Here is a 144,179-nt window from a genome sequence, read left to right on the forward strand (position 1 = left end):
TGAAAAAAATTGGAGATTTTTTGAGTGACTCTATTAAAAAAAAAGCATGAAAAGGGCAACAAACTCAAATCAGTATAGAGCAAGAAATTGAGGGTTTAAGAGATAAATATATATGTGCATGCATAAGTATTTAGGTAGGATGAATAATAATAATAGTTGAGGTTTGCCTTAACAAGCAGACAAATAAGATAAGTTAACTACTTGATACCAATTCGAATATTCCGAACAATTGATTTAAAATAAATTGGTAATTTATGAAAACCGAAAAGTAAAATTAGCACTGTCTTTAAATACACAGACAAATATTAAATAATTTAAAAAGTAACAAAATATACGTGCATGTTAATAAATCTGGGTTTTTGAAAAATTTATTAATTGAATTCGAAAACAACTCTTAAATGGACTGAACTAAAAGCTTTCGATAGACTTAGTAAATTTTATACAATATTTTATCTGGTTTATTTTTTATTGAATTACAGTAAATTTTCTCTTTGCGTTTGACACAAACATTCATCCCACATGCATACGTAGGCATACATTCACGTGGCTTCTGTTTCATATCAGCAATCATCAATATGAATAGATACCTTATTACATCCAGTGGCTTTAAATTTACACCTTTTTACAAAACGATTTCATATGACTTTAACAAGATTTTCATTTATAATAGAGTAGAATTTCAAAGATGTTGGTCTCTACTTACTGAAATCCATGCCAATTGGAAGCACTCAAATACAAACGTGTTGCCTCAACTAATTCTCACTCGTCTCTTTTATCTGCATCAGCAAATAAAACTCAGCCCAACTCATATTTGGAGAGTGCTTTCTGCTTTTAGTAGATATTTTCACGCTATTAACCAGAAATAAAGTATCCATAGAACACTTAGTAAACAAATAAAGAAACTGCTACAAAGCTACTAAAATGTCTACCTCACTGAGAGAAATTTACAAATCGCGCGAGCTCATCTGAATCCAATCTCAGAGAGCACACTTTTCAATACACCAAAACAACTACTCAAAGATTCGGAAAAAGCATCAAAAAGCAAAGCATGCCTGCGATTCTACTCAAAAACAGGAAACTGAAGAGGCAGTCACATACACAATCATTCACTGCGAGAGTATTTATACTTGCACACAAGCCGGGAAGCAGCAGCCATTGAAAGGTGCGGCGCGGTGGTGAAAGCGAAATAGCACTGCATGGGTAGCGCAACTGACATACGTAAGAAATATGGAAGAGTGAATGTGTCGGCGAGTGTCATACGAGCTAGCAAAGCTTAAAGCAGAGACGAGCAGCGCAGCAAAACAATGCGTCGCGTACAATGCCTGCTACCGAACCGTCGCTGTGGCTGCTGAGTGTGAAATTGCGGTTTGTTTGTTTTGGTTTTCTTATTGTCAATAAGGCATCTGGTCGATTGGGTGCTGCTGCCCAGAAGAGAGTGAGCAAGGCTGAAGAGTTATTGGAATAATGTGAGCAATTAAGTGGATGAATAAAGACTAAAAGCAACTGCAAAACACATCAGATATAAAAAATTATAATGCGCATATTTAAAAATTATACCCCAAATCTACATATCCAAGAAAAAATACATGCATGTCTCGTTGCTTAATAACCAGTAAACATCAATACTAGTACTAAATCTTATTATGACTATAAAAGCGCATTTTAAGTGGCTCGTACATTGAGCTCTGGAATCCAATCCACTCAAAACATTCCGCTCTCACACCTTTTAACCTGACAGTTTTACCCTCACCAACTCGGTTCTCTTCCCACTTAGAAAAACAAAGAAAACAAAACCAGAAAACTGCAAATATTTCCAATTAGACTTGCAGCGCAAACCCTCTTATCGTTTACGTCCCTAACAATTGTAACGTAAGCACAGTTCCAATCAGTTACTGAGCAACTCGACGAATAATCACTCGACTCATTTACGCATCGTTTTGCTTCGTATCAATGGGCCGCCTTCTACGTCTGGGCCCACCACGGCACCGCTGATTTGTGGCGTGAGTATGCGCCCGGTCAGGCGAAGCACAAGCGTAGTAGAGTCGCTGCACTTGAGCGATTTAGTGTCGCAGTAGCGTCACCGCACTTCTGCCCTGTATAGCTGCTGATTCTGTCGCTGTGTTGGAGCGCCGCTGCTGCCGCATACGTGTGCATAGTCATAGCGCGTACAAAGGCGCAGATATTACCAATTACACGAATTTTTATACTCTTTTAAAAATTTCGTTTTATTATAATATTTATTATCGTAGAGCGCAGTAGTGTCTGCGGAGCGTTTAGTGTTTTGTGTTTGCGCTGACTGTGTGTACCCGACGAACAACAGAAGCGTAGCCAAGCGTATACAAAAATACCAGCGAACCAACGACTCCAAGTCGATTTCAAAGTGTACGAGCGAGTGCCGTGAAAGCAAATTTTCGCGTCTTATTGTCTTTTAACTGTTTGTGATTATTACTACAATACGAGCGACAATCGTCAAACGCCATACGCCATCGCCATACACCATAATATATCGTACGTTGAACGCGCTACGTCGTGCATACTAGTTCTTTTTTGCAATATTATTACTATTATTATTATTGTTATTTTTTACGTTATTTTCATTGTTATATGGGCTATGTGCCTTAGAGCCGTGTATTGTACGTTTTGGTTTTTCTGCTGATTGTGTTAACGGAGAAGTTGACAATTTTCGCTTGGAGCAGCTACAAGCTAGCAAACCTACAACCGACCAACTCGACACTGCAAGCCTTCCTGTCAGCCGAATCGCGGATGATACGCGCGCCAAATAGTTTAAAAATCGTAAAAACCGCTCTCCAAAGTGGCAATGGCAACATAATAGATAGTAAAATAGGAAATAAAAATATATTTGAAAGTGAAGTAAAGCCAAGCCCGAGCAAAAAGGCGGATTGAAAATGCAAATTAAAAAAAATTGTGATAAGTCTTAATAAAAACAGAAGAATACAACGACGCTGATGAACACATACGTATGTATGCATATGTGTGGGAGTATACGACAAAAAATTATGCAGTAGGCAACAGCATTGCGAGAGTCAAACTGAATGCCCTCACTAGAAAAGAAACTCAGGCTTTGCCTTCCCAATATGGAACGACTCGTAAATTAACTGTTTGCAATGCCATAAAACATAAACGACAGTTTTAAGTAAAAGTAAACATACAAATGTAAAGCAAAATAAAAACACGCAAGCGACGTACCATCAAACAGAAACAACAACAAGCGGGAAACCAAAAATCAAACCGCCGATCGAGCACTTGGAAAAACATAAAAATTAAATAGTCATAAAAGTAACGCACTTGTAATTACATGCCATAAAAACAAAAACCACACAAGAAACACAACAACACTAACAATGGTACAGCGTTTGCAAATGCAACAAGAACGGAAGAAGCTGCAGATACCTGCGAATGGAAGTCCAAGAAGGCAGCTGGATATTTACTCAGTAAGTCCATCAGTTAAGAAGACACTTGCGCTACACAAAATATTTGTCAAAATATGGTTTGCTGACAAATTTCTGGCAAATTCAGAAAGCAATTTCTTTTCCTACAAATAATCAAAGAAATATGTCTGACAATCTGACTACATGCACACGTGCATGTGTATATGGGTTGAACCAAAGTACATGCCTGGCAATTTAATTAATTTAATAAAATATACGCTGCGTAGACTCCAAAGAAAACTTAAAAGAGAACAGGAACAATTAAAAATAAAAAAAAAACATAGCAAAAACACCTTCTGTATGTGCCCGTCAAGTACGTAGCCACCTTTAGATATGTACATACATATATGAATGCATGCAAGTATATATTAAGTATACACACGTACATACACATATATAAATGTGGCCAGTTGTCGCAAAAGCATTTTGGCTGATTTAAATGTAATAGTTTTTTAAACACCGTACTTAAATGCCAGCATAGATAGTTAATAAAAACGACAAACATGTAAGTATGTAATGCAAATAGAAGATGCAGACGGAAACATGGACTTCGTTCGTGCCCAAGTGTACGCATTTGTTATTGGTGAATGCGAACTTTGTAAAAGTTTCACGGTGTCGTAAGTTGGTTGGTTGTTATTTACGAACACTAAAAACACACAACAGCAGCAGCAGCATCTACAATAATGCAGTTTCAAAGCCAAAACCAGATTATTGAAAATACCGTTAGTAACAAATAATAATAATAATAATAGTAATAACCAATGTATGGTAAACAAAAAGTGAAAAAGTGTTGATTCCGCCGCATTTATTTAAAGGTGGCAAATGTGCCGACGGCACTTGAGCTGTGATGGTGCGATAGTGTTTTGTGTTTTACTTTATTTTGTTTGAGAATGAAAAAATTATGTATTCAATTTTCAATTAATTTTTTGATTTTTTATACCCAGTGTTTCCACGACACGGCCAATAGGCAACACTGTCATTCCATTAAATACGCAAACACTAATAATTGTGCATAAAAAAAAAAACAAAAAAAAAAAACAAAAACAGAAACAAAAACAAAAATAACCGCACGAAAAAATTAACCAGTTTTATTCCAAATCAAAAGGATACAAAAATTTATAATTTCACCAACTTTGAAGATAAAAAAATGTTATAAAATAATTATATGCGTGGTCGAAAGGCATACATATAATCTCAATTAAAAAGGTAAACACATTTTAAGATTATGCTCAGTTATCCACATTCTTGTAGTTGAATCCCGATCAGAGAAATATCACTTCTTTTCTGTTCCTTTTTTGTCTCTCTTCTTCCAATTGAATGTAGTTGTATTGGTTGCTTTCAATCCCATCCCTAAATAATGCCTGTAGCCCTGGATGTCATTTTACACTAACAACTATTCTCGAATCGGTGCCAGTACCTGTGCGCACTGCTTCGACATGAAGCATCCATATTTATTTTCCACTAACACATTTACTTTCAAGCGGCTGACACTAACCGGTGGCCATATCTCTTTTCCATGTTCTTTTTTGGATTCCCATCCGTGCGAATGTGGTTTACTATCTATACAAATTTGTCCGTCGACTGCATATTGCCTGAGAGATATTGAAATTCAAAATAGCATATAATTTATTAAATCTTTTAGATAAAATACTAAAACGAACTAAGGAACTAAGAAAGTAAAATCTGTTTGTTTAGCTGTCTGTGTCACATGAGAGTGCTTTTTGAATGCAGCAATCGGAAAAAGTAAAGACAGATGAAATTTCCGACGGCTTTGAAATTAGAAATGCATTGGCTGCTGACCAGAATTTTTTGTTTGGAAATAAATTGAACATAAATTATTTACGTTTTGGATCAGCATACCTATATATTTATATATTGACTGCAAATTAACTTATTATTAACGTAAATTCAATGGAAACTATCGAGTGAATACTGAATAAGAATAGATCTTTAAAATCATCCCTTTTTTTGTTTTTGAAGAACGTATGTGTATTACAAAAACTACAACAGTTAGGAGAAAAATATAATCTCAACTAAACAAAATTACATTTATCGCACGGCATCTATGAAAAACAATTTAAATACCTTGTATTTGAATTTCCTCATATTTGCGTGAAATATATCGGCTTAAAAATATATCTTTGCCATATTAGGCATTTAGGCTAAAAGAATTCCCCTTCAAACCTCTAATTAAGTTACATTTTGCATTGAAAAAAATATTTTACTTAAAGTAGATGTAATTGAAAGTATAAAAGTTCTTTTTTTCACTTCAATACCTATATTAATCAGCATAGATATACAAATATATCTCTTTCCTACATTTTTTATTTCCAATTTGAATATAATGTAGTTTTAAACGAGAAAAATATTTAGAGTTTTGGTAGTTTTCTTGTAGTTTTAACCTTTTGAGCAGATCTGCATTGATAAAGTAAAGAAAATCATAGAAAAAGTGTTGTACTAACAAGGGCACTCTGTACTTCAACGCCAATTATTATTTACGCTGGAGCATTGAACTCTAAGAATATAAAAGCCTCATACCTTTAGTCATTTGAATTTAGTCATTTGACTTTGTAGAGCATCAACAACTCATAATTTAGTTTCCTTTATCAGTTATTTTTTCCAAGGCAATAATCATAGTAATATTAATTTAAACCCCAGCTGATAGAGGTAAATCAATTTTTATTAATTAGCCATAGAAAGATGTTTTCTAAAAGGTCTTCATAATCAATTTCTTTTACTCTGGTAGGTACATAAGTATTCGTATTTATTTCGCAGTACGTATAGCAAGAGTTTGTTATACACTTTTACTTATTTGTATATAAATATTAGCTGGTATGTAATATTGGCTGGTTTAGGCAAATAGCAAAAAAAAAAAAGGTTTAGGCACAATATTGATCATATTTTAGCTAAAAATCCCAAATACAACCTTGAACTTTACTTTGACCGATTCGCATCTCCTGAAATCTGAATTTTTCGAAAGTTTTATCTTTCCTATTTTTGCGATATTGTCAAAAATCTGTTGCTCACAGTTCGTAGCCGCAGTTGAATGCACTCACGTCAACAAAATTTGTAATTCCACACACACCAATTTTATTTTTTGTTATTTCGATTACTTATATTTTAATTTATGGGAATTTCAAATTCGGTAAACTCAATTTCAAGTCAGAAGTAGCAAGTTCGTGTAAATCGCAACAAATTCGCAAATCAACAAACTTTCCATAATTTTTAAAAGAGCTCAAAACGAGTAACGACATTCGATAGCAGACGAAAGCGTTTGCCTTAAACGATCTGTAAAAATATACAAATTTTGAGAAGAGAGGCTCGAGGCTCCAAAAGAATGTGCAATGTCAAAATTTGTTTTCGATAGTATGCTACCGAAGTACCCACAGTTTCAGCCATTTATCAGTTCACATTTAACTTCAACATCACAAAATTCGTCATCAGCAGCTGTTGCCGCCGCTTTAGCCGCCGCCGCAGCCTCCTCATCATCGTCCGTCAATAGCCTCAGCAGCGGCCTCAGCCACAATAACGGTATTAGTACTAGCAATCACATCAACGGCAATCACATCTCTTCTGTAGCCGTCCATTCATCGTCGCTGTCGCCTTCATCGTCCAGCGTGAATATCAACAGCAGCCATTTAAATCAGTCGTCCAATTCGCCGGTGTCCTCGTCCTCCCCATCGTCCACCACTTTTGGAGCGCTTACACCACAACAACAACAACATCAATTGCAACAACACCATCACCACCACCAGCAACAGCAGCAACAACAGCATCATAGTCAATACTCACTGTCGGCCGCATTACAATTGCAGCAACAACAGCAACAGTTGCATATTAATAAATTAGCCGCCGCTGCTGCAGCGGTCAGCTCTCAAAGCGGAAACGGTCTGGGACATAGCCATAGTATTCAACAGCAACAACAATTGACACAACAACAACTCTTGCTCACACCACCTTCAGCTACTAATTCGCAGACCGGCGACAGCAGTTGCTCGCCCACACCGTCGGCCGCATCGTCCTCGCTGCATCGCAGCGTCAACGACCACTCACCCACCTCTGCATCCGCCGCCGCCGCTGCCGCGTCCGCAGCAGCCGCCAGCACAGTAGCTGCCGCAGCAGCCGCCGCCGCTGCTGCTTCCTCGTTTGCCATACCAACCAGCAAAATGTATCCCTACGTGTCAAACCATCCCACATCACACGGCATTTCCGGCATGCCGGGCTTTTCTGGACTAGAGGACAAATCATGCAGGTGAGTCTTCATAGCAGATAACAATCAGGTCTCCGGCAAGCAAAAATGCAAAAAATTAACATTAGCACTGGGAAAATTCTGTAAAAATAATTAGGCTCCAATTAAGAGAAGAGTTTCGTCTTCAGACATTAATCCAGACTGAGACTGGATGGATTCAAAAAAAGTACAAAGAGTAGCTTTCGCTTTAAATTTGAGACTATTTCACGAGTGGAGTGGAATATTTTATTGCTGATGTGGAACTAAGCGATGTATACGGAAACGGTTTCTTCTTAAAACTATTGAATCTCTTATACATATATTTTATTTTATTGAAAAAAGTTACTGCTAAAAGTGGATTTTTTTATTTTTTCAAATAATATCGTTTATTTCTTCAGTCAAATAATAGCTGTTGGAAAATTACTTAATTTTTCCGAAAAAATATAATAAATATGGTAACGAAAAGGCAACAATCAACTCAACTTGGCTTCTAAATTTAAATAATATATAATTTATTGGTATTCAAACAGCGAGTCATGAAAGGAGTTGGAATGATAGTAACTCTTCTGCCAATATATACAGTAACTTGATTTTGACTGTTGCTGGCTTTAAAATTTTGCGTCTTACAGAGCAACTTAGTTCTTGTGAAATTTCTTTCAAAATTATCACGAGAACAGAAGTGTTCATTACAGCAAGACTGCTGTTAAATAAATAGGCTAATGCGATACAGATTTAATAATTTGATTATTGAAAATTATTGAATTATTTTATTTATTGAAAACTCGTTTAACCCAACGTATTGATATGTGCAATACGCAACTCAATCGGAGCAAAATAAAAACTTTTTTACCCAAAAACGTCCTATTAAACAGTCCATTTTGATGAGAAAATATATTACTGAGCCTTAAAAGCGCACATTTTTTTCCGTTGTAATCGGGCAGATTACAGCGAAAGCCCGTTAAAAAAGATCCAATGCTGAGAAAGCTCGTTCAAATTTTACCTCCGTCCAGGTACTGAATGGACAGCAAAAGCAAGTTTTCGGAACTATATGAACTAGTATTTTTTGGTGTACCAATACTCAATTAAATTCGCACCAATATCGATTTGCTTTCTTGAAGGAGAATAATCCCGTAAAAGACGTTTTGGAATTCATAAGACAGAGTCCTCATTGGATTATGAATTCGCCAAATTAAATTCGAGTAAATCGGAATCCTGATTAAATGTAGTGGAAAAAGAATTGCTAAGAATATTTAAATATCAATAGATGGTTTGAAAATCATTTGAAACTTTCTTTTTTAAGTACTGCATGCTACGAACTTGTCCTTTGAAATGATTTTTGGCGGTTTCCGTCTTCTCCTTCTGAATAACTCGTTTTAATCTTAGATACAAAAACAACGTCGTATTCATAATTTCATTCTTAAGCAGCGGGCTAAAACTTTTAATTAATCACGCTTTCCGGGTTTGTGAGCTTAAGTGTAATCTCCAGCCAATTTTTATCAAAGTCACCCAAAAGCAATTGACCCCCTTGTAATTTTAAAGTCAACGAGAGAATTAATGCCAACACTGCCACAACGTTTTCTACTAAATTCTCAGATAATTTTAACTACATTGATTTTTTTACCAAAAGTACGTGAAAGAGAATCACACTGTAGCTAGTTTTTGTCTCGCTTGTTTAGTCGGGTAGACGCATTGCCAACAAATTACATATTTTTTAAATCGAAAAGTCAAGATTGCCAAATTATTCTGAAGGATTTGTTAGATTGACTACTTTTATTTTTAAAAATTATAGTTTCATTTTGACCGTGATTTTGTGCCTCAAAAAATAAAAGTCTACCTTTAACAGTTTATATTGGACGTTTTGAAAAAAGTTAAAAAAAAATGTAGAATTCTTATATTGCATCGAAAAGTTTTGTCTACAACATTTTTGTCCTTGATTTTTTTGAATAATATGCTAACTGCTACTTTTCTTAATTCATATTTCTTGTTAGTTATTGCAAAACCAATTTTTACTGTTTTTTTTTTATTTTCACCATAAGCGACTTTCTTTTCTAGAAGATAGTCTATGACTAGATAAAAGGGGATGGTGATTTTAAGTTTGTAATGCTCATCTGTAAATAGATTATTTTTGATTAAGAAATGCTTGCTGATTTCTCTTAATCTGAACTGAAAAAGAAAATATAAATATACTTATTACAAATGCCAATCAATCATTTGAATTCAAATTTTACCGGCTCAATAAGCATGTGTGGGTGTAGTAATTTAATTAGTTAATACTCATATTTGAATAATTTTATATTGTAATGTAAAAACAATAGCTAATTGGCATTTTCACCTTTCATAGTGGCACCGTTCCGTATCCGTTTAAAGCCGACCAACACCACTGAGCAATTGCTCGCTTACACCTCATGGAAGGGCAGATAGATATTTGAAAGCAATTTCTTCAACAGAATATATGGGTTTTGGTACCTGCATTAAAAACATATTACAAAAACTAAAAGTTTCTACAATGTTTGAACAAACAAAATTTATGAAATATTTGGCCAAAGCTCGGTTTTTTTTCGAAGCCGAACAGAACTGAGTTTCCGTGGCCGAAACCGTAGGCGAAGTAAGGTCGTTCTCCCATATTGAGTCTAGAAAGTGCACCTATTTTGCTTTACCTGAGGCAAATGCAAATCTGAAGTTATCGCTCTTGCCACTAAAACACTAAATTAAAGTTCGCTGTTTATAAATGAATGTGCTTGTATGAAATTAGCAAAGTAACGCAGGTATTTGGTAACAGTGTATCTAAATACATATTTTGTAGTGACGGCCTTGAATAGATCAAAAGACAACACATACTCGTATACACATTTAAAAACATATACATTTTTAAAAACAGCCACAAAAAGTTTATGACATGGTTAAATTCTTTGACTTCAGCAAACTTGTTTCTAACTCTCAGATTATCGATTTCAAAAATTAAGCTTCCTCCTTTAGAGTTCAAAAACTTGATCTCGTTGCTTCTCGTGACTGACTGGTAATACTGACCAGGTATCCATCAGACCTTCTGCAACTAATATAAATTATTTTTAAATATCACATCACTGGTTACGTCCAAGCCGTAGATGAGCTAAAATACTTCAAGATTATTGGCTTCAATATCCGTTCTGGTATTTGTTATTTTTCAAACCAAAACTTACGAAAACAATTGTTGTAAGAAGAAATGATAACATATCGCCGATTTTCATAAATAGCGTTTAGATTTTTAACTTCTTCGATGACATTATTAATTTTGATAGACTTCTGGCACAAGGTTTGTTAAAAATGATCCTGCTAAAGTATGTTCAAACTGATAATCTATAAAACAAATTAGTACATTAGTCTTTAAAATTACACAAAACAACATATTTCTGTTGAATTTTTTCGCATAATTTTTAAATTAGTCCGAAAAGTTAACGTTATACGATAGCACTCAACAAATTCCAACTAAGTTAAGTGTGGTTATTCAGATAGCCCGAAAATCTCATATAAAACTTATCGTAGACTTCATCCCTTCTTATCCTCGTACTCCTCACTCGTACCTTCTACTCAAATATGAACGAGACGTTATCAATAAAACGATCCGCGGATAACATACGGCAAAAATAAATTTTTTGTTTTTTGGTAGGACTGTTATAAGCTTACATGGCAAATTTCAGCGTGATATGTCACATAGTTTGTTTTCTGTGCTACTGTAAACAAGTCAAGCTCGATAAGTAAGTTCGTCCATAGCATTCCGCCAAGGGTCATATAAAACGTTTCCATAGTCTCATAAATTAAAACAGCAATCGCTTTGTCTGTAAGAGGTGACAAAAAAAAAAAAAACACATTTGTATACCAACTAATGCTCAACTTGTGTTGCTAAGCCTGAATAAACATAGTAAAATCTTAGAAATATAAAAATATTAAATAAAATTATTTTGATAATTTCTCTATCTCTACCGAGCTGAGAAAGAACGTTTTTAGTCTTCTCATTTGGGGCATAGTCGAACCATTTGAGTATGGTGGCCGCCGCAGCCAAATGCGTTGGTGCTTGAATACTATTCGGAAGAGAGCAAGTCCGAAACCACGGGTACGAAACCCCAAATGTTATAAAAAGTTGTTTCTAATAGCCGTCCCAGCAAAAATATTTTAAGTTCAATCCAACCTTATTTAAAGATTGTTCTTTGGATTTCATTTTTTGTCGGTCGACATCGTTGGAGCACGGCGATTCGGAACACTTCCTCCTTCGTAAAGAGCTTAGAACACACATGATTGTGCTATGTAGAGTGGTAATTCTGTGTTTTGCTGCTCAACATTTTTAAGTAAAAGAAATAAAGAAACTTGTTTGTTTTTTCTTCGAAATCCATTGAATTAATCGTTGGTTACTGCAAATTAAGGCCTAAATGTGGTGATGCAATCCCCAAAAACCTTCACTGCTAATTATCTTCAAACCGACCGTTTTTTTAGCTGTTTTTTGACTAAATAATATTTTTATTTTCCAAGCATATTTTTAAAGTCAAGAAGGAAACGAAAAATATAGTCTGTTTTTATCTTTCTTTTACTTCAAATGAGTCAAATTCGATATTCAGAAGTACTAGAACACGGAGAGAATAGCACGACAACGAACTATTGGTTTATGTGCACCTGAAGAAATAATCGAGGAAATGATGATTGGCAAAGAAATATGGAATACCGTCGCAAATTTTGTTGAGAAAAACGAAAACATAGGCGTGAAATGCAAACTTATGCTAAAGCACTAAGCGTGTGTTTTTCAAACACTCAAGCGACTTCAAACAAGCGACCCTGAAGACCAACTAAATTTCTTTATTTTTATAATCACTTTAGACCTGACAATTTATATTTTTAATATTTAAAAATTTACTGATAATATCCTTAAAAATATCTAGAAATAAGCACACATTTTATGAAACTTAAATTTATTTTTGAAAAATGTAAAATCTACGGAACGAAAAAAGTATAAGACCAATGCAATTATATACTGAAAATAAACAAATAAATTTCCTGTGGTTAGTTTGTAATTTGAAGCTAAGTAATTTGTGTCGATCCTTCTTGTGGAAGTCGTCGAGGCATCGATTTTGATTAAGTTTTTTATAATATTCTGATACATTTTTGACCATCCTACAATAATCGCACTTCTAAGAGGTTTAGCGCTATCAAACTGTCTTGCGTTTTTGGCAACCGATTGGAAAAGTGTTGCCAATACATTTTCGATTGGGTTAAGGTCAAGTCTGCAGTCAGGCCATTCTAAAATTGATAATTTTTTCGCTTCCAAAAACTCTTTTCTTTGTTTCGAAAGCATGAACAGCTGCGTTGCCCCCAAGTTTGCCTGCTCATCGAAATTATTATCAAAATATTTAATAAGTACTTCGTCTAGTTTATATTCGTGCCACCATTAATTTTGGTGGGTATGAAATATAATATATAGACCTTTTGCTTTTGTCACTAATGGCTGTCCTAACCATCACAGAACCTCTCCGAATTTAAGTGACATTCTCTCCTCCGTTTTCTTCCGTTAATCATCCCAATACATTTGACAACCATCTCATCCATCTAACATAGATTAAAAATTTCATCAGATCAAATTACTTTTTCCACAAATCTTCTCAAAATAGGTACTTTTCTGCCAATATCAATTTGTGTTAAAGGCAGTTTGTGTCGTGTGGTTAACTGAAGTTTGAATATTTGTTTTACATATTATAGATTAGAATCCGCTTGCAAAATTTGTTGCACACGCGGTAGTAACTTCCAAATTAAGGATGTGTTTAATTTCCGTAGGGCTATTTGATTTATTTATAGCTAAACGTTTGATGCCCTGAACATCTCGACGGTAATATCTAACAGGTGGCGCAAAATTAATCAATTATGGAAAGATTAATTTTGTGCCACCCTTTATCATAATGAATACAGTGTAAAGTGTGATTGCTGCAGTGTAACTTAAATTGGCCGTCGGCACGTGTTCTTTTTGTTTAAATCCGAAAAGCTAAATTTTCCCCTTAGTTTCTCATCAAAAGAAAGGATTTTTTCAGGCGCCGCAAATATTTTAATTTTTAACGACCACCCTAATGTATTTATCATAATCAACTTGGTTATATAATTTTTTCGGTGTATACTATGTGCGCATTTAATACAAATCGTGAATGCTTCATAAGATAACAGCTAACAAAGTAAAGCCTCCTTTACGCTGCACTAGCAACTCCTCATGTTAATAGATTCCGACCATATCAGTAGAAAAGTTTTCCCATAGTTTCAGCATAACCTCCAAGTCACATAGATTTTGTGCGTTTTAACACTATTCACAAGATCGTTGGAGACCTCATCTATGGACTTATAAATGTATATGCAAGACACAAAGACTGATATTAAGTTACATAATTTCCAATTAAAACAGTTGCAATCACTGTAACGACCACCTAAATTATGCGATTTCACGCACAATACAAAGCAAAATGGTCACGTTTCATCCACACGCTAGACTTACATCCAACAACACCAGAAACTAACAACAAATTAGAGCACACATGCTGAACACTTAGTTGCTTGCCCACTACCAATCTCACATTCTTGCATATCACCACCATTTCAGTCAACAGTGAGTAGCCCATAAGAATCATAACAATGTGCAATGGTATGATTAGCAATTGAAGCTAATTTGCAGGCACACCACTGCCTCACCTCGAAAGTGTGGGTACAATGCGGTGGTCAGTTGCCAATAGCCACGGCGGGTAACACTTAGTTGACCATAACCAAATGCTCAACCACTGCTACCTTTTTAAAGAATAAATGAGGCTGAAAAGAAAATTTCGTACATTGACCTTCGCACATTTGCATACGCATACGTCCAAACATTCAATAACATAAAACTCTCGACTTAAGACCCTTCGACCAACTGTGCCCTAATAAAGAGAAATATTCCTCAAATTGGTGTGTAATTGGCTTACAAACGTTTAGTTTGACTGAAATGACTTCCGAAAATGTCGCAAGACTATAGGTAGAAAGTCATTAGCAGCACTTAAAATCACAGTGCCGAGTTTTTGCATTTTTGTGAATTGCCTGGAGGTAAATCCATTAAAATATTGTTCAGTTTTGCAAATTTTCGAACTTTTTCTTCTCAGCAGGTACACAGACAGCATCATGAATAGTTATCAGTCAATGAGTGCGCCGGCCTCGGCGTCCAGTTTTGCGCAATTCTATCAACATGCCGCTGCTGCAACGGCCGCCTCTGCAGGTGCCGTTGGCGTTGACTCGCTCGGCAATGCATGTACGCAGCCATCATCGGGCGTTTTGTCCACTGGAGGAGCCGGTCAAAGTATTGCCGATTTGCCAAGATACCCTTGGATGACATTAACGGGTGAGTTTTGTGGTTTCAAATACGTATTCTACATAATTAAATAACATTTTTAAAAGATACTGGTAACTATAAACAATATTGAAAGCATGTTAGGTTACTAATATAAAGCAAATTACGAAGATTCTCGACGGTTCACGGGTTGAAGAAAAAACTCTAAAGTAGTTTGAACCTTATTAAAAAATTAAAATTTTCAAAATATTTGCATGGCATTTGGATAAACAATTTCCATGGAAAATATTAAGATAAATGGGAATTTGAATTAAAATATTGAAATAATAAATAATAGACAAAACTTTCATATATAAACACAATTAAGTATCTAAGAAAGTAGGTATGTATGTGAGTACGTATAGGTACATGAATATTTTATGCATGGAAGTTTATTTCTCTAAACAACGAAATAAACAAAATGACAATGAACTACTGCTCCATTCCGCCTACGAGGTATATTTAATAAATCTAAGCCAATTGGATCATAGATGCACTATCGCTAAGCGAAGTTAAATAAAAAATTAGATTCAACACAGTTTCCAGTTCCAAAATATTTGTATTTTACTTTTTATCAAAATGTATAAAACATATACGAATGTATAAAAAACTGCCAGAGAGCAATCGTATCTTAATCGCTCGTGTTTTTATTTACAACAAATCGTTGGTCAGAAAACTGATTGCTCTTACTGCTATGCCGATACCAGTTAAGCAGCTATCGCAATGCCTCTCCAAACAGGTCCACTCTTCATCAAATTCGACTTTATTTGGACTTGAGTTTGTAGCAATTAGCGCTCAGTAGATCGCTTGTTCGCATTTTTTTTTTGCCCCGGCTTGTCAAATCCAATTCGTTATTTGTTGACGAGTATATTCTTCATTCGGCTCTCCCTACGCGTGTTCATTCTTCGCACTGCTCAACTGCCCATCCAGGCTCATTTCAGCAGCAATTGCCTCAATTTAAATTACACCTTTATGGCCGTGTAGTATATAAACAATAGATGAATGGCATCGTTATTGCCAATTTGCGTACAAATCATAGTGGCCTCTTCTGAGCATTTCTCTGCTTCTGCTTAATATTTCCCCGCACTCACCCCTATCGGTGCTCAACCATACTCTCCCACTACGGCTGTTGTTGTTTACCCAACTGGGCGAGTATTGTTAAATGGTAGATAATCATAAAAAAACCAATTCTTCTAATAGTTTATTCAGAAATTGTATTGCTGCCTAGTGGCTGTAGAAATTTCATGCTATTGCGGCTATGTTGTATTTTAGTACTCGTATTGTTATTGGAACACTACTCGTATTGCCTCTGCTTCGTGTATCAGCATCTGCCCTGGTGATTTATTATTTAAATAGCGTCAAGGTTAACTCTTTGCGCTCGTCGTTTGGGCGAGCTAACAAATGGGAAATGTCTCGCTCTTCAGCTACCTTAAGAGCTAAATGACTACGACAACGTTTTGTGAATGATGTGTGTTAATTAAGAGGTCTTTTGATTGTTTCATAGACGCTTGGAATTTTGAATATGAAGCGTGTGAGTGAACACAATATATGCCCGCCTGCTAATTTATTTCATTTTGTATTTTGTTGCCAGCAAATGCGTGAGATTTCTTTCTTAATTGGGTAGATAACCAATTTACTGCTGAATAAACCAAACGTGTATTTTTCCAATATTTTCATAGAATTGTAGTATTGGCCTAAATGTAATTTAGAGACTAGTATTGCAGTCAATGTATTAATATAAAATGAACTATGTAGTGGGGACTAAAAATAAAACATTTTTTTGAATATCAAGTTTTAGATGAATTCACAATAACTTACTACTTTACATAAAAGGAAGTTATGATTACTTATACAATCATTTGACTTTTTCTTAATAAATGAGTTTAATATTATGAAAATTTGAAGAATTTGTGGCAAATATAATATGTTAAAATTTTTCTAAAAGAAGGATTACCCGTATACATATATACATACGCATAAACATGTTTTTTAAATAAACTCTCATGCAACAAAAATGTACCAATTTGGAATTTGGTGTTTGAGGGAGAGTTGGTGCCAATTGTGGGGGTAGAAATTAGAAGTTAATATCTTATGTATTTGCTTTGTTATACAAAGTTTTTATTAAAAAGAAGGTATCTGAGTTTGATAGCACGGGCAGGTATCTAGGGCAAGAAACAACTAGTCTATGATTGGGAAGGCAATCAGGCTACCACAGTTATTGCTTGCCAGGCAGAATTTAGAGATTGGTCTCTATAGCTTAAAAGCTCACATGTAGTCAATTATTTATTTCAGATACCTCCTAAAGTCAGGAGTGGTTAAAGAAAAAATAAGCGGTGCGATTCAACGATTATGAGGTTGTATTAAAGAGAATCTATGGATGCTATTGGTAAGATGCGCTTTATAAGGTGCATGCAATGTGCGCTTTTGGTTCATTTATTTCAGTTTCACCTGAAATAGAGAAAGTTAGAAATCTCCACTATATTAGTGAGTCATGACAAGTGTGGAACTATCAATATATCAGATATTGCAAATTATATGGCTATTATTAACATTTATAGTTCAAAAACCATGTTGGTTCAGATTTGGAAATTCCTGGTAAATTAATATTTATACTTCACTCGGTGAAACAGCAACATTTTTTAATAGCGGGCGCCCCCCGGAAGGCAATAGCAAACCTCCGAGTGTATTTCTGTCAGGAAAAAGCTCTTCATTTGTGGAACCACATCAAGACGCCCGCCATAAATAGGAGGAGGAGCTCGGTCAAACACTCCAAAAGGGTGTACGCGCCAATTATATATATTAGGCCGGGTCGATTTGTGGGGAGGCAAAAACATCGCCCATTGCTCTGTGAAAATCATATTCTAGAGTGATTGCCGAAAAACCAATGCACCCACTAAGAGTGACTGTTTGGTGCGGTTTATGGGCCGGCGGCATCATTGGGCCGTATTTTTTCCAAAATGAGGCCGGTCAGGCAGTTACTGTGAATCGTGTTCGCTATCGTGAGATGATAATGAACTTTTTATGGCGCAAATGGGAAGATATGGATGTGGACGATATGTGGTTTCAACAGGACGGTGCCACTTGCCACACAGTTAACGAAACAATGGCTCTTTTGCGCGAAAAATTTGATGGCCGAATAATCTCACGTCGTGGCGATGTCAATTGGCCGCCAAGATCATTTGATTTGGCACCGTTGGACTTCTTTCTTTGGAGTTATTTGAAAGAAAATGTGTACGTCGATAAGCCGGCAACAATTCAAGAGCTAAAGGATGAGATAATTCGGCACATTAACGGCATAGAACCTCAATTATGCCTCAGCGTCATCGAAAATTTGTACCATCGAATGGAGGTGTGCCGCCGAGGCCACGGCGGCTATTTGGCCGATATTTTGCTCCATACGTAATTGAGCCATAGTCATAATTAAGAGAAATTACAATAATTTCTTAAAAAAAATTTATCTTGTTCAAAATCCGCACCGGCCCTTGGAACTTAACCACCGTTTACATGTTAAAATTGTAATCATTTTTGAACAATTTTGTCTTTGAAATCAATAAAAACTAATTTCACAAAAAAAAAGTTATGGTGTTTTGAATAGTTAACACTTCATATCGTTCACCCTGTGTATAATAAGTGTACTTTGGTACTTCAGCCAGTACTGCACCGCTTTAATAAAGCTTTTTAAATTTTATTTTAATTGGACACATAAATAATATTCAAGGGTGTATGGGTCAAACTGCATCGATATAATATCAAATATGCAATTCCAATGTAACACTTATTGCTTTAAAAGTAAAGTTTACAACTGAATATTAGTTTAAAATTATTCTTTTAGCTGACTACGATAAAGAATGATTGGCATGCCCTTTCTTTTCTCTCCTTTTAGAGGTGTGGGAAGAAATTTGCAAAATTAAAATTTAACACCCCCTGCGATCGCTCTCTTACAGTAGTAGTATTTTGCGTAAACGAAGCACATTGTCTCCTGGGTTCAACCATTTACTGCATTTCAATATGACAGTTAAGTGTTCATACTTTTATACTTCTGTGCTATAGCTCAGTTATTCTGTGGAAATGGAGTAACAGGCATTCTTTACTGCTTCCCTAAATTCATCCTCGTTTTTGAGCTTTTTTGGTTCAAAGCAACCCTTTACAATATTCCACAAAATCTCTATAGGATTTAAGTCTGCGGATTGTGTAGGGGTCACGTTTAATTGAACTCTGTTGTCCAAAACTATTTTTTCGCCAAAGCTGAGCTTTCCTTTGGGTAGTTGTCCTATTAGTTTATTCATTTTAAAGGTATTTGAAGGTAAAAATGTTTGCCCAAGCTTTTCGTAATCCAAAACAAGGCCAAATGCTGTGCCGTTAAGAACATCCACAAACCATGATAAAGGGTCTTTCAAAAGTGACGTCTAGGTGTCAGTTGTGAATAATTCCTAGACGCTACCTTTTTTATGTCGTCTTTGACATTTCTCAAGTAGACAGATGTACAATTTTACACAATAGAACAACGAATAAGAACAAGAATTATTGAAACTTATTATGAATATGGTGAACCTTTAAGATCAACATGTCCAAATATTCGGGTTTTTTTTTTGGTGGAAATAATCGCCCGAATGAGTCGAGTTCGGTCGACTATAGATAAGGACTGAGGATAAGACACACCAAAAACGGAACGTTCTGTTGAGAATATTGCTGCTGTAGCGTAAATTGTTGAACAACCTTCAATATAGCTATCTCAAGGTTCTCAATAATTACGCATTCATGAATTGACTGTATGGTGGATTTATCTTTAGACATTTAAATGATGTAATTTTTCACTTATACTGAAAGAGTAAAAATTTGTATGTGTTTTATTTTAAAACAACATATAGGCGTGTCTTTTGAAATACCCTTTGCAATTAACTTTTACACTTTTTTTTAACAAGTATGCTCTTAACAGTAGGAGATACCACTTAGAAATTCAACTCAGTTGCTATTGCCTCACGGTTCGATAAATTATTACGTACGGGTGCCTTTTATATGTCGCGATTAGAGAACAAAAACAAAATTTAATCATCGAAAATCACTTTATTCTTTTTCAAAATATTCTCAATGAAGATCTATACACTTTTGCATGCGTTTGAACCAATTGTCGAAGCACTTTTGCCACTCTGAATGAGGTACCTCTAAAACATGCATTCTGAATGCCGCAACCGCTTCTTCAGGTGTCGAAAAACGTTGACCTCTCAGTTTGTTTTTTACGTACGGGAATAAAAGGAAGTCATTCGGTGCCAAGTCAGGACTATATGGCGGATGACCCATTAATTCGATGTTTTGGGTGCTCAAAAATGCAGTTGTTTGAGCCGATGTGTGAGAGCTCGCATTGTCCTGGTGAAGAGTGATCCGTATTTGGCGATTGGTTTTCCTAATTTCTTGGAAGACAACTGGCAAACAAATGGTTTGTACCACTTAGAATTTACTGTTCTGCGTTGTTCTAGTGGTACGGTTGGGACATGTCCAGTTTTTCCGAAAAAACAGGCGACCATTTGCTTGGAAGTGCTTCATGCGCGAACAACTTTTGTTGGATTTGGCTCATCTTGAAATACCCATACAGTCGACTGCTGTTTACTTTCGGGCTCATACGCGTAAATCCATGATTTATCACCTGTCACGACGATGTCATGGACGTGTTTCGAAGCCCCGCGATCGTATTTTTAGAGCATTTCCTTCGACCAATCGACACGAGCCGTTTTTTGAGCGATTGACAAATTGTGTGGGATCCAACGCGAACAAATTTTTTTGACAGTCAAATGTTTATGCAATATTGAATGTATGCTGGTCCCACTAATGCCTAAGATTGTCTCAATCTCACGATAGGTCACATGACGATCTTGCAATATCAGTTCGCGCACAGCATCAATGGTTTTCGGAACAACAACTGATTTTGGACGACCTGCACGAAATTCGTCTTGGAGTGAACTACGACCACGATTGAATTCACCATACCATCGATAAACACTGGTCCTTGATGGAGCTTCATCGCCAAAAAATGAATTAAGTTCATCCATGTAATGTTGCTGAGTTAATCCACGTCGAAAGTTGTATAAAATAATCGATCGAAAATGTTCACGATTTGATTCCATTTTTGGACCGAGACGAATCTTTTAAGTTACTGTAAACAACACAAATAGCGCTGGTATTTCAAAACGTTCTGAGTACGTAAAAGCCAAAAAATGTCAAACATTGCGATACAGCTGTCAGTTGCCAGATTGCAACACCAGGGTTGCCAAATCCCGAAATATAAAAGGCTATATATAAGGTATTGAGGTTAGATTGATCAGATCGTTATCCTTTTCTCGCGTTTTACGGTGTCTACCTATTTTAAATTGCGTTTGTATTGGCTATAAAGCTTCATAAAGAAAGTCTTGAAAACGTTCAATTGTTCTAGCTATTTTCCGTGGGATCTTTCCTTAATTTCGTAATCTGTGAATGATTGCACGACTTCTACAAATACTTCAATTTCAAGACCAATCAGCTGGTTCATCTCCTTCAAGATTTTTTTTTATGTAGCCAATGCATACCATATTCTGATTAAGAGCAAATCGCAATACAGCAGCATTTTTGGAATGCATATACTGGAAACACACACAGCCCCACACTTTGTTCATTTTAAATATATTTTTTGTAATTTACTATTTTTGTAAGTTATATAATTAATAAAAATAAACTTCTATCTATCTGTATTATATACTATATATCGCATATATCCAAAGCAAAGAGATAACCAACAGATTTTTGCTTGCATTGGAAATTCATTTAGCGCTTTCCTATGTTAAAATCCGATTAGGAATGGCCAACGATGTGAAAATGAAATTCCTTTCAATGTGCAGTGACTCGTCTGAAACTCGCACGGCTTGAGCGTAAAATATTAAAATTCATTAGCTTAATTGCATTTAACGCAAAGTCACAGACATTTCCTTTTCTTCGTCTAACCACTGCTGCAGGCGGTTGTTTATATGTATGTATGTGTGTGAATGCACGTATGTATGTCGATATATGCCATGCGCCCGGCAGACACCGTTTATATCGCTGTGTATCTGAGAATCGCTGCTACTGGGCTTGAAGTTAACAGCAATACGAGTATATGAAATGGTTGGGAGGTGCAGCTGCCTAACGGGTTGGCAAACTACGTACATATGTAGACACAAAAGAATGAAATGCTGTTAATATATACATAAATATGTTCCAGCTTGTTGTATATTTACGTCGAACGATACGGCCTTGATGACAATTTCATGTTGCGGAATTATAATTTACTACATAGCTTTAAGACGACGTAATTTTTAAGTGAAGTAGATAGCAAATGTTGGTCAGAAAAAGGTGAGATGCAGGTATGAGGAGCAAATGTATGTGGGAAGTTCACTTTGTCATTTGATTTCTATTCCCAGTAGTATTGCAATTTGTTATTGTAAATAATTTTTCAGTGAAAACTGTGCAGGCTTTTGAAAAATTGTATATATGAACACATACATCTACAAGTATTCTCATAATTGTGCCGCAGATGCATTTTAGAACGCATCAAGCTCGCAAATGCAGGAAATTGTTAATTTTTAATTAAAACTAAAACTCTAGCTTTCCCTCCAATAGATATTTCATTTTTCTTTCGACAAGAACAAATACTTTGCAGAAAACATTTGAAATATCCAGCACAATCGTGCAGCCATCCACTTGTCGCTTGCATCGACTCATTTGGTCTTTCCCTGCGTTACATTGCTCGAATAGCAAATTTTAATGCAAGATGCGTGCACATTTCTTCGCGGAACGTGTGGAGTGATGTGCATACATTCGTTCCGCCTGTATTTTCTGATGGACAGTAGCAAAGCACACAGTGAGTGATATTGTCTTGTTTGAGTGATGCAGGAATGTCTGAATAAATTCGTTCTTTGTTCCTCTTCGCTAATTTTTAATATTCATTAAAATAAATAACTTACAAACAACGCAATTGTGCGCGATTCCACTTCAATGAGGTTCGGGCGCACGCAAAAGCGAATGCCTTGTTTCAAGAATATTGTACCCCATCTTCATCTTCGCCATTTCATCTTCACCCAATAAAGACGGCTATTGTTGCTAGTGAAAATTCACAGAACTGATAAGATAATTTTCAATAAAATTTTCAATTAATACCTAAGGAATTTCTTATTGATTTATTAATGGATTTATGACTTGTGGTTTGTGCTGTATGTACAAGTATAAGTACACACATATATTACGTACATATAGGCAAACGTGTATAAATTTTAAGTTAGACATGTTTTAGTTTAAAATTATTCATTTTTAAAATAATAGAGTTCTGCAATTAACACTTGGGCTGAAAAGTCCCGGACCTATTGCTCAAAATTTACTTTATTTATCAACGTAATTTTCATCAAGAATAAAGCAATCATTCCAGCGCCACTTTCACATTTCTTTCTTTCTACGAAAGTGGGACTGATCTTTTGTCTCAAAATACAATCAATCGTTTTTTGCCTCAGTTTCAGCGATACCTCTTCATTCGAGCAAAATTCCTTACTTGCGAGCATTTTTAAGTCTGCGAACACCAGTAGTCGCTGGGAGCCAAATCTGGCAATTACGATGGATGTGCGAGCAATTCACCGTTCATTTCATGTAGTTTTGCCAATGTTTTGATTACCTTGTGGCTCGGTGCATTGTCTTGATGAAACAAAAATATTTTATTTGCCACTTGCGCACGTTTCTTTGCAATTTCGTCCTTCAAACAGCCCAATAACGCTATATAATATTCACTATTTGTGGTATTTCCCTCCTCCAGGTAGTTGATGAATATTAACCCACGCACATCCCAAAATACCGAAGCTATAACCTTTCGGGCGCTTTGGACAAGGATCACCAGTTGCTGCCCACTCAGATGACGATCGTTTTTATTCCGAAGTGAAGTGATTTCTTGTCACATCGACACAAAAACTCCGGCTTTTTGCGTTTAAACATGGCCAAACACTCCTCAAAATCATCAATACGTTCTTGTTTTTGGTCAACAGTGAGCCAACGCGGCACCCTCTTTGAACAACGCTTTCTCATAGTTAAATGCTCATGCAATATTAAGCCATTACGTTCTTTTGATATTTTTATGATGTTAGCCAACTCTTCCAACCTCACTTTTCGATCCTTCAAAACGAATTTGATATTTTCTGGTGTTGCCGCCTCATTTGGACGTTCATCAACGGTGTCTCTACGACCACATTTGAGGTCAGCAAACCATCGTTTTATTGTTGTTTCTGATAGAGCCGTGTCCTTTTAACATTTTGAAAGCCATTGATTTGCTTGAATGGCATTTTCTCCCATTAAGAAGTAGTGTATAATTAAAACACAAAATTATTTTTGATCCACTGTTTTGAAAATAACAATTCAGCGTCACAATAACTCACGAAATAATGAATAGAATATTATAAATTTTTAACAGCTGTCTTTTTAAGGTTAGTGCTAACTAAAAACTGAAAAGGAGGTGAATGCAATGAAACGAGTGTTAGACCCGGGACTTTTCAGTCCATGCGTTATAAGAAAGATATTATATTTTCATTCAAAATTTAATATGAATATAGGAAAATTGCTATCGCCGCCGGGTTGGTGCGTGACTACCTTTCAGAAAAATATCAAAACACACGGCACAAGTGAGAGGAGGGGTTCGGCCAAACACCCAATAAAGGGTGTAAGTGCCAATTACAAATGTATATGAGAAAAATGGTGATGTTTTAAAACAAAAAAAATTAAAAAAAAAATTTAGTATACGATTTTCTAATTAGCAATTTCTAAAAACTGGTTTTTGATTCCTGAATTAAAGTCAAAAATTACATTTATTAAGATATGCCATTATAAAGACAATAAACAAATCAGCAGCTGAGCTTACCTTATTTTTACAGTTCAATAAGACATTATTTCTTTCGCGTTTTTACAATATAAAATATTTTTTTTACTGTTTTTGGTTCTGTTTTCGAAGCACATGCACATAAATTTTTTTAAATTAGTACTGGTTAAGATACCTACAATTGTTTTAAATAACAGCTGGAAAAAGGCAGACATTATTGAACCCAGTTTGTAATATTTATTACAAGTTCCGTATTCTGTATAACTCGATTACTAGCTAGAAGTTCAATTATTTGCAACAAACCTTAACTTAGTCGCCATATAAACCAATTTGAATTTAATGCATTCTTATTAAAAATTCCATAGTGGGCTCTAGTTTTAGGAGCTACACTATTCCACGAAATCTAATACCCGACCAATTTTTTTGAAGACGATCTTATATCGGTTCAATGCTGTTTATTTGTGCAATAACAGTTAAATAAGAAATCCATAATAGAATAAATTTAAATAGGAATATTGAAAAGTATGTATACTACAATCATCTGGAAAGCTATTTGAAAATTTCTAAATACTTACGGATTTACTGTTATACTTACTGTTCTACTTACACAAAAATATCGTTGTCACAAAGTTTAGTTAAATTACAAAATACAGTTTAATTGAGCAGAAAAGCATAGTATAGATAATGTGAAATCAAGCCCCATAGAATTAAAGAACTCGTTAAATTGATGAATATAGCAAGCAATAAGAGCATTGTTTGCATAATATATTAGCATACTGTTCTGCAAAAATTCGAAGTGAGATTTTCATGTATAGAAATGAATCATGGAAAAAGAAACTAAGCTCGATCGAAAAAAGAAGCCCGCCTTTTAGAATATTTGCAAATTATTACGAAAAAAGCATGCACAAATACCACCATTCCAAGACGATGATAAAGTCGTTTTCCTCGAAGATGAAAAAGCAAATCTTCTTGCTTATAAATTCCTCGATTATCATAAAGCATCTGTTCACCTAGGTACGTCACAGATAGAAAATTTGGTAGCCCAATCAATCGATAAAATTGATTCGCAGTTTTTAGACACCCCTGAGTCCGAATACGTAACAGATGAATATGATCTTATATACGAGACACAATTACGGAAATCAGCCGGGCACGATGATATCAAAAATATTATGATAAGATATCTGCCTTGTGAAGCAGTGTTGTATTTCACCTACATTATAAATTCTTGTATTAAATTGCAATATTTTCCTAAAGCCTGGAAAACAGCAAAAATTGTACCAATTCGGAAGCCAGGTAAAACTAACAATATTGCTGAGAGTTATAGGCCTATTAGCCTCTTAAGTTCCCTAAGCAAAATTTTTGAAAAAGTCATAAAACACAAATTATTTCAATTTATTAACGCAAACCAATTAATACCAAATGAGCAATTCGGATTTAGGCAGTTTCACAGTATTATGCATCAGATAAAATGCATAGCAAACTATGTGAAAATTAGTTTTGAAAACAGGAAGTCTGCTGGTCCGATATTACTGGACCTTGAAAAGGCCTTTGACTCAATTTGGCATGATGGACTGATTCATAAATTAAACAGCTTTAACTTTCCGCCGTATCTCGTAAAGCTTATCAAAAGTTTTTTGACAAATCGTTATTACAGTGTATGCTTGAACAATGAATACTCCGATTTAATTGAATTACCCGCTGGAGTTCCTCAGGGATCAGTGATTGGTCCTCTGTTATATATATAATATATTTCAGATTTTCCAAAAGTTGAAAATTGCCAATATGCTGAGTCCGAATACGTAACAGATGAATATGATCTTATATACGAGACACAATTACGGAAATCAGCCGGGCACGATGATATCAAAAATATTATGATAAGATATCTGCCTTGTGAAGCAGTGTTGTATTTCACCTACATTATAAATTCTTGTATTAAATTGCAATATTTTCCTAAAGCCTGGAAAACAGCAAAAATTGTACCAATTCGGAAGCCAGGTAAAACTAACAATATTGCTGAGAGTTATAGGCCTATTAGCCTCTTAAGTTCCCTAAGCAAAATTTTTGAAAAAGTCATAAAACACAAATTATTTCAATTTATTAACGCAAACCAATTAATACCAAATGAGCAATTCGGATTTAGGCAGTTTCACAGTATTATGCATCAGATAAAATGCATAGCAAACTATGTGAAAATTAGTTTTGAAAACAGGAAGTCTGCTGGTCCGATATTACTGGACCTTGAAAAGGCCTTTGACTCAATTTGGCATGATGGACTGATTCATAAATTAAACAGCTTTAACTTTCCGCCGTATCTCGTAAAGCTTATCAAAAGTTTTTTGACAAATCGTTATTACAGTGTATGCTTGAACAATGAATACTCCGATTTAATTGAATTACCCGCTGGAGTTCCTCAGGGATCAGTGATTGGTCCTCTGTTATATATATAATATATTTCAGATTTTCCAAAAGTTGAAAATTGCCAATATGCTATGTACGCTGACGATATTGGTATACTCTACTCGCATGAAATCGGCGATGAAATTGTAGCAAAACTGGAGCGTGCGTTACGTAGTATTTCTGACTACATGCAGAATTGGAAAATTAAACTGAATGCTGGAAAAACACAAGCCAACTTTTTCACCAGGAAAAGAAGTCCTTGTTATTTACCAAGCACCAGATTAAGACTAGACACTCATCAAATATCATTGGAGAAATCTGTTAAGTACCTCGGGGAAATTTTTGAAGAAAAACTCACTTACAGTGATCATGTTAAATATACAATATAACAGAAAACGTTAATATAGCTATTAAAATGCTATACCCGCTGATTTACAGAAACTCCACATTGAGCAAAGAAAATAAATTGGTAATTTACAATTCTATTTTCTTAACCATAATATTATATGCTTGCCCAGCATGGAGTACAACTGCAAAATATCATATTAAAAAGTTTCAAATATAATATGTCAAAACAAAGTTCTCAAAATTATGCTAGGGCTACCCTGGGATTTTTCCACTAGAAGGCTCCATATCGAGGCAAACGTAAACATTGTAAATGAATAAATTGAAAAATTTACCGAACGGTTTAAAATTCGTTGTAGTATAACAGACAATACATTGATCTCAAATCTTTTTAATTTATGTAATTTACTCATATAAAAAGGAAGAAAAATAGCTTGTTTATTCTTAGTGGAGGTTTTTTAAATAGTAGTTCTTTTCCTCCGAAATTTACCTGTAAAATGACGAAAATCTGTGATAACAAAAATATGTTGTAGAATTAAGGTTTAGTTGCCATATTCTGTAAGCTCTGCTATAATTATTGATGTAACATCTTTTGTCTACTTAAATAAAAATCTATCTATCTATATATTCAAATAGAACGGAAATTTATTACATAAAGACTTGGTATACACCAAAAGGTTAATCCTTTCTAAAAAAAAGAAAAGAGCCAATTTCACAGTTGATAATATTAAACAAAAAAGACAGCTGTTCTCTCCTGTTTTCTAGTTCTTTATGATTATTTAAAAATAGTCGGGATTCATATGACGTGACAGGATCAGAGAAATTCAGGGAAGAGAGACATACATAGAACAACTTTTTGCACTCGTTAAATTTTGTCCAATAAAATTGATGGTAAGGTTGCCAAGTAAACACTGCGTATTCTACTTTACATAGAACGAACAAAAGCAGCTTTAGCAACTGAACAGTATAAGGGTCTGCAAAGTTCGAGCAATTTCTTTTTACAAAGCCAAGGACAGAATACGTTTTAGACAGAAAAAAGTCTACTTGATTTAAAAATGTAAAACGCGCATCAGCAACAACACTTGACTCTTTTTTCAGGAGTTATTTTTGTCTACGTGATTTAAAAAAATTTTTTTTAATATTAAGTGGTAGTCAAGAGACACTACACCAAATAAATATTAAGATATTAACATCGGCTTGTATTTTACTTAAGTTCGAAATAACAGCATATGTTTTAAATCATCAATAAACAGAAGAAGTTTAGCAAAAGAAAAACAGCAAGGGCCCCAAAATACTTCTCTGAGATCCACCAGAGGACGGACGTAGAGAAAGGTACAGGCAGAACGGTAGAAAGCCACCATCAACAAGGTTTGTTACTTAGGTAAGGTTGCAGTCAATATAGAAAAACTGTATGAAAACTGCAAACCAGGTTTACCACTTCAGAAGCGGTGGCAACTAATTTATTATTTATAAAGACAGCAAATGGGACACCAGAATTGGAATTCCCAAAATTTGGTATTGCCCAAAAACTTAGAGCTAGATTTTATATTCTTTTTCACACTTAGATACATTTTTATATAGTTATTTTTATTATAAAATTAAATTTTTTGTACTATTTTGTTAATTAAAAGGAAATCTATGCGAGTGATCGCAACCACTTGAGACTAAAAATAGAATAAAATTTGCACAATGTCAGAATATGTCAAATCAATTAATTTCAAGTATTGAATTATCAACGCGTGAAAACTTACAGTTATTACAGGTCAATACTGATTTTTCCTCCTAAGCACTAGATTTATTCGTGTCCTCTAGATTATTTTAGCAAGACATTTATGAATTAATTTTTGGCAATAAAAGGTTCATTGGGGTTAGTTGTTCCAATAGTATCGCTTTTTAAGGTCACTACCAGCCATTAAATATCGTAAAGGGTAGTTGTGCAATATATAGAATCTTTATTGCAAACCGAAGACAACGGCGTACAGTACTACAGCAAGTGAAATAGACTAACTGAGACCTACAGCTGAGTTTTCTCCATTTCGAAGCGTTTAATAAGCATTTACTTTCAAAATCGAGTAGTGTTTTTCTATAAAAAAAAAGTCATCTCATTATATGGCAACATTACGAAACTGTTTCCCTATGCGCTGAGAAAATATTGCATATTTTATATGAGAAAAGACCAAGAAAAATTCGACCTTTTCACAAATTGCATTTCAATTGAATATAAGAGAGTGACTTAAGTCCATTTTTTTCATAATTAAATTTTTCGAACAACTATTTCGTTGAGCTTAGATAAATTAAAATTAGTTGCGCAACGCTTACTCTCACTTTTTGTATAGGGCAGAAAATGTGTCATTTATGTCCGGTTCATAGCCATGGCGCGGGGCAATGTAAATAAAATATTATAACGAGAAAAGGAAAGGTTAGACTTATGAAAAGGTTAGACTATGAAGGTCAACATATTGATCAAATTTTAATAACTACCATAAAAATATTAATTATATTTTATATTCTCAAAGGCTTGCTGCGCATATGTTTCTAAAAAAATATACATACATACATACATACATACATACATACACACATTGCCTGCATGCGTAATATTTTGTCAAGGTTGTTTGGAAATTTTTAACTTAATGCGTAGAACGACTAAAAGGTTAATGTGCATTTTTTTCGTTTTAGATTGGATGGGAAGCCCTTTTGAACGAGTCGTCTGTGCAGACTTCAATGGTAAGTACTCAAATGAATCCTACGAATTTCGCCTCGAAATACTAAATGCAATAAGCCAAACATTTTTTAGTTGATGTGGTGATTAGCAGGCGTGAATTTTTTTTCTAGGAAGCTACTCTGCGTTTGTATTGTTCTTTCCCTCTATTCACAAAAATTATGAGGACCGCGTGAGCGCATCCTTTTTTAAAAGCAATGTGCATGAAACGAAGATACCTGCGAGCCATGCCGATGCAAAGTATACACAGGCATTTGAGTAAATATAATATTTTTAACTGCAGTCGAAAATAATAAACCCTTCTTGACACACACAGCGTAGAAAATTTTAAAACTATTGCATTTGTTTATATTTAACGTGAGCTGATTTTTAAGAAACTTCTATAAATAAGGTACAAAAGAAGATGCAAAAGAAAAAAATTAAAGTAATATTGATATTACTTTTCGCATTTTTAATTATATATAAAAATCTGCAACTTTGTTTCGACTATTTTGCATTTAAATACAAAATAAAAAAAATTAAAACAATCGCCGCAATCAGTAGCAACACTACCGCCCTGCCACATGGCTCATTTGCAGCAATCGCAACAACCGTGCAACTGTGAAATAAGCCTGCCACATTGGCATTTTCGCAATTGAGTCGCCGTTGTCGAACAGTAGCTTTTGATGGCTATGCGGTGATGTAGTAGATGTGCCGGCTGCGTTGTTGTTGATTGCAGCAATTACAATTGTTGCAGCACTTTTACGAGCTCACCAACCTTTGTTTTTGTTTTGTTGTGACAACAGTGCCTTTTAAGTTTTTGTGCTCCCCACTTGTCGTTCTTTCGTGCGGGCGCAATAAAATACAGCCAAACAACAAATAAAATCCGCACTTAAAAATCTACACAGTTAGTGAATTCATCTTCTACCCACCGTCGCCTGCCATCTCTATGGTCTCCACCGACGTACACCGCTTCCCCGATGGGCCGCATCATCAGTCTACCGTATTGTTGTCGTTTTCTTTTTCGATTTGAAGTGCTGTGGAAGTTTTGTGTTTGTGTAATTCGAATCCTGGCTACAGGCGCAATGAGGCGCAACATTGGGCTACGTTAATGGAAAGTGGATACCATCCGATTTTGTTGGGAATGATTTTCAAGGGAGGCCATACACTGAAAACGGGAAAAAAATATTTCCTACAGTGGGAGCCAACGATTACCAATTGCATTCGTCTTTTTTCACCATTTCTGCTTTTTGTTTGTTTATGCCACTATACGAGATTAAATCTCAATACAAGCAATACGAGAACGTGATTTCATGCCGCTTCTGCTCTGATATGGCGTTGAGGTGGCTAGTGGGCGAGAAGTTTGTAAACGGTATTCTTGCATCACTGTTGCTGATTGAATGGTCGGATCGTGTGCTCGACCAGTTCCAGTTCGTTTGAAATTTCAGCTGTTACAACGTTTCACGTCAGTAAATCATTCCTGATGATCATCAGGCGTCAAATGCTGCCTCTGCATTAAATACATTTAATGTATGTATACATACGCAGATATATGTATATACCGGGTGTTTTTTAGAGCTTGAGAATTGAAAATGATAATACAAAACAGAAATACTGTTGGAATGAATCTAGCAGATAGTACTATGGCATTTATTTTTTGGATATAATATCCGGCACACCATCCACCGCGGCTACGAGGTTCATTCGATCAGCCCAATTTTCCAATATGTTTGCCCTAATGGTTTGAATAATGCAATAAATCGATTGGTATTGTACCGTCTTGTTGAAACAGAACATCGTCGAAACAAAAATTCCGTCAGCATGGCTCGCTAGCGATCACCATTCATAGTAACGACAGCTCGCTTCTCATAAGGACTGATAATGCCGCCTCTACGAACTTCGCAAACATATCTATTTTTTCCAAAGTAAGTTTCCACAATTTGGAAGAGAAACCTTACTGAACAGAAATGTACACGCAGCTTGGCATTCTCATGTCAAACCATTGTTATCGATATCGATAACTCTAATACAGCTAAAAACCACACCCTATATATATGTAGATATGAATGTGTGCACAATTTATTAAAATGGAAAAACGAGAATAAAAGACAAATATGATGATGGCAGCAATCATTTTATTGAATTTACCTAGCAAATTACAAAATAGTAGCCGATATAATCTAAATAGTCGAAACTATGCCAGCTTGCATCCATTCAAACCTTTAATGTGGCGTTATTCTAAAAAACTTAACTCAGATTTGACTTAGCTATACTTAAGTTCAGGGACTTACTCACATTATTCAACTGATACAAATCAAAAGCTCATGAAACAATGTGGCGATATCAAAATTTTCCTAGGAATAAACCACTCAAATCCAAAGCTCGTAATATTTCATTTAATAGCTGGTTCAGATTATTCCGAGCTGAGCTTCATCAAATATTGAATTAACATTAAGCTGTAAACAAAATTTTAATCATCACTCAATTGTCAATTATTTCAATCGTTGAATCAAACCCGGTCTCTAATATTAAAATTCCAAAACATTATTACAAGACCTCATAGTCATGCGCCCATAACAATTCCAGTAAATCACAAATTGCCATCAACGCCATTCCACTTGATATATAGTGCATTAATAGTAGCAACAATAAAAACACAAAATTTATTCAACAGACATGATTTGAGAAGCACCCAAATAGTCATTAAAATTTACTACGATCATCGTTCGCATTATCATTTTTGCCGACACCGGGACAATTGCTGTGGCGTCGTCATCGTCGTCGTCGTCGTCGCCTCCATCAAAATTCTGAGCATCAGATTCGTAGTCAAGCGCACAAAATCGTAAATAGATCATAAAAATGTCGTAAAAGTGAAACATGCTTTGCCGTTGAACATTTTGTGGTTTTCAAATGATCTCATTTCGTTTTGGTTGCTCGCGCCAACGCAACCAAATTAGTGCCGAAAAAAGTAGTTATCAAAAAGTGGAGAATAAGAGGCGCAAAACAAATTTAAATTATTGAAGTAAAGTAACAACAATACTTCTTGCAAAACCCTACAAAGCGGTTTCGAAAAATTCCAACCAAACTGTGATGGTGAAATGGTCGTTGTATTGTGAGAAGATAATTCCCAGCAATCAATCGCCATCATCGCAGTACTAATCCAATACAAAAAAAATTCGTGAATAGAGTATGAAACATTAAACATAACCATTCACCCATGCCTTTTCACAAGCCCTGCCATTTGCACCGCCAGTTATCGATCGTATTTACTTCACTCTAGAGTCCAGACGCAACCCGCTCTTCACTCTCACAAATGAAAGCAGACAATTCTTGCACTTTGATTTTTTATTTTTCTTACAAAAGCCGGTTGGGTTACCGACGACACCCTCTTACTTGAATTGGAAACTCATAAATAAACACACATCCATATGTGTGCTACATGCACACATACACCTACACAAAAATGTGTCAATGAATATACAGATGCTTGAAGGGGGGAATGTATTCATAACCGCGGCCACACACCGCCTAAGCCCGGATGTTTAATAATTTTACCTGGCAGTGTTCATTTGCTTGTTGCTTTAATTTGCTTTGTTCTAATTTTTCTTAAATTTTGCAAACTTAGCAAGTAACTAATTTTTATTTTGTTTATATAAATTTCACGAATTTCACGAATTGGACGAATCATTTATTTACCAGTAAAATACAAATCAAAAAACTTTATTTAGATGCCATTCAATTCGACCGACCAAAGTAATGGCTATCGAAGAGACTTACTGGGCGTGATGCTTTGCTTGCGTACTGTGAGTAAGTGAGATGAAATTCAATTTGCTTCAACTCAGTGACGAGTTAAATATATCTATATATGTACATATGTATGTGAATTGACTTACAAGTAGTTATGTATAATTTTCCCCTCAACCACAAGCAAACTTTTGCTTAACACCGTTTAACACCGAGGCAAAAAATAAAAAAATAAAATGATTATCACATTGACATTTAAGCTGTCTATGATTTATCCGCTATAGCAATGGAGGAATGTTGAATGTTTTCGCAGTCACTTCACGCTGGCATCTGTGAATTCAATTTATACCTGGCTTTACAGGCGTTTTTGAAGTTTATCTGCCCAAAAAAAAACACAAGTTTTTGCACCATAGTTCCGGCACTTATGCATACCTATGTATATAAGAACAAATAAAATCAAAATTGTTTTTTTTTCTATATTTCTTGTATCGATCACTTATTAGCAAGCATTGAGCTTTCGATAAATTGCCAGATAGGTAGATTGTTAGATAGATCGATAATTGCAACGAAAATCTCGGCCATAAGTTTTTTTGGAACATCCGCAATTTTCTTATTATAATTGCTACATTCATGCTACAACTATATATATTATATATACATATATAATTGGCGCGTACAGCCTCTTTGGGTGTTTGGCCAAGCTTCTCCTCCTATTTGTGGTGTGCGTGTTGATGTTGTTCCACAAATGGAGGGACCTACAGTTTTAAGCCGACTCCGAACGGCAGATATTTTTTATGAGGAGCTTTTTCATGGCAGAAATACACTCGGAGGTTTGCCATTGCCTGCTGAGGGGCGACCGCTATTAGAAAAATGTTTTTTTTTCTTAATTTTGGTGTTTCACCGAGATTCGAATCGACGTTCTCTCTGTGAATTGCGAATGGTAATCACGCTCCAACTCATTCGGCTACGGCGGCCGCCAACGAAACGAAACGATTTCAGTTCTTCAAATATTTCGTATTAAAGGTATTTCTTTTCCAATATCACAATAGTAGAAGGGAGACGAGTTTCAAATACACTTAGCACTCTCACACGTTTACCACAGGCTTGATCTCATGTGTTGAAAGAGCCTAACGCCAAGCTTTCATTCAATATTTTAATGCTATTAGTACCCAGTACGCGGCGCATTCAAAAGTCAAGCTGAAGAACAACAGCATGAATTACAAAAACGCCAGCGACAATGGCTGCCAGTAATTCCTGATAAGCGCCACATTGTTAAATATTCTGCGCGTATGTTGTCATTGTATCTGCAACAAATTACACTGGGCAACAACAAATATCATACAGCGCAGAGTATTCGTAAAGTTAGAGCAGCAGCTACAGCAGCGATAATAGCACGTAGTACAACAATAAATTTTGTTGATTGCAAAAACAGAAAAATAAGAAGTGGAATAAATGCAAAAAACATTTACCAAAGAGTGGCAAGACAATGTGGCAACGACTGCAGTGGTATATCAACACCGCGTGCACACCGCTGTTGTTGGCGAGGAGACTAAAACTTAATTACAAAAACAGAATATTTTCTACTTGCCGATATAGCTGAAGCGAGTGCGCATGGGCGGGGCACAGAAGCACAGAGGTCAGGCTGTCGGAAGATTCGTTGCAAGGGGATGCGTTCAAGCGCTATATGGATCAACGGTCACCGTAGCTTCTGGCCAATGAATATACATATGTACTCGTATTTACGTACATATGTATTTTTAGTTTTGCCGCCACCGGTCGATATAGCCGCACACAATAACACTTATAACGTGTCCGACATGTTGGTGGTAACAACGCATGGATGCTGAAGAAAATTTGTTGTTGGGTACTGTCGCAACAGCATTTTCACGACAAGCGTCAGCATAGCGCTATGAATCAGTATGTGTGCTGAGGGATTGAGCTTTTCAATGTGCTTAACACGCAGTTGTTCTTATTATGTAGCGTTCAAGGGTTAGGGGGTAAAAGAGTTAATTTATGAGGCGCGATAAGCAATATTCCATTTCATTCTGTGGTTTTTGTTTAATTTCCAATTTTCTATTCTTTTTGCGTTAACTCCGTAGTTGTGGCTTTTTCTGCTGTTGTTTCCAATAATATTTTACTTTTGTTGCTCACAAAATATACGCGACGGTGTTATCGGCACGTTTGTGTAATTTCATACGTCGTTGCCAACAGACACAGGTTTATGATCCCAGCGTCGCACACAAACATATGTATACTACAGGGTAGGCCATTTAAAGCGGGCCCATTTGTTTCTGAAAAAAAACATTGAAAAAAACATTTTTTTTTGTGTTGATATGAAAAATCATTTATTTTGATTCAAGGAGATTTGTTCCAGCTAGTTTTTGAAAATGATATCCTTCAAATGTTTGCCTCTGGCCTTGATGGCCAAATGTGTCCTTTTTTCGGCGTTTTCCATCGTTTTGGCCAATATTTCGGCCGGTATGGCGGCGATTTCGCGTCGGATATTGTTTTTAAGTTGAGTTAGAGTCCTTGGCTTGTTGATGTATACCTTGGATTTCAGATAACCCCACAAATAAAAGTCCGGTGGCGTCAAATCTGGTGATCTCGGTGGCCACGGAAAATCACCATTTTTCGAAATCAACCTTCCAGGGAACAATGGCTTCAAAAAATCGATTGTAGCGCGTGAAGTGTGGCATGTAGCCCCGTCCTGTTGGAACCAGTAGCCTTCCATGTCATTTTCTTCGATGATTGGCATAAACATTGGGATAACTCGATGTTCGCGGAGCCTCCTCAACACTGGCTCGTACAGCCTCGATATTTTCAGCAGAACGTCGTGTACGTTGTCTGGATGCGTGGCTGGTATTGCTGAGACTACCGTGGTTAATAAATTTTGCGTATAAACGCTGTAAAGTGCTTTTGGATGGCGCACTTTTAACTTTATTTTTTTTTTTAAACGCACGTTGAGTTTTCACAATTGAGAAGTTATTTTGGATGTAAAGCTGAATTATTTCAGCGCGTTCTTTTGGAGTGTACTGCTCCATGGTAAAAATTGTCTTGGACTGACGCTTCCAACGCGCTATGTCATTAGTCGATCTGACGTTCCTGTCAAAAGTTATAGGGTTGCCCGATGGGCCCGCTTTAAATGGCCTACCCTGTAGTATACGCTGCAGGGCTGTCCACTAGTATATAACTGGTGCGTTTCTAGTGAATTTCGAGTCATGATTGGATGTCATCCCTTCTCACTTCCGACTAAGCAGCTAATGAATTCTACCCAGTGATATCGTACCAATTGTCCATTGCCACGGATACATTATTTTTGAGATAGTTTGAAACTATTTATGTAAGTATTTTTCAATTTTTATGGACCAGTGAAAAATTCAAAAAAGTATGAGAAAGGAAACTGTAACATAAATTACGCCACTCGCCGAATAAGGTAGAGCTTTGGCGTGCCGTTCAAAGTTTCTTAGTCTCGATTATTGGCACAAATTATCAACTTAGGTTTTTTCTGAATTTTGCTCGGATATAAAAACTGAAATTTTTAAATTTAAATATTAAATTTTTAATATTAAAAGTGAAATATCCATTAATTGCGAAAAGGCCGGACTCACACGCCGCCTGGGCAATTGCTTGCGTATAAGTTCTTGACAGCTTTGGCACTCTCGCACCCTGAAGGCAGTGTACTTGCAACGCGAGTAGTGAAGTAGTTCCGAATTGACGAAATAGTACTAATTTTGAACCATGAAATTTGTTACACTATTTCAGGTTTTCTCTACCGGGTAGATACTGCTAAACCACAACCTCCACATAGGTACTGCACGCAAGCAAATTCATATGTATAGAAAATGACGTGAATACAAATAAGCGAGCATGTGTGGTGGTTGCAAATGTTGTTAATCTTCTGCGGTTTTAATGAATTAAATGCATGTGTATACAGTTAGCGGTTAAAGGATACAGAAAGGATCGAGCAATGCTCAGACATATTCAAATTAAAATTACTCGTTGGACATCGTGCATGTTTATCTGTGCCTTTACATAGCGACAAATTGCACATTACGTCTGTCGATTTCTCATCCTGGCTCCCAGTTCGTCTCAACGATTTTACATAAAACGTTCATTGCACTCGTCAGTGTTCCGCTAATGGCGAGGCAGCCATGCGACGCCACATACATGCACACATACAGTGGCTCACATAAGTATTTCGCTTGTGAATACGATTAAGTAATTCTCTAAATTTTATAATTTTTGTTTATAATTTATTTAAAAATTTATTAAATAAATAACAGATGAACCTTAAAATACTAATTATTTTTCATTTAAACTTAACCTCCCGTTGGACATTTTTTTAGAACCTGCGGTTCGACACCCGGCTACGGTTATATACATAAATCGTTAAAAAGTCGTTAGCTATAATAGAAACCAGACTATTCAGAATTCATAGCTCACAAAAGTATTTTGCTTTGGCGGCTAGTAGTGATGTATAAATATATTTACATGCTATTTAATATATTCCTATGATAACCATTACCTTTGGAAACAGTCTCTAAGCATCTTTCGATGAAATTTGGCATTTTTCCCCCTTCCTCGAATGAAACAGACCTAAGACCACTTTTTGATGAAATTGTGTGTTCCCATACTTTATCTGCGAAAAGAACTTCAAAGTCAAAGAAAGTCAGGAGATTTTGCTTTGTATTGAAAGATATCACATTTTAATATCAAAAGCTGTATGCTTGGGTTCGTTATCGTGCTTAAATAAAGACTCATTTCCTTGCATACCTATTTTTTCTGCGCCGGAATGTAAATTTTCCCCAAAAATGGCCAATAAGCATCTTTATTACCCATTGTGACATCTACAAAAAATAGTTTTTCGACTCCCAGAGCTGGCATAAAGCTCAAACCAAAACAAACAAGCAAACCATCAAAACCTCGACCGTGCTTAATTGTGGATTTAAGGTTTTTGATTCATTTTACTTTAGCCATACCATACGACAACCATCCGATCCAAAAATATCAAACTTGCTTTCGTCTGCTTTCTTTATTAATTTTTTATATAACCAGGTTTTCCAGTGCGAGGCGACCGTAGGTATTTTATTACTTCTTAGTATTCTGCGCACCGTATCTCCGACTCAAATCAATTTTTAAAACTGTAAAGAACCCAAAACACGCTCAGTCGTAGCATTACTCAAGAGGGCGCAACTTTTACAAATGTCAAGCAAAGACACTAAACTTTTGTAATGATCACAGATGTGGCATCTAACCAAAAAAAAAAAAAAAAAAACACCGACTAAACATGTGACAATTGTGTTTCGTAATTTTTTTTCTTGCGAAAATATAAAATATGTTTTTTTCTTCTTTAGTTAATTCTTTACCTTTTGGCTTTTCTGATATGCACTATTCCGCAATAACAAACGATAGGAATTCAAATATAATTAATATTAATAATAATACGCACTAGTACCCTCAGTTCAGCCAGAAGATAAATAAACAAACGCAACTTGATCGGATCAAAGTTTCAAAAATAATAAGCAAAATACTTCTGTGAGCACAGAAACTTTTTTTCATGCACGCTTTTTATTGGCATTATTTATCGGTATATTATTTGTGATTGCTGACTACACAATTTCTTTAAGAAATGCGCAGCAGTTAGAATACGCATTTAAAAAAGTAAATTCTTCTACGCAATGCACAAACAAGTTTAAATTTGTGGGACTATGCAAAATACTTATGTGAGACACTGTATATACTTATTTCTAGATATACTCCAATATAAGTACGTATGAACAAGGCATGAATAAACCACATACCATCATACATGCGGACACATAACCGAATTTAACAAATTACTCTTTGTTCAATTATTAATTTCATTGCGAAAAAAATGTATTTTCAAATTTCTGTATATGCCCCCAACCTCTTTGGATTTAAATACTTCGTGTGCAGTTGTTTTACACATTTTATTTGGCGTGCTTGTCGCGTGATTCAGCGCAGTTTTCCGTCATACAAGCCAATGCCAACAGAGCTTCTTTGCGCTGTAGCTTATCTTGATTTGGTGTAATTTAATTCGTTTAGTTTTGTTTTGTTTAATATTTAATACTTTTAATTAAATGAAGTGCACATTTAAAGTGAATATTTCATGAGTTTTATGCACTGCACCAACAAATCATAGCTGGCGGAAAATCGGTGGTGGGTCTGCATATCGGCTTAAAAGTGTATCTACATTTTATAATTATTTATTTGTAATTAATTCAAACCTTTTTTTTTGCATGCGCAGTCTCTTACTTTATTGTTTTAATAATTTTTTTATGAAACGGGTTAGGAGAATGAGATGTCATCATGAATTTATGAATTCGAAATTAAATTTGGCTTTTGAAGGGCGCGAAGCTCATTAAAATTAAAATAATTTTTCTAGTCTTGGATAAAAATGCTAAGGTTGAATTAAGAATGTATATATATTTTTTCCGAAGCAAAGGAGGATTATTTTTTTGTGTTGTAGTAAAAAAACTTACCAAAAATGTAAATTCCTTTTACTTCGGGAAGTTGGCGTAAATTAAGCGCAAATAATTTACACAGAGTTGTCATAATTTCAATGAAAGCCACTTTAAAGAGCATTTAGCATTTTTTTTTTTTGTTATTTAGTCTCGGAGTTGTAGTTCTTTCTTCATGACATTTTTTTAGCCTGTTCTAATTAAAATGTAATGTTTATAATGTTGTAAAATTTTTTTAGTTCAATAATTGAAATTACTTCAATAATTGACTCAGTTTTTTTTAGCTTTACTTTTTTTAACATCTGGTGGCATTGCCCGCGATTGCAGGTCTTGTTGGTGTTCTTCTGCTTTTGGCAGTCAAATCTCTCTCTCGCTACTGCAGTATTGCCTAGCTTTGGGTATAAAAACGTACTAAAATGCCCAAATAAAACACCAAATTTTTATTGAATCACTTAAAGAACTTTGTATGTGTGACAAATTGTCTTTCAAATATGCGTTTTTTTAAATAAATGTGTTATGCTAATGTACAATTTAATTTATTAGTTTTTTTTTTTGTTAAGTGGGACTATTTTGTTAAGGGAACGACTTATTTGCTGTATTTGAGGTTATGTAACTAGATAAGGTACTCTTTTTTCAAAGACGTCGGTATGGTTTCTCTAGTATTTTCTTGTATTTTGTGGCTTATTTTTACAATTAGTACACCTTTTGATGCCCTATGTCCCACTTAGGATTGATGGCCGGGAGGAACGATTACACCTCTATGGTTTTAATCCACATTCAGTAAATTCAAACGCCTTTTAAAATGTGTAAAAATGTTTTAAATCTTAAGAAGAGTTGAGAGAGGGACATTTAATATTTTTACATTACCTTAAAAGGAGCAAAAAATTAAATTCACACTTCCAAATATCAAATTTTATAAGAGCCAACTACTTTTCATTATCACTAAAATCTTCTCAGAGTAGCCTTTTTTAACCTTCTTTTGTATAATAACACAGTTTTTTTTTAACTTAAAGTTTCGGTAGCTTTAAATTAAAAAAAAAAAGAAACAAACACGAAACTTTAAAATTTTCGCTTTTTCGGTATGAAAAAGTACTAAATTTATTGCGAAGAGCAAATAGTTGGCAATACAGCACAACTTGGAAAAACGTGACGTCACGTACTCTCTGATGGGCGCAATCTTCTTTCTATCATTCTTGCTCAATTACTATATATACTAAAAAATTCCTGTTTGGATGCTAACCGAATTTTTTTTTTTTCAAGACTTAAGCTTTCGTTATCAAATAAATTAATAAATTTTCCAGGTTCGAATCAAAATTTGGCTTTGGTTGTTTTGGACTTTGCTTTTGAAGAAATAATTCTAATTATAAATATTCCTTATTACGAAAGTTGTAAAAACAGGGTTTCCATAGCAACAAGTAACTCAAAAGAATTATTTCATACAGCACTGCCCAACGAAATATCACTCTTTAACTGGTAAATGACTTTTGCCGTATGATAATTACTAATGCTATGTGGCTGATTCTAAATATTCGCTTACTTGTCTTCTAATATGTAATACGAATTAAAGCTCTCACTGATTTGATTACCTCAGCTTTATATCAGCTCATTAAAAATAATTTAGTTATTTTATCATAATTTGATATGGCATCACCAAAAAAAAGTTTTTGTGAATAATCCAATATGCAAAACGTGCGTTAAGTCTCTACGTTTGATGTCAAATAAGTAGCGAACTAGTTTCACGTGTGAAACCGCTATGATATGAGATGAACCCGTCAACCACGATGGCCATTGGTGAACATAACTGGCATTAACCGAAAAACGAAAAAATCTGGCTAATTCGGAATATCCTTGCAGGCAATCGGGGCATAGATGTACTATACCTGAGCCTCAAACTGATGGTTCACAGAAGGAGCCACTTCACTTTGAAACTGAAATTGACAGTAGTGACAGTGACTTTGAAAACAACAAAACCTGTCAACCAAAATGATTTCAAACGACCTAACCAGAGATCTAGGATTGTTGAGATCTACTTCAGAAATTGTACGCTCCAAAATGATTCCAACTTTTGTAAAAATGTACCTGGGATTAAGAAATTACGTTTATAGCGAGTGAGTCGTTAAAATGGTGTCTAAAATCTGTACTTTTACGCTATGGAAATAAATTGGGATCGTTGCTACTTGCACCATCTACAAAAGTAAAAGAAGAATATTCATACGTGCGAAAAACTGGCTCATATGTGTTGTCTTAGAAATGGTTAACTTTTCTGTAAGCCAACAAGGTCGTTATACAAATTATGTCTGTTGACTTTGCTTGAAGTCTAGCCAGCAATCCGCACTGGGGTAAAAAGGATTTACCTACTTTGAAACTGCTATTTTCAGGATAACAAAACATGATAAACCCACATTTAGTATCAAGAGATCGTATAGTTAAGCACCATTGCATATAAAATTTGAGCTTATAAAACAATTTGTTAAGGATCTTCACATTGCTTGCATTGAAAACTGTGTGCCGAAGAGATTAAATCGAACATTTCTTACGGACCATAAATTATTAAAAGAACAGATTTTATGGAAATCATTACAAATCTTGAGTCTTGTTTGGGTGGTTGGAAATATTTTTTCCGGATGTCAATACATTGAACAACTAATGAATATTTTTCAAATGCTTGGGAGAAACATGAGCTTAAGTAGCATTTTTTCGCAGCTACATAGCCTATTTTGCCGTTCATCGTGTGGAACGAGGCTATGATTAGAGCGAGCGATTACACCAGGATATTCCAAAGAAAGGCTTGTTTCCAATTTAAGAGCTATATAAAATAGAATTAGCATTAAAATTTTTTGTTTTATAGTAAATGGCCCATATGCTACATTTTCTAAACCAAAGCTGATACAAAAATCTCAATCGCATTTAAAATTTTATTTGAAATCGTCATTGAAAATTAACGATTGTGTGATTTTTTTAATGAAACTAGCTAATTGATGACTAAATTCATAATCTTTCACAATACGAATAAATTGTAGCACTTCTAGACAAGCGAAAGCCATTGTCCATAATTGTTTGTAATGAAATGAATTTATTTTCATCTGTCTTTATTACCGTTTGGCTTGCCCTTCAACACTGCCGTATGTGCCCCTAAAATCAAAATTGCTCGTTGTTTTTTAAATTAAAGCCAATTTTATTTCGAAAGTTTTGCTGAGATTTTCTAGTGTACAGTTTATATTTATTAAGCTGGCATATATGTACTCGTATATATACATGTATGCAATCCACATTCACACACACATATTTGAAAATGCATTTATACTAATATTATAATACATATTTCTCGAATCGATGATGAAACTTTGGCAGTTTACAGTTGGTAATACGTACTTGTGTGGTGCCAGTTAGTCTATGACCTCGGCGCTCTGTGATAAAGTCACGCTCACATAAACTACTTACAAATAGTTATATTTTCTACATACATGCATACATATATTCTAATCTTTTAAGGATGAAATGTTGGACTACAATTTTCAAAACACACTTCAAGTTAGAATTTCTTAAAGTGTCTTCAACGTGGAATAAAGTTACCTAAATAAGTAAAATACTTTTGATAGTTGTTGTTTTAAGCAACCGGCCAATCGTTGCAAGTATTTAAAATCCATTCAAAGGGACGAACGTAATGGACATTCGTAGTTTAAAAACCTATAAAATAGCTTCTGTATATATCGTTTAATATTAAAAGCTTGTATTATTAATCATTATTAATTTTAGGTATAGTGTTTTGTTTTATAATCTCTCACCGTTGTGAATTTACTTTGCACTTCAATCGATCATGTCAATCACAGCCCCATTATTAGAGACCGCCCATAAATTTCTTCTACTCCACGAAAATATTCGATATTAATTCATATAGGTACATATAAGTGTAACAAATGGGATTTTCGGTATCTCACATGTCTCCCATGTCTCTTTTGCCAGTTAGAGTTTCATAGCCAACTGTTTTGGACAACTCGGATGCCCTGGCTACCAGAGCGACTACTTAATGGCATAGCTGGCAAGCAAAATTTATTATCATCCCTTCTCCACCCCTTAGAAAAACTGTTCCACCTTTCGGTACTATTCTGTATATGCGTATATTTATTTTTTGCATTTTCTCTTTTGCGGCTCATTCAAATATTTGCTTCATTTTCTCTGTTTTTATTAAATTGCACCAACAAACTTCTGCCCATATATTTTTCACATTTATTGCGGGTATTTTGTCTTATCACACCCCTGTGTTTGCAAAAAGCAACCCACGCCACCTTTTCCTACTACTCGTACTCATCCTCTTCTCTGTCTTCCTTCGTAGTCGCCTACAGACATAACTAAAACACATTCTTCTTAGTCGACTGGAAATTTTTGGTTGAGGGCAGCTATTTATGCCGAGCAAAGTAGCATTTGTGATAGTGGGGTATATTTTAGGTCCATGTTGAGGCGTGTAACCTCCCCCTCCTTTCAACCTTTTTCCTTCCAGCACGCACACACGCCACCCATCAGATTAAAAGCGCTATAAAGACAGTAAGGGTGAATGGCTGAGAGAGTAGTTTGTTTTGTTTTGGTGGTTGTTGTTGGAATGTTGTGTTTCGGATAGTTCTGGAGTATTTTGTTGTGTTGTGCATTCCACTCAAGTCACTGGTTCGATTAGAAACAGACAGCACGAAAGTATGTAAGTATGTGTAAACCTAGATAGTAGTTGAAGCCAAAAAGGTAAGTAGCAGCAGAAATCGCTTAGTGTGGATGCATAAAGTTCTAATTTCATGAACATCACCTTTAAAATATTTCAAATTTAACAAATTCTTAAGTAAATTTGATGTAGAATTTCTGGGAACGCACATAGCGGCTTGTCTTTATTTGACGTTTTGGTTTGTCCACAGTATTAATGGCAAGACAAATGCTAAAAATACGAATGTTGGTCAAACTTATATTAAAAACTATTACATTTTTTTTTAACTAGGTTTAGCCCTCAAGAATCCGAATAATATTTGAATTACTTTGAGCTTAATAATTTCAATTAATTATTGCAGATAAAATCAACTAATATAGATATGTAGCAATTTCTACTTAGATTGACTTGAATTGAGAAGCTCAGGCTCTCACTTACGGGCATTCAAGTGCACTACAGGCGTTCAGGCAATCAAAGAACTTGTGTTGTAACTAACAGGAAAGTATAAGTAAATATCTACTCTGACAACAAACCTGCAAATACGAACTTGAGCTCGTTGATGGGGCGCTCGGAACTGGTCGAGAAAATGCCTGGCTTCTGTTTCGATATCATCCCAAGTCTTTGATGTTAGGCTCATCCGGATAACTGGTCATAGGAACATTGCGAGAAACTATAGTGTATTTACAATAGTTTCCTCGCTAAATGAAACAAATGGATCCGCTTGTCTAGTTGTGGTTTTCCCATGGGAAGATGGGCTTCGCAAACTAGCAAGGTTGCGTGTTCTTTCTGCTTCGGGTGAACCGGAAGGATTCGAGAGAGCTTCTAAGGTTAATAAAGCCTGAGCACTTGATACTTTTAGATGTCGTTGTCAGGCATTGTCCGCGAGACTCGGCATTACTTCGGAGCTTGTGGCAGCATTCTAGAGCATAAGGTGGAATCATCTCAGCCCCTTCACCTTAGATGATCTGCTCTCGCGGGACTAAGATTTAAGTATCTTGGCTCTCACTTCTTTGCTGTACCTGCTGATATAGAAGAACTAGATATTAAATATTTTTCTTAGTTGTATTTAGGTACAGGTATATCTCCACCCGCTGAGATTTGCTACTGATTATAAACGTCTAGTATTGAGAATAAGCAAGCATTTTTATTACAGGTTTTTGGTACAGGAAGACGCAATTACTAAAACTCCATTTTTATTTGAGAGGGCTTTTAAGAATATCGAAATTAACCTCCGTAACATATGTAATATTATACAAAATTCGAATTTTAAAAAATTCAACTCCTATGTCAAAATTTTAACTGCTTTAATCATTCAAATCGCTCAAATATTACTCTGTCTGCAGCCTGAATCCCATTTCACCCTTGACTGACTTCATTCTGGACCGGTATTTTTGGTAACATCTGGCAAAAAATACGTACCATATTTCTCCTTTAATCTTTTGTTTTTGTTTTCCCAATTTGACTAACCATTAGAAATGAAGCGAGGTGAAACAAAATTACAACCATTCCGCCCCAAGCGCCCACACGACTCACTCCGCCCAAATTTGAAATCGCAAACTCAAACAAACAAAACATTCGCTCACACAAAAAACGAGATGTGGCCGATGCGATTAGCGTAGCAGAAAATGAAAGTTTATGCATTCAGAACGAAGCAGCGGCAACAACAGCAAAAATTGTGTGTCCTCGTAGTGAAAGCCTTGGCGCATAGTGAATAGCAGAATCAGCAAGAATTAAACAGGGAACGAAAAGTGGCAGCAACAGCAGTTACCTTGTATCACGAAATTTTACCCTCGTAGGTACTGAGTTTGCGAATGGCGGAGAAACATGTAACATAGACGGTAATTCTGGAAATTCAACGAAACTTAGTAGAGGGAGTTTGCTAATAATTTATGTTTATTAAATTTATTTAAATTTAATCAGTACGAGACGCATAATGTGTTATAATGCCTTATTAACATTTCCGCCACCACCGTTCAATCTTCTACTTGACTGTCACCATCGGCTTAGTGACTGCAGTTTGGCAAATGGATACCGGTTCGCCTTTTTTTGGCTGTAACCGTATCAGGCGTGTCTCTTGTTTTTGTTTTTGTTACACAATAGGAAGTATTGTGTAGACATGTACATATGTACATACGTCCACCCTTCTTAGCAACCAAAATGAAATTTCAAGAGCACCACGATGTGAAAACAGTTTAACTTATTCACGAAGCGGGTGTTTTTGCGCAAGATTTGTTGCAAAAAAAGCCATTTGTATAAGCAATAATTCCTGAAATCTTACGGGACTAATTCATTCGAATGAAGAAATTAGAAGAATTTTGGGGAAGACTTTTTCTGCTAAATCATAAATATTAATATTTTCCAAAATACATACGTATTTATAAGTATGTGTATATATAAAACTATGTCTATATTACATTAAGAATAATTTCTTCCCTCACGTTTGGAATCAACGAAATATTATCTCATACAGCTTTGGAAAAAAGTATTAGGCAACCCACTAAAATACCAGTAATTTCAAGTTAGGCTACCAAAGTGGCCGCTGCTTTTTGCTTGTGTTTAGCCTTTGATTACAACAATAAATTGTATTATGGGAAAAGCCATGGCATAATTGGTGCGTAAAGTCTAAAAAGTAGCATTTTTAAAGGTACACTTAAAACAGTTTGTCATTTAAAATTTGGTGGTCAACGTGTGAATAGGTAATGCAAAAATATTAAGTGGATATAAATGAATGCCTAAAAAAAAGAGCTTTGTTACGAAAAAAGGTGAGACTATAAGTTTTAAGTGACGAAGGGAAGTCTCAGGTTGAGATTGCCAATCCGGTGGGATGTACGCAGTGCGAAGTCGAATGCGCTACTAAGCGATGTGCGGAGATAAAACCCCACCATAATAAATCAAAAAGTGGAAGAAAACGCCCTACTAGTGTACGGGAAGACCGAAAACTTATACGTGAATCTCTTAAGGATCATTAAAAATCTTCTTCTGGCTTTGCAGTTGCCCTGTTGGAAAATCAATTAGTGCTCGAACAGCTAGAAGAAGGCTTCTGGAAAGAGATTAAAAGAATGCAAAGCCCGAAATAACTCGTGGCTTTCAGAAAAAAATTAAAAACATTTTTTTGAATCAAATTTAGTATATTTGCTTTGAAAAACAAAAATCACTTTGCTAGAAATGTATCTATGTGAAACCTAATCAGCTGCAACTTATGAGAGGATTTATTTGTCGATTATTCTTTAGACGGGGGATCTCGTGGGATCTCTCCTGAGGGATTCATTTTTAAAATTGTTGAAATTAACAAATTGGAGTAATAATTATTAATTACACTAGTTAACGAATTTGCACTTTCAAAAATGGTCCTCGACCAAAAAGCGTTTTTTAGACTGATTTGAGGTCGCTGAAACCAAAAATGAATTTTATTTTTTTTTTTTCAAAGAACGATTTTTGAGATATTCCCAAAAAACCTGTTTTTTGTGCAAAAGTGCAGTTATCTGCAATCTCGAAAACAGTGCGCGCCATTTTTTTGAAGTGCATAAATTTCGAAAGGCTCATATATTATATAACCTACATGGCAATACATAATTCGTGTCAATGGAAGTCGTAATTTTCGCAAAACAGCTGTTGAAAGTTAAAAAAAAGGCATTTTTGACGTTTTTTACTAAATTATCAAAGTTTATAAACTTTTTGCTGGAACAAAAAATTTTTTTATATCGACATAAGATAGGTTTTCTGAAAGACAATTTTGTCACCTACATTTTAAGCCTATGTTTGTTTTGTTGGGATCAAGGAAAAATTTTTCTCCCTTTTCGAAATCTTAAATCCGCCATACAAAAAATATATAAAACATGAAATAACATGAAGATAAGAGAGAGTTAGATGCTATTTATACACATTTTTAAAATTTAGTCGTCCATTAACAATCAACAAATGTTAGACTGGAATTTCAGGCTTTTTTCTTTTTAATGTAGAAAACATAAATTTATAACAAAAATAAATAGCTCCAGATTGCTTTATCGATTTTGGGAGCCCTCAGCACATACTAATAATACGGGTATAAAGCAAAAAATTTAGCATGCAAGACATCTTCAAAAAACAGTTTGCCTTTCACTTGTTTCAATCACAAACAAAGTGAGAAAATTTGGTTCACAACCACTGATTTAATGTTGTTTTTTAATTTAGAAACAAATACTTTAAAAGTATACTGACGTCATACCGATGTACTGTGGAATCGACTATCAATGTCAGGCTATAGAAATTATAGAAAATCTACTAATTGAACAACATTTACCAAATTATCTCAAAAGTGTCAATAAAATATGCCTATAAAAGCGATCAAAGCGTCAATTGTAATCAAATAATAAAGGCCAGATTATTTTTACTTAAATTTCATGCGGAAAGCAGTTGCTCAGATATTGGAAGTTTAGCTGTTCATCCATACCTGTTAATTAATGTTTAAAGACCAGCAGAAGTGAGTACTTTAAAAATGTTATGAGTACTTTAAAAATGTCTGTGTTACATATTTTCCACTCCCATTCATTTTTTGGTTCAACTTCAAATATATACACACATCTCAGACCCATAAATATTTTATATTACGGGATCATTTTATGCTTACGCCTTTAGCCAAAAACTCACAAACAAATCACTGAAAATGAAACGAAAAGTCGGCCACTCAAAGTAATTAATTGGTATTGCAGTTAGTGCTGGGCGAGCAAATAGGTTTATACCGTTTTCGTTTTTTATGATGCCACTTAGGTATAGTTTTTGTTGTTGCACTTGTTTGTACGAGTAAGCACACAGAGCAGACTGTGGTATGTTCCCATTTCTGTTTTTGTTTCTCTTACAGCGAATGATTAATGACGTGTTACAAAAAAGGTGTTGCCATTTACAACTCAATTATAAGCCGTAGCCATAAAATACGGTAATTAACTTTACTGTTGCCGTGTATTGTGTATTGTATGAGTTGGTTAAGTTGTTAGTCGTATGCGTACAGTACTTTGTGGCTTTATTTCGGATATTAAGCATGTATAAGTGGCCATTAAATTGGCTAATAAAGTTTTTTTATAATGGTTATAAAAATAATGTCATTATTATTATTTTCATTTGTACTATCTACGAAGAGTAAATGAGTGAGTGCTAAAACAGAGAATGAACAAGATTACTGAATGATATGAGAAATTGGAGAAGTACGCCAAAGCTAATTTTCTGAATGAAAAAATGTTGAACAATTGACGTATAAATTCACATAAAAAATTAAAGAATTTGAGTAGTGCTCCTTTTATTTAACGCAAAACTACTTTTATTATTATTATTATTATTTTATTTGGAGGTAAAGAAGGTTCAACACAAAGGTGCTTAGAAATTACTGGGATGATAATATTGTCTTGAGTCAAGATTTTCCTATTAACAAATTTTTAGCGATAGGAACTTGGACTTCATGCAGCTTGCATTGGTTGGTTGGTTGGTTGGTTTGAGTGGTGATTCTTCTAGAATCCAACTAGCGTTGCCGCACCATTTTGTTGCTACATCCTTGCTACCAACTTGTTTAATGGTTATTTACAGTAAGACTATATCCAGTCTGTGCGCTTTAAGAACCTTATTAGGTTGTTGACGTCTAGGCCAGACAGTTGCTCGAGACTCTCGAACAGCGGTTTGCCCAGGGTTAACATTCTGTCCTTCCACAGGGCAGGGCATTCGCAGAGGAAATGGAAGATTGTTTCCTTTTTCTCCAGTTATGACTGCCGTTAGTCTCCAGGCGTCTCGTCGTTTTATGTTTAACAGTATTGACTATTGTTTGAGGTTGTAGGTGGGCCATAACGTTTTGCTGATTTTGCATTTCGTCTGGTCTCTACATCTACAATCCACGATTCGAAGGTATTTTAGGGAAATTGTACTCTTGACTGCACCTAATGGTGTAAATACTGATTCTGCAAGAGCGTTACTCGTATTAATGGCAGATCCCCCTCTTGCCAGTTCATGTACTTTTTCCTTACCTTCACTGTTCCAATGTCCCGGGACCCAGATTAAGGTAACATTATGGTTTTCGCTCAAGGTGGAAAGGCTATTCCTACTTTGTTCCAGCCCCATAGAGGTTGTTGTAGCTGAACCCAGTGCCTAGATTGCAGCTTGGCTATCCGAAAGAATAGCGATATTGCCCTTAAAAGAGAAATCTGCGATTAGTAGCCTACAAGCTTCCCCAATTGTCAGTACTTCCGTCTGGAAGACACTGCAGGCATTGGGGAGACGCACAGATTTTTCAATTTTAAGTTTATGAGAATATATACCAGCTCCAACATCACAATCCATTTTAGAACCATCTGTATAGACTGTAGTGTCGAAGTTGTTTAGTGAGAGTCCCTTATTCCATTCCTCCTTATATGGAAAGGGAGTGGCAAAATTCCTATTGAATGTTACCGTCGGGACGATGTGGTCAGGTTAACCGAGGTTAACTGAGTTTGTCGCAATAGTAGACTGGCATGACCATAAGCTTTTTCTTTCCAGCGACCCACTTCGTTTAACCTAAGTACACTCATGGTTACCGTCTTCTTAATGTGCAGGTCTATTGGAATAACGTGTATCAGTGCGTTGAGAGCCTCCCTAGGACATGATCTGATTGCACCGACCGTTATTGCACAGGCTGATCTTTGTATTCTGCCGAGTAATTTGGTATTGTAATCTCTCCCTAGAGCTTTCCACCAAACTACCGAACGATACAATAAAATTGGTCGTATACCCGCCTTATATAACCATAATGTATGCTTAGGTTGAAGACCCCATCTTCTTCCAAGCATACGTTTACAGGCATATAAAGCGATTTCAGCTTTCCTTACCCGTTCTTCGACAATTAATTTCCAACTAAGTTTGGAGTCCAAAATTACCCCTAGGTGCTTTGCACTGGCTGAAAGTGACAGGGTTTGTCCATTAATATTTGGTAGGGTAAAGATTGGTAGCTTATATCTGGTGGTAAAGAGCATGAGTTCTGTTTTACGCGGGTTTAAACTTAGGCCACAGCCTGTTGCCCAAGAGTTAAGCTCGCCTAATGCCCTTTGAATGATCCCACTGATCGTATTAGGACACAGTCCTGACGCTATTAGCACCACATCACCGCTTTTACCTCACCTCTATTAAGTTTTATTAAGATTTTGCTAATCACACATAACCAAAGAAGTGGAGATATTACCCATGTTAACTTTGATGATACTGGTTTCTAGCATAGGAATGATCCAATTGCTGATACAATTTTCCGCCACTGAATCTTTTAACGCCCTTTGGATAGCATCAGTGCTAAAGTTATTAAATGCGCCTCCTATGTCTAGAAAGGCTGCCATGGTATGCTCTTTGTTTACTAGAAACCCCTCTATTGTTCGGATTACCTCGTGGAGCGCTGTCTCCGTCGATTTGCCTTTGAGGTAAGCATGTTGGGCAGTTGATATACTAGAACTCTCCAGCGATCTTCATATATGCATATCTAAAAGCCGTTCAAAAGTTTTTAGAAAGAAGGTCGACAGACTGATTGGCCTAAAGTCCTTCGCTGATTGATGTCCTCTTCTATCTGCCTTTGGTATGAGGACGACTCTAACAAGTTCCCAGCTGTTTGGAATATAACCTAGGTTTAGACACGCTTTGAAAATTTCCATTAGCCATGGTAGAATACTATCAAGAGTTTCCTGTAACATCGTAGGAAAGATCCCATCGGGACCTGGAGATATGAAAGGTACGAATGATTTGATTGCCACATCGACATGATGCTGTGGGTCATATCGGCTCCGTCGGATTCTCCCAACATCACTGTCATGGGCGCTACATCCCAGAAAATGAGTATTTAAAAGAAGTTCTAGAGACTCTTCTGCATAAGCCCAAGTACCTTCTGGCCTCTTGACCTAAGAAGCCATTGAATGATCTTTGGACAAAATACGGCTAAGTCTCTGGTAGATTCGATCGAAGAACAGAAATCTCTCCAGCTCTCTTTCTTAGTTGCCTTCTTGTATTGTCTCCGACTTTCTCTATACAACTGCCAATTACCTGTTGAGTAGCTGAGATTAAAATTTGATCTGGCTTCTTCTCTTAACTTTGAGAGCTCATTGCTCCATCAAGGAGGATAGAATTTTTTGCTATATTTAATTGGACACGACGTTATGTAGGCCCTACTAAATGTCTCCTCCAATGTTGTGACCCTACTCTCAATGTTTTCGGTGAGAGTGATTTGATGGATCGGGATTCTTCCTATCCTGTTCTCTACTGCATTTTTGAACCGTTTCCAATTTGTTCTAAGTGGGCTTCTATATGGTAAGGGTGAATCTACCTCAAGATCCAGGTTATAGAGGATTCATCTATGGTCCGAAAAAGACATTTTACTTGAGACCCTCCAATTTTCTAAGCTCACTGAAGTATTTTCAGACAGTAATGTTATATCTATTACTTCCGCCAATCTTTTAAAGCTTTCCGTGCTTGGAAAGGGGAAAGTCGGGGTATTACCCCTATTACGTACTGTTAGGGTAGTATTAATGATGAATTCATATAGGGACTCACTTCTATCATTCGTTTCGGTACTCCCCTATAGGGTATGCCTCGCATTGGCGTCACATCCTAGTAGCAGGATATTGTTTTTGTTGTCAAGCACAGACCTACGAGCCTCGTCAGGCGGTGCTGGTTGATCGTGTGCCATATAGATGGAGGCAATTTTGATTCTGACGCCGTCAGCAGCCTCCATTTCGATGACCGTCACATCCGATGAGCCGTAGGATGGGATTAAAAATATGTTTAAATGTTTTTTGCTACAATACATGCCCTGGGGTTACCCTGGGTACGCTTATAGTACAAGTTGTAGTTTTTAGGAGAGAATCCGCTTACCTCAGTGCTCCGCACTCTGGGTTCCTGTATCAGTGCGATGTCTACGTCCTCCTCCGTTAGGAGAACGATTAGATTGTCCGTTGCAGTCCTGGAGTGCTGCAGATTGATCTGGACTACCTTGAGACCCATACTTATTGGTCGTTTTTAAGGGCGTCAAGCTGCATGCCCGTATGTTGTTGGTAGACCCGGCTTCTTCCAGTTGCATGCACATGAGCAACTCATTAGCATCGTCAACCTCGTCCTGCTCATCCTCTGCACTTGCAGAACGGAATAACCTCAGATGCGCTTTCCTCACGCCGCGAAGTTTGACCAATAAATTCACCTTAATTTTTGCCCACAGTACATAATACATCATTAAATTAATTCAATACTACTAGGAGCTGGCGCGATTACATATTATATATTGTACTTATGTGTAGGGGAAATACTATTAGATTTCCTTAAGCGCTTGTTGGCAAATTGTAAGTGATTCTGGTGGACCGAACTATCACTTCAGTTAACTCGTCATTGTCATCGATGAAAAAGAGATTGAATTTGAAATTGAATACATTTAAATAAACTATTCGACTTTGTTTTGGTTGCTAAAGAATTTTCAACCGAAAGACAGAATGAATGAAGTAAAGGAAAAACACGAACCAAAATGAACGTTAAATAATAATAACAATAGCGAAAGCAATTAAACGTAATAAAGTTAATAATAATAAACATAACTGTACAATAAATATACAAAAACATGGAAAATAACAAACAGCAGAAAAACGTAACAACGCAAAGTACGAGTACTTGTACCTATACACATACTTAACATACATATACATACATATAAATAACAATTGCCCGCACTGCGAAGTTGTGTCACACTCCGCCAGTCGATGTGATTGCCGTACGGCTCAAATGTCTGGAAGACACCGCCGCGCCTTTCGCGACGAATGTAAAACATGCGAGATGCCGAAAATGGGCTTTGCTCACTAGCGATGAGCAGGCGAGTCATAATGATAATCGTGCCGGTGATGACGACAACTACGACTATAGCGTCATTAGCCTTTGCATTGATAGCATGGTGTTGGCACAGACTGCCAACGATGTAATAAACATCATAAATGTAATTCTAAATTAAAATAACTCGTTCATAAAATCAAAAAATACTATACTTTATGAAAATTATAATTTTCAGCACGCTGCGCAGTCACACTGTATGCGGCACCGCGAGAAATGGATTGAGCAAATCGCTTCCATTGCGGCGTTGCAACTGTGGTGCTACTCATTTTTGTTTCCTCTGCTTGCCGGTTGCCGGTTTCCACTTGAAAATGTTAACACCTCGCTATCACTACCAGTGACACTGTCCCACGCAGCAAAGCTCCACTGCATTCAAATAGATTATATAAAATTCATTTTCAATTCTTATTCTTTCCCACTTGCGAGGGGAAATGTATTTATGTATGCAGTTACAAATATGTATATTATATGTATGCCTATGTTCGTACAAATATTTGTAGCTGCCCAAAATAAAATGGATATGTAAGCAGAATACGTGCATCTAATTACAGCTCCATCCATATGCGTACATACATACATACATACATACATAGTTATACATGCATTGCTATTGTCGCCATAATTTTGTGTTTCACTACCTATTACAAAATTGTCGACTTTTTTATGCTATTTAAAATTCTCAACTGGTACAAATGCGTGTAAAAATCATTTGGGCTTTAAATTACTAATGCGATGTGATTGATTTTTGATTGGTCAACTGGTGGTCACTCGCCATACTCCGCTCGCCATTCTCCACTTTAGTCAATCCATTTGTAGAAACATTTTAGTGGTGCATTTCCTACTTTTTTTTCTATTAATATTTTTATTTCCTTTTTTTGTGTTTTTAGTTTTGTTCATTTTTTCACACTTGTTTGTGAGAAATTGTTTATAGTTTAAGAAAAGAGCTTCCCGGATGGTATGTTGAAAGCAGCATATACAAGTAAACAAATTCTTCGCTAGCAGCATAGGCGGATAAAATATCGACAGGAGTTTGATGTTGTTTCTCATATACTCACATACTTATGCACAATAACATTGTATGTGTGTATGTGTGTAAGCACATGCACGCAAAAGACGAACGTGGTTCGATGTTATTGTTGTTCATGTGAACCAACATAATTTGTTACACTTTGAAATCGAGTTCTTATGTTTTTTATTTTTGTTTATTGCCTGCGGTATTGCCTCTTTATAATTTCTGGATATTTTTTACGTTATTTCAATGCAACGAAAATTCTTTGGAATTCGGACTGAGTTAGCGCTTCTCGGGAAGACAAAATGTCGCCCCGTTCTTCCATATTAGTAGTGCTTTGCACAGTACTTGGATGTTTAAAGGCATCACAAGGAGGTGGAAAAGAAATATAGATATTTGGTTAGAAAAATATTTTTCCACTGACAGTTTATTTAAAATATTAAATCTTTGAATTGAAATATTAAAATATTTAGAAAGCTGTACATACATGTACTATTTTGAATTTTTACTAAAATAGTAAATGGTAAATGTTAGAGTAAAAATTTAATTAAATGTTTAATTTTTTTTCTAATTTGTACCTTAGTATTACTAAAAATTTAATCTAAATATAGTAGGGTGAGCCTTAGTCAACCAAAAATGTACAGAGTACATTGCTACTATTCACGGTAATATATCTATCATAAAAGGCTCATAAGAGATAGCTGGGTATCTGGAGGGCGCACAGTATTCTGACTCCATATGAAAAGTGAATAGACTTAAGGTAGTAGTCTGGTAACTTACACGTTTTTTGAGGCCATGTTTGGGACATTTTTTGGAAGGGAAAATAAAATTCAATCGGTTTGATTTTCTGATATGTTATTAAAGGTATCAGAAGGTGTACAAAAAAATTTTTTTTTTTTTTTAATGTTTTGATACTATTTTTGTACACGCAGCAAGCGGCAAAAAAAAGAGGTACAGTGGCTGGCCGTCGTGATTTCGTCACTTGTGGTCATCCGAAACAGAAAAAACAAATTGCTTATTAATCAATGGGCTTGTCGTTCTGGCGGGTAGTAAGATCAAATGATTTTGACAAAAAATAACAAAATTGCGGGCTTCGTAAGAAAATTGCCTTTTTTTTAAAGTGGAAATCGGACTAAAAAGTGGAAAGTCAGGGACAAAATAAATTAAATCTACTACCCGCCAGAACTATTGGTGTGTAAAAAAACATATCTACATTTCAGCTCAACCCGTTAGATAGAAAATTTATTTTCACGATGGCCATCCGGAAAAACGTTGTTTTGAGAAAACGCGTTTAAAGTTTTAGCGGCTTAGCGCGCGCAAGTACGAACCGCTCTCATGTATGTGCTATAATTTCGTCAATATTTCGAATTTCGGTCTAAAATTTGTACAGTATATTACCAATATATCGCACTTTCAAAATATGTAAAAAACCGAAATTCGAAATTTTTAACATTAGTTACCAGACTACTACCTTAAAAGGAGTGGGGAAGTTTTCGATACTTTACTCCTAAACAATCACAGCACGGTAATTTCGAAAATGGAATCGATTTTTCAGCAATTTTGCAATGGTTTTACTATTCCTATAATTAAATAAATAAGACGAAGATATAAATTAATTTGATATTCATTGGGTTCCTCAATTTAAATCTTCTTTTAATTTCTTCGAAACCCCGTCGTGGCCACGAAGGAACAGAATGAATAAACAGATGGGTTTATCTAATAACAATCGCCCCGCGGTAGGCAATGGCAAACATCCGAGCGTATTTCTGCCATGGAAAATCTCCTCATAAAAAACAATCTATCATTTGGAGCTGTCAAAGAGCTGCATGTCCTTCCGTTTGTGAGAAAGCATCACGCACTCCACAAATAGGAGCTCGATAAGTACCCAAGAAGGAGTGTACCCGACTAAAATTACAGTGAGGCATGCCGAAGAATCAGTTAGGCCCGAATTAGGCAGGCCTTACTGAGGCACGCCTCACTATTACCTTACCAGGCCCACGTTAGGCAAGGCAAAGATTGGGATGCCAGAACAATACCAAATTTGGATGGGGTCACGAAAATCTGTGGCAGTGTCTCGCTTAGGCATAAATTGGAATACCTAACTGATTTGTAGAAGGGCATCCGAAGTTTGGTTTTTCGAACCTGCGCCTAATGAGGCAGATGTGTGGCGATACTTTTCTGGACTTAGGCCTAGTTTGGCTCCCTTATTTGCGCGTAATCACCGCCTTACCAAAATTTCTAGTCGGGTAGGTGATAATTGTATTAGGTGTATATTATCTTCTTCTTCGTCTTCAATAATAGATCGAATAAATGTAATGAATAAATGGAGTATGGAAAATGGAAAATGGAATAGCAAAGGTTTTTATGTGAACTTGCTTAAGTTTCTTCAGATAACAAACCTGTCGAATTCCTTTAGTTAGACGAACAAGTAAATAAATAACTTAAGTCGCCTTTTCGTAAATCAAAAGTCTTAATTACAGTACATCCTTGTATTAAAGCCTTATACACAGAACTTGGCGTGTTGCACCAACTATGATTTCGGAGACACAATTGCGTTGAAAATTGTGCGATAACTGTTTTTGCATCAAACCAATTCAGATTGCGCAAACAAGTAATGTTTTTTCGATCAACAATTTTTATTTATTGTCATTTTTTCTTAATAATAGGGTTTTGGAATAATGAGGCTTTGGAATTTTTCTCTGCCTAAATTTTCACAATTTTAAGATTTTAGCACCTTTGAAAACTGATTTGCCTAATATTAAAAACAATTTTTTTTTCTTTATATTTTTGGATTTATCAGATCTATCTTTGTTATTCAAAGTACAGGAGTAAATATTGTTAAGGATGGAAATATTAAAAATACTACAAAATTTATCAACTACTACAAAGCAACTATACACCACTACAAATATAAATACAACTACAAATATAAACACAATGTGGCGCAAAATTAATCATCCTATCGCAAGATTTATAGTTTTTGCAAACGGCGTTGTACGTCAACCATATTTGATACTTGTGATGTTTAATTCACCGCAGTGTACAAACAGACAGCAACGGAGCGCGCAAACCCAATTTTTATATTTCGTAAAAAAGTTATTCAAAAGCAAAATTGGATGATTATTTTTGCACCATTATATTGGATTTGCGATGAAATGTAAAGCGCAAGGTCTATTTTCTAACAAAATACTCGTATGTAACAAGCTTTTCTTATTTTGGAGCTTAAGCTTTCTGCGTTCGATGCTCTGTGCGGCGTGCACTACTGCACAGAATTACTTCTAAAATTAACGCACATTGGACACATATACGCACTCATGTATGTATGTATATGCATATACTTGTACACGGGCTTATATATGCACACAATCTTATAATTATCCAGGCAGTCAAAGTGGCGATGAGGGAGAGGCATGCATGCAGGGCACACTCGATTATATGAAAATATTCCCCTGCATACATACACAGAAATGAGCAATCAACGGAATCATCGAGCACATACATATTTGTCTCGCTTTAAATGCAACTAAAGAATGTCATCCGTCGTTTGCCCGCATATGTATGTGTGCATATTCATGTCTTAATATAACCCTATATGTATAAATAGACTTACAAACTCATGATGCCATCAGTCTCTTAATTCCCAATGCTTTGTCGGTCGAGACGGTAAACGGAAGAAAAAATAACTTGTTTTAATAATATTTGTTATTCGTCTAAAATTTTGCTAACTCTGCACGGCCTGGCGGAACTTCCTAAGTTCTTAACTCCACTACACTGAGGAGGCAATCTCCTAAACATTGCGTCAGGCTATATAGAACGCTTTGTATAAAGCATTAACGCCTAAATGTTAAGCCTAGAAAACTATTGCTATTTTGCTAAAATTTTAGTTTTATTTGATCTAAGTATATAAGGGTGTACGCGCCTGCCGAGGGGCGACCGCTATTAGAAAAATGTTTTTATTAATTTTGGTTTCACCGAGATTCGAACCAACGTTCCATCTGTGAATTCCGAATGGTAATCACGCACCAACCCATTCGGCTACGGCGGCAGATCTAAGTATAATAAAATAAAATTTTTGCATCTTAGTTATTACTCAAATTTTCAAAAATTCATTTTAAAAAATACTTTTGCAAGGAACATTTTTTGGGATCAGGTGTAAAAAATAAATAAACGCATAAATACAAACATTTTGCAATTTCAAAATTCATTAGAGCAAAACAAAATAAATTCAAAAATATTAAAACATAGCACAAATATGTAAATAAAAATGACAAAATAATATATTTTTCACTTTAAGAGTAATTGTTGCAGACTTGAACTTTGTGCTCTCCACACAATTTTGTTTTTTGTACATCGCACTTATAGACTTATTCAGTCTGCGCTTTACTTTTATAAAATGGTCTGTTAACTTTTTTTGAAACTCATTTTCCGCGCTGAAATAGTAAAAGCTCAAACAACTCTTTACCTCCAAAACGATAACCTAATGTTGCTAAAAAGAAGGCTGAAAGTTGCGTAAATGTTAGTTATTAGTCGAAGCGACTAATTGCAAAACAACAACACTTTATGCCATGATATTGCTGAGTCTCCATGCATTCAACAGCAAAATAATAAAATAAGTGTTTTCTAATAGCCGTCGCCCCTCGGCAGGCAATGGCAAAACACCGAGTGTAGCAATCGAAAAAATCGGAGTATAACTGTATTACGAAATGTTAGCCGAATTGGCTTGTTTTGTCAGTTTTACAGCTGCTTTAAACAACATGAAAATAAGTTGCATATAGGCCGCGACGGCTGAATTCGGCAAGTTTTGTAAAACTAGTTCGTTTATGTAAAATGATATTCAGCAACGGAGCCCCATCTCCGTCGGAATTGACAAGAGCTTCCCCGAGTAGTTTATTACAATACAACGTTTCGATCTTGGTAAAGTTATACATACATATTTCGACGAACAAAAACCACGCTTTATAGGACTCTGGTTATGCCCGTTTCTTGTATGGCGCAGAAGCTTGACGATGATAAGCAAGATTAGAGCAGGCAACCATTGGATTATTTGGGCTCAAGATTCTTTGGTAGATTTGTGGATCTTTGTGCTTTTGCACTTACCCGTTTTTTACATTCAGCTTTAGTTTAATATTTTCTTAAAAATAATATTTTGCCAAGATTTCCACCAAATAATCCAATACGATTTTCTCCTACAATTCTGCGTGATACAGAAAAATTTAATTCGTAGGTGATTTTCTGTTTTTTTTTTTTTTTTTTTTTAATAAGTCCGTATTTCCGTGATAATAACTTTCTCAAATTATTCTGTTGATGCATTTGTTGTACATATAATTTAATTCATCAATGTTGAACGAAGTTTTGCCTCTTCGAAGCAAGAGTACCATAACACAGAATTTCAAAAAAAGTGCTCTTTCAATTTTTCTGGCTACATATTGCTCGTGAACGCATGCAAAAATTTCAATTACGAGCCATCACGGAGACGTACATTCTCACGTCTACACGTACATAAGCACGACACCATATTTCGCAGCGATGCAGACATAAGGCACCTCTGACATTATTCGATGCGGAGCTTGCTGATGGTGATAGAAGGAAGAAATTACTCCAAAAGATCAAATGAAGAAACGCTTGGCTTCAGTTCGCGTTCCTTATTGGCGCCAGTTGGCACTATTAAGAAGAAGCAATGGGGTCTCTGTGCTGTACAAGACCAAAATAGCTTAACCTGCGCGATTACTACGCCAATTAAATAAAGAAGAAAGGATTTTATCTATTATGCTAAAATAATTTGACTTTAATAGCGTTAATATTTGTATTTAATTAATAATATACGCAGTATTTTTTTACAAATTGTATCCAAATATTATTTGTTGGTAGTACAAAAAAGATGGTATTAATACAGGCACACGTACAAAGGGCGCGGCTCAGTTAGTTGGTGTATTATACATATGAAATAGGTATACTGTGTTAAATAACTATAGCTCAGGGACTTATAACAAGTTTGGACAATATATTTGCTTTTCATATAATTTTAATAATTTTTTTATGAAAATATAATTCATTCTCCTACACAACTGTATAAATTATGATCCAGTTTCTAACTACTTCTAACTTTAATATCATTATTTATTACCGTTGAGGAAGGAAAGTCTGCCCTTTATTTTCCGCAACTCTCGGCATTGTATTCGAATTTATTATTGAAATCTACAATTGCGCTCGTTCTATGCATTTTTTCCGAATTCAAAATTTGTTACTATAAGCAACCGCTTTCTTTATGCTTTCGCAGTTAAATGATTTTAAAACTTTTTAACACGTGTGTGTGTGTTCAATAGCTCATATTGAATTTGTGGTAATATACTTGAATATTCATGTATGTTGCAGTTTTAACTTTAGTTTTTTTCCTCAATGAAAAATGTTTTTTGATTTTAAAATCAGAATATTTTATTATTAATAATTAAATACCTATTCTTGTCGGCACAAAGTTATCAAACCCATACCAAATAGAAAGAAATGACAAATGTATTAATTAATAGTTTTTTATGAGTTGTGGCAATTAGAATTTGTGTTGCTAACATGTGAAGCGCTCTACCCCTGGCTACGACCTTCACTTCATGTCGATGAGCTGAGAGATACCCTGAAAATACTACTCATATTTTGTATATGTATTACCAAAACTCAATATACTGAATATACCCATGTACATTGTTCAAATTAAATTAAATGAATAAGGGCTTACATTTAACAAAAAAACAAAAAAAAAAAACACAACCAAGACCAGACAAACGTCTACCTCCAGGGATGGATTAAGAAAAATTTAATATTTAGCGTTTCCGTTGACTATGAAATTCACAGCTCTCCTTTATGTATTTATAGCCACACATATGAACATGTGTATGTATGTGTATACGAAAACACACGCATTTATACTCCAACTGTATTGCATCCTCCTACACACCTTTTGTGCTCATAATCTTAACTATTATAGATAGCAAATAATCACTTCAAGAACAATGCCAGTGCCTTTATCGTGACCCGTCTACTAATTTGTGTTGTGGCTACCACGCATATCCTGGAATTATTGTGGCCAAACTAGTGCCTCAGTTTGCGTGGTGATTGCAGGTTGAGAGCTTCTTTACCTCAGCATGAGGGCATGAAAGCATGAAGACGCGCAGAGCACAGCAATTGAAGGAATCGAAAATGAATACGCGCATATTTTTAGATGCCTTACTATTTCAAGAAATGTTAGAAACAGTGTCATTCTGACCTGCTTTTTTTAAGACTCCGAATTAGTTTCTTCAATAATTAGTCAATTCTAATTCCAATTTGCATTAATATTGCTAAAACACATTCACTCGCACGTAGTGACGACAACTCGCATTGTCAGAGAGCGGAAAAGCAAATCGAGACTCGAAACCAACTCATCAGACTCTCCTGTGTTGAATTTTACAACTCACCATTGCTATTCGTCTCTGCACGTGCTGGGCATTCTTTGCAACACGACGCCGCTACTCATTCACGTTGAGAAAAGCGCATGACTAACCACCATACAAACAGAAAAGAGTGCGTTAGCACCTCCCAAACAATACTCGTTCCGTTGCCATAGAAACGTTCGCGTGGACATGTGTTTGTCTCTACCTGTCGAATAAACCACTATTGAAATGGCAGCCATATTGGATTCCATTACTGCTGCTGCGCTATGGTAAACTCCGTACTCAGAGTGAACTCTTTTCGTACTGCATTGTTACTCAGCTGACATTTATCGTACACATTCCCATTGCACACTCAGTAATTTCCAGCATTATTGGTTCATCCGTCTATCTCTCTTTAGCATGCAAACGGTTTTGTTGTAATTTTAATGATTTTGGTAAGCTTGAATGCTGACTGGTAAACGGTGGCCATAAATCTTGTTTGAGAGATCTATATCATGGCACAATTTGCATGATGGGTTAGTATCTACCTACGAGTAGTAAAATCAATAATATGGATTTATGGAAATTAATTTTTACCCTGTTTTACCTGCAATAAACGCGAATACTAAGTATACACGCATATTCAGAGCAGTGTTAAGATACACCTAGTTAAGAAATTTATATATAATATATATCCAATACAAATTTAAGCAAAGTCAATCTATTCAAAAAACGTAAATAACATTAAAAAATAAACTAAAAGATACCAATAATATTAAATAAAAAATAAAATTATGAAGAAGTAAAATAAAACAAAATAAAGAAAATTAAATTTTATTTTAAATAAATAAAAGAAATAAAATAAAACAAGAATTCACTCCGGGCCGAATTTCATAAGCCCGCACATATTTAAGCAAGCTTCTATTTGGGCGCGAGTGTAATATACTTACATATTGCACAGGCTCGCTTATTTTCATAAAGTGTAATTTTGCGTGGCCACTAAATTAGGGACTTCGAGGATAATTATTGCATTTTAACTGTTTAAGTCACAAATATTGAATGTAACGTAAGAAGCAAATTGGATAGTTCATGAACAGAGCCTTATTGTCAATTTTCGAAACAAAAAAAATTGTGCACATTTATCGCTGAGTCCCTTAGATGGTCCACAATTTTTTTGTGAATACCTTTAAGCCTGAAATATCCACTGAACGAGTTGGTGGCAAAAATAAAATGGCTTATATATATATATATAGGTAGGTAAATGACGCGTATACCGTTTTTGGGTGTTTGGCTGAGCTCCTCCTCCTATTTGCGGTATGCGTCTTGATGTTGTTCCACAAATGCAGGCACCTACAGTTTCAATCCGATTCCGAACGGCAGATATTTTTTGTGAAGAGCTTTTTCATGGCAGAAATACATTCGAAGGTTTGCCTTTGCCTGCCGAGCGGCGACCGCTGCTCGAAAACCTTTTTCTATCATTTTCTATTTCGTGTTCGCCATTCTACTACGGTAGCTGCCACGATTTATTAATAAAGTATATTAGAATTATTGTAATGTATAATAATATAATTAATATATATTTTATATGATTCTTAAAATTTATAGTTAGTCCAAATTACGTTTTACTTAAATGTAAAAAACTTGGTTGCGTTTGCACTCAGCAATTTTACTTGCTCAATTGCCGTTATGTGGTAGGCAAGCGCAGCTATTAACCGATTTCGTCAATTCTCAATAGAAACTTATCTTGTATCAAAATCAATGACCTTATAGAGTTTTGCAGAAATACCTACATTTTCTTTAGTTCTATTAAATCATTATAGAAATATACGCATTTACCAAAAAGAGGAGGTTACATTTAAAAAAAAAAATTGCCCGTGTCGTAACAGTTTTTAATTCTTCATTTCAGCCATATATGAGTAATTTTGCTTCACTTATTTGTAAAATAACTATTGCGTTTTATTTTTTAAATTATCGTTACCTGGGAGGTGGATATTTTTATTGAATGTGTTCGCCCAATTTCAATACCAAACTATCTTGGAAAACGAGTGATATGTGTACCATCGATAATGAATAATCAACAATTAATAATCAACAATCAATATATGTGACCTGGTACCTTACGTGCGAAAACAAGTTTTCGAGAAAACAGCAGTTAAAGTTTAAACTTCTAAAAACCCTTGTAACTTTTTTAAATATTAATATTTTTCAATCCGGTTTGGCTTATTTTCTTCAGCATGGATCACAGTATCAATAACATCACAGAAGCAGTGAAAACATTTTTTTTATATGTAAATAAATAAGAAAAAGTTTATGCAAATCGCAATCGTTTTAAAAAATTAAGTTAGCTTTTGTAAGAAAAACTTATAAGACCCGATGACAAACATTTTTCGAAGTACAGAATACGATTCTGGTGTCAAATTTGAAAAATTTTAAATGGCATATCCAAGATGGCGCTCCAAACATAGAAAAAATAATTTAAGTTTTCCAAATAGCAACAATAACTATAAATAAGTGACACATGTTTGTAAAGGTTTTTAAAGCCACTGACTACGAATATGATGTCAAATTGACAATTTTACAGTTGACAGCTGCGTTACGTCTCCTAATTCTACTTCGTGGCTTTTCTGTTACTACGTTTATGTAATCATTTCTGTTAGTTTTTTGTTCACAAAATAGTGAAAAATGAGTGTTGACGAGGAGTTTAGTTGTCATCGGAAAAATGCATTGCTCCATTACCGATAAAAGAATTAGCACCAAAGAAACGAAAGGCAAAGGATAGTCTAGATGTTCTCAAACTGACGCAGAAAAAAGAAAGAAAGACGGCGACGAAAAACAATATAAAAACTTGAAAAACGTAAATTTTTGTGCATAATATTTTATAATGTTTTTTTATCTTAGAAGTCGATATATTTTCATTATTTTAGTTTTTAAATAGAATCATTTTTTTGTACTTGTACTATTCTTTCTCTTCACTCTGAAAAACCTTTTAATAAACTTGTCAAAAAATCAAAGACCCTAAAAATCCCCGACTAAAAAATTGCAAACGAATCCGATGAATTTTGAGTTTCGAAAACCATATTGGATCCATCATTTAGAATCTTTTAAATTTGATATTGGATTCGCAATTAGCGACACCAAAAACTCCTAAGTAACGAGTTTAGAATCTCACAACAGACTCGTAATCAGCGACCTCCAAAACCCCCGAGTGAAAAGTTTCAAGCGGATCTGATGAATTTTGAAAAAATATGTCCGCCGTATTGAATTTCTGAAGTCTGATATCGGATTCGTAATCAGCAACGCCAAATACCCCCGTGTATTGAATCTTAAGAGGATCCGTTAAATTTTAAAAAACATGTCCGACATATTGGATCCGCCATTTTGGTTTTAAATAATCTCACTTCATATTCATATTCAGCGACCTCGCAAACCCCCGAATAACAGTTTTTAAATATTTTAATTAACTTTTGATGTTGAAACAATGGCACAATTCGTGACAAAAATTTTGACAAATCCTTAAAAACCACCATTTATAAAGTTATGAATACATTTTTTGTAAAAAATTTTTTGAAAACAGACTTCAGTATCGTATTCATTACACCTCAGACTGTCCAAGAATGGTTCAGTTTTTAATTTGCACAAATTCTTCGTTATTCTAATTTGGATCATGACAAAAAAATCAATCTTTTTCGTATTCGTACTTCTCTTTTTTTTACTTTTAACAAACTTTTAAACAAATTATGACATTCTGGTTTTCACCATTTTAAACAGCCTTTCACACACTATTCGAATCAACAAAAAAGTGAAAAATGATTTTTTGACACGTAAGGTACCTTTTCATAGACCAGGCCACATATACCTATGTAATCAATGTGATCAAATTATAAAACGTAGTGCGTAAGCGTGGTGTACAATTAAATTAAATTACACGACTTTCAATACACGATTTTGATTGATTTTCTCAGACCGAATAGTCAAGTTTTTTGCTCACTCAAAAGTCCAGAGTTGGGAAAAAAGCAGACATCGTAAACCATGACCTTTAGTTACTTCCTTTTTTTGGAAATATAATACAGAAAAGCTAAACAAAATCTTAAATCTTTGCTAGATTTGACATTTATTTGCTAAACAAAATCTTAAATCTTTGCTAGGTTTGACATTTATTTGAGTCACTCAGCTACAAGTGTAATTTTCTAACTAAAAGGTTGTTTGCCCAACAGAAATCGTGCGTGTCAAAATATTTATTATTCTATTTTGGACGGTTAAAAAACAAACCCATAACTTGTTCTTTGCTGCAAGAATTACCTAAAACCTTACGCAACTACAGCGTTTTTTACGCATAATATTATACAAAACCATACAAAATTGCCAATTTACCTGTATCTACAAGATGCCCTGAGGAAGGAAATAAAAAAGCCAGGAGCGAAAACGCTGTCAGTCAAAAATAATAAACAATTTGCAGATAGCGGAATTCTGATTTCCGAAACAAAAATAGTGAACGGGACACCCGTCGCGGCACACCGTCACCAATTCGCATAGCCCAACACACACACATCAAATATTACAACAATAACAAGTAAACCACCTAAGTAAGAAAAATTGACACAGGTAGCGTGGAAAATTGCAAAAAATGAAATTAAAGGTAAAAAATTCACAAATCCAAGTACTAAAAAACTTGTTGCCATGAATGTAATAACAAAAAAATTAGTGAAGCAAAGCAGGTGGTCGTCTTGATGCAGCGGGCTATAGGAGAAATAGATGGTTTGAAAATATTTAAGGCACATTCGAAATCAAGAAAAGCTGCAAAAACATGAGGCAGCAGCCCTCCAGCGCAACGAACAAGGCAGCCCAACTGCAAACGACATGAACCCGCTGCGCGCTAAAACGGTTGCTGGCGTTTTCACCCTTTAGCCACGCCAAGTGGCTACACTAACTAAGGAGAAAGAATTTTTCCGAACATTTTAACGGCGGCTTTAAGAATGAGCACAAACAAGGGATGCCCAAAACAACTGGCACTATAGGTGTTTATACGATACCCTGTGGCGCCGGTGGGCAATCCTTGCGTCTGACATTGGCAAGAATTCAATCAACTCGTACAACTAGCAGACACATGCACGCAAATAGTTTGTTGCGATTTCACGTCATAAGCCAATAAACTACTCTTGTTTTCCTTTTCCTTTAAAGCATTTGTGCGTGTATGTGTGTGCATGTGTCAACCAAAAGGTACAAAATATCGAAAATGTATGTACAAAAACGTTTTTGCACTTTGACAAAAAATGCGAAAGCCGTATAAAATTTTAATATTAATTGTTGTACATTTTGTGAATTTATTTTTGAATATGTCACCCAAATTACATTACAAGGTAAAATGCCAGCAATGATAAAGAAGGCTAAACACAACAGCCATAAACTGCGGCAGAAACTGACGAGAGTGTTTTCCAAATAACTGGTTTGTTAATGAAGACTGAGCTAATCACTACATTACATTAATTTGCATACACTTCTTTCCATTACTCGTATCTTAACTTACTTCTTGTCGCTAACTTTACTTTTTCTGTTTCTGCCTTAGGTCCAAATGGTTGTCCTCGTCGTCGCGGTCGTCAAACTTACACACGCTTCCAAACACTTGAGCTGGAGAAGGAGTTCCACTTCAATCATTACTTAACACGGCGACGAAGAATCGAAATCGCTCATGCGCTTTGCCTCACTGAACGTCAGATAAAAATTTGGTTTCAAAATCGACGCATGAAATTGAAGAAGGAACTGCGGGCCGTCAAAGAAATCAACGAACAGGTAATTAGTGCGCAATACGAGTATTCTCTAGAATATAGCAAAAAAACTTAACTACAATAATGTTGTTTGAAGAGGATTTCAAGCATATTTTACCGGACATTGTTCGTTAGGGGTCCATGCGGTAAGACTTGGGATTGCTTCAAGTCTTTTCTGCAGAAGCTATCTGGAGGTTGAGGTGGAATTATCTCAGAACTTTCTTCTCAGCTGCCCTGCTCTCATCGGATAAAGATTTAGACATCTGTACTCTCACTTTTTTTGTTATACCTGCGGATATTGCAGGTTTAAATATCATACATCTGGTGCATTTCATCAGTAGCTTCTAGCGGTTAATACAATTGTAATTAGCTACTGTTAGCCATCATAATCCAAAGCCACTTCGTCCTTTTTTCCACCTATTTGGTTCTTTTTCCTCTATCTTAAGTTATTTCATCGATTATAATAACCATTTTAGCCCAACTAGAGTTCGTGGTATACGGAACGCAATGAAATCTTCTTAGATACTTGAAAAGCTATTTACACTTATTGTACGAATTAGACAATTCTATTTATTAGACATTTTATTTTACGACACGATCACTTTAAAAGCCGATCTTCTTCTGTTCTTGTTTTACAATATTTTACTTAAGCTAAGCCTATCCAATTTTGCTAACCGTGAATCGAAAATATGTTTTTGCCAATTCAAGCAAATACCAATCATAAAAAACATTTTCCAGGAATTTATCTACCGCTTTAGCATGCCGTGTGCAAAACCTTTTCAATTCCCGCAATTTTCCTTTCCAATCAATGAAGATCCTTCATATAGTTGTAGTTACAGCTTCGTTCTCATTCAACTCTTGTTGTTATCACTCTTACTATTTTCTGAATGAACTTTTATCAATGCGAGCGCGTAAAATCATTATGAGTATTTAAAGGTGATAATGAGGAAAACATACAGTGGTGGTTTTAATAATCCTTACTTAATAAGTTGGGGAAGTTAGCACGTTCCACTAACTTACACAAGTCAACTGAAATGAATATGGTTATGTAGCAAATCACTCGGCTAACTTATTCAGAAGTACAATGTAATAACTAAATTGTCTGCATTGGTTCTATGCCAAATTTTCTTACATTAGCAGTAGGAAATCATTCAAATCAGTCGGCACTTGAGCGCATGATTTTTTAAATAAAGGGTGAGTTTTTAGCTATTATCTTTTTAAACAGTTGGCTTAAACAGCTGACGCACGTTTCGTGTTTTGTTTCACTGTCAAACATCTTCAGTTTGGTCTATAATTTAACCATGAATCGTCTTACTGTTCGTTTGTAAATCATTGAATTTTATTGTAAAAATGCGTGTTCTGTAAAGAAAGTTCAAGATCCACTTTTCTATTGAAAAATTTTGTTCAGCGGCGAAGCTCATTTTTGGATCAATGGGTACGTAAATAAGCAGAAATGTCGATTTTGGAGTGAAGATCAGCCAGGAGAATTGCAAGAGCTATCAATGTATTCAGAAAAGGTCACAGTTTGGTGCGGTTTATGGGCTGGAGGTATCATTGGACCGTACTTCTCCAAAGATGCTGCGAATCGTAACGTAATTGTGAATGGTGAGCGCTACCGTGAAATGATATTCAACTTTTTTTTTGCTCAAAATGCAAGATCTTGACTTGCATTACATGTGGTTTCAGCAAGACGATGCCACATGTCACACAGCACGCGTAACAATGGACTTGTTGAGAGGCGAGTTCGGTGAACATTTTATTTCACGTTCGGGACCTGTAAGTTGGCCACCCAGATCGTGCGATACAACGCCTTTAGATTATTTTTTGTGGGGCTATGTTAAAGCTCATAACTATTCAGACAAGCCTGCTTCAATTAACGCATTGGAAGACAACATTAAAGCATTTATAAGTGAGATACCGGACGAAACATTGGAAAGAGTATGCCAAAATTGGGCTAAGCGGATGGACCAAACATTAAAGTACATGGACTGTACTATCGATTTAAATAAAAATTTCATGCATTTTTCTGAAAAACTTTGCTATAGCTCTTAAAAAATCACCCTTTATAACTCATTGTTCCATTGTTGTTCCACCATTTTTTTCATTTCACTTTGATTATGAAATTAATACGGTTGAAGTACCCGATTTATATAAAAAAAATCCGCTGCTAGGTTTGGTAACTTTTGTCTCTTTTGAAGGCAATGTTATAATTCTGTGATTCGACAATTCATTTTCACAAGTCTCTCTTGAGGCCAGTTGTTTAGCACTAAGGAAATTTACAATTACTTGAAAACTATTTGGCACAAGACTTGGATCAAACTTTGTTTTTAGAGAGCGCAACACTCTTTCCCAATTATAACCAGCGAAACTATCGACAGTGCGCAAACTTTAGATCCGTCCTCACGCTTTTCATGATTTTAACGATATTTGCGAAGATTGTGCCCCTCTTCCAACGTCCGTTTTACCAGAAAGGAAGTTTTGGCAACCCCATCTTGCTGTTGCATTCGGCACTGAGCCTGCCCGCACTTCTCACTTTAGTTGTAGTGGTATTGCAAAATTTACGAATTCTTTTTTTTGAAGTCCTTTTTGGCACGCTGTATTAGCTTCTCCAAAACTGTGCCCAGAGCGTACCGAAAACTGTTAAAAGAATTTCTTTTTAATGTATATAAGTATTGCATATAAGTACTTAACGATACTTGTCGCTAAAAACAGAAATTAGACATTTTTACTTTACCATTATTTTGGGCGCTCATCCTGTTTGCTCTACCAATTTGTTAGATATTTAGATACAAGTAGGAGATTGTACTTCATGAGACGTTTTTTATGACACAAATATGGTTGTGGAGCAATAGATAAAATTTAGATATTTTTTCATAATTTGATACATGAAGAAGTCCAGGGTGCATTTCAAACGCTTAACCAACCGAAAATTAAGCTCTTATTAAGTATTAGTTTTCCTTCAAAAGCACTTCTATGCTCACTCAACATCCCCGTATCTATTTTTTATTTTAAAATGTTTATGGTTTCTGTTTTTGTAGGCTCGACGCGATCGCGAGGAACAAGAAAAGATGAAAGCTCAAGAATCCATGAAATCCGCCCAGCAAAATGCCAACAAACAAGCGCAGCAACAACAACAACAACAGCAACAACAACAACACCAGCAGCAGCAGCAACAAGATCATCACTCGATCATAGCACACAACCCAGGACATTTGCATCACTCGGTGATCGGACAGAACGACCTGAAACTGGGCTTGGGCATGGGTGTTGGTGTAGGCTCAGGTGTAGGTGTGGGTGTGGGCGGTGGTATCGGCAGCAATTTGGGCATGATGAGTGCGCTCGATAAGAGCAATCACGACCTGCTCAAAGCCGTCAGTAAAGTAACTTCGTAAATGCACCACCAACATTTGCTAAAGCAACAACAACAGTAAGAGCTGAGTGGCAGTGCAGTGATTAAATAGAGACGGCTGGAATAAGCTGTCGCTTCCCAGTTGACCATTGATTTAAGCTTAATTGGAAAGCAGGAATACAAAACGAAAGATGATAACTTAAATACGTAAACCACTTTACATAGTAAATTAAATGCATAAGTCTACCAACTACACACACATACAAGTATATATTTATAAATATTAAAATACTTTAAAATCAGATATACATATACAAGCATACGTACATACCTATTATATATAAATATATGGTAATGTGAAAATTTATTTACATACATACATACAAACATGCGTACATGCATACATGCATTCATACATACATATGCATACTTGCATGTATATGTACTACATACATATATCAATGAGAAAGAGGATATGAGCATTAGAGCGCAGTTAGTCATAGAAAATAATTGACCGAGGGAGTCGGTGCGGTAAAGCGGTGCCGATTCTACGAGTACTAGTGAGTGTAGACTTAGTCGAGCAGCAATTCGAATTGTGCCAGTTTACTTGGTACAAGAGTAGATGATAATTATGATGTTATAAGATTTATGACTGCATTAGTGAAATAAACAGTGAAAACTAAATAATCTAAGTTGCTTTAGTATTTTAGATAGAAATTTCTTTGAAAAGTGAAAGTTGCCACAACAAGCGTCATTCACCTTAGTTGGGTCCCCAACTTATCTATGCGTTGAATTGAATTTCTTTAAATTGACATAATATTCGTTCTCAGATGTTTTTTATTTATTATTTTTTTAGTTTCAATCAACAATCTTCGCATGTAAAATTCTACTTCCACGTACTCTTTCAACATCATGCTTTCCATTTCCATCTTCTGCACTCACTACTCTATTATTTTGAATGCAAAAAATGATTTATCAAAAACTTCCTCTCCAATGCCATATTTTAGTGATAACAATTTGATTAAGAATTACCACGTAAACGCACGTAACAATTACTGTTAACTGCTGTGCAAAACGTAAAGTAATGCAACGTAACTCGTTTGCACTTAAATCTCATTATTAATAAAACAGCAAAAGAAAAAAAGAACAAAAAAACAAAAAAACTACTTCGATAGGTTGATAATTTTAAGAAAGATTTAATTGATAAATTATTGGCTGCTATGGTGTGTTGCATGCCTAAGCACGTAGCCAGCAAACAACAAATACGTACACAGAGCAAATAAGCAAACAAAACTACTTATTTTCACCAGTGACTAAATTTAAAGCTTAAGTAATGTGTAATATAGCTGAAACCGATGTTTTATAAACATTTGTACCAAGCTAAAAAAGAAAAATGAACCCCTCCCGCAGTTAAGGTATACATATACGAGTACTCGTATACATAAATGCGCATGCGAACATGTTTCTAACACGTCTTTGTACGTTGTAGTGTGACTGCAACTTCATAATTGGCTTAAGTGACTCATTTCGGAGATTCAGCATTTGGCAGATGCTAATTAATTGAGTTCAAGTTTAAACGCAGATGCAATTGGTTAGCAAACAATCTCTCAATATACGTATTAGAGTTAAGGCCCAGTATAAATGTACTATACACAAATATGCATATATAAATATTATTTACTATAAAACTTGCATTAAAAGTACTTACCTATATTTATCTACTACAAACATACACAAAATATAGTGAAAAATGCTAAAATTTACAAAACAATTACTAAGTGTACCGTAATTGATTTAAGTTGATTGAGTGTATTTACGCCCGCCCGCAAACCCAGTGAACGTTTTGACGTGTGCTAAGCAAACACAGAAACGGCAACTAAATATAGGTGAATATGAATGGCATAAAGCGATATGCAATAACATTTACTACGTCAGTAGCTGCAGCTTCAATTCTTCCCCAAAAAAATTAAATTGATACAGATCTACGTGGAATCAATAGAATTGGTTAAATACGCCCAAGGGGCTAACTTAAAGTCTCAATATAAATACATGCATACATACATACTTATGTGTACATGAAACAATCCATCATCGCTTCCATTTGTTTATGTTGTTTTAACTAACTGTATTTTAACTTCTTTATTTTGATTAGAAAAAAAAACTACTTTTGTTATTTGGAAATCTGTTTCTTCTGGAGTTTTATTAAGATATCTAAAAAATCCTATTGTGTTAATTAAATGGTTATCGCGAAACTTCGTATGATTTAGTTGATTCTTGTTAAATAATTTAGTTATATTATATGTTTTGTAATATTCGTTTAGTTTACTTAATGGGATACGCATAAATAAATAAAAACATATGTAGTAGATTTAATATACACATAAAACATTGTATTACAACCTTTTTGATTTAATGAAGAAATGAGCGTGAATATGCAATTAAAAATTATAAAAATAAAAAAACACACATTTGTATTTTATTTCCCTTTTTTATTCCTGGGTTCCTGAATAAAATATTTTTCACATTTCCAAACATTTTATTTGAGATGTTTCGCTTTTAACGCATTTCCTTTTTTCATGTACAAGGTGGCACTAAATTGATCGTCCCAATTTGTTTCTGAATAACTTTTTTACTAAATAAAAAACAAAAAAGAGTAATTTTGACTGATGGAAATCTTTATTTTGGCATTAGTACACAAGTGTCAAATTTGGTTGAGGTCAGTGATGGCAAATGATTTTTTGAAAAATCCCTACACAGCCCAAAAAAATTCCCTACTTTTCCCTACGCTTACAAACAATTTTCCCTATACAATTCCCTACATTTTTTCTCCCGTGTTTACACTATAATGAGGCTCTTGCAGCGTCAAAATTGAATTATTTGCTTAAGTTTTGGACTTGGTGCTATTTGACACTTTATAATAAACACAAATTTTATTTCAAATATATATAAGTACACATATTTATTATATTATAAACACAAATGTAAAGAAAAATTCAGCAAAAAGACTCTAGACTAAAAGTCTTTTTGCTGAATTTTTCATTACATTCAGTTCTGTTTAAAGCAAGTCACAGTTTTTATTTTTTCAGAATCCGGCACGGTTTCTTTTAAGAGTGGGATTAAATGGTTCACCAGTTGCAGCGCGGATTATGCTCAGCGAAGAACATGTTAAGTCTTAATTCGAAATTTCTGGAACCATTTGGTTTACTCGATTTTTTCTTAAAAAACTCTGTTTATTTTAGGTGTTTTTTTTATTGCCTTCGTATTTTTTTGGTGCATTTCTGATTCGGCGTACTTCTGAAAATCATACTTGCCGCAGTTCAAAACCTTGCCGCACACAACGCATTCTCATTTGAATGGATCGTTAGCCACAGCTTCTAACCAGCCACTAAAGTTGTGGTTGTCAAGCCATTGTTATTGAACTTTTGTTTCCGATACTTGCATTGTTTTTTCTCGTGTTCCTCCGAAGAGTCAGTCGGAGAGGGGGAACTCATATATAAGTATATATGCATTTTAAATATAAAAAAAGCTAAAACTAAATTATTTGCAAACTTACTTCAAAAGTGAAAAGCACCAGAAAACTAACAATTTTCGCGCGAAGAAAAAATCGCGTTAGCGTTAACAAAGAAAAAAAACGGTAATGTTGCCGTATTAACGCTTTTAAAAGTATTCTGCCATAAAGAAAAAAAGTCTGGCATGAAACCTTACGGCGAATTTTTATTTTAAATTAACTTTTCTAATTTTTCCCGCTATTTCAAATTTTTTTCTGTCCTTCTTGAAAATTCCTTACATTTACAGAATTTAACAAAATCTGTCCTTCTTTTCCCTACACCCACATTTTTCGACAAAAATCCCTACATGTAGGGAATTTTCCCTACATTTACCATCACTGGTTGAGGTACGTCATCATTTGCAAATATTATAAATCTTCTTATAGGGAGATTAACTTTGCGCCACCTTGTATGTATGTACATGTGCACACCATCCATTTACTTCAATAGTCTTATATTTATTTGAAAAAAAATTCAGATAATCATGCGATTTTAATCACAGCTCTTCTTTTATGCTTGGCAAAAACTTTATGGATGCTTTCCATTTCAATTCAACCGGGCTATTCGGGTCATCTTCCTCGATTTCGATGTAACTCAAATATGTTGCTCTCTGGTCAAAATAATGAGACACGTATTTTTTTGTTCGCCCGAAAAATTTTTTTTTCAAGAATTATCGGCAATTTTGTTTTTCGGCTCAAAATCGATTTTTTTTAATTATATAAGAAAATATTTTTTTTAAATGCCCATAACTTAGTCAAAAATAAATCGATTTTAATAACTTTGGGTTCAAAATGATCGTCATTACTTACACGAGCGACTTCATGTAGAAACAATTGCAAAAAAGTAGTTGAAAATTTTTTATTTAGCAAAAAAGAAAAAAAATTGATATTTTTTCGAAATTCAATATTTTAAAAAGTGTATTTTTTTTGTTTTATAACTTTTTCCAAACTTCAATTGAGCTGAATGCCCAGTAGCTAAAATGAGTTGTTTTTGAGTAATGAATTTTTGAGTAAAAAACCTGTCTCGCACTTTTTGTTTTTTGCAAAATAAAAAATTTTCCACTTTTTTCTACATGAAGTCGCTTGTGTAAGTAATGACGATCATTTTGAATCCAGAATCATTAAAATCGGTTCATTTTTGATTAAGTTATGAGCATTAAAAAAAAAATCTTTATAAAGAAAAAAATCGGTTTTGAGCCGAAAAACAAAATGGCCGAAAATTCTTGAAAAAAATTTTTTCGGGCGAACAAAAAAATACGTGTCTCATTATTTTGACCAGAGAGCTCCATATTTGAGTTACATCGAAATCGAAGAAGATGACCCGAATAGCCCTGTTGAATTGAAATGGAAAGGATCTATGGCGGCATCTTTTAACAGTATGAAGTAGATAAAAATATGTATTTACTTTTACTTAGGTAGAAATAGTAAATTGAAATCTTTGAACCCGTTTTTCTGAGCAGTTTGTTTTTGTTTTTTTTTTTTGTTTGTTTCAACGCTATTGAAGTAAATGAGCGATATGTAATTAGTAACGCCTATTTTGCACAAAAATTTGCTTTTTTCAACGCGCACATGACTACATTTAACAAATCAAGCATGAGCTACATTATTTGGTCAACAGATATACGTAGAAAAAAATACAAATATATCGAAGCTGGAAGCTCAATCTTCCTGACTTTGCAATTTTAAATCAGTAATATAAAAACCGACATAAATACGTAAATACTTAACAAATGAAGAAACAAATATACACACATACATATATTGCATGCAATAGCTCGTACAATACTAAACAACTTAAAAAAATATATCTAGCGTTAGTATTCCAGCAAGAAAAATCCACACATACGTAATTAATTTATTAATCAATGGCAAGTATTCAACGTTAAAAATATTAACTAAATAGAATTAAAAACATAAAGTCATTACATAAATTTAGATTAAGTCAATATATATTTAATTAAAAGTATTGAAATATATGCTGTACATAATCAAAAAAGCAAAATTCAAATAAAAAGTAAAACTAAAAATAGATTTAAACATCCTGCTGAATGGCTTTGTATGTACACTCATAAGTATATCTGTAGATTAGAAGTCGTACATATGTACAAGTATATGCAGTCGAGCAGCAACATTACTATAAAATAAAAGAACAAGAACAACTCTAGCGCAAGAAGCAAGCATGAGGTAAAGCAGACGTGCATTTCTAGATATTTTATTTTACTGGTGATTTAAAGGACCAACGCTATAAAATTATTTTAACGTTTATTGTCAGAACTGAAGAAATTAACTGATTGAATAAAGATTCCGCAATAAATATAACAACTAAGCTAAACATAATAATTGACTAATGTGTAGATAAACGCTAGAATGACTAATATGACACATTAATATCAATCATGAAAGAAAATATGAATAAAAATTTTGAAAAATTAAATTTTGCAATTGTATGTATCCTTCACTTCTGTACCACTTTTTTGTCTTTCTTATCAATAGTGTCATTTGATAGTAATTACCCTTCATTTCACCATTATTTTTTATGAAAAAAATATATGCCCCATTTTCAACCTTTTTCTATTTCCACGGATCGTTCATCATATGCACGCTTTTTCGAATTCCATGGGATGGGAGAATGATAAGGCCATACACTCTAAGCCCTGAACCGCCCAAAATTTATTGAAACATATTCCAAGGAAAATTAGAAATAAAAGTCTTGTCTTACGAATAATTTTCGTTCCATTTATGCCAGACAACTGAATGTGTAAAAATAAAAATATTCGGGATACTGTGTGAAAATGTATTGCTCTATGAAAATTATAAAGTTTAAGTGTTAGGCTGGTTAGCCAGATTGCTTGTCTTAGACAAGACACTCAGTGGCCCTAAAGCCCTTTGCGATACCTGCATTTGATTTCCATCCTCTAACTAATTTGCTTAGACCACTATGATCTTCGGAAGAAGGTGAGGAATTTTGAAAACTTCTTAGGTCTACAGAGAAATAATCCCCACGATATTTAGCATGGCTTCTTTGAAGTGCGGGACATTCACAGAGGAGGTGCTGTACCGACTTACTTTCTTCTTCATCTCTACAACTCCAGCAGAAGTCATTGTGAGGTACACTCAGTCTACTTGTGCGAACGCTGGTAGTTAATCTGTTGAATCCAAGCAGACATTTTGTGCTTTAAAGATTCAGTTTTGGCCAGAGCGTTTTGGAGACCCAGTAGTTAGTAGATAGATACAACCTTCTATTGGTTTCCGCGATTACGCTCAAGCTAATCGAAATGCATAGTTCGTTTGAGGAATGCTTATGTCCTCTACCACTCTCTGAAGGTCTAGCTCACTCATTCTTCCTCGCACACTCATCCGCTCTTTCTCTTCCCTCCACTTCAGAGTGGCCGGTGACCCAATAAAACACTTTGTTGAAGTGTTGATACAAATAGTTATTCTTGGTTTCTTTAAATATATAGAACACCCAATGGCTAGTCAAGTTAGCCCATTAACACAAAATTGGAAAATGCATTCCATATTCATACATAGAAGCACGATTTATTTAACATTTTTTCTTCAAATATAAAGTAGGTATAACAGCTGCCTGTAACTCGAACAACTTTGACTTCAAAATATGAACCCCTTCATGTCGCACTGGCGCAGTTCAAAAATCTTGGCCGTTTGAAAATTTCTGATCTGAATATGATTGTTTGCTGTTTTGCAGCACATTGTTTGTTATTAATAATCGAAAGCGTTGTGACCCCTATAATCATCATGATCAATCCCTAGAGTTCTAAGTCGGAGCACAGGGCCCCATAATGGTTTTTTAATATGTGAACATGCCATTGCTAAAACTGAAAAAATATATTTATTTGATTTATTTATTACAATATTAAAATAGATATATTACTAAAATATGCTACGTATACAGAAAATATGAATTATGTGAGTTTATTTCAGAATATCAAAGAGGTTTTCATTAATTTGGAAAAATTAATTCCGTTGTAGAATTTCTTCAACGGTGGCACAACTTCTAAGGTCAAAATGTCAAAAAATGTATTTTCTAATATATATTAACATATTATGTATTTTCCTATATTAGCAAATGCATACAGCTTAGCAGCTCACCGTCTGCAAATCATGCGATGTAGGTATGTATCATCAGCACAGCCAAAACCAAGTTACAGTTACATATTCTCGAGAATTGCTGCATTTTACACTTCAGACTCCACTACATTTGTGCAATAAAGGTTATGAACAGTTTCCAAGCTAAAGGGGTGTTAATTAGATGGACAAACCACCTGGTGCATTATTCCATAATCTCTGCAATATCAGTAACTACGGTGACTTTCGTCTTGTTGTATTTAAGGCCGCACTGTTTTCCAAACATTTATCCTGTAAATTTTTCAATACAGACGGTTTAATGCAAAATCAATTTGGTGACGACTCTCTTCGCAAAAGTGGTCCTGCTCACTGGCCCTCTCGTGTGTGCAATTTAATGCCTCTGGATTACTTACAAACAGGCAACTCTTGAAGTATTGGAAACAGGTCCAAAAAGTAGTATTGGAAAAAATAGTCAAAAATTGGATTGATCGTTGTCGCGGTGGTCATATGCCAATACAGGATAATGTGAAATTATCTACCAGATAATAATAAAAAAATTTATTCCAACAATATTTCTGTTTTATATTATGACGTTCTTACAAAAACACCCCATATATAAATATGCAGGATGTTTGTTACCGTCTACAAAGACGTGAAGGTTACATTATAAGGCAAATTACATGACGAAAGCTACTTCAAAGGTGGGGCCTAACTCAAGCGCAGCCACTTTTATTTTTGTCTTGCCCCTCTGCGAAGGTGTTTTTAAAAATACTATATAAAAATAGATATAGAAATCTTATGCTTACGGAAATGAGTTCATTCGAAAGCCAAGTAGGAGCTAGAGTTGCTTGATATACATAGGTATAATAACTGCAATTCCTATTTAACGTATGGTCCTTGAAAAACCATTTTCGTGAGTGTTGTGCGAAGATTGATCTTCGAATAAAAAAATGTTAAAGCTTCAAAAAATTAAGTAGGGTATTGAACGGCTAGAGCAGTACTGAGAGCTATTGAGATACTGAGATTGTGATTTCCCAATGTCGCAAGCTTCGACAAGAGTCTTCCAAGAGGAATGATAAGTTGATATGTCTAACACTAACGATGCAAGATATCATGCCACTATACTGCATTGGACTAGCTGCATGTTTATGCAAACTGCTAGGATATTTGAAAATGGGGTAGAGTTGACTGAAGACGCTACTTCAGCAGGTTAATACAGGAAAGTTCGACCATTGGCTTTGCTTCAACGATTAGAAAAATGGTTGAATCGAGAGCAGAACGAGCTACGATTCCTGAATAAACAGACGTAACTTTAGGAAAATAACGGACGCATCCGAAAACCAAAAAAGGGAGAATTGTTCACTACGTCAGATCTTGCTTCGTCCCCATAAGTATAGACATCAACAAAGGAAGAATAAAGTAGACTTGAATGGGAGGCTAGGATGTACGTAATCGAAGGGATATCCATTAGCATCAAAAGGTCGACCAGTTTTTTATACCCTCAGCCAGTGATGCTCCTAATTGTTGAATTGTTGATGAAATACGTCAAATGTATTGGATATGCTGCTTAAGAATAATAGTCGTTGTTGTTACGAGGCCGGTCAAATCTGTAAGGCGGCACCACATTCATCGTAAGAGCAACCTTTACCACAAAAACGACTTGCAATTAATGCTCGAACATAGGTTCGAGTTCATACTTTTGGGCACCTCAAAGTGTCAGTAAGAAGGTTGCAATTGTCAGCCGCGTTAGAATATCGAAACGAATTGGATCAGACAATGCTACAAATTTACGAGGTGCGAGTCGAATTATGGGAAAAGGGCAAAGCTGGAACACGTCGAGTAAAACTATCCAGAAGCAAAATGGCGTTCTAACCTCGGGTGCACTGCGCATGGGTGGGGCTTACAAAATAATTATTCGCTCTGTAAAATATATACTTTAGGACATCCCTTGCGAGGTCAACACACACGAAGGAAATGCACTTTGAAAGAAATACTTCAATATTAAGAGAAAGTTCTGGAACACTGGTCAGTTATTAACTTAATGCCTTTTGCAGCTTTCGATTCACCACTTCTCTGATCGCTAGAAATCCACTGCTGGCCTAGCGATAAATTTGTAATATATGTGAAAGCAACAACAATTTAGCGATGATCAATCGACTTTGCTTAAAGCTGCTTAGCTCCAAAGCAATATTCCTAAGAAGCATATATTTTATTATATTTTATTTCTCGTACTTTCGGCGGAATGCTTTCAAAACCGATGGAATTATATAGCAATTCAAGCGACATGAAAAGCGGGAAGCTTGCCTTTTGACCGTCTTATGATGGGATCAAACCAATTTGTATACTTTCCTTTTCAAATTGTGCTGCCTGAAAACCACATTTTAAAAAGCAATGATTTTACATAACGTCACTTTGGATTCAAGGGAGTATTTTTTGTTTTATTCACTACTCGTTAGTGTTGTTGAATCAAAATTACCTATTATTATTGATGAAACGATTTTATTGAAAATACTTAGTAAATCAATACGTGTTTCACAACTCCGATAATCTCTAAACAGATAAGTTTCAGATAAGAGTAAGTGCGTACGGTTCTCTGTAAGCATAAGAATAAATTGTGTAAAAATATATTATATATGACCTTTTTTGCTCTTATAATTGCTGATAGCCGAGAAGACACAAAATGAGCCAATTATCGAGTAGTTACCAGAGTTATGGTATTTCATTCCTTCAGTAAAACGTACTTTCGGCTTTACACCGACATGACGTAGCCATTCCAAATATGCTGCTTCACATGGACCCACAAATATTCATGCCATCAGCACTTTGGATGTTATAGCTTAGATTGCCTATTATAAAGGGTGATTTAATTTCAAGGGCCGATGTTGAATGTGAACCACACCTAAACGTCAAGTTTTTCTGCATTGTTTGACATTTTTGAATTTCAGACTAACTCAATTTGAACCATGGAAAGATACACAATCGAGCAACACGTTAAAGTTATTCAGGCTTATTATGAAAATCAAAATGCATATCGCGCACTTCGTGAAGAAAATCATCTTCAGTGATGAGGCACATTTTCACCTCAGTGGATTTGTCAATAAGCAGAATTGCCGCATTTGGGCGAATGATAATTCAAGAGTGATTGCCGAAAAACCAATGCACCCACAAAGAGTGACTGTTTGGTGCGGTTTATGGGCCGGCGGCATCATTGGGCCGTATTTTTTCCAAAATGAGGCCGATCAGGCAGTTACTGTGAATCGTGTTTGCTGTCGTGAGATGACAACGAACTTTTTATTGCGCGAATTGGAAGATATAGATGTGGACGATATGTGGTTTCAACAGGACGGTGCCACTTGTCACACAGCTAACGAAGCAATGGCTCTTTTGCGCGAAAAATTTGATGGCCGAATAATCTCACGTCGCGGCGATGTCAATTGGCCGCCAAGATCATGTGATTTGACACCGTTGGACTTCTTTCTTTGGGGTTATTTGACAGAAAAGGTATACGTCGATAAGCCAGCACCAATTCAAGAGCTAAAGAATAAGATAATTCGCCACATTAACGGCATAGAACCTCAATTATACCTCAGCGTCATCGAAAATTTGGACCATCGGATGAGGGGTATGCCGTCGAGACCGCGGTGGCCATTTGGCCAATATTTTGCTCTACACGTAATTGAGCTACATCAGTAATACCATAATAAAAAATTGATAATAATAATTTCCTAAAAAAATTCTATTTTATTCAAAATCAACACCGGCCCTTGAAACTTAACCACCCTTTATAATACAAAAATTATTTTCTGAACAAACAGGAAGTATGCTCTTTAAATTTCCTTAGTGCGCGGGCAATAGTTTTACGTGTAATTCGTGTTAGGCAATTTAAGGTCAAATATTGTAGGTAAATGCTGCGTAGAGTTCTAGTAGGGATGTAGAAGGGAATGCGTTTCAGGGGGGAGCCTGGTTTATAAGGTCAAAAAAAAACAATTTTTTTTTTCGTTTTAAGCGATTCTAATATATTTAAGAATATTCACGCAAAGTTACAGAGCCTAGTTCTCAATATTTCCGTAGATACCAAGCCAAAGGTAGGCGAGCGTTAGGTAGTTACGCTGTGCCCGGACAGCTATAGTACAATCTTTATCTTCTTTTCTCGACTTTTCATTTTTATGATTTCTTTGAATTGGCGTACATGAATGAAAAAAACACTAATGAACCTTTTGAAATGAATCATAGCGTGTTCCCTTCAGTATTAAATTCTCTTCTATTTGAACTAACAAAATAGGTAGTTAGAAAAAATTGTTCAAGATTTGTATACCAAGTTGAAGTGAATTTTTTTTTTATAGAAAGGCATTTTTTCTTTAAAACCTCCAAAAAGTTGAAATTTTGTAATTTCTCTCAATTTTCTTAGTTCATCTAGAATAAAAAATCATGATAATTAGAAATTAATTTGAATTTTTTGCTTTAGATAATAATTACGAGCTGTATCTTGTACCCCAGTTGGAAACTCCAGCGTTGCAGCGCTCTACTAATTTCTATGATAAACATTTTTTTCAACTTATTTTAACCAGTACAAATCTTGGAGTAATCCTCGATAGTAAGCTCCTATGGAAATCACACGTTGAAACAAAGGCATCCAAAGCGCTGACAGCTTTCTGGCAGTGCAAAGGCGTCTTTGGGAAAACGTGGGGCCTCTCTCCTAGCAAGGTCCTATGGATCTACACGGCTATGATAAGGACTATTATCACCTATGCATCAGTGGTCTGGATGAGCAGACTTTCCTTAGTGGGAGTCAGGAGGACCTTATCGAGACTACAACGCACTGTGGCCATCTGTTGCACCGGAGCTTTTCCGACTACTTCAGGCCCGGCACTAGATGCTCTGATTGGTTTACCACCACTTGATGCTTTCATCCGAGGAGAGGCCTTGAAGGCCATCTGCAGGCTGAAACACATTGGGAACTGGTACGGCCCTTGTCCGGCATTGGAACACAGAGAAGGTATGGACATCGATCCAACGATTCTCTCCATGCCCCTTGACTCCATGCCATCAAGGGTCGTACTTGAAAAGAGATACAGTGTAGTGCTACCAGAGGCTCAGTTGTGGGGAGACTCAGAAAATGAGCCCGGCAAACACTGTTTTCGCATTTTCACGGATGGCTCCAGGACCGAGCATGGCTCCGGCTCTGGGGTCTACGTGGAATGCAGCGGGACAAAACTGCACTTTGCTCTTGGAATGCATGCATCTGTGTTTCAAGCGGAGGTGTATGCAGTTCAAGAAGCGATGAACTTTGTTGTGGAAAAACGATGGAGAGGCAGATCTATATGTGTCTGCAGCGACAGCCAAGCAGCGCTTATGGCCTTAGACAGCCCTCAAACCACATCAGGGGTAGTGAAGTCCTGTAAATCCAGGCTGAACTATGTCGACAGACATAATAGCCTGATGCTAACATGGGTCCCGGGACACATGGGTATCGCGGGTAACGAGACCTCTGACTCCTTAGCTAAGATGGGCTCTGAGGCCAACTTCTTTGACCCAGAGCCCGCTTTGCCACTCCCCTCTGCGGCCATCACGGCCACGGTTAGCAAATGGGTAACTACTACCCACAAGCGAGCTTGGCAGGCTGAGAGAGGCTGCAGATGGACAAAACTGATGTTACCTGTCATGTCCGATCGACTGTCGCAAACCCTTCTGTCATTAAGCAGAGGGGAGTGCAGACGGCTGGTTGGACTGATGACGGGCCACTTTCTGTGGGCAAAGCACATGGAAAGGTTGGGCATCTCAGACAGTGTACTCTGCCCAGCTTGTGAAGAGGAGGATGAGACGGCGGACCACTTCCTGTGTGTCTGCTCCGCCTTCGCTCGAATCAGGTTTGAGGTCTTTGGCACTGATGTGTTATCTACTCAGATTTCTTCGGAGATCGGGTAGATTTAAAGAAAATTAAAAGGGAATCCAAGTGTAGTACAATGGACTCAATTAATGTCTGAGTGCTGCACTTGCTAGTTGTCCCGACAAAAAAAACAAAAAAAAAAACCAGTACAAACATTTTTTATACTTTTTAAATGTTCATTAAAAGATAGAAAAAACTTTGCAGTGCTAAATAAATTTTTTCCTTAAAACAAAAATTGCAAAGAGATGCAATTTTTAGACCTCATAAACCGGGGGAGCCTTCAGCAGAAATGAACAATCAATTTCTCTTTTAATTATACTCCTTTAATTACACTAAAAACAAAACACAGTGATAGTATCTTTATTCTCCAGTCTCTGGAGACTTTAAATTCATACAGATTAAACGGGAACTATAGGAAGGAGTACAATTTACAGTCTTTTGAATTCTGCAATTGCATAAATATTTTGGGATACTCTTGTGAATACGCCAGACGTTTTCCACATTCACTTTCCTCAGAAACAGCTTCTCTCTTGCAGTTCTGCAAGCAGCATTGCATAGTTTCTAGATTACCACTTCATAACGATTTCTAATGTTTTAGTCAATTTCACAGCACTCTGCAACGAGCAATAATTTTATGGTTAATAAGGTCATAAGGTACCTGTCTCATTGAAACTTGTTTTATAAATAAATTGTAAAGTTAAGTAAAGTTGAGTAAGCCAAATGTTTCAATGATTTCTTATTATTTTTTAATTAGTTGTAGGTATTGCTATTGGTTCTCGGAAGTTTTTACTTCCCGCTTAGAAAACTGATGAGATATTTAATATATACGCTAAAATGTTTTGTCATATTCATCGAAACCCTACTAGGACATCTTTCCATTAAGTAGCGTCTTTATTTTTTAGTAATTGTTAAGGATAGAATAGTACAACTAATTCAAATAAAAACAGTATGAAAGTATTTTCAATGAGATTGTTCCTTCTGCCTGCATTTATTCCATTTCTTAGGCAAACGGTGCATTTCTTAAAAATAGCTCTTTTTCAGTTTTTATAGCAGCAGATTAGTAATTTGTAGGGGTACGGATAATTATGTGACTGGGTGTATTTTGTTCATAATATTCAATGCAGAAATGGACTTAACGATTGGCCTGTCGAGAAACGATTGGCCTCCTGTATTTTATTTGATATTCCACATTCACAGCGGGCATAAGGCAAGGGGCACACCCACCGAATAGTACGCACGCATACTCGGTTACAGTGATCGGTAGCCGTTTTGACCAATTTTTCCAACAAATATATTTTAAAAGGTTCTATAAATCAATCCCTAGTGAATTTCAATTCAATTGCGAAAAAATGTCAATGAAATTCACTCGAAAGTGAATTAGAGAACTTGCAAGGCATACACAAAATTCCATTAACTTTATATATTTTCAAATTGGATGTACAAATTGTACGAACTTTCAATTGTTACCCGAATTCACAATATATTAAACTAAAGCGTGATTTTTTAAGAGCTATAGGAAAGTTTTTCAAAAAACACACGTAAAATTCAGAAAAATGCATAAGAGTTTTATTTAAATCGATAGTACAGTCCATATAATTTAATGTTAAAAGATTATTTCATGCAAATGTTGACCGCGACTGCGCTTCAAATGGTTCATCCGCTTAATCCAATTTTGGCATACTCTTTCCAATGTTTCGGCCGGTATCTCACATATAAATGCTTTAATGTTGTCTTCCAATGCGTTAATTGAAGCAAACTTCTCGGAATAGACATGAGCTTTAACATAGCCCCACAAAAAATAATCTAAAGGCGTTATATCGCACGATCTGGGTGGCCAATTAACAGGTCCCGAACGTGAAATAAATTGTTCACCGAACTCGCCTCTCAACAAGTCCATTGTTACGCGTGCTGTGTGGCATGTGGCACCGTTTTGCTGGAACCACATGTCATGCAAGTCAAGCTCTTGCATTGTGAGCAAAAAAAGTAGGATATCATTTCACGGTAGCGCTTACCATTCACAATTACGTTACGATTCGCAGTATCTTGAAGAAGTACGGCCCAATGATACCTCCAGTCCATAAACCGCACCAAACTGTGACCTTTTCTGGATACTTTGGTAGCTCTTGCAATTCTCCTGGCTCATCTTCACTCCAAAATCGACAATTCTGCTCATTTACGTACCCATTGATCCAAAAATGAGCCTCGTCGCTGAACACAATTTTTCGATAAAAAAGTGGATCTTAAACTTTTTTAACAGAACACGAATTTTTATATTAAAATTCAATGATTTGCAAGCGTTGCTCGTTTGAAAGACGATTCATGTTTGACTGTGAAACAAAACACGAAACGGCGTCAGCTGTTTAAGCCAACTGTTTAAAAAGATAATAGCTAAAAAATCACCCTTTATAATTGTAAGCTAAAAGGTTATGACTGTCTCCTACTATATGCGTAAAAGTATTCCGAAAACATTGCGAAATATTTTTTGGTGAGGTCTCCTTAGTTTGCGAACTTATCCAAATCTTACCTATATTTGTTCGAATATACAATAATCCATACTTGAATAATTATTAAACGCGAATTTTGCAAGCTTTAAATTCCACAAACTCAATGCTAAAAATTATTTGTTTTTGTTTTTGTTCTATGCACTCTGCTAAAAACTATAAATAACGCGCCATCAGGGATGTACAATATTCTCATACTACTAGTAATTTCAAATTTCTATTCAAAAGAAAACAAAGAATGCGCTCCTTATTTGTTTAATAATTTATGACATTGAAGCGTTGAGGGGAGTGTAATTTGGCCGGCAAAAATTTGCAGACACATAGTAACAATATTGTAACCTGTGCATCTGCGAGCCATGGCAACTGCCTTGAAATGGGCGTGCAACGCAACTCAACCTTTCGGGTGGGTTGCCAACAGATGAAAGAGCCGAGTGTTATATAGGTATAACAAACTGGCAAGGCGAGTCAGCAGAGGGGGAATGTTTGCATTTTTAAAACACCCTTTTTGCATTAATGGCCGTTGCCTTCACGCCAACACTCAGCAAAAGCGCTACAAACCCAGGTACGAGTACTAAGAATGTGTCTGCTGTTCCCAGCTGCCGCAGGGTGCCTTAACGCCTAGAGCAAAGCAGGCAACGCTTACACACATACTATGGGCACATAGTACAAATACATTTCAGATCCCATCTTTTGTACATATATATAATACATACATATGTATATTGTTTAGGGGAAAGAGAAATGTTGAGCCGCCACTTTTGCATTTGGAGCAGGGTGTTTTATACTTTGTTTTATTTATGCAAAAATTATGTTTCAATTAAATGAAACACAAAGTAATTTCTACAAATAATGACATCGAATAGTCATTCACCGCTGCTGTTGCACCGTCTGTACCTAATTCTTTAACATAAGCGTATATTTAGTATGTCTGTATTTACATATGTATGTTTCAGTCCCCGCCGGAAGTATTTATGAATAAATCTCTGTCCGTGAGCAAATCCACTGATTGGTATAAGTTTATAACTCTTATTAAGTTGGCAATAAAATTAAATTTTAAATTTTAAGTTAAGTTGGTTCCAACTAAATTTGGCAGATCTTTAGAAAATAATTGGCATTAACCCCGTGCAAATACACACGAAACCTTTTTTACAAAATATTATTAAATTAGCACAACTTTCGTAATAAGCCCCAATTTTAAAACTTTCATTTAAACTTTCGTCCCTGTAAAAGTATAATCAAAGAAGACTCTCCATAAAGCAAATTAATTACACCGCGTTACACACATTCTGTCCTATGAAGCAAATATACTTTTTCTGAAAGGGGATAGGGGATAAAAAATAAAAATACACGTGTATCGGCGATTTTCATGTACACGTCACAATTTTTTTTTTTGTATTTTATAACTTTAAACGAGCAATTCTTGTATGCATATCTGTATAGCCACACGATCTCAGGACTAGCTTAACGGATTTGAATGAAATTGGGCACACAGATAGTGTATCACATTTCTAGACTTTTCACCTAGGTGTTGCCACTGACAATGTTTCACAGGGTTGCCACCTGTTCGAAATTAAAAAAAAAATGCATGAGATATGCCGATGTGGGTATCAAAAGAAAGGTATTTCACTCCGAATTTTTTTATTAATTTTATTATATTAAACATTAGCGTAGCGAATTTTGTTGCGGCGAAAGTATTGGTACCCTTTAGTTTGCGTAAAAGTTACGCAAAAGTAGCACAGTTCACTGCAGTGCTCCGTACGTGGTAGCCAAATTGTTGGCACAGAGTACTTTATTGTTGACCTTCCATTAGTAAACTTGCATAAATTTCTATAGCAATAGTCGCACACGACTTCCGGAGTATACCACAAGTAAGGAACATAAGCAGTCTTGAATGTTTTCTGAAACGAATTAACCACTGTTTTCGTAATATTTTTAAAATTTTTACTTCGTGCGAATAAGCCACAAACGTAACAAAAGTTATTTCGAGTCGGGCACTGCATTTTTCGTAAGATGAAATATACAGAAAGACGTTTTCGCGCAACAGAACTTAAAACAATTGTCAAAGTATACGTCTCCTAGTAGCGCAACTGTCAGATGATCGGAACTTCCGGAACTGTAACAAACACACAAACGGCACAGAGTGTGTTGTATGAAACAATAAATTAAAGGTTAATAGGTTGTTTAAAAATTTGGATTCCCTTCAAGTTATGCCGAAAATTTAGAAAAAAAAATTTTATTTTTAGAAAAAAAAAATTCAAGAAAATCTGAGAATTGATAAATTTTTTTTTTTTTTTTTTAATTTTACATAATAAAAACATTTCCACGAGTCTGCCTGCAGAAATACAGCGCGATTGGATCACGCAAAAAGGGTTAAAAATTGATCCAAAGTTTTTCACACAGGCGGACTACGAGCTCTATATTTTATGCATAAAAAAAATTCTGACGTGTACATTTTTTTTTTTTTTTTTTTTTTTTTTGTTTTATTATTGCATGACGTGTACATGAAAATCGCCGATACACGTGTATTTTTATTTTTTCTCCCCTTTCCGAAAAAGTATATTTGGTTCACAGGACAGAAAAAAAGTTCGTTTTTGTAACGCAGTGTTATAGACTAAACCATATATTTAAAAAAAAATATTTTTCTACTATTCAGTATATAGTACACATAGTTTTTACTATTGTGGTCATTATAACCGTTTCTCAAAGATCTAATTTAGTTTAACTAATAAATAACTTTTTATCTGAAATAACAGAAAAAGTTGTGACTAGTTAACTAGATTGATTGCCTTCTACTTCTTAACGCTTAAGTAATATCTTACAAGTTCTCATGATAACTGGCACCAATCGGAAGCATGAAATTAAGCCAGTATTTTCAATTCATATACCTCATCGAATATATACCTGTATGTAAAGCTGGAGCGGTTACCCCATTGATATGACTTGAAGTAGTCAGCGGATCTGGATCGTTATTTGCTGCTTGTTGCACCAAGCCCATGCCGTTGTAAAGTTCATCGAGAAAGCTCATTGACGTTAGCATCAATTGCCTACTTAGCACTTGTTGTCCAATCCAATTGTTATGCAATCCATACAATTCGTTGGCATAATATGAGGAAGTTGTGCCCGTGATTGCAAAGTGTGTGGGTTCTTTGTATACACGAAGTTGTACCAAAGATCAAAAATGTTGCATTTTTTAGCAACGGTCGTAAAGTTCATTTATTTTCGTATCACATCTGAAAACATTAGGAACGAATTTGTTTAGGATATAAAATAACAAATAATGGCAAACTCTGCCGAAATGCGTGATTTTATTGAGTTTTATAAATGTTTGCCGGAACTATGGAATTGTAAAAACTAAAACTAAAAACTACTAACTATAACGCAATTATATCCGATGCCCACTTGGTTTGAAAACTAAGTTATGCAATGAGATTGTCTGTATGTATTATACCTATATAAAATTGTTTGGTTTGCGGACGAGATGTCCAACTTGATTACCAACCAAGTTGTATCAACGGTTGCTTGCTTGTATGGCTTGGATTATACTGTGCGTCGGTACATTGCTTCTGTTGCATTAAATTGTCGCTTTTTTATCCCTGAAAATTGATGAGATTTTCGATTGACAAGGGTGGTTTGGAGTGGCACATTGGTCAAGCTACACACTTTCTTCGTATATACCATAGTATGCATGTACGTGGGTGCTGTGTTATGCTAATGTACAGCATGAAAACATCTGATATCCCGCGTAAATAACTATGGCGGCATATCATGTCAGAGTCAGAAGCGAAAACATACAATTTTCGATAATAGGCGAGTAAGTGCTTATGTAAGTGTGCTTATGCCAATCAGAGCTTTTAACGATTCGAAATCGTTGACTAACAACTGTAATAAAGAAATTTTCAAATCTGCCAAAATAAGAGGTTCCAAAACAAATCAGAAACTATAATATATTTTTTTAGATGGCACTAGTTTTATTATATTCACCTCTTTTTCAAAAGACAGCAGTTAAAATTTCATGATATTCTATTCATTGGAGAGTTATTGTGCTAAGAATGGATCAAAAAGAAAGTATTGGGGCACTCCGCTCCATCATAAACAACAATAAATAGCGATTTGCTGACCTTAAACATGGTTGTAGGGACACCGATGATGCACAACGCAGTACACGTCCAAATACGGCGGTAACACCAGAAAACATCAAAGAAATCCACAAAATTGTTTTGAATGATCGAAAAGTGCCAGATATTTTCTTCCAGCGACTACTGGCTGCACGTCGGTAAAAAATTTCGTTTGAATGGAAAGATTATCGCTGAAACTCAGGCCTATTTTGAGGAAAAAGATAAATCGTTCTACAAAAGTGGTATTTAAAAGTTAGAGCGGTCCTGAAATGGTTGCGTTGATCTCAATGAAAATTATGATGATGAATAAAGCTAAATTTGACAAAAAAAAAGAAGTGGTTTCTTTGTTAGACATATATACTTTACATTAGGTGAAATGGTTGAAGTGCCGATCTGGCACTCCTCAAGTAGCACTAAAGCGCCAATTTGATACCATTATGAGACCTCCAAAAGGCAGATGTCTACAGCCAACCAGAGCTGTTGATGTAATGGAGGAGATTGATTGGATTTAGGTTGGCGCACTGCCTCACGTTGTCGAAGAGAGGAGCGCCCAATGACCTCAATCGTCTAGCTGCCAAGCCCGGACATTTACGGAGAAAATGCTCTTCAGTCTCTTTCCCTGAAAGATCGCCACAGCTTCTGTAACGGGGGTGAAATGGTAACCCTAGCTTTTTCTTGTGTGTGCCGATCATCCAGTGACCGGTAAACACAGCTACAAGTTTGGAAATTGAATAGCGAGGAGTCCAAAGGGTTTTTGAAATAGCGCATGAAGAAATGGAACTCCATCTTTTCTGCGCTTTCCTGAGAAATAATTTGTACAGTTTCCCTTTAACAACTGTCAGGGGGATGCCGATGACCGGATAGGAGGTCTCTCAGGCCAATTCAGTCCCCTTACTGGCAAGCTCATCAGCAATTTCATTTCCCTCTATGTTCCTATGCCCTGGAACCCAGATCAATGAAATGTTACCTGCACACCCAAGAGATTTGTTCTCCTCCTTACAAGAGTTAACTAATTTCGTGCTGCACCATGGCGTCGTCAGTGCCTTAATCACAGCTTGACTATCGGAGAAAATGTTAATATCCCTTGCCTTCGCGTTCCCTAAGCATTTTGCATGCCTGCAGGATCGCAAAGACTTCTGCTTGAAAAACACTAGTTAAAGGAGATAGATAAATTGGCTGATTTGGAAACAACCCCTGCTCCGACTCCCGATTCCATCTTAGAACCGTCAGTGAAGACAGAGGTGCAAACTACGGTGGGGAAATCCCCACGATCCAATCCTGCCTATTTGGAAAGAATGCCCTAGCACGACCCTCAAACTCTAGTTTGCGGATAAAGAGATCTGTTCGTAGTTCGGAGAAAAACGGTGTTAACTGACCGAAAATGCCACCATGTCCCTTGAGAGATTTCCGCCAGAGGCCAATCTCCTTTAACCTGATTGCACTTTGAGCTGCGGTGGACATGACGAAAGGGCAGCACTGGAGCAAGTTTTACCTGCTCCGGTAATGCCAATGTATGCATTCCTTTGCATTCTCCCCAGTTTAGTGTTTTTATAGCCCTTCCGAAGAGCTTCCCATCAAACTGCGTTTTTCATCCACAGCACGACCTGCGGCTTGAGTCCCCATTTTTTACCGAGCATAGATTTGCAGGAGTAGAAGGCTATACTGGATTTCTTTACCCGATTTTCAATTGCCGATTCATGATGACTTTTCAAACCTTACTAAACGGAAATGTCAACACAGTTTGTTATTTTCAGCAGCCAAACCAAATTTATCGACATCGGTATATCAGGTCTGTCCATAAGTTCGTGCGTTTTTAAAGGTGGTTTTAAAATTAATAAAAAAGATGTTTAAAGTATTTATTAATCAATAATATATTTTCCTTCATTATTTACCATGTCTTCTCAACGTTTAGGCCAATTTTTAATTCTCTGATCAAAAAATTGTTTGTCCTTGGACCCAAATTACGCTTCGATATCCCTTTTTGTAGCTTCTTTTGAGGAGTAGTTCTTGTTACTCATATGGGATTGAAGTCCACGGAAAAGGTGATAATCACAAGGTGCAATATCCAGAGAGTATGGTGGGTGCGGCATTAGCTCCCATCCGAGCTGGTTCAGCTTGCCTAATGTTTGCCTTGCGGTGTGAAGTCTTGCGTTGTCGTGGTAAAACAAAACTTTGCGTCTATTCACTAAAGACGGTCGATTTTTGTTAAGTGCCTCATTCAGGTTTGATAGCTGATGGGAATAATAATCAGCAGTTATCGTCTGGTTTGGTTCCCGAAGTTCATAATAAACAATACCGGTCATATCCCACCAAATAGAAAGGAGAATCTTCTTGGGGTGAAGGCCATCTCTAGAGGTCGGTTCTGGTGTTTCATCTTTATCTAACCATTGGCGTTTGTGAACAAGATTATTCTAAAGGATCCATTTTTCATCATCAATAACGACACGGTTCAAAAAACTTTCATTTTCAAGCCGTTGCAGCAGCTGAGAACACACATTCACTCTCTGCTGAAGGTTGGCGACGGAAAGTCTATGCAGAACCCATTTTTCAAGCTTTGAAACCTTTCCCAACTGAACCAGGTGCCTGTGAACTGTCCCATACGATGAATTCAACCTCTGAGCTATCATACGAATATCAAATTTGGCTCAGCTTCCACGAGTTCGAGCAAGGCGTCGGAGTTAAAGACTTCAGGACGACCAGCGCGCGGGGCATCCTCCACGTCGCAGTTACCACTTCGAAATTTTGAAAACCACTTTTGCGCAGTCCTTACACTCACAGTATCCTCTTCGTGAACAGTGTTTATTTATGCAGCAGCAGTTGTTGCATTTTCACCACTTTTATAAAAAAACAATACAAAATATGCCTCTTATACGCATTCGAAGATTCCATTTTATTTTTTAACAACACGTGCTTCTATCCGCGATTAAAATCACGTGTTGAATGCACAATATATCAAAGAAAATATAAATAGTTCCGTTATATTCCGCGAATAATTTTTTGTATGCAAAAATTGTACAAAAGTGGAATTATGGGTAAAATACGCACGAACTTATGGATTGATCTGATTTATATAAGTGTGTAGTAACATTAAAACGACCAGCTCATCTTTTAAAAAATATTTATTTATTAAATATATATAATATTAGTGCCTTGGACTCTTGTGTGTATATCTTGACGACTCTAACTTACAGTCTGTCTAATAAAAGCGTGACCGCATTAATTTGGTTCAAACAAACTGCATAATATGGGCTTTTAATATTTATAATGCATAGTCACCACCATTAGCTATGACATATGTATATATATATATATAATTGGCGCGTACACCCTTTTTGGGTGTTTGACCGAGCTCCTCTTCGTATTTGTGGTGTGCGTTTTGATGTTGTTCCACAAATGGAGGGACCTACAGTTTTAAGCCGACTCCGAATGGCAGATATTTTTATGAGGAGCTTTTTCATGACAAAAAAAAGAGGTTGTCTGTAAAGTCGGTTTACTGACGATAGTTTAACGTGATAACGTCATAAGAAAATACTGATTGAATGGTTGCATTTTTCAAAAGAAAATTTTAATTTTATTTGTTTGATAGATATTTTGTATGGATATAGAGAATGAGTTAACATTAACATAACATAATATACTTTAACATATCATAACATAACATAACATAACATAACACAACGTAACACAACATAACATAACATAACATAACATAACATAACATAACATAACATAACATAACATAACATAACATAACATAACATAACATAACATAACATAACATAACATAACATAACATAACATAACATAACATAACATAACATAACATAACATAACATAACATAACATAACATAACATAACATAACATAACATAACATAACATAACATAACATAACATAACATAACATAACATAACATAACATAACATAACATAACATAACATAACATAACATAACATAACATAACATAACATAACATAACATAACATAACATAACATAACATAACATAACATAACATAACATAACATAACATAACATAACAAATTACCCCGTATTAAAGCACTTATCAACAGCTTTAATTTGATACCCATATTGTACATACACAACCAAAGGTTACCCGGGTCCACGTTTGGGTCTCTATCTCGAGACCCTAGTCACGGAGCGGCATGAAAAATACTCTGGACTAAAGCATTCACCAACAGCTTCCATTTGATACCCATATTGTACATACACATCCGAAGGTTACCCGGGTCCACGTTTTGACCAATATCTCGAGCTTTATTTCCAAAATAAAATATAAATATCCATGTTACTCGTGGAGGATGTAGCTTTCGAATGGTGAAAGAATTTTTAAAATCGGTCCAGTAGTTTTTGAGCCTCTTCATTACAAACAAACAAAGTTTTCCTCATTATAATATTAGTATAGACAACATATCTTATAAGGTATATGGTAAATATTACAATACCATACATTTTGTCCTTCATATATAATAAAAAAAATAATAACAATAACATTAAAACAACAGGTATTATTAACAAACTTTGTTTTATTTTAAATTCTTCAAGTGAATCAAATTAATAATAATCAATAAGAAGGCATATGCAAATACAAATACGTGAATTTATATATGTACATATGCGCATATACATACATATATACGCTCACTTAAGTAGGAGAGAGCAAGATGTCCAACGTTGCCGTTCGTTTGCTTTGTTTGCTTTGTCGTTCGTTCCGTGCTTTCGCTTGCAGTTCATTCAATGCAATAAGCAAGGTAACGACAAATGAGCAAGGTAACGGCAATGAGCAAGGTAACTACATATGAGCAAGGTAACACTAATGAGCAAGGTAACACTAATGAGTAAGGTAACTACATATGAGCAAGGTAACACTAATGAGTAAGGTAACACTAATGAGCAAGGTAACACTAATGAGCAAGGTAACGACACATTTTTTCGTGCGTGCAGCCTGTTAAATCGAATTATAAGACGTTATCACGTCAAAATACACTCGGAGGTTTGCCATTACCTGCCGAGGGGCGACCGCTATTAGAAAAATGTTTTTCTTATTTTTGGTGTTTCACCGAGATTCGAACCGACGTTCTCTCTGTGAATTGCGAATGGTCGTCACGCACCAACCCATTCGGCTACGGCGGCCGCCCATCTTTGAGACATATCTAGCGTTAATTTCTGCGCACGTTGTGAAAGTAATAGGCTCCAAAACCACCAAATTTGCCTTGATAACTGATTGGGCGTCCATATTGGTTTTCCTTTGAGTTTTTGCTTAACTCATAGACACACATTTTTAATAGGGCATTAGGTGGCTGTGAAGCAGTCCCATTTTGATGTTTCCACGCTATACACCTTCGGCTTCGATACTTGGGGCCGTTGTTCTCTTGTCGGTTAGGTCTCTTAGATCTCACCAAGGTTAGCTAGTTCTTCCAAATATCTTGGGAGCTGATGGTAATAAAGCTTTTTAGTAAATGTTATTCATCAAAACTGTATTCAAATTGACGGTAAATACAAATAAACGGCCAAATCCATTTTCGGAAAAGCAGCCCTAAACATGAACCTTAACTGGATGTTTAACAGTTCGTTGAAGTTGTCGATTATCAACAGAATACCAGGACCGACGTATGCAGCTATTGGCCCAAAAGAAAGGTTTAATCTTAACATATTAAAAGTGAAGGTGGTGCTTATTCGATCTGAAATATATTTTTGCTAAATTTAAATGAGTTGAGGAGCATCAAGTTGGGTAGAGTTTTATAAAGTTGTTATTGGGAAGCCCGCTTTTACTTAAAAGAAGGCGTAGTACCGCCCATTTTTTTTAATTTTTTTATTTCATAGTATTTCTTTTTCAGGATCCGTCATTTATACCAAGTTTGAGTAATTTTGCTTTACTTATAACAGAGATATCATGTTTTTTTGCTCATTTGAAAATTACTTTTGAGGACAGGGAATGGTTATTTATCAATTTCGCCAATATTCATTGCCAACATGCCTCGGGTAATGTAGTAGTAATAAAAAAGTACTACTTGTATCAAATTTCATTCAAAAATATTACCTTTTGCTCAAGTTATCGTAGTTGGGCAGACGAAGGGACGCACGAATATGGCTAAATCGTATTTTCTTCTCATTCTGAGCATTTTTTCATATACATAACTATCGGGATTAATTTATGCTGTTACATACAACCGTTATCATACTTCCCTTGGGCACAAGTGCGTGAGTGTAATTATAATTTTTGGAATATTTTTGTGAGATAATGTGTTAAGTGGATATTTCAAAATCGAAGTTACTTTCATCCGGAAAACTATTGAAACAATTTCTAAGTAATAGTTTCCCAATTCTTGCGATTTTCCTACTGCTATTACCTTGACTAAATTATTGTGAAACATCTTGACCTTCCGAATTTGTATTTCTAATTCCCAAGTAACCGTCACGCTCTAAACTTAAACAGTACACAAATAACGAATTGTGGGAAATATAGTTTAGATTCCTTATATCAGATTTATTGTTTATGTACTAGATATCATTTATGACCTGGGATTGAATTGGTGTTGTGGGAGCTAACATAATAATAGCAGTTTTTCGGGCCTTTTCATCTTAACTAATTTATCTGAACCCTTGGAAAATATGTGGCACCAACTTACAAAAGGATAAAATGTATGCAAATGGGAAAAATGTATGGTGCTTGTACCTGACCTGAATCGGTTTTGTATTTAAAGCCGTAATTTACTTACATAGGTATGTATTACATTCCAATATTTACCATATATTATGAAAAATATTTATCAATTTTTCATATTACGGAAAGTCGGTTTTTCCTTTATCATTTCAAATAGAAATAAGCAAAACTATTGACTTTCTAATAATGTAATCTAAATGAGTGCCTCCACCAAAACTCTTTGAACGTGCCATGCATTATGATTTCCTCAATCATTCGGTGCTAAATGCTCCCTTCTGTCCTTTGACCACACACATAAAAGATAAATGTGCGCATGCCGGACACACATACATATAAGGGAATTATATAAGTATGTTTGATTGTAAATATGCATGTAGTTATATACCACCAAAATATATAATATGAATGAACCTCTCCTCGAGACACCACTGGCAACAAACCTGCTACACCCAATAGGTCAGATTGGCCCGCTGTTTCTCTAATTTCCGCACTAAACGCCAATCTATGAAATGCTCTATTTGGAATTTTCGAAGTTCCTTTATTGCGAATATTAACAATTCCAACAAACACTTCGACATGTTCCTTCCAGCCATAACGGTACATATTTGCCAATTTTTGCTAGTCGTTTAAGCCTCCGTTGGCGACAATGCTGCCATTCCTATCCGCCCCCTGGCACCCAAATCACATCTTGAAAACAAAAATGTGCATGTATCGATGTCAACGCGATGTGACTGGACGTGATAAATACCCAATACCCAAATTTATACACTGACAGCAATGGGCATACATACATTAGGGATGTTCTACTAATGAGAAACTACCTTGAGAGTACATCCATAAATATCATATCATATCCATAAATCGTCCAAACATACAGGATACGGTATTGGAAAATCTTCGAGTGACCGAAAGAGATAGCAATATTTTGAACGAAGTATTGGGTATCAGAAAGCTGTCTGCACACTGGAACAAAACACATTCAAATGCGACATTCTCAGCAACATTTAAAGCGTTTTCGAATGGATAAAGCTCTCGATGAAATACACTTATGCCAACGATTTTTTCAATCCCCGAAACATACCAAATAGTCCATTTCCGGTATAGCCATCAGCACCTTCTTCGATTCAGCTTTTATCTCCTTAATCGACTCGAAACGCGTTCCCCGGAGTGGTCTCTTGAGTTTTGGGAATAGCCAGAAGTCACATGGAGCCAAATCAGGCGAATACTCGTACGGTGGTTGCGGAATGATATGCGTGGAATTTTTGGCGAAATGGTCACGAAGAACGAGTGCTGTGTGAGACGGTACATTATTTTTGAACGACTTTGACGTGCTCTTTTCGGTCTGGCCTCGCCTTTAGCACGATATTCGCTTGATTGGTCGGTTATTTTAGGGTCGTAAGCATAAATCCAAGTCTCATCTCCCGTAATGATGCATTTGAACTTGTCCTGATAGTCTGAAAGCATTGTTTCACACACATCAACGCGACGACTTGTTTCCAAGAAATTGAGAGTTTTCGGTACCAAACGAGATTTGACATTTCGTAGGCCCAAATGGTGTTTCAAAATGGTTTTTACAGATCCTTCTGATATTCCGATCATATCAGTAAGGTCTTTAACAGTCAACCGACGATTTTTGAGCACTAACTCCTTCACTTTATTGACGTGTTGGTCATCTGTTGACGTCGATGGTCGTCCGGAGCGCTACAAGTCATCAACACGTTCTCGACCCTCTTTGAAGTCTTTGTACCACTTATAAACATTTTTCTGCGACATGGTCGAATCACCAAATGCCTTCTGCAACATGCTAAACGTTTTTTCAGCCGAAATTTCATTCCGCAAACCAAATTTTGATGGCACTTCTCTGCTCAATCAAATCAGACATTGTAAAAATCGAAAAATGCACTCTTGGTCGTTTGGTAAACACAAGCGTAAATATATTACTGATAATGGCATTCACATGAAAGTTGGCCCAGATGTTATTAACAGTGCTGCCAACTCATGAAAAAAATAACTAGAGCGAAATTTTAATCCCGCGAAGTTTAACAAATAAATTCACTTTACTTTTTGCCCACAGTAGTATAAGTGCGATTATTTTGAAAATTCATATAGACATAAAAACATTTTTTATTGGTACATTTACACACATCGATAGTGCTCACTCACAGTTATTTCATAACTTGATTTTATAAATGTATCAAAAGTCGAATCAAGAACCTACTGTACGTCACTCACAAGAACAACAGTACAAACAACGGTCGTCTCATAATAATAATTGCTATTCAAATTTGATTTCTAGAAACAATTCGATTCTTGATCGAATCACGGGGCTGCGAAATAAGGGCAACCCTAGTTTTCCCCACACTTCTTCATTAAATTACTTCATATACATGCATACTTGTACGAGTATAGTAGTGTATGTATATAAGAGCCGAGATATTGGCGGCGTATGTGTATTACAACTTATTATCATAATCCGTTTAGATTTTCTTCCCTGAATTAATTAAATTTAATTAAAGATGCTTTGCAACATTTCAGGGAAACGTGCTCAGAGCATTTTTTCTTTTTCGAGAGCTAGTCGTATATGTACGAGTACATCCACCCCATTCGATTTATTCTTAATCCAAACATAGCGAAATTAATTCAACGAAACGTGTCAACATTTTAAGTACAAAATATTCATTTGTGAGGTTACCCAAATCAAATTCATAAATGCAATAATTTTCATATGACATGGGTTTGTGCCTTCATCCTCCAGGAATATTATAAACATATACATATGTACTTATGTATATATGTAATACTCGTACATATATTAGTTTAATGAAAAAATGAAACGATAACGCCCAAGGCAAAACTGGTATTTCATTGGATTGTTTAAAGACTAAATAAAAGTTAAAATAAACTTATATGTGAACTTATATGCGCTTATTAAGAAAATTTCGCGGCGATAATATAAGAGACGTGCGTGAATCGTGCGCTTAAAAAAAGCAAATCAATTACTTTTCATGTTTAGCTGTAAATGTAGCATTTTAATTTAGACCGAATATTAAATCCAACTACTATACTTTACTCATAATATCGTAGAAATCGATTTTTTTAATTTGCGTCACGTTAGATTCTTTCTAAATACAGTTTGTTGCATTCAATATTCAATACTTTTAACAAAGACACTTTTCTGATATTTATTTTATAACCAACTTTCGTAATAATTAATTTGTAAGATTTGGATAAGTTATGATAAACCTGATTATTTATAATATTTAAGGTTTTGATGTCAAAGACCTTTACTTTCGTTATTAGCTGATGCATATTGTTCTTATTATGTAAAAACTACTAGCGCTGCGACCTAATCAAATATTTTGTGCATACTTGTAAAATTTCTCCTGTATTCTTGGTAGTTCTGCAGTAGCCGTCGTTGGACACCACCTTTTGCCAGATCATCCCAATTGATTTGATAGAGTTTTACAGTTTTCCAGAAACGGCGATTTTCTTTTATGTAAGCATAGAACATCCGATTCGATAAATTTCCTGGCCCTATTTGCCCCTCTAAGAAGCCTTTCATGGAAAGAGATTTCGATAGCAGAACCTTGTAAAATAGCTGAGTAAGTGCATGTTAGCAGGTTTTTCGGGAATCTTGGAACCAACACTCTGACTCCAGTATTCCCATCTTCCAGCCGTGGTAAATAAGTATGTAAAATATGAAATCTTTCGCCTAGAAATGATACGAGGGTTATCGCTTCATATTGTTTTATTTCAAGCAGCACGACATTGTGGAGCTCATATTTCTTCAAAGACGAGACTGATGCCAATGTAACAGTGAATGGCGAGCACTAACGCACCATGATAAACGACTTTTTGATGCCGAAAATTTAAATCCCTGATCTCCACAACTTTTGGTTCCAACAAGATGACTCTATTTGCTATACAGGCCGTGAAACAATGAATTTACTGCGTCGTCGTTTCGGTGAGCAATTTATCTCTCGTCTCGGATCAGTGGATTGGCCACCAATATTGTGTGACCTTTGGACTTTTGGACTTGTGGAAGTATGTTAACCCGACTAGAATTACAGTGAGGCATGCCGAAGAATCAGTTAGGCCCGAATTAGGCAGGCCTTTCTGAGGCACGCCTCACTATTACCCTACCAGGCCCACGTTATGCAATATCAAATTTGGTTGTGGTCACGAAAATCTGTGGCAGTGTCTCACTTAGGCATAAATTGGAGTCCCTAACTGATTTGTAGAAGGGCATCCGGAGTATTACCGAAGTTCGGTTTTTCGAACCTGCGCCTAATGAGGCAGATGTGTGACGATACCTTTCGGGACTTGGGCCTAGTTTGGCTGCCTTATGAGGTGCGAATTTGGAATGCGGTCTACCTTATTTGCGCCTAATCACCGCCTTTCCAAAATTTCTAATCGGGAAGTTGAAATGCTTTGTTATTCATAAGATACCGACTGCAGTTCTTCAGCGAGTCATTCAAAATTAGTGTGTATGGCTGGCCGAATTATAGTGCACTTGCGCCCAACATTTGAAAGGCACTATCTTTAAAAACTAAATATCATGAATGGTTCTACACAAAAATAATAATTAATAATAATTCCTTTATTTGTTTACTATTTCTTCCCTAATAAGTATGTACGTTTAGTTAGAGCAACGAATTTAAATACAATTATTTCTAGAAAAGCATGGCTCAATAAAATATTTTCTTTAAAGAAAATTGAACGTGGGAAGTTGTATGTTTCCCATAATGTCTAATCTATTGGTGTAAGGTTTTAATTATTAGTTGTTTATAATATAATACTTATTAAAGTTTCTGTATCTAGTACATATCTTGCGAATTATATAAAATCACATATTCAGCCTTGAGGAAATTCCAAAATGAATTCTCATTTTCACTGTTAACCAAATTTCAACCATTTTTTTAACTTTTCTTTAATATCAAGCTTTGAAACTTTCTTCTAATCTCATAAAAAATATTCCAAAACAGTCAACTGAAAGCAATCTTCCTTTAGGAAAACTGCGCGACATCAGCAGTGACATGTGCACAATAACATCTACGCCCCATTCCCTTCAATTCAGTACTCCATTTGATTTAATAAAATCGCACCCAGGGGACTAATTTACGCACTACGCGGTCGATAGCCGGTGAAATTAGCTTTTACCGGCCTGCCAATGTGTAAGTCACCAATTTGTTTGGCAACTACTATTTCCATTTAACTGAGTGTATGCTTGTCTAATTGACTCTGGTGTATCTGAATATATCCGAAGAATACAGAATAGCGCAATTGTAAAAAAATTTCGCTGCTGCCAATGCAAACTCATACAAATTTTCTTTATATTACTTGCATATGTATGCATGTATGTGTGCAACAAGAAAAAATAATATTCTTTCCTACGGAGTAATCAATAATATACTTACATAAGAATATGGACCTTTCATCTTCCGCAGCTTTTGGTAAAATTTAAGGCATTTTTCTAAACAAACAAAAAATTGTGTCGAATAGCAACTTACGTTCATATGTATATATGTACATTTTTTTTCAACTTTTCTTAAATTTTCCACATTGCCATGCAGAAATCTTTACTACGAGTATTAGATTCCCCTGCCCTTATTTCTGTCACCTTTACGAGCATCATCCCTTACTCTCAGAGGGTGGAAACGAATTACACGCACAACAACGCAATTGAAATGGTAACGCGGTGATTTTCGTATCGTATACGTACGAGTCTGCCGTTTCAGAAATGGCTTGTTTTGACTCATGCATATAAAATATCTACTTGTACTTATATATAAAGTGTGTGCAGACATACAAGAAATTCGTTGTGTATAAATGCCATTTTGGATTTGTTATAATGCCAGCTTATTTTATGGCAATTTATTTCTTGTAAGTTGCTGCTTGAAAATAAAATTCTAATTGTCAGCTAGTAAAAATAATAGTTTCCTTCCTTTTCGGGAGTTTTATTTACTACAGGTAAGTCTATATAAATTAAAGTCAATGTCAATTTTTCGAAGCAGTGTTTCCGTAAAATAATCTCTTTATCCAATTACTTATATTGAGGGTTGCATAATCCAACTGAGCAAATCTCCATAGCAGCTTGAGAAAAAATATGCCAATGCATCCCAAAAGGGAACTATTAGTAAGACGAATTTTATAGATGCCGCGGTTGCTCAGAATAAAATTATAAAAACCCCACCATTCAATAATTTCAAAGTAGAGTTTGGCGATTTTCCATCGCTATTCGAAAGAGGTCTTGCATTGTTTCGAGAATTCAAATCTTAAAACGGACTCATACCAACACACCAGTGGTCAAGGATTTGTAGAGATGATGAACTTCTCACGCTGAAACGAAGTCGAAGAAGCAAATGGAAATGTATTTTGAGGGTCCACGAAAATCGTATGGCTTGGAAGGCATCAACAAATTGTAGAAATGTTGAATGAAGTTTAGCGAATTGAAGGGTGTTGCCAATTTTTTTTTTTTTGTGGGTGAGGTAGTTTTCAAAGTGCCTTCGCACTTACAGCGACCGTCGTCTACTGCGTCGTGTGGTGTGGCCACTAAAACAGTCCCTCCTCCTCTCCTGGGGAGACTCCCCTCCCGGAACTGCTTTGTGCATTACTTCGGGAGGGCCCAGAACGGTGTCCATGAAAAGGACCAATTCTATTCCCCCACATCTGGGTCCACAATATTTGTAGCTAGCATTCATGCTATAGGCTCGTCTTCTTGTGTCTCTATCTGCGGGGCTTCATGTTGTCGGCTTATCTTTTAGTCAGGTATATTAGCATGTCGGTTAGGCATCTCTGTCCATGTCAAGTTTTTTGGCACGTAGGACTCGCTCTATATACGTGCGAATAATTTGCCAATTTTCTGCGCTTTCTATCATTTTATCAGTGATGTTGTCAGCTCTTAAGGGGCCTAGTCTGCCTTCGACAGCTTTGCGATCTAGTTTCCATCTCTCACATTTGAAGAAAGTGTGATCTGCGTCGTCAATAAGTGCATCTCCGTAGATGCATTTAGTGGTTTCTGACTTGCCTCCTTTGTTAAGGTATTTGTAAAAGTATCCATGTCCAGATAGCATTTGTGTAGTATAATAGTTTACCTCGCCGAACTGTCTGTTATACCATAAAACGTTTTTCTGCCGCAATCTTATTTAAATTTTCAGGAACTTATTGACCTAGTCTAGGATTTACATAATCTACCTGTAAAAACTTATCGGGTGTTTAACTGGCCTTCTTTCAAGATTTAGGGCATGCAACTCAATATTTTCCTGCAAAATAAAGGTCTACCACCTTTACGCTGACTCTGGTATTCATTAGTGGAGAGAAAACTTTTTTCATCACTTGATAGGTATGGACTTATGTGCTTAGCCATGACACTTATAACACTGATGGCACAAGTTTTATTGCATTTACCTCCTTTTCAGTTAGTACTAACCTTAAAAACGCAGCTGTTAAAATTTCATGATTCATTCTATTCATTAGTTCATGAGTTATTGTGCTAAGAATGACGCTACTTTTGTTACTTTCAAAACAATTGACCAAAAAGAATAACTTGTTTTAATTTTGCCCTACTTCTTAATAAGAGAAAATGCCATTCAAGCGAAACAATGGCTTGAAAAGTGCTATGGGGACACTGCTCCATCAGAAACAACAATAAAATGATTTGCCGACCTCAAATGTGGTCGTAGAGACACCATTGATGAACAACGCAGTGGAGGTCCAAATGAGGTGGCAAAACCAGAAAACATCAAAAAGATCCACAAAATCGTTTTGAATGATCGAAAACAGAGGTTGCGTGAGTTAGCTGACATCGTAAAGATATGAAGAGAACGGGTTGGGTTTGAGAATGAGTGAATGAAGAGGTCATCGCTGAAACTGAGGTCTATTTTGAGGCAAAACATAAATCCTTCCACAAAAATAGTATTGAAATGTTATATCATAGCGTTGTTCTTGGTGGAAATTACATTGATGAATAAAGCTAATTTTGAAGAAAAAAAAAAACGTGTTTTCTTTGTTAGGTCCGGGACTTTTCAGCCCATGTGTTATTAAAGAAAAAATATAGAAAAACATTAATATTATTACTTATTATAAATTTCCACATTTTTATAGTTTCAATTGCCATATACCCGCTGAAAATAGTTTATTTATAAACAGGCTATCGCTAGCAGGCGACACGTTAACCAATATTGGTTAAGAATAAATGGAACTATTTAATATGCCGGGACATTGGTAAATATTTTGTGAAGTAAAAAGATCTCAAAGTTCCCCGTTGAAATGGACATATGTACATACGACAGGGTGCTGTGAATCACTCCAGAGTTGATTTCGATGCTATTACCAGAAAATTTCAATGAAATTTACTCGAAAGTTAATTACAAGAAGTGCGCGATATGCGCGATTATGCAAATAGTTTCAAACAGTTTTCTGACAAATTTTCAATCCCGGGTAATGAAATAAGTACACATATGACCGTTCGACCCGAAAAATGTCCATGATACAACATTCCATAATTTTTGATGCTATTGCTTTCGAAACTGTGCACATCTTTTTAGACGTCTGCTCCAACTTTTCCATGACAACCGGCTTCATTAAATACAAAGCTGTCAAAGAACTGTTTGTGAAAATGTATAAATAAAAGCAAGTATTGCCTGCGAGATTAGTGAATAAAATTCTCATAAGTTATTGTCCGCCTCATATCACAATACGTTGTCTTTCTCATATTTTTAAAACTGTAATAAATACATACAACTTTGCATAAGAGCACATTTTATATATACATAAGTATACTTTATATATATGTGCATATGTTATGTACAGTATTGGCCAAAACTAAAGCACCCTCCTAATGGCATTTCAAATTATGTCAAATAACTCAATAAAACAACATCGAATATTACTTACTTTTACACCTTGTTTCTTCTTATTATCTTGGTGATTAATAAACATAACAAAAAATTTTCAACATTTCTTATATTAAAAATTAAATTAAAAAATATTAATACTATTCAATACATGTCTGGACAAAACTAAAGCACCCCCCATTAAAAACGAAAATAATTCTTTTTATTTTTCAGTAATTTGTAGTAAACCCATTATTTTTGATAACTTCAGAACATCTTTTTGGCATAGAAGATATTAGGTTACTAATAATTTCCGGAGAAGTGTTGTACCAGGCTTCTTTAACCGCTTCAAACAGGGCTTCCTTTGTGCTGCAATTTTCCCTATTAATTTTCGAATTTACAATCTCCCACAAATTCTCAATGGGATTGAGATCGGGAGATTGAGCTAGCCAGTCTAAGACCTCTATGGCATTTTGCTGTAACCACGTTTTACAGTGCCTAGAGGTATGCTTCGGATCATTATCCTGCTGGAACCTCCATCTCAGTGGCATTTTCTCCTCAGCGTGTGGTAGCATTACATCTTTAAGGATGTTTGTGTACATGAAACGGTCCATAATTCCCTCTATTCGATGAATAGGCCCGATACCCTGGCCAGAGAAACAACCCCAGACCAAAATGTTCCCCCCACCATACTTGGTACAATACTTCGGATTTAGTCGCTGTTGCTTTGGTCTTCTTACTCGCCTTATTCCATCTGAATGTTTCAAATTATATTTGGATTCATCAGAGAATAATATAGTTTTCCATTTTTGAACTGTCCAATTAATATGCAATTCGCAAACTCGAGTCTCGCTTTTTTGTTTTTGGCGGGAATAAATGGCTTTCTAGCAGGTCATCGACTGAAAAGTCCGGCCTCCACTGCTCGTCTTCTGATCGTTCTAGAACTTACCGGCAAACTTAAATCAATTTTTATTTGTTCAGAAGAGACTGTGGGATCACTCTGAATTTTTCTTTTAATCGTGGAGTCGCCCTGTCGTGTAGTCTTTCGTGGCCTTCCTCCACTATGGATTGAAGAAATAGAACCTGTTTGTTCAAATTTTTTTATAAGTCGCGATATTACACCTCTATTTATTGAATATTTCTCACTAATTTTGTGTCGCGATAAACCACTTTGCCAATCACTTATTATTTTATATCTAAATTTATTTGAATACGCATTTTTGGCCATATTTGCTGATTTCCCGTATGAAATGTTTTGTCCTACTAAATCCGCACGTGTTTTGCACAAATTATTCTAACGAACTTTGACTCAGCTTTAAATACCGTTAGGAAGAGAAATTAACTTAAAAACAACAAAACAAAGCCGTAGTTAAGAAAAAAAATGTGGGGTGCTTTAGTTTTGACCATTCAGTTTTTAAATAATATGAACATTTCAATTTTTTTTTCAGTATAACCAAAACGCTGTATATTTGGTATTATATTTTATAAATACTTAAGTAACAAGGAAACACATAACATATGTATATGCCATATTTCAAGATGTATGATTGAGATTTAGCATTATTTGAAATGCCATTAGGGGGGTGCTTTAGTTTTGGCCAATACTGTATATGACTTATGCTCCACACTGCAACTCTAGGAATTTATGATATGATGCATCATACTATATATTCTTGTGTGCTTGACCGAACTACTCCTTCAATCTGTGGTAAGCATCTCGATGTTATCCCACAAATGGGGCGACCTACAATTTTAGGCGAAATGCACTCGGAGACTTGTTATTACCTGGCCGCTGTTAGAAAAAAATCTCTCTATCATATTGTTGTTTCGTACCCAAAATGGGTTTCGAGCCCGGGCTTTACAGAGTGGTAGTGCGGCACAACCCCATTCGAATACGGTGCCCACTTTGCTAAAATTAAAACAAGAAATCAATTATGAACAACAAAGGAAACTTATAATTTCTAAAAAGACATATTACCTTTTGCTTCGCCATATGTGACCGGTAAGAATATTAAAAAGATGAATTATCAATGCTTACAATAGTAGATTCTTAACCGTTTTCATAAATTTTTATGACCATCTTTTGTGTGCTGAATATCTGTGGTGCTATGCGTCGTGTCGCTTTCTCATTACAATAACAGCAAAGAGAAGAGCCAAGACCACTTGAACAGATGTCAACGCAGACATTGGCAGCAAATTCAAACTGCCACTAACACACAATAATATTTAATAAGAAACTCATTTGGCGAAATGTATTATTGCATCTTGAAAATGTACACACATACGAGTACATCCGCATGCTTATGTAACCATCAACATCACAGCTGACGGCGAGCATGGCGGCCAGAGGACCACAACCCGTTTTGTTTCTCCCAACAATTCGTCGCCTCGTTAACTCCAACCCCCGGAGTCGTTTCTCGTCTGAATGTACATTGTTTGTACTTCTGACTTACATATGTACATCCGTGCATACATACACATATGTAGTCTATGCGTCGTGTGTGCATGAGCGTCTCAATATTTTTTTCTATGTATGTATGTATGTATATGTGCATGACGTGCATGTCAGATTAAAGGAAAGGCCATAAAATGCAATGAGAAAGGATGACACTTTTGTTCTCAATTCGTCTTTGTACCCTCCCGTTGCACAAATCGTCTCAGCGCTGTGAGCTACGCCGACTGACACAACGTCTTCCTACTGCTCAAGACAACTTCAGATGATAAAACCCAAAGCCACGGTCAAAATGCAATAAATGCGAGTAATGGCTAGTATATGAAGCGCCCAACCGCGAACGTGCCAGCGCAACCAGGCCAAGCCTTCAACATTCTACCACAGTGTGTATGCACATACAAACAAATGGATACAGTTGAGTATTAGTTTATACATATAGAATGTAGGTATATATATGCATGCGTATATATATTTGTATAACTTTAAATATTTATGTAAGTATGTATGTATATATGAAGGCAGCAAACAGATCAAGAGGTATAGCAATACTCGGCCATTGTGTTTTCATTAATCTATCGGTTAAAATACTTATGTATGACTGCCAATAATGTCTACACGGATATTTATTTAATTTGTTATTGCTTTCTCTGTGTCGGCAGCAACTTTGAAGGAATAAATATGACAAAAAAAAATGCTACTCCAAATACGTCGTAGAGAAATGAAGAAAGTTTTATTTTTTGTTTTGCAACTGGAAATAGCCTTTATTACTGTAAACACCAATAAAACTGTCAAATTTGACATTCGAGAGTTCCAAGTGGTTGTATGAAATTTTTACCGCAGTATCGTGTAGTTTTACAACCACGCACAAAATCTACCATCGATATCTGCCACATTATCCTGGGGATGTGTATCTAACAGATGACAGGATCACCTTTTGTTTTTACGGAAATGGCTGAAATTTAAAGATATGTCAACGCATAGTGCAATGTGTTTACCTCATAGCTTGTAGATGGTGTGTTAGAAAAACATTAATGCTGACATTTATTATGCAAGCAGAACACTAAACAGCCGCCGAAAATAGCAATAAATGGGAATTTGATGATTTGTGTAGCCCCACACTTTTAAATCTTCTAGACCATCTTTTGCAAGTTTTAGCGCCATGTGAGTTAGAGGACACCCTATGGAATAGAAGCGGAGGCGTACATTTAATGGTGTAAATAGAAGGTATCGGATAACTAATTTTTACAGTTTATATCAACATTTTTCAATAATGGAGAATTTCTTTGTGTAACCCAATATCTTATAGCTCCTGGTGACGCTCAAACATGCATGTCCTGCAGCTTATATGTGTGCGTGTCGGGTGACACACGAACTTGCTTCGTGTCACATATACTTGTACGGGCTCCAGGCTCGGATGGATTCCCCAACGAGGTCTTAAAAGTAGCAATCCAAAGTCGTACCGACATTTTTGTAGATCTCTACAATACATGTCTAAAGGAAGGTACATTTCCAACCCAGTGGAATCTGCAGAAACTGGTTTTAATTCCAAAAGGATCTAAGCCTGCGGAAGATCCTTCAGGCTACCGCCCCCTGTGCATGCTCGACACCGCAGGGAAAATCCTGGAACGCCTGATAGCAAATCGCCTGGAGGCTGCTATAGACGATGTAGGCGGTCTATCACCCCGACAATTCGGATTCCGGAAAGCCCGTTCCATCACAGATGCTGTATCTGCAGTCAAAACCATTGCACAGAAGGCGATTGAAGGTACTCGATGGCTATACGGTAGCAAGGAGTACTGCCTAATTGCGACGCTGGACGTTAAGAATGCCTTCAATACGGCGAATTGCAGCAAAATTCTAATCGCGCTGGATAGTTTCCACATTCCAATGTACATTCGTAGGATTGTCGCCTTTCTGACAGAACCTTGCGTTATAAAACCGATGCTGGTGTAAAAGAGTACAAAAAAGCGATTTGTGTTCGAAAGGGAGGAATTAAGCACTAGGGTGGGGAAGCCAATTTCGGCTGATAACCTAGTGGATATTATGTTAAAGTCAGAAGAACATTGGTCCGCTGTATGTAATATGGCAAAAATAGTAATCTCCAAACTGCGTCGCGCTGAAGAACAGCGCATATCTTCATGAAGAGGCAATAGGCCGCTCCCCCTCCCGTGAAGTACTACTTAACGGTTGTCCCGCGGGAGGAAAACGGAGCTGGGGCGGGTTTTAAGTGCGTGAGCCGAAAGGCAAGTCTCACACTTTTCGGCTTTCAATGCTTTGTGCCACCTCCATAAAAAAAAAAAAAAACAAAAAAACATATACTTGTTGTCGGCTTTTGCATGATGAAAATCAAAAATTTTATATATTAGCGTCATGCGCCCGACACTCACACATATAAGCTCCAGGACATGCATGCTTGAGCGTCACCAGGAGCTACTTTTATACTTTTAGAGCTGAAACACTTAAATGCATACTAGCTAGCGCGTTTTTGTTCGCTGCACCACGCGGTAGGAGCAACCCATCTCTAACCTGACGGCACTGCTGGTATTATTCAATAATATTTTATACAGTCGTATCGGTTTTTGCATATATGAAATTCCTTTTCTTTGTAAAAAGCGGCTTTAAAATGCACAAAGATATTGTATCGATTTTCCTCTCATAGGTATTGGGCAAGGCTAGACGAGGTATGTTCAAAAAAATAAGGAGAAGGTTTCAAATTTTGCGGGCTTCGTAAATTCGACTCTCACCGTATGCCACTGTCAACGTTTTAAGTGTTTTTGAACACTTAATTTCATTTTGTACACAAAATTTGATGCAGAAAATCACTGAATACTCAAAACACTTGTCTTTTTTATGCCTCTCACAAACAAACTAAACATCATATATTGCTAAAATTGTGAGCATATCTTCGAGATGAGTGTTCCAACATAAAAACAAAATAATAATCGAAAGTTGAACGTACGTAGCGGTTTACTTTTATTCTTACAACGACATTTGTCAGAGATACCTTCCCGAATGGAAGGATACCAGACATTCCAGATTCATACCCTCAAATCATAGGTTTTTGAATATTTCCCATAATCAACATCAAATGGGTGGAGGGGCTCTCAGAATTTGTTTTTCTGATCATTGGAAAGTAGTGACCATATTGTAGCCCTCCTCTGACTTACTTAAGTCATGCTGCATATTTATATAAATAATATTTAAATTACTTTATCTTGTTAAGTGCAGAGGCCCAGTGTGCATCCAATCAAAGTGATTAATTATATTATCAGGCGTCGAGAGAGCGATAAGAACTGATATTTTATTCAACTTAATGATGTTTTTGAAACAAAAGCTTTTCTTTTATTTATCTACCTACATCCATCCATGCAGATATACTCTAAATACGGTCGCATGAACATACCATATACATACGTATTTATCAGTTTTATAAAGCTATTCCGTTATACACTCATTGACGTTCTATCTTCGCTTAATTACTTCATTCTAAGCGAAGATGCTGTTAGGTCAGTGATACATTCGGCCTGGTGGACTTGTTTGCTATATACCCATTCGTTGAATTATTCTATATGTATGAGTATATCATTACGAGAAAAAAAGATGCTAACGCATTAACCTAGGTACACAAGCGTTTGGCACACAATCACGGAAGCCGGTTTTGAGTTTAACACGTCAAACCTGAATTTCCTTTCGAGTACCGCGTACGCAATAAAGGACGGAAATTATATTATCTTATAAAATATTACCATTATACTACTACACTCCTAGAGATTTTGAAACACTAAAATTTTATTTAAATAATGGCGAGCATATCTTTGGAACGGCTTGTGAAAGCTAAAGATTTAATGATATTTATTGCGACCTTTATTTGTTAGGAAACGTGATTATTTCCCAATGGAAGAAAATACTACTTCAAAGTTTCCCACTTATGCACATATAGTATTTATACAAGATGGTGCAAAGTTAATCATCCATTTCTTTAATAACTTTTTTACTAAATAAAAAAAAGGATTTTGAGTGATGGAAATCTTTATTTTAGCCTTTAAGCGCTCCATTGCTTGCCTGTTTGTATACTGCCGTTCACAAGTGTGAAGTATGGTTAACGTATGACACCATTTGCAAAATTTATGAATCTTCTGTTAGGGTGATTAATTTTGCGCCACCTTGTATAATATGAGTACGTTATATGTATTGTATATACAGGAACAACTTTGTAAGAGCAATTTTTATTGAAGTAAGTACACAATTTATTTTCATCAATAATGAATTGTAATGTAGTGCTCATTGATTTATATTTGTTCTCATTTTCATTGAATTAAATTAGGAAAAAAATATGGAAAGTCTATAGAAGAGACGCAAACAACAAATTTCAGTTATACATATACATTAATCGCTTAGGCACAATATTTTATAAGAGCGTACAATTGATGGTGTATGCTGATGATATTGACATCATCGGTCTTAACAACCGCACTGTTAGTGCTGCCTGGATAAAGAGGCAAAGCGAATGAGTCTGGTGGTGAACGGGGACAAATCGAAGTACCTCCTGTCTTCAAACAAACAGTCGGCGCACTCGCGTATCGGCACCCACGTCACTGTTGACAGTTATTATTTCGAGGTTGTAAAAGACTTCGTTTATTTACGAACCAGCATTAACACCGATAACAATGTCAGCCTTGAAATCCAACGTAGAATCTCTCTTGCCAACAAGTGCTACTTTGGACTAAGTAGGCAACTGAGCAGTAAAGTCCTCTCTCGGCGAACAAAACTAACACTCTACAAGGCTCTCAACATGCCCGTCCTAACGTATGGCGCAGAAGCTTGGACGATGACAACATCCGATGAAGCGACGCTTGGAGTGTTCGAGAGAAAGATTCTGCGTAAGATTTTTGGACCTTTGCACTTTGGCAACGGCAAATATCGCAGGTGATGGAACGATGAGCTGTATGAGCTTTACGACGACATAGACATAGCGCAGCGAATAAAGATCCAGCGGCTACGTTGGCTTGGTCCTTTCGTTCGAATGGATACAAACGCTTCGGCTCTGAAAATATTCGATGCGGTACCAGCTGGTGGTAGCATAGGAAAAGAAAGATCTCCTCTACGTTGGAAAGATTAGGTGGAGAAGGACTTGACTTCACTTGGTGTGTCCAACGAGGAAGAAACGACTAGCGCGCGTTGTTAAACACGGCCAAAATCGATACCAAAGCACATCTGCTTTCATCCGAAAAATACGTTTTGGTCATATAAAAAAAGTTAAGTACTGCGGTAAAAGCTTTCACTTCATTTTGCTATAGTAATACTGCCAGAACTTACAACACTATTTAGATTATATAGATTCAAAATATCACAATTTGATACAAAGACAAAATTTGAAAATAGTTACAAAAATGCGAAACTTGGAGAATGTTTTATGTGCCTCGGAGCTTTAGATAATATTATGACAATAACGGCAAACGGTATAAGGCCCATAATCAGAGCATATGAACCTAAAAACTAGATGAGAAGACTCATAGTAGAAGATAATAGTAGCAGATTTTGTCTCAGCTTTATGGTGTCCTGAAAATGCTTTCAAATACCTCCAAGAAGACTCTTATTTGCTTCCTTATCAGTGGCTTCAAAAAAAGGTGTTTTTTCTCATTTTTTTTTTTCGAGGCAAAAAAAGCGACACACAGGAATAATCTTTTGCATTTATTTGAAGGCATGATTGAAGAGTAATAAACATTTTTTAACATAAATAAAAAAACAAAATGGCGGACATATGAGGGATCTTGCACAGCTTCTCGTTGCGCGCTAGTAAAACGGCGTGTAAGATTGCGGTCGTAGTTTTCATCTGAAATACAAAAGAAAAATATTGTCTTATTCAGAAAGCTTTCCCGCAATATAATAGATTACTCTTGTATAAAAATATGAAAAAATTAACACACAATTAATTATTGAAAAAAGTGCTTTTTTCGCTATTTTTTTTTTTTTTTGTTCAAAAAATATGTCCTTTCTTCCTACCTTGATGGCAGATACTTTCGGTCAGATTTGACAACGCCTATTCATCATTGCAAAAAGCACGCGCGGGGGTACCTCAAGGAAGCATCCTAGGCCCTCTCTTGTACCTCTTGTATACGTATGACTTACCGGTTCACGAGCAACACGTTACCGCAACCTTTGCAGATGGCACGGCTATCCTAGCAGTTGGAGAAGTGATCGAGACTACAACGACGAAATTGCAATCAGCGGTGAGTTCTATTGCAACATGGGCAAAAAAATGGCGTATCAAATTAAATAATTCCAAATTAGTTCACATTGCATTCGGCCTGAAAAAAACAATTTACAAGCCAGTCTACATAAACAGCGTAAATATACCGTACGTCAACGAGGCAAAATATCTTGGTATAACCCTTGATGCTAAACTGCGTTGGAAGGCGCACGTCAAGAAAAAGCGTGAAGAGCTGGAATTAAAAACAAAAAACCTTCTTTATCTTACTGGCAGACACTCTATTCTGTCAACGAACAACAAACTACTGCTATATAATCAAATACTCAAACCGGTCTGGATGTATGGCATTCAGCTATGGGGATGCTCAACCGAATCTTGCGTGACTATTATCCAACGATTCCAAAATAAAGTGTTGCGCAACATCGTCAATGCTCCATACTATGTGAGAAATGTCGACCTCTATCGTGATCTTGGTATCTTACCCATCACTGACGTGGCGAAAAAGTGCGCCATGGCTCACAGACAACGTTTAAGTACACATGTCAACGCTGAAGCATTGGCTTTGCTTCAGCCAAATACTCATCGTCGGCGGCTCAAGCGTAAAACAGTTTTTGACCAGATGGGCACCCAGTAGCAGATGTACCTTATATATTTATACATTCATAATAAATTTATGAATATTGAGGCATCTTAGTTTTTTCCTTTTTTAATATATATGTTCAATAAAAATTGCTCGTTAGTATCTTTATTTCGTTGTACTAGTTGTAATTTCTAAACGTTACTCTGCTTATACTTTAAGATGCGTTAATAAAAAATAAAAAAAATAAAAATAAAAATATGTTAAATAACATTAAAAAATGAATCGGTTTGAAACGATAACTTTCGTCTTTTTTTTAAATCTTACACGCCATTTTTAAAAACATAGTTTTCAAAAGACGTGTTTCAAAGTTTTCAGAAGGTAGACAGTACACACACGAGGGACGGTACACAGGCCTGTAACTCCGAAATGACTTTGAATTCCGCTATAAAATGTTGAGGGCATATTCCCATATAATATATCTATCAATTGCAGTAAAAAAAAATCGATTTTTTGAAGCTGACTAATAAGAGGCCCCCTTAAGCCAACAGAAGCGTAGACAAAGATCATTTCTATGAGCTTGAGGCATTAAAATTACGTTACGCGACTTTAATGTTAAAGGTTTGACCAAACCTTAACTCAAATTAATGCCTCTTAATACTGTCCTACAAGAGGGCTAGAGCTTAATACCAAATCAGATTAGGAGCTTTTCGTGGCAGTAATACGCTCAGAGGGGTCACTTTTAGAAAAACATTGCCTTAGAATAGCAATCGAACCCGGAACCAAATGAACTAGGCTAGAACTAATTATTGACATAACTTTAAGTTTTTTTGTTTGAAAGTCTTACAGTTGTTATACTCGTATATCGATATTGGTTTTAAAGGTTGATCAGTGCTTCTTCTTCTCTGTAGCTTTCTTTCTAAACTCATTGAGATATTTCGAATTTTTGCATAAAATAACATTACCCATTCAACGAGTATAGCTTATTTGTTTTAATTATGGTTACCCCCAAAAGCTTATATAAATAGACACTTGGCCAGAATGATACAGAAACACCAAAGAATGCGAGTAATTATGGCGTTTATGGCACATTATTTAAAGCTCTCCTTCCACCTAAGCTTACCGTATACCGTAACATTTAATAGTGCAATAATAATCATATAATATTAGATATGTCTAAAATAAATAGCTTCACGTGTAGGTTAAAACGAGTTTCAGTAAAACCACAATTAAAGAGATACAAATTTCGATTCTGCCACAGGTGAAATAAAATTAAAACCGGAATAAATTAGGTTATTTTTTATTTTCTTGTTAACTTATCTCTGCTTATACGAATATGCACATTCTTATCAAAATATTATACATAAAGTTTTCAAAATATCCAGTTGAATGTGGTAGCATAACGTACTTGAACAATTCTATGTGAAGTGGTCCAGTAATTTGGATAATGTCATAAATTTTTCTAAAGATTGGTTTATAGTATATATAATACTAGCAAACCCGGCCCCCTTCGCTGGGCACACTAAAATAGAATAGATATGGTTTAGAACAGAAAATATATAGTTTTCATATTATTTATTTCTTTATTCTTTATTCAAGCGCTTTGGCATAAACAATATTTTTTGTTTTTCTATTTGTTTTTGAGTAAATATAAAATATAAATTGAAAATCAGGAAAAAAGAAGATTGTTTTTAAATTTCAAATCAACGCATATGAATTAACAATCGTCTTTTTTCCTGATCATCCATGAATTTTTCGTTTCAATTTATATGTTTTATTAAGCATTGGAGCTTTTTTAACCATTATCCATTTATATTTTTCAAAAAAAAAAAACGAAAAAAATTGTTTTTTCCACGAACACATAATTTCATTCGGATTTCACATTAAATACTCAAATTTCGTAAGAAATTATTCACTGTTCCAAAATCCACTCCAAAAAAATTCACAAACAATTTTTACATGTTGCACTTACGTTTTTTCCTTATGGCATCCAAATCAGAAAGAAATATTGACACATTGTAACTCACACTGTCAATTTGACAGTTCAGTTCCGCCCCAAGCGTTATAAAAGTAAGCGACATTATGGCTGGTTCAAAAGAACGCTGTACCCGTTGCCAGTGCTCCGAATTACAACCAAACTTTACGAAACCCATTTTCAATACTTACTTAACAATGTGCATAAGTTTGGTTTAATTCGGTGCAAAGACACGGCGGGTCCACGTTTTGGCATATATTTCGAGACCCTAGTCATCAATAGGTATGAAAATTACCCCGTATTAAAGCACTTATCAACAGCTTTCATTTGATACCCATATTGTACATACACAACCAAAGGTTACCCGGGTCCACGTTTTGACCTATATCTCGAGACCCCAGTCACGCAGCGGCATGAAAAATACTCTGTACTAAGGCATTCACCAACAGCTTCAATTTGATATCCATATTGTACAAACACATTCTAGGCTCCACGTTTTGGTCTCTATCTCGAGACCCTAGTCACGGAGCGGCATGAAAAATACTCTGAACTAAAGCATTCACCAACAGCTTCCATTTGATACCCATATTGTACATACAGTCCGAAGGTTACCTGGGTCCACGTTTTGACCTATATCTCGAGGCCTATCCACCAATAGGTATCCAAACTATACGGAAACCATCTTCAATACCTTCTAAGCAATGTGTGTAAGTTTGGTTTAATTCGGTGCAGACACGGCCGGTTAGCGAACACACACAAAAAGTTGACTTTATTTTATATATAAGATTTTTTTCAGTTTGTGTCCGAAAAATCCAAATATCTTAAGGAACCCTATTTTTTTCCAAAATAAAATGTAATCCATGTTACTCTTGGATTATGTAGTTTTCGAATGGTGGAAGAATTTTTAAAATCGGTCCAGTAGGTTTTGAGCCTATTCGTTACAAACAAACAAACAAACAAACAAAGTTTTCCTCTTTATAATATTAGTATAGATGAAGTAAACTGAAGTAAAGTTTAAGAGAAGTAAATTTTAGTATAGAGTTTTGTTATAAGTAAAATATTTTTGATGCTTTTTAACACTAAAAAAAATGTTAAATACAATTTTATGTTTTTGTACAAAATTTTTAGGTAAAAAATACCTCTTACCTGTGTTTCATTCTTTAGATATACTTAATAATGTCCGAAAGTTTCTTAGTGGGATTCCCATAACTTTTCGAATTATATTTAAATACTGACAGCGAAATAGAATGAAAACAAAAATAATAATAATAATACGAAAAAATCTCAATCAAAAATGACAAAAGAAAATGCTTTACTAAATTTTTTCCTTAAAAAGCATGTTTTATCCCAAAAAGTCAAACAAAAAATGTTTCAATGCTAAAAAGAATCGAAAATATTACACTTTAAAAAACTATATCAGAAATTTCAAAATATTATTTGTCCAGATGTGTTTAGTTTATGTTTTATTAAACTAGTCAAGTCTTCAAATAATCCAATTTTCAGAAAAATTTACAACAATGTCCTAAATAAAGGGTCTTTTAAAAGTGACGCCTGGATGCCAGTAGGCAATAATTTCTAGGCGGTACCATTTTTGTGTCGTCTTCGATACAACGACGTCTTAAATTTATTTTAACTTACTACGAAAATGGTCGACCCCTTTTTATGGAAATAATCCTAATGAGACGACAATTCAAAGAAAGAGCACTGGCAGACTAGTCTGGGTTTTTTTGAGATGTAAAGTCTATGTGAAAAAGCCAGCAACGATTCCAGAGCTGAAACACAACATTCGGATCGAGATTGATGAATTTAATGCGTTAATGTGCGAGCGAGCCCTTGCAAATTTTAATTCGCGTATGGCAGCCTGTAGAAGTGCTCGTGGTGGATATTGATATGATGTACCACATGTAATTTTCCAATTATAAATGTTAAGAACCGCATTTTTAATAAAAAAGAGGGAACCTGAATTACAGGGTGGGCCATATAGCGTTTGCTTTTTGAACCACCTATTTTTTTGAGAATGGTAACACAAATGACATGTCAAATGTGTTCATAATTGAGTTAAAGGTTTGACATTTACGAAATGGGACGCTATACGCTTGAACAAAATTGGGAAATATTGAAAACCTATTTCCAAAGTGGTGAGTCTTCTTCTTCTTTTCTGATTTTCACATCGGTAGCTACGTCAATAAGCAAAATTGTCGGATTTAGGGCTCAGAAAATCCACACGTTACTGTAGAGAAGCAAATGCATCCACAACGAGGCACTGTTTGGTGCGGTTTTTGGTCTGGCGGAATCATCGGGCCATTTTTTTTTTTCGAAGCCGCGCTTACAGTAAATGGCGAGCGTTAGCGTGACATGCTCAACGAGTTGTTTCCAAAAATTGAAGAGGATGACATGGACGACATTTGGTTTCAACAGGACGGTGCAACTTGTCACACTGCCAAAGTTACACTCGAACTTTTGGCTACCGTTTTTGAAAACCGAATAATCAGCCGAAATTCCGATATCAATTGGCCGCTTCGGAGCCTGATTTAAGCCTGTTGGACTATTTTTTGTGGGGAGCCGTTAAGGCCAAATGCTATGCGAACCATCCAGAGACGATTGATGCTTTAAAACACGAAATCGAAGTTGCCATTCATGAAATTGGAGCCCAAACAATCGAAAATATGCTTAAAAATTGGGTTGATCGAATGACCTACTGTAAAGCCAGTCGCGGCAGTCATTTGAACGATATTATTTTTCATTCATAAATGACACTGTTCAATCTTGAAAATAAAAACAAAAGTTTGAAAAAATATGAATCAGTTTTTTTTATAGCCGATTCAAAAAGCAAATTTTGCATGGCCCACCCTATATAATATTTGAATAAAAATATTATATCTTAATTAATTATATACTCGTATATATAAATTCAATTCAATTGAAAACAGTATTTTTCATTTCAAATGCTTATAAAAATAAAAATGAATAAGAAGCGATTTATTGTACCATAATTAGTTTGGGAACCTAGTTGGGAACGATCTATGAACATAATCTAGTTTAGATACTCGTATATTAAATCTAAGCCAGCACAAATATCCAAAGTGTAAGAAAAGCATTAGAAATCGAAAAATCAACAACATTAGGATGGCAAGAGTACCGCAGGCACTTACGTGCCGTTTTGATACCATAATGTGGTATTGTAATACCATCTACAGCCATCCAACAGCATTAAGTACGAAACAATTCTGCAAAACAGACTAGAAAATGTTTAACTTTTTCTTTTATTACCGTAATGTCATTATCAACTTGCTATTAGCGGTACCTAAATATAAAAATACTTATAAGTACATATATGTGTATATGTTAGGTATCCAAAGCCTTTCCTGTAATTATAATAAGTTATTTATAAATAGCTCGATTGCAGCATCACTGTTGCCGGAATACTATTGTATTTATTGACCTATAAAGATGTCAGCACCATCACAAAAGTCCAATTAACGTCGCAAAAATGATTCGAATGGCAATTCGATTAAAATTAAGTCGCATAATTCAACTTCATAAAAACTAAATACAATTTTTACAGGCCTCGTTTTATTTACTACCACTTCTAAATTCCTAAATAGAACCAGTACTGAAATAGAAGTTAATTATAAAATATTATATTTCTTTCCTCGACGCAGCGAATTCTAATATTTTCACAACAAAGATAAATTCGAAATTAAAATTCAATTAGAGCCATTTTTTCTTATTTAGCTTTTTAATATGCAAATCTTTGCCTAAAGAAGACTTATGTCAAATGAGATTTTGTTATAAATATTTATTTCTCACATTTGTTGTTTTTGGTATATTTGTTACAGCGTGATCATTGTGTTATCTGCGTTATATATTAAGATAAGCTTTTCGCATTTATTTCACAATTTGTGTTCAAGGACACTGACTAAAAAAATATTAACCAGCCGAGACATTTCAAGAGTTCTTGTTCTTCTTTAGTGTTGTTTGTGATAAAATATATTTTTTCAATAAATCTAAAAAACAAATTTCTTAGACGCTGAAAAATTGTTGGAGTTCTTAGAAAAATGTATCCCTTACACCGCGTTACACACATTCTGTCCTGTGAACCAAATATACTTTTTCGGAAAGGGGATAAAAAATAAAAATATACGTGTATCGGCGATTTTCATGTACACGTCACAATTTTTTTTTTGTATTTTATAACTTTAAACGAGCAATTCTTGTATGCATATCTGTATAGCCACACGATCTCAGGATTAGCTTAACGGATTTGAATGAAATTGGGCACACATATAGTGTATCACATTTCTAGACTTTTCACCTAGGTGTTGTCACTGACAATGTTTCACAGGGTTGCCACCTGTTCGAAATTTAAAACAAAAATTGCATGAGATATGCCGATATGGGTATCAAAAGAAAGGTATTTCACTCCGCATTACAATAGAGATATAAAACCCCGAATTTTTTTATTAATTTTATTATATTAAAATTAAAAATTGTTACATTAAAAATTTTAATGCTTTTAAAGAAACTTAGGCCTTTTATTTTTGCATTTGTAAGCATTTGTGTCAGTATCGCGACAAATAGACCAGCAGTATTCGCCAAGCATATGCGTAATGTCTTCTCCTTTAAAGCGCTTTTCAAGAGCTGCAATGTCCTGATGGAACCTTTCGCCAAGTTCATCGCTACAAGCTCCTAAATCACCAGGGAAGCAATCTAAATGATTGTGAAGGAAATGGATCTTTAGCGACATTAATATGCCCATTTCGCCATATGCCGAAATTATTTCTGCAACAATATTTTTATAATTGTCAGCTCGTTTGCTGCCAAGAAACTGCTCAATAACGGCAACTGTGCCTTTCCATGCACGTTGTTCGATAGCACTCAATTTTGATAAAATTCATAACTTGCAACTATTTTTTTTTATCTGCGGACCACTGAAAATACCTTAAATTATATACATCATTAAAAAAATAAAGTTACTAAAAGCCTTCGTAAAAAATACCTGCATGAATCTTTGCGCCGCTCAGTTTCGGAAAAATATTGCTCAAACTTGCAATCGCCTCGCCCTCACGATCCAGTTTTTTAACAAAATTTTATACGACACCAAGCTTAATGTGTAGTGATGGCAAAATGATTTGAGATGGCTGCACTAATGGTAGATTTTCTATACTTTCTACGCCTACTTTGTAGCATGTTCGCGGCTTCCACTTAAATTCAGTGTAATGCTGATCTCTTTTGCGACCTTCCCATGTACACAAAAAGCACTGGTGGGTTGGAAATCCACGCTTAACACCCATGAGTAATCCGACCACTTTTAGATCGCAGCATATTTTCCAATTATGCTCTTGGTAGTTTATCAGCTGCAATATTAATTCCATGCCTTCGTATGTTTCTTTGAGGTTGGTGGCATATGCGATCGGGACAGCTGGATGTTTGTCATCGATATGAAGCAGCACTACTTTAAGGCTGTTGACCGATGCATCGATGAAAAATCGCCACTCCTCTGAAATATGAGGCTAACCAATTTTTTCAAACATCGAATCAATATCACAACAATAAGCCAGGTTTTTTTCCGATCTTCGTGCAATTTAAAAAATTTGTCATATGGAATACTGCTACGTCGATCACGAGCGGCTGTTATTTTAAAATCAGCCGCCATTATACGAGGGGTGCCTTTTATATGTCGGGATTAGAGAACAAAAACAAATTTTAATCATCGAAAATCACTTTGTTGTTTTTCAAAATATTCTCCATGAAGATCTATACACTTTTGCATGCGTTTGAACCAATTGTCGAAGCACTTTTGCCACCCTGAATGAGGTACTTCCAAAACATGCATTCTGAATGCCGCAACCGCTTCTTCAGGTGTCGAAAAACGTTGACCTCTCAGTTTGTTTTTTACGTACGGGAATAAAAAGAAGTCATTCGGTGCCAAGTCAGGACCATACGGCGGATGACCCATTAATTCGATGTTTTGGGTGCTCAAAAATGCAGTTGTTTGAGCCGATGTGTGAGAGCTCGCATTGTCCTGGTGATGAGAGATCCGTCTTTGGCGATTGGTTTTTCTAATTTCTTGGAAGACAACTGGCAAACAAATGGTTGTGTACCACTCAGAATTTACTGTTCTGCGTTGTTCTAGTGGTCCGGTTGCGACATGTCCAGCTTTTCCGAAAAAACAGGCGACCATTTGCTTGGAAGTGCTTCGTGCGCGAACAACTTTTGTTGGATTTGGCTCATCTTGAAACACTCATACAGTCGACTGCTGTTTACTTTCGGGCTCATACGCGTAAATCCATTATTCATCACCTGTCACGATGTCATAGACGTGTTTGGAAGCCCCGCGTTCGTATTTTTTGAGCATTTCCTTCGACCAATCGACACGAGCCTTTTTTTGAGCGATTGACAAATTGTGTGGGATCCAACGCGAACAAATTTTTTTGACAGTCAAATGTTTATGCAATATTGAATGTATGCTGGTCCCACTAATGCCTAAGATTGTCTCAATCTCACGATAGGTCACATGACGATCTTGCAATATCAGTTCGCGCACAGCATCAATGGTTTTCGGAACAACAACTGATTTTGGACGACCTTCACGAAATTCGTCTTGGAGTGAACTACGACCACGATTGAATTCACCATACCATCGATAAACACTGGTCCTTGATGAAGCTTCATCGCCAAAAAATGAATTAAGTTCATCCATGCAATGTTGCTGAGTTAATCCACGTCGAAAGTTGTAAAAAATAATCGCACGAAAATGTTCACGATTTAATTCCATTTTTGGACCGAGATGAATCTTTTAAGTTACTGTAAACAACACAAATAGCGCATGTATTTCAAAACGTTCTGAGTACGTAAAAGCCAAAAAATATCAAACTTTGCGATACAGCTGTCAGTTGCCAGATTGCAACACCAGGGTTGCCAAATCCCGACATATAAAAGGCATCCGTAGTATTCCACTACTTAAAGCGGGATGCAGAGAGTGTGTTGTATGAAACAATAAAGTAAAGGTTAATAAGTTGTTTAAAAATTTGGAGTCCCTTCAAGTTATGCCGAAAATTTAGAACATTTTTTTTTTTTAGAAAAAAAAAATTCAAGAAAATCTGAGAATTGAAAAATTTTTTTTTTAATTTTACATAATAAAAACATTTCCACGAGTCTGCCTGCAGAAATTCAGCGCGATTGGATCATGGAAAAAGGGTTAAAAATTGATCCAAAGTTTTTCACACAGGCGGACTACGAGCTCTATATTTTATACATAAAAAAAAATTCGGACGTGTACATGAAAATCGCCAATACACGTGCATTTTTATTTTTTCTCCCCTTTCCGAAAAAGTATATTTGGTTCATAGGACAGAAAAAAAGTTCGTTTTTGTAACGCAGTGTTATTATTGTTTTTAAGCCAATCAATTAAACTCACTTATATAGCTGCAATATAAGATATTATTTAATTCCCCTGTACATGTATATATTTTGTATGCACCTTAAAATAAAAATATTAAACTTTAATAAATTTTAATATACATATGTAGGTATGCACATAAATCAAATTAGGAAACTGAAATCCAAGGTGTCTGTAATCAGTGTTAATTAGTCTATGAACAGAAGTTTCTCACAGACTATTTATAACCAAAAATAGAAGTAACTATCGACTAGAAATTCAAATACCCAATAAATATATTATAAAGTAATTGAATCTACACTTTTCGTATATAAAAATTTAGTTGGATAGACCCGAGAATGAATTCAATTCATTTAAGGCTCGAATAACAGTCCTATTACTCGAATAGTCCGTTTTCTGTTTTATGAACATAGAATGTATTTAAGAAAAATGTGTAAATTCAAAAACAAACCATCAAAGAGCGTTTACTCTAATCTACCTATGGTGTATGCTAATACACTAAAATGCTCCAGGAGTCCATTCATTAAAATCTTTCTTTAATCCTCTATAGGATTGCACAAGGAATATGCGACGTATTCAAGTTTTATATAAAAAAAAACTATTAACTCCTTAAGGCAATATGTACATGATAAAGGTTATCATTTTACAGACTATTAGACTCAGACAGACTATACAGACTCAGAGAGTCAATCAGTCCTCAAAACCTTGAATAGCTTTACGTTCAATGCAAAAGTCCTTATAGAGTGTAACAATGCAACAAACTGGCGAGTCTCAATCAAGTTTCCCTGATTTGGCTACCACCACATGAGGACACGATGGAAACAAGAAGGTAGACTTTTATACCAAAAAAGGGGGCGGAGAGGACCTATTCCATTTATCGGCTTTAACAAAAACAACATAAAACAGGAAACTAAAGATGGACCCAAATAAAAACCAAGGAGTACTGGGACGTAACGGCCTTACTCCGTCCAAAAAGTTCCTGAATCTGCACAATCTGCTCTAAACCTAAACAAAAAGGACCTGAGATTACTCTGTGGTGCACTTACGGGCCACTTTGCCTACAATAAACATTTCAATATAATAGGACTATCTAGCACTAGTTTAGGCAGGTTCTGCTGTGATGAAGAGGACTCTATGGAAGTTTAATCACCAACTGTGAAGTATTAGATCACGGGAGGCACAGAATCCTGGACTCGTACGTACTAGAGGATGAATACTTATAAGTGTTCCCACCTAAGGAGCTGGTTCGATCCCTCAGAAACTTAAATAATTAAAATGAAGCACTTATGGGCGCACAACAGATCCACTTCGTCGCAGGGCATAAAGGCTTTAGCCTAACCCATACAACCATTACCGTTATCATAATTTCATGGCATTTGTTTTTTGAATAAAATGACGCGGCCAGGTGCGGATGACATGGCCCATTCGATCAGTTACATTTTTTACTACTTTTTCCAATAAATTTGGCTGTATGGCATCAATGGTGGCTTGAATAGTGGAATAAATCGATTCTTAAGCGCGCTGTATGGCAAGTTGCGCCGCCTTATTAGAACCGATATATCGATAGATATACATATATATTTTTTTTACAGTTCGTTATAAAATATAAGAAGTTTATGGCTACGGTTACTGCGTCTTTCAACTAGAAATATATTGAAAATTTACAATAGGAAGAAGTCGTGGATTTAAGACCGAGAATTTTCGTAACAAATTAAATTGCGGTACATTTTTTTCACATCCTTGTTTAAATACCACAAATTGTTACTAAAAGTTAGATAAGTGAAGAATTTTTCACACATTCACCATTGCTTATAAATACATATACACATAACACACAATTATTTAATTCCGTGTGCAACATAAACTAATATTTCACGAATTCAAATTAAATTAAACTACAACTCTAAAATTCCGTATGTTGTTGTTTATTGTTACAATGGCTAACTGGCAGTCAGAGAGGACCATGTAATCATTTTAGTTAAAATCATCACTTACAAAATATATGCGAAATAAATGAAATAAGGAACACAAGCACAAACAACACCAAAAATACTGAATATTTTAAAGCGTACTCCAGCCCGAAAGAAATTGTAGTTGTGTAAGCACATACTCGAAAATGTACCCCCAAACTTAAAATTTGTATCCACTGCCGAAATACACATCTTCATTTGTGGCAAACGTCAATTACATTTGGCATCAAATCCTTATTTATCCACAGCAGCCGAGTTACCAAGTTGGAAAATGTGGCTGAGGCATCGCTACACAGCAGCGCAATCACAATTTTCATACAAAGCTTAAATTTTTGGCCGAAACATAGCACAGCTTTTCACATATGTAAATACACATAAGTGTACGCACAGATCCCAGCGCTTGAATGTGGATGTCAAAAAGTACAGCTAAAGTTGATAGAGAGCAAAAATATAGAAGTCTCCCTGAATGAATAGGATGAATGTGAGGTGACCCAACTAAAAACCGAAAACAACTTCGGCGAAGAGCTGCTACTATTCATCACTTCTGCCCACACAAATCGTTCTGGTGTGCACTTATTTACTGGGAATTCATCATAAATTACTGCGGTCAAAGTCATTCACATACCATTTTATGCTTTCAAGTCGAAGCCTCAAGAGTAAAAAATTGTTACATCAGCTACGGAAATATATACGAATGCATAAGAATCTACTAACAACAGACTAAAGAACGTAACCGCGAAACAACAATAAGGAATGCAACAACAACTATTGAATGTTTAGTTCGCGCAATTTGGCCGCGCTTTTGTCGCATCCCGGTGCCATAATACTCGTACGGGTATCAGTATCTTTTCCATCACTTATTTTAACTTCAACCAAAATCGTTTTAAAAAGAGAAATATGAACAAAAGAACAGAAAACAAAAGATGGGATAGGCAACGAGCAACGAAAACCGATTCTTGAAAGGCGTGAACAAAAACAAAATACAGAGAACGAAAGGAGAGGTGAACGCTGGAGGGATGGTCACCATAAGAAGGCTACAAAAAAGATATATTGCATCACGCGCAACACGCACATAAGAGCTCGCGACTCCATGATTACATGTATAATTTACGTACATACATACAATGAAAGACAGGTAAAAATATACACCAGGAAAACCAATACCAGATTAGTGAACGGGAAGAAACTCAAATTGAAGATGGAAACTGAAATACTCAGATGCAGGTAAAGATATGCAAATGCTGATGTAAAAATACTACACACAAATATAGACGTACGAGCATGTATATATATTGCACCACTTGTATGTTTATGGCTTTAGTTACGGTAACACTAACCTTCTAAAGGAAACAACAATAAATTCATATACATGATGACAATGCCGTTGACCGTGATTGGTGAGTCAATTCTACAATTGTTTGGGGCATATCCATGTATTTTCCCAAAGGAAAAGTCATCTTGTTTTACTACTGGTTTTGTTTTAAGTATTATTAATTGACATAATATTAATTTAACACACCTTACCCTCTCATAAATGTTATGGAAGTGGACTAAAACACATACACTAAGTCTGTATGTTTGGAAACTGATTGAAATAGTTACTTGAATACATCTGTGCACACATATAAATGTACTTAGGTTCGATTAAAATACTTTGTGTCGCTTCACTTGATCCCGACAGACTCTTTCTATATAACATGGCTAAGACATAGGGGTGACCACAGTGAGAAGGTAGTCAAACTCGTTGTCGGTCTGAACCGCTCGCGATTATTACAAACAAATACATTGATTATTTCCGTTCGTTTAAAAGTCATTTTTTTAATATAAAAAACTGAAAAAATCTATTCTTTAAAATAAAATGACAAAGTTATGGGGGAAAACGCAAAAAATATCATTGACAAAATTCTGCAATTTTTAAAGCGTTTTTCAGTAAGAGCGCTTCAACTTTTGAACTTTTTTGAATAAAACACAAACGGTTTGACTTTTTTAACTATTTTTTTTTTATTATCGAGTTTGAACATATACATTTAAGTATGAAATTCGATTTTTTTTGCATGACCACCGCGTGCACGTTTTACGAAGTCCAATCGTTGAACCCAATTTTCGACCACTCTTTTGCATAAATCGGCCGAAATTCCAGCAATTTCGCGTTCAATATTGGCTCTGAGCTCACAAATCGTCGACGGCTTGTTACTGTAGACCAATGACTTCACATAACCCCAAAGAAAATAGTCTAGAGGCGGCCATTCGACCGGTCCATTTCTGGAAATAATGCGCTCATCGAACTTACTCTTCAACAAATCAATTGTAGCGTGTGCTGTGTGGCTTGTGGCCCCGTCCTGATAAAACTACATGTCGTCTAAGTCCATACCATTCAATTGCGGCCAAAAATAATCGTTTATCATGTCGCGGTATCGATTTCCATTCACAGTAACGTGGCGATCGTTCTCGTCAACGAAAAAATATGGGCCAATTACGCCGCCGGCATGTAAACCGCACCAAACAGTGATTTTTTCGGGATGCAACGGTGCCTCATGAATCACGTGTGGATTGCTTTCTGCCCAGTAACGCATATTTTGCTTGTTGACAAAGCCATTGAGCCAAAAGTGAACTTCATCACTGAAAATTATTTTTTGGAAAAAATCTGGATCATTACGATTACAACAGAACGATTATTTTCATAAAAAATTTGCACGATTTGCAATCGTTGCTCAAGTGTGTAGCGTTCCATGATGAAATGTATACTAATGAAGTTTACAAATGACAAGCGAAAAATAAAAAATATTGCGTCGTTCGCCGTCCCTATCGAAAAAAAGTTGAAGTGCACCTATTGAAAAACGCTTTACTTATTCCTATACATTGTTGCTTCTAGTACTTAGTTGGTCCATCGTTAGCATCAATAGCCGCTTGAGTCCGACAGCAGCGGAGTATAGCAAAGTTAAAACGTGCCTTTTCTAATTTTGCATTTTAAAATTTCCAATACACCTTAAATAATACTTAAATCTGGACTTTGCGGTGGTGTAATTAACTGTCTTTGCGCATAGTAAGGCAGCCAATCCTTAACAATATGTACCGTGAGTTTTGATCCATTAACTTGTTGAAGGATTCATCCTGCACCAAACTCCAAATTGTACATCGAAGGTTACAAATTATGTTTAAGTAAAGATTTTATATTTATTGCAATCCATGTCACTCCAAATTAATGCTATTCTTCCAACTCCAGATGCAGCAATTGCTCCCCAAACCATTCCTTTGCCGCCACCATGCTTTAAAGTTGATACTAAATTCTTCGAATTTTCCTCCAAACCTTTGTCCTTTCAACGCTGCCAAGTATATTATACTAATGTCTCTACGAAATAGTTTGTTTTGGGCGGTCACTGTGCTCAAACAGTTCAAACAGATGGTTTGCATTTATATTGAAAAAAATTACCACAAATCTGGCAGTTTTGCTCATTAAGGTATCTATTTAGATGAAAATATGCCATTTTCATAAAGCATTTGGATCACTTTTACGCATTTCACAACTTTTGTTTTTTGGTCGGGACAACTACCAAGTGCAGCACTCATAGCCAATTAAGTCCATTGTACTACTCTTGGATTCCTTTTAATTTTCTTTAAATCTATCCGATCTCCGAAGACATCTGAGTTGATCTTGTAGTACCAAGGAGCCAAGGTGGTCACTTATTAACACATCAGTGCCAAAGACTTCAAACCTGATTCGATTGAAGGCGGGGCAGATGCACAGTAAGTTGCTCGCCGTCTCATCCTCCTCTTTACAAGCTAGACAGAGTACTCGTACTCTGTCTAAGAAGCCTACCTTTTTCATGTGCTTCGCCCGTCATCAGTCCAACCAGCTATGAGCGCCATGGTCATGAGCGCAGCTTGGCTGTCGCTGAAGACACATGTAGATCTGCCTCTCCATCTGTTTTCCAAAAGAAAGTTCATTACTACTTGAACAGCATACAGGAGCAAAGTGCAGTTTTGTCTTGCTGGATTCCACATAGACCCCAGAGCTTGGGCAGAACGAGTCCATCAAGTTTCTCTTTCTGGTAAAGAGGGCAATACCAGTTTTGGTGGGGTTTGCCGATAGCCCAATCGCACAGCACCAAGTGTCAATCATATCCAGAGTTTTCTGCACTTTCCTACAGATGTTCATAAGCGAAGGGCCCGTTAACAAACAGGCAACGCCGTCCGCATATGCTTGTGTGTAGACTCCAGCATCATTTAAGGTGGTGAATAGAGGGTTTCACAACTAAATATCGCTCCATGACTATGATTGCAAAAGCCTATAGTAACAATTTTCTAAAAAACAGAAAATATTTACATATCACAAGTAATTACAAAGATGTACGGCACCCTATAATTCCCTTGGGCACAAGTGCGCACGGGTATAAAAAATGGAAATGACAGCAAAACTAATGAAGATAATCTAATATAAGCCGGTGTTAGAAAGGAAGACAGCATTTGCGCAAAAAAAAAGCATGTTTTATCAACATAGTCCCCTTTTAGAAAGATACACTTCTCCCAACGCTTCGACCATTCCCCTTCACCCCTTCACAAAATATGATTTATCGAACTCTCCAAAATACGCCTGTTTCGGCGATGACTTCCTCGTTTGAACTACATTTTTTTCCCCCGAGCCATTTCTTCGCAGGGCCAACCGCACCGCTTGTTGTTGCTTGTGAGCAATCGCGACACCCATCGGGCCGACAATTTTTTCATCGTCAACTTATCATGTAAAATATTAATCGCCGTTCCGGTCGGCACACCTATGGCGTCTGTCGAAAAATCACGAATCACGTCTTACTCGAATAACTACCAAGTCCAAACAAACCTATCAATCAGTCTGCCGTCGTTTGATAGATGGCAGCACACCATGCTAACACCAACTTCCCTCAGGAACGCCCTCTGTTATCAAACACGGGTTTTTATTGATCTGCCCTCGTATATGGTCGAATTCGTTAATATCGATGTCCAATCTTAGCAAGAATATTGTTTATCTAGGAATAAGGACCAGAAAAAGAAAATATTAACTAATACATTTCTGAAATCATTGGCAAGACCAACCTTGAAATATTCTTAAGAAAGAGAGTTCGGAACAATTATGGACTTCGATGCTTATAAATATTGTATATCTGCCAGTATCGAAATTAAAAACTGTATAAATTCAGAAAATAGTATGACAAAAATTAATGGATCAAGTGGTAAAGTTTTCGTTGTGGTTTTAAAAATTTTAGCAGAAGATTTGAATTGAAATAATGAAACGTAAAACTGTTTTTAAAGTTATTCAGGACAGAAATGCAGTCTGCCATTAAGAGGGTAAGGCTTAGCTGAGTACAAATAGTCGGGCCATAACTAACATTCGTCATAAGTTTTCAATAAAAATGGCAGTGGCTTTTAAGTATACATATGTGATTGCAATTCAAAATTTATATGTAAACAGCTTCATAAATAAAAATTTCAATTTGAAAATAAATTACCATTTTATGGTAGTAAATTAACCTTAAAGATTTCAGCAGACGTTGAGCAACACAACCAGCTCCGTCAAGGTAGGAAATAACCTCTCCGAGCCATTCAGTACCGTTCGAGGTTTCAGACAAAGCGATCCACTGTCATGCAACCTCTTCAACTTCGTGATGGAAGGGCTGCTCCGAAAAGCAGGTGTGCATCGTAATGGCACTATTTTCTACAAATGTGTCCAGCTCCTTGCGTACGCCGATGACATGGACATTATCGGCCGCTGTAAGCGAGATGTCACGGCTGCGTTTTCTGCTATCGAAAAGGAATCATCACGAGTGGGTCTGGCGGTGAACGAGGGTAAAACGAAGTATATGCTGTCTACAACGCGGAACACACGGCGTGTAGGAACGCACGCCATTGCGGACAACTATACTTTCGAAGTTGTGCCAGAATTTATTTATCTTGGCACCGCCGTTAACAGCAACAACGATATCAGCCTGGAGATCAAACGGAGTATCACTCTTGCTAATAGGTGTTACTATGGGCTAAGTAAGCAATTGAGTAGTCGAGCCCTCTCTCGCATGACCAAACTAACACTTTACAAGACGCTCATCATACCCGTATTACTTTATGGCGCAGAGGCATGGGTAGTGTCACAAAGCGATGCAACCGCTCTTGGGGTGTTCGAGAGAAAAGTTCTTCGTAAGATCTTCGGTCCGGTGCGCGTTGGCGAAGACTACCATTCAAGAATGAACCACGAGCTGTATGAGCTTTACGCCGACATTGACGTTGTTCAACGCATCGCCATCCAACGCAAGCGTTGCCTAGGGCATGTCGTGCGTATGGATGAAGAAGCTCCAGCAAAGAAGGTGTTCGAGGACGAAGTCCAAGGGAGCCGACGCAGAGGAAGACCATTGCTCCGGTGGAAAGACCAGGTGGAGGAAACCGTATGCTCGCTTGATATACAGAATTGGAGAAGGCGCGCGCGGAGCAGAGGCCGTAACTCGGTAACGGGTTGTTATGGCCGCCTAAGTAAGTAAGTAAGTAAGTAAGATTTCAGCAGTTCATAAAAAATTATTTGAGCCCCAGCAGAAGTTTTCAAACTCAGCATGACGCTCCGCTTACGAATATCGATTAGGAATTCGACTATCATGGTGAAACCAAAATTAATTTACTATTTTTTCAGTAAATCTTCAAAATTTCAAAAACAGGATGTTGTAGATTACATTGAAATACATTTTTTATGTTCTATACATTTATTTATAAAACTGATTATTTTTAGAAAAATGAAATAAACACAGTTCGAGCCCCATAAATAACATTATCACATGCCACAATTGATTAAGGCCAATTGAATTTCCAGCTATTTTTACTACGACTTTCGTAATTAGCACTCAAATACGATGGACGATTTTTGTGCGCTGACGCTTTTCGGAACTTTCTACATACCTACAAGGTCTATTTAAAAAGTAATCGCCCTCAGATGTAGAATATTTGTGACAACACTTTACCACCCCTTACCTCTGTACGCAAGATGGCACGCTTAAGTTTCACAGAAGTTCCATTAAGTTGGAACAAAAAAAACGTTGGCATCGGGTGTTTATTACAGATGACAAAAGTTTAACCTTTACGGTCCAGATGGTTCCGGCCTCAGAAGATTAAAAAAAAGTTTTAAGCCGCCATCAACACGGGGGATAGTTGATAACATGGATGGAATTGTTTACCGGAGAAAAACGGAAATAAAAGTGGAAAAGATTAGACTACTTAAATTTAATTTGAAATGAAGAAGCTGTATGAGGATAACAGTTTTCTGAAGGCAATATAACATTTCAGCAGGATAATGTCGCCGTTTATACAGAAAACACAATAAGGGACTGTTTCCGAGACAGAAACATAAATATTTGAAAGTGGATAGCGCATTCCCCTTATCTGAATATAATTGAAATTTTTGTATATAAATGTACATACATAAAATGTTTTACATAAAATTTATTTTATAATTTGTACTGTATTTAATTATTAAGCTCTCGCACTCGAGTATCGGCACCCACGTTACTTTTGGCAGTTATTTCGAGGTAACATATGGCGCTGAAGCTTGGACAATAACAATATCCGATAGGGCGTCTCTTGTAGTGTGTGAGAGAACGATTCTGCGGAAGATGTTTGGGCATTTGCACGTTGTTGATGGTGGCTACATTGGTTGCGTCATGTCGTTCGAATGGATACAAACGCTCCAGCTCTGAAAGTATTCGATGCGTTACCAGCTGGTGGTAGCAGAGGAAGAGGAAGGCCTCCTCTGCGTTGGAAAGATCAGGTCGAGAAGGCCTTTGCTTCACTTGGTGTTTCCAACCTGCGCCGGATATCACCAGAAAAAACTTGTTAAACTCAGCCAAAATCGCGTACGGTAAACTTTTTTTGGTATAATTTTAAGGAGTGTCTATTTTACTTTTACATTTTTTCTCTTTTTAAGCACATAATACACCTGTGTTGGCACATAGGGAACGCGCAAATGTTTCAGAACGATAACACCATAACTTTTTTGTGTGAAATTAGTTTTTATTGATTTCAAGGACAAAATTGTTCAAATGATGATTACAATTTTAACATATGTATGTATATTCACTTTAGCTCGATATGACCACCTTTTGCCTTGACTATAGCCTTCAAACGGTGAAAAAATGAGTTGCATGCTGCACGAATGTGGTCTTGAGGTATTTTGGCCCATTCTCGTATAATCGCTTTTTTCAGCGAATCCATACTGGCATATTTTTTAGTCCTCACCTTGCTCTCCAAAATGGACCAGATGGAATAGTCCATCGGATTTGCGTCTGGTGAATTCGAAAGCCATTGTGTGGACGAAATGAAGTGTAGAACATGATTTTTTAACCATTCTTGGTTCACACGAGCTTTATGAGACGGTGCCGAGTCCTGTTGGTTTCGTCCATGATCTACGACCGAAATGTTTGCGTGTGCACGGTTATAAAGCAGCTTCTAAAACATTTTCCCGGTAATAAGTCGCATTAACTTTGACACCAGGCTCGATAAAAACGATTGGAGAGCGTTTATCAGCGGTCACTGCGGTCCAAACCATTACTTGCGATGGGAAATTGCTTCGAGTGGCCATACGTAGGCTCAAATTCTCGTATGAGCGTTCGGTCAAGTAAACACGATCGTTTTGAGTGTTTATGAACTGCTCAATTGGGAAATTTTTTTCATCAGAAAACACAATGTTAGGGAATTCGCCACGTTCGTGCAAGCGCAACAACTCCTTTGCTCTTTCCCACCGAACTTTTTTTTGCTGGGGCGAAAGATCGTGTGCTTTTTGGAACTTGTAAGCCTTGACCTTGAGCTCATTTTTCAATATGCGTTGAATGCTGTCTTGCGATATTTTCAGTTCTTTGGCCATTTTTCTTCCACTGCGATGTGTATTTCGTTCAAGTCGAACCTTCACTTTCCGAACCATTTCTGGCGTTGTTGCGGTTTTTTTTGGTCCACCTCCATAGCGTTTTGCAATGCTACCAGTATCATTATAACGTTTTATAGTGCGATACACAAATATTTTATTCGTTTTGAGGTGACTGAGCTCACGAACAATGGCTGGTTGCGATTTTCCAGCCAAATATAACGCAATCACACTATTACACTTGAATTCCATCACAGAAAAAAAATTCAACAAAACTGAGACTCAAATACTTTTGATGGCTTATAAACGATATATTGTACTGTCATTAGAACAATTTTGACGTTGATGTCATGAGCTGTTTTACAGATACAAGGAGTGTGAAGTTGGTAACACTTCATATCGTTCACCCTGTAGTTTTGAATATACAATATGTTGGCCAAATTATTCTGCAAAACCATGAGTACGTATTCTTTGTTCAGTCGTTTTAACTAGCGATGCTTTTCACCGTTTCTTTTAATTCAGTAAAGTGCAGTCATTTTCATGGTTTGACTTGGTGCCACTTCCTCATGGTAAGGCATCAACATTTAATTTTCAGTTTATTGAATTCATAGGCAGTGAACATTAGTTTTCAAACTGGTTCTGAAGTGCAATTTCTACTGCGGTCCCGCATAAAGGATATTTTTTTGGGGTTTTTTTGTAATTCAATTTTTTAACATTATCTAAATAAGGTATAAAAGAAGTGGGCTATGAAAAATAATGAAAAATTAAAAAGTCAGAAAATGAAGTAAAGTAAAAAAGCAATAGGGATTCTAAGGCGTTCGTATAATTTGTTGATCCAAACTGCCCTGTGTACTGTACAATAACCTTCTATTTAATATTTTTTTATTTCATAGCCACAAACTTGTTTTCAATAGGAAATATATACATACATACACATAAAAGTGAAAATTAGATTTTTATTTTTTCAGTCAAATATAAAAGTAAAAATGTGCTTTTTCTTTTTTTCAATTAAAAGCAAAAGTTTAAATTTCTTTTGCATTTTTGCACTCAAAAATTAAATTGAACATGATGATGATTAAAAACAGTCAAAATTAGCCCAAAAGGGTTTTTTAAATTATATTTTTCCGCTTAAAGACAATAGTCAAATAATGATCTTTATTTTTCCGGTCTAAAATAAAAGTTAAAATGTATTGCTTTTTATTTCATTATAACCGTTCAAGTTAAAAACATTTTACTGCTCCATGTAAACAATATATTTCTCATTCTTTGCTTACCTTCACTAAAATTTATTAAAAATGGGTCGCAAATAAATATTTACATACGAGAAAATTACGTTGAAGCCGAAGGTGAAACTAAAATTAAAATCTTCAACAAAGTTCTAAATGCTGGTAGTACTCGTATAACTGTTTTCAAAAACCCTCCCATGTGGATCTGTTGGCCGATTATACGAAGCGGTGCTAATTTTCAAAGAGTGATGAAGACAATTGTGATAAGCAGATAAAATTCACAGTGGAAATGTCGCGAACAGAAGTAGTAAATGCTTGCATCGATATGATCAAACGTTTTTAAAACTTTAACAAACCCACTATTCAATGGTTTGAAAATGGAAGCAATAAATAAAAAAATCGTTAGAAATTTAATTAAAGAAAAATTCGCAATGCATATAAAAGAATTTATAAAAGGTACCCTAAGTTTAAAACTGGATACGGTCGCGGTTTGCTATTTCAGCAAACGAATTTTACGATATGACACTGATGATGGCCCAAAAACATATGAAGTCACAGGGGGAGTTCCACAAGGATCGGTTTTAGGGCCAACTCTTTGGAATGTTATGTATGACGGGGTTCTGAAATTAAAACTTCCAGCAAAAACAACAATCGTAGGTTATGCGGACGACATTGCGCTAGTTGTAGTTGACAAGCGACTGGATCATCTAGAAGCAAAATGCAATGATGCGGCAACGAAAGTACAGCGTTGGCTTAGCAATGCAGGTCTAGAGCTGGCAGCCCAAAAAACGGAGGCAGTGCTGATAGGTGCTCGGAAGAAAAAGGCGACCATGAAACTCTCAGTTGGTGGATACGAGATATTCTCAAAGGAGGCATTAAAATACCTAGGAGTAATGATCGACACGAGATTGAGCTTTAAGCAACATCTAGCAGCAGTTAATAACAAAGCAGCGGTGGTCTCACAAAAATACTACCGAATATAGGTGGTCCACAAGGGGAAAGAAGGAAATTATTATCAACAGTCGTGGACTCAATCATATTCTACGCGGCACCGAGATGGGCAGAAGCAAAGAACATTCACTCAGTTGATATTCACGCAAGAGAGCTTCGCCGCCTCTATAGCGAGCAAGGAGCTAAACCAACGGCAACAGAAAAATCCATCGAACGGGAGCGATCTATGTATGAGTGGCAAAGAAGATGGGAAGAGTCACTTAAAGGGCGCTGGACGTACAAGTTAATATCACATCGCGAGCACTGGGTAAAAAGAAAGCATGGCGAAACTGATTATTACCTTACGCAGATACTCACCGGTCATGGCTGTTTTATGGAATATTTCCACCGCTTTCAGCTGGCAGAAAGCCCATTCTGCCCAAGCTGTCCTAATGCAATCGAAAGCGCGGAAAACGTGGCTTTTCATTGTGATCGCTTCGCACGAGAACGTGCAATACTTGAAAGGGTTTTGGGACACTCAGTTAGTCCTAATGACATCGTACAGGACATGTCCTCATCCAGTACTAAATGGGTGGCGGTTCGAACGTTTGCTGGAAAAATTATGCTACGACTCCAATTCATCGAATGGGAGCGCAAGACCCAGCAACAGCAGCTACAGTTGCAATTACGAAATGGAGATCAACTGTTTCCGAACAGAATGACGACAAACACGGACACTTGAGTCAATCACTCACAATAATATCAGACAGAAGACAAGACGATAGTTCGTAAATACTGCGCTATCGCAAATTTTCCGATGTTCCATTTCCTCCAGAACCACGTATGAAAACAGCTGACGTAAGATCTCCATACGGCCACAAGAGAAGGACCTGGACGCAGGTACCAGGTTGTGTCAATAGACATAAACGCGGCTCCACCTTGATGAAATGTTTACAGCGGTCCCAGGGTGGAAATCAGCCGAGGAGGAGGAATGTTATAGTGTTAGTGGGAGCATGCCCCACATACCACTGGTGCGACGACGCCTTTGATGATGTTTCTGACATTTTGATTTTAACCTCCTACTCAAAACTATTTTCAAATGTAAATACCCAATATAGAAATTTAAAATTTTACTATTATTTTTGATTGAAAAGATATCGGTTAAAAACTAGCGGAACTGATAGCTGACTTTTTTGCAAAAAAATTAAATCACATAAGATTAATATTCCCTGGCTAACAAGTATTACATTGCTGTATACAAATGTTAAATGGTCCAGTTCCTACCGACTGACTTTTCGAAAAAAACTATTATTATAATAATAAAGCGTTTTTCAGTAAGAGCGCTTCAACTTTTTTTTTTAATAAAACACAAACGGCTTGACTTTTTTAACTAATTTTTTTTTTATTATCGAGTTTGGACATATACATTTAAGTATGAAATTCGATTTCTTTTGCATGACCACCGCGTGCACGTTTTACGAAGTCCAACCGTTGAACCCAATTTTCTTTTGCATAAACCGGCCGAAATTTCAGCAATTTCGCGTTCAATATTGGCTCTGAGCTCACAAATCGTCGCCGGCTTGTTACTGTAGACCAATGACTTCACATGACCCCAACGAAAATAGTCTAGAGGCGTCAAATCACACGAGCGCGGCGGCCATTCGACCGGTCCATTTCTGGAAATAATGCGCTCATCGAACTTACTCTTCAACAAATCAATTGTAGCGTGTGCTGTATGGCTTGTGGCCCCGTCCTGTTGAAACCACATGTCGTCTAAGTCCATACCATTCAATTGCGGCCAAAAATAATCGTTTATCATGTCGCGGTATCGATTTCCATTCACAGTAACGTGGCGATCGTTCTCGTCAACGAAAAAATATAGGCCAATTACGCCGCCGGCATCTAAACCGCACCAAACAGTGATTTTTTCGGGATGCAACGGTGCCTCATGAATCACGTGTGGATTGCTTTTTGCCCAGTAACGCATATTTTGCTTGTTGACAAAGCCATTGAGCCAAAAGTGAGCTTCATCACTGAAGACGATTTTTTGGAATTATTTGGATTTAAAGTAGCAGCAACAGAACGATTATTTTCATAAAAAATTTGCACGATTTGCAATCGTTGCTCAAGTGTATAGCGTTCCATGATGAAATGTATACTAATGAAGTTTACAAATGACAAGCGAAAAATAAAAAATATTGCGTCGTTCGCCCTCCCTATGGGAAAAAAGTTGAAGCGCACCTATTGAAAAACGCTATATTTCTTTACTTCGTTCAAGCACGAGTTTATGGTCTTAACTAAAACACTTATTTTTGTTTTTGCATTTTTAATGATCCCGTCAGGAGTTATGCTGACAACGCGGACGCACCTTTTTTTCGAGGGGTCACCGGAAATGACGTCACAATGGAGGAGTTTTAAGTTTTTTTTTTTTGAAAATTTCAGAAATTATTCTTTTAATATGTATCTATGGTATAAAACAGAAGAAAGTTTGAATTAAATAAATAATTTTTTACATACAATTAAATTAAATTAAAATTAATAGAAAAATAAATGTTGAAAATATGCGTTTTTTTACCCGACGAAACCCATGTAACCCCTTAAAATAATGAAAATAAAGTGTCTAAATTGTGAAATCGCGAGTGATAATAGAGCCCCCATGCATTTTTCTTGTTTTCAACTGACTCTGGCTTACTCTTCTTTTCCCCTTTCTTGCATTTTGTTGCTGTCGTGATGTTATGGCCTTAGGATGACGCAATCTATGTTATCATACTTACAAAATAAATAAATATTTAATACAAATAATCTATTCATATATTAAATCAATGAAAGGTATTTAACGAATAAAGTAACCACTTGATATATATTTAAGTATTTCAACACTTAACCTTTATTTAAAGTAATGTTTATTTATCGTAAAGCATATCACCTTCATTGAAAAAATATGTTCATATGTGTATGTATGTATTACAGGAATATCAATCTATTTTTGCTATTTTAATAAAATAAATTTTACAAGTAACAAACAAAAATAGGTTAAAACAATGAGCTGTTCGGCTCTCAAACCAAACCAAAAAACTTCATGCTGGGACAATTCACAATAGATTCCATTTGTGACCGTGGCTCTTTTGTTGCTATATATTTTATTTGTATAGTCGGTTTTTAGGCGGTTATTCGGTGATTTCATTAAATTCCAGGAACAATCATTCCATTATCCCACAATTACCATCTCTGTGAATCTTCAAAACCAAATGCCAGTGAATGGGTGTAAAGTGGCAGGCAAAACACGGGCATGTTATGCAAATCCTTATATTGAAAACCGGTTTTCATATCTACCCCATGTTGTAGGTACTAGGCAATAATTTTTAATTTTACAAAATTTAATAATTGCGGCCAAATTTTGGATGAGTAACAGTACCAAAGGGAAGAGACGTCTACAACAACCAAACAGACAATTTCTACTGCATTTCTGAAGATTTACGAATATTTGAGAAATAAAACATCATTTTTATACTTACATATAATATACGAGTATAGATAATTTAGTGCCTGCAAAATGTATACGATTTGTTCCGCACCGGCCCTGGAATGCTCTGGTGAAATAAATAACTTAAAAGCAAACAAATTTGTGTATCAAACAAAACTTAAAATTAAGAGGAAATAAATAACTTCAAACTGCTTTAAGTTTTCAACCGATTTAATTTTGATGACTTAAATTTTTTTGACAGCACAAATTCAAAAGTATGCGCCTGAATTTCTCAAATTACTTACAATAAAATTCCTCAGTATTAAATCTCTAAAACTTCGCTGAATATAATGAACCATTTGGTGTCAAAACTCGATTCAAAGCGACGCGGCATCTACCAGGGAGTAGGAGTACTAAGGCATGCAGCTATTGCAATCCTAAGTCGGCAATGCAGCGCAAGAGCATCTCTTTACCGAAATAGTGAAAATACGCCGATTTGTGGAAATTTAATATTTAAATATTTTTTCTTGAAAGAGGCTAGTAAGCAATATACCTTGTTTTAATTGCCTTTTAAAGAACGCACACAAGGCAACACCACTTGGTCGCAGACCAAAACCAATACGAAATAAAATCAATTGCTCAATTGCCGCCAACAGATGCCACTACTGTGTAAAGGAAGAGGCAGAGAACGTACGTTCTTTGCGTTAAAAAAAATTAAATTCTGCATACACACATATGCTGCATGTGTTGCATATGCTGCATTTGTGCATCTTTGCTTCTTGATCCTTGACAATCGTTGATGGTCGTCAAATAGACTAGGGTTAATTCATATGAGCTTGTCAAGCGCATGT

At 35.9% G+C, this 144,179-nt stretch overlaps 1 protein-coding gene across 9 annotated transcripts; it reads left to right on the forward strand.

Moving 5' to 3' along the window:
* Positions 1-764: 764 nt before the first annotated feature.
* On the forward strand, positions 765-74,850 carry LOC129245885 (homeobox protein abdominal-A). 9 transcript variants are annotated; one of them, XM_054884322.1, is made up of 7 exons: positions 765-2,508; positions 4,394-4,655; positions 6,612-7,701; positions 14,811-15,046; positions 30,315-30,362; positions 69,059-69,282; positions 72,296-74,850. In XM_054884322.1, the coding sequence occupies exons 3-7, from the start codon at positions 6,794-6,796 to the stop codon at positions 72,647-72,649; spliced, it is 1,770 nt and encodes a 589-aa protein (XP_054740297.1). In that variant the 5' UTR covers positions 765-2,508; positions 4,394-4,655; positions 6,612-6,793; the 3' UTR covers positions 72,650-74,850. The 9 variants fall into 9 exon arrangements, with proteins under 9 accessions (XP_054740297.1, XP_054740352.1, XP_054740305.1 ...); XM_054884377.1 differs by having other exon boundaries at positions 14,814-15,046; XM_054884330.1 differs by having other exon boundaries at positions 6,616-7,701.
* Positions 74,851-144,179: the final 69,329 nt, after the last annotated feature.

This window comes from Anastrepha obliqua, chromosome 1, assembly GCF_027943255.1.
Source record: "Anastrepha obliqua isolate idAnaObli1 chromosome 1, idAnaObli1_1.0, whole genome shotgun sequence".
Taxonomy (NCBI): domain Eukaryota; kingdom Metazoa; phylum Arthropoda; class Insecta; order Diptera; family Tephritidae; genus Anastrepha; species Anastrepha obliqua.

Excerpts from the sequence above, each read along its gene's own strand:
- LOC129245885 (XM_054884322.1), top strand. The coding sequence starts at position 6,794 with ATGTCAAAATTTGTTTTCGATAGTATGCTACCGAAGTACCCACAGTTT. Across the intron at positions 15,047-30,314 it reads CCCTTGGATGACATTAACGG|ATTGGATGGGAAGCCCTTTT; the intron begins GTGAGTTTTGTG and ends TTTTCGTTTTAG. Across the intron at positions 69,283-72,295 it reads TCAAAGAAATCAACGAACAG|GCTCGACGCGATCGCGAGGA; the intron begins GTAATTAGTGCG and ends CTGTTTTTGTAG.